General features: G+C 45.1%; 2 protein-coding genes and 3 pseudogenes across 10 annotated transcripts, besides 32 other annotated features; 2 read left to right on the forward strand and 3 right to left on the reverse strand.

The window, feature by feature from the left end:
• Positions 1-12,253: 12,253 nt before the first annotated feature.
• Gm10420 lies at positions 12,254-13,199 on the forward strand (annotated as a pseudogene).
• A 1,417-nt stretch (positions 13,200-14,616) lies between these two features.
• Positions 14,617-15,344, reverse strand: Gm10224 (annotated as a pseudogene).
• Positions 18,471-19,271: a DNAseI hypersensitive site, noted in NCBI's record as "-5 kb DH site; the nucleotide coordinates are approximate for this feature". NCBI's record gives the evidence for it as "EXISTENCE:in vivo cleavage assay evidence [ECO:0001075][PMID:18283123]".
• Positions 18,471-24,123: a biological region, named in NCBI's record as "Nanog 5' regulatory region". NCBI's record gives its function as "regulatory_interactions: Dppa3 | LOC116915244 | LOC116915245 | LOC116915246 | Nanog".
• Positions 18,800-19,203: an enhancer, noted in NCBI's record as "404 nt enhancer fragment". NCBI's record gives the evidence for it as "EXISTENCE:reporter gene assay evidence [ECO:0000049][PMID:16840789]".
• Positions 18,893-18,926: a protein binding site, noted in NCBI's record as "Nanog site". NCBI's record gives its function as "promotes enhancer activity" and the evidence as "EXISTENCE:protein binding evidence [ECO:0000024][PMID:16840789]".
• Positions 18,900-18,939: a protein binding site, noted in NCBI's record as "Klf probe". NCBI's record gives the evidence for it as "EXISTENCE:protein binding evidence [ECO:0000024][PMID:18264089]".
• Positions 19,350-19,358: a protein binding site, noted in NCBI's record as "Stat site". NCBI's record gives the evidence for it as "EXISTENCE:protein binding evidence [ECO:0000024][PMID:16801560]".
• Positions 19,394-19,413: a protein binding site, noted in NCBI's record as "T site". NCBI's record gives the evidence for it as "EXISTENCE:protein binding evidence [ECO:0000024][PMID:16801560]".
• Positions 21,554-24,055: a promoter, noted in NCBI's record as "2.5 kb promoter construct". NCBI's record gives the evidence for it as "EXISTENCE:reporter gene assay evidence [ECO:0000049][PMID:16166633]".
• Positions 21,758-21,769: a protein binding site, noted in NCBI's record as "DR0; GCNF site". NCBI's record gives its function as "negative regulation of promoter activity" and the evidence as "EXISTENCE:protein binding evidence [ECO:0000024][PMID:16166633]".
• Positions 23,188-23,222: a protein binding site, noted in NCBI's record as "p53 RE1 site". NCBI's record gives the evidence for it as "EXISTENCE:protein binding evidence [ECO:0000024][PMID:15619621]".
• Positions 23,234-24,034: a DNAseI hypersensitive site, noted in NCBI's record as "-0.2 kb DH site; the nucleotide coordinates are approximate for this feature". NCBI's record gives the evidence for it as "EXISTENCE:in vivo cleavage assay evidence [ECO:0001075][PMID:18283123]".
• Positions 23,449-23,483: a protein binding site, noted in NCBI's record as "p53 RE2 site". NCBI's record gives the evidence for it as "EXISTENCE:protein binding evidence [ECO:0000024][PMID:15619621]".
• Positions 23,537-23,918: a promoter, noted in NCBI's record as "-332 to +50 promoter". NCBI's record gives the evidence for it as "EXISTENCE:reporter gene assay evidence [ECO:0000049][PMID:15743839]".
• Positions 23,570-23,599: a response element, noted in NCBI's record as "E2 element (-269 to -299)". NCBI's record gives its function as "mediates positive regulation by forkhead box D3; may function as silencer by itself" and the evidence as "EXISTENCE:reporter gene assay evidence [ECO:0000049][PMID:16790525]".
• Positions 23,581-23,986: a promoter, noted in NCBI's record as "-289 to +117 promoter". NCBI's record gives its function as "promoter in undifferentiated ES cells" and the evidence as "EXISTENCE:reporter gene assay evidence [ECO:0000049][PMID:15860457]".
• Positions 23,591-23,620: a protein binding site, noted in NCBI's record as "Zfp143 site". NCBI's record gives its function as "interacts with Pou5f1 to promote transcription" and the evidence as "EXISTENCE:protein binding evidence [ECO:0000024][PMID:18687992]".
• Positions 23,634-23,639: a transcriptional cis regulatory region, noted in NCBI's record as "NRE-1". NCBI's record gives its function as "negative regulation of transcription in F9 cells" and the evidence as "EXISTENCE:site-directed mutagenesis evidence [ECO:0005528][PMID:18537119]".
• Positions 23,649-23,875: a promoter, noted in NCBI's record as "-220 to +6 promoter". NCBI's record gives the evidence for it as "EXISTENCE:reporter gene assay evidence [ECO:0000049][PMID:15916719]".
• Positions 23,668-23,676: a protein binding site, noted in NCBI's record as "ERRE; corresponds to PRE-1 from PMID:18537119". NCBI's record gives its function as "positive regulation of promoter activity" and the evidence as "EXISTENCE:protein binding evidence [ECO:0000024][PMID:18662995]".
• Positions 23,677-23,714: an enhancer, noted in NCBI's record as "Oct/Sox box; Nanog-O/S". NCBI's record gives the evidence for it as "EXISTENCE:reporter gene assay evidence [ECO:0000049][PMID:15743839]".
• Positions 23,678-23,714: a protein binding site, noted in NCBI's record as "NOS probe". NCBI's record gives its function as "positive regulation of promoter activity" and the evidence as "EXISTENCE:protein binding evidence [ECO:0000024][PMID:15860457, PMID:15743839]".
• Positions 23,681-23,710: a protein binding site, noted in NCBI's record as "Oct site". NCBI's record gives the evidence for it as "EXISTENCE:protein binding evidence [ECO:0000024][PMID:15916719]".
• Positions 23,681-23,710: a protein binding site, noted in NCBI's record as "Oct site". NCBI's record gives its function as "positive regulation of promoter activity" and the evidence as "EXISTENCE:protein binding evidence [ECO:0000024][PMID:15860457, PMID:15743839, PMID:15916719]".
• Positions 23,681-23,710: a protein binding site, noted in NCBI's record as "Oct site". NCBI's record gives the evidence for it as "EXISTENCE:protein binding evidence [ECO:0000024][PMID:15916719]".
• Positions 23,715-23,727: a protein binding site, noted in NCBI's record as "Zic3 site". NCBI's record gives its function as "positive regulation of promoter activity" and the evidence as "EXISTENCE:protein binding evidence [ECO:0000024][PMID:20872845]".
• Positions 23,725-23,732: a transcriptional cis regulatory region, noted in NCBI's record as "Obs3 (Otx2-binding site 3); corresponds to PRE-2 from PMID:18537119". NCBI's record gives its function as "mediates regulation of promoter by Otx2" and the evidence as "EXISTENCE:site-directed mutagenesis evidence [ECO:0005528][PMID:18537119, PMID:27292645]".
• Positions 23,765-30,909, forward strand: Nanog (Nanog homeobox). 4 transcript variants are annotated; one of them, NM_001289831.1, is made up of 5 exons: positions 23,765-23,792; positions 24,088-24,209; positions 27,814-28,079; positions 28,905-28,991; positions 29,418-30,909. In NM_001289831.1, exons 2-5 carry the CDS (start codon positions 24,134-24,136, stop codon positions 29,829-29,831), a joined length of 843 nt encoding a protein of 280 aa, NP_001276760.1. In that variant the 5' UTR covers positions 23,765-23,792; positions 24,088-24,133; the 3' UTR covers positions 29,832-30,909. The 4 variants fall into 4 exon arrangements, with proteins under 4 accessions (NP_001276760.1, NP_001276759.1, NP_082292.1 ...); NM_001289830.1 differs by lacking the exon at positions 23,765-23,792 and adding an exon at positions 23,841-23,884; NM_028016.3 differs by lacking the exon at positions 23,765-23,792 and having other exon boundaries at positions 23,841-24,209.
• Positions 23,783-23,803: a protein binding site, noted in NCBI's record as "Sp1 (A) site". NCBI's record gives the evidence for it as "EXISTENCE:protein binding evidence [ECO:0000024][PMID:16541131]".
• Positions 23,791-23,981: a promoter, noted in NCBI's record as "-78 to +114 promoter". NCBI's record gives its function as "basal promoter" and the evidence as "EXISTENCE:reporter gene assay evidence [ECO:0000049][PMID:15916719]".
• Positions 23,810-23,832: a protein binding site, noted in NCBI's record as "Sp1 (B) site". NCBI's record gives the evidence for it as "EXISTENCE:protein binding evidence [ECO:0000024][PMID:16541131]".
• Positions 23,833-23,854: a protein binding site, noted in NCBI's record as "GATA site". NCBI's record gives its function as "negative regulation of promoter activity" and the evidence as "EXISTENCE:protein binding evidence [ECO:0000024][PMID:26296469]".
• Positions 24,115-24,123: a protein binding site, noted in NCBI's record as "STAT2 site (+272 to +280)". NCBI's record gives its function as "mediates induction by vitamin C" and the evidence as "EXISTENCE:protein binding evidence [ECO:0000024][PMID:23963652]".
• A 13,175-nt stretch (positions 30,910-44,084) lies between the features above and the next one.
• Positions 44,085-118,639, reverse strand: Slc2a3 (solute carrier family 2 (facilitated glucose transporter), member 3). 6 transcript variants are annotated; one of them, XM_006505822.4, is made up of 11 exons: positions 117,862-118,639; positions 114,078-114,155; positions 56,664-56,756; positions 56,109-56,269; positions 53,334-53,574; positions 52,855-53,017; positions 51,699-51,886; positions 49,046-49,150; positions 48,647-48,748; positions 47,669-47,872; positions 44,100-46,416 (listed from the first exon to the last, which is right to left on the reverse strand). In XM_006505822.4, exons 2-11 carry the CDS (start codon positions 114,096-114,098, stop codon positions 46,207-46,209), a joined length of 1,488 nt encoding a protein of 495 aa, XP_006505885.1. In that variant the 5' UTR covers positions 114,099-114,155; positions 117,862-118,639; the 3' UTR covers positions 44,100-46,206. The 6 variants fall into 6 exon arrangements, with proteins under 6 accessions (NP_035531.3, XP_006505885.1, XP_011239570.1 ...); XM_011241268.3 differs by having other exon boundaries at positions 118,089-118,603; XM_006505823.4 differs by having other exon boundaries at positions 118,144-118,467.
• Positions 80,305-83,167: an enhancer, noted in NCBI's record as "+60 enhancer fragment used in the reporter constructs". NCBI's record gives its function as "activates the Nanog promoter by reporter assays in mouse ES cells" and the evidence as "EXISTENCE:reporter gene assay evidence [ECO:0000049][PMID:27681417]".
• On the reverse strand, positions 107,821-109,691 carry Gm4482 (predicted gene 4482; annotated as a pseudogene).
• Positions 118,640-120,930: the final 2,291 nt, after the last annotated feature.

A 120,930-nucleotide genomic window follows, 5' to 3' on the forward strand; every position in this document is an offset into this window, starting at 1 on the left:
TGTAGGGAGGCTCAGAGTAACCTACTTCCTCTGCCTAGAACATACCCCCAGCTTCCACCATCCCCCAATAATACCATCATATTATGACCACTTCAACAGATTAACCCATCAACTGAATCAGTCTCCATGAGCCGATCACTTCCTTAATGTCCCACCCCTCAACACTGCGCTGGTGACCAACATGTTCATTTTGGGGTACATTATCCAAACCACAGGATTAATCTACTTCTTCATTTAGTCAGCATGCCATGATCTGTCATCTTTCAAACATAAGGCAGTTGTCCCAGGACCATTTTTAACTTCTAGGAAAAATTTATAATGGACAGTTTATCTACATTTTTGTAGTTCTAGGGGAGGAAAAATATCTTCTTAGATTTCTATGATTTTGTGTGTGTGTGTGTGTGTGTGTTATATGTACACATACATGTAACAGCTATTCTTGGTTGTCAACTTGACTACATCTGGAGCTAAAACTCAAAAATGGAAGAGAACAACTGTGAAGAATCTTTTTTCCCTTAATTTGAAGTAAGAAGTAAGAAGCTCTACTTATAATCTAATATTGTCTTTAATCTGGATTTTGAGGTAGAAAGACACACCCTTAATCTGGGCCACAGCTGCTGCTGGAAGCTCCTATACAGATACGGAAAATGGAAGCTTTTGCTCTTTGCCTGCTCGCCCTTGACTTGTTAGCAAGTCCAAGCCTTCACTGGCATGAAAGACTACTTCTTGGGGATTAGACAAGAAACTTCTGGATTTTTGAACTCTCTGATCATACCCAGCCATTGTTGGATTAGCTGGGTTGCAGCTAATAGGTCATTATAATAAATCCCCTTTCTATATACATAGAGAGATTCGTTCTATAAGTTCTGTTACTCGAGGGCAGTGGTTCTCCACCTGTGGGTCTCAACATCCGATAACTGATACATTACAATTCAGAAGAGTAGCAGAATTACATGTATGAAGTAGCAACAAAATAATTTTATGGTTGGGGATCACCATAACATGAGGAGCTGCATTCACAGGTTGGAGCATTAGGAAGGCTGAGAACCACTGCTCAGGAGAAGCCTGTCTAGTACACATACATGTTCATGAGTGTGTTCATGTCTATAGTTGCAGTTGCAGTTCATGTCTCTCAACTGAAACTGAAGCATGCTGACTGGCTCTGTTTTACCCGATGACCTCCAGGTGTCCATTCCTCTTCATCCTCTTGGTGCCAGCATTCCAGATGTCACCCTGCCCAGCTTCTTTATTTATTTATTTATTTATTTATTTATTTATTTAATAGATGAGTACACTGTTGCTGTCTTCAGACACACCAGAAGAGGGCATCAGATCCCATTACAGATGGTTGTGAGCCACCATGTGGCTGCTGGGAATTGAACTCAGGACCTCTGGAAGAGCAGTCAGGGCTCTTAACCGCTGAGCCATCTTTCCAACCCCCTGCCCAGCTTCTTATGGAGGTGCCAAGATCTGAACTCCCATCCTTGTGTCTGCATGACCAATGTTTACTCACCAGGCCATCTCACTAGCTTTCCCTACTTTTTTTTTTTTTTCTAACTTGCCCAAAGTCTGTGTTTATTAACTGATCAAATAACAAAGGTAATCTTCAGTTTATCCTTCTATGAGCCCTGAGATCTGGTCTCTCTTGTCCACAAAACAGGTTGTCTCCATTCTACCTTGTGAAGATCATTTGAAGGAACCCACTCCTTTCCCTGAAGCATTTCCCAACAGGCTAAATCTCCTGACTCAGGTCCTCTGTACAGACAATGCCATATGTACTACAGAATGATCGGGTAAGACAATTCCCTTCTTACTGATCTTGCCATAATCCCCTTGGTAAGTACAGTTACTGACGTCAGGTTAGTGTGCTGTGCCAGGGAAATGTTAGTGATCCCCGAAAAGATAGATAGGTGCTGATCTGATGCAACTCACAGCAGGCTTACCCCACCCCCCACCCCACCCCGTCCCCCAACGCACCACCATCACACAGGATGGTTTTGGTGGTGGTGGAGCCCTGAATGCCTATCAGGGCATGGCTTTATAGTAAGCAGCAAGCTGGGAGTACATGTGCAAGCATCTAATTGGAAAGTCACCGTGGCCTTTAACACAATTGGCTCGTGTTGGGAGTCATAGCATAAACTTAATTTCTGCTCCCCTCTGCATTGGCGGTTGTTAGGCAGCGGGTGGGGGCTTGTAGCCTGGGGGTACAGGTTGGTTGGAGGAATAGCCTGGAGACACTGGTCTTGGGGGAATAACCTGGAAACTCTGCTCTTGTTGGGGATTAGCCTAGAGACTGGAGCTAGGCTTGGGTTTTGTTGGGGGTGCCAGCCTGTTGGTTTACCTGAATTTAAACTTAGCTCAGGTTCTCTAAAACGGAGTCTGAATTTAAAAGATTTGGCATTTCAAGAGCACATCCAGGCAATGTATGGATCCGTAGTCCCCAGTGCACTGAGCATCACAAAGAGGACACTGAAGATCTGGCAGAGAGGAGGAACCTTCGATGCCTTGCACTAAAACACCTCAGCTCCTGATGACAGATGCTGAGTTCCACACCTGGACAGTGCTCAGTACCCCTCTGCCAACACCGGCACCAGCCAGTCAGCAGAGTCCCTGCCAGTCTGTGTACAGTTTCTCAGCTACAGAACAGTATTTTTCCCAATGACATTTCTGACATAATAACTCCAAATTGCCATAAACTACTTTAAATACGACATTTTTAAGACTATAAGACTACCAGCAGCAGCCAGGAACAGAGACTTAGCAGGGAGGCTGTAGATGCTAACACCTTTCTTGAAACTTCTTGATCTCAAGTCATTGATCGTAAAAACTGTCAGCTCCTCCTTATGTTCCTGATCAGGAAGAAACAAACTTAGATGCTTAACAGCAACAGGTCAGGGCTGGGGACGACAGAATACTCGCCTAGCCTAGCATAATCTATGAGGCCCTCAGTTCTAGTCCCAAGAACTACAAAACAAATACATACATACATACATACATACATACATACATACATACATACATACATAAAACCAAACCAAACCAAACCAAACCAAACCAAACCAAACCAAACCAAACCAGGACAGGAGGAGCGGGAGCGGGAGCAGGAGCGGCCAATTCACTGCTTGAACTGAGCCCGGTGCCACACCCAAGGATAAGGCCTTTGAGAAGCTCGTCATTCGGAACATCGTAGAAGCCTCTGCTGTCAGGGACACATCTGAAGCAAGCATCTTCAAGGCTCACGTGCTTCCCAAGTTCCATGTCAGGCTGCTTTACTGGTGAGCTGTGCCATTCATAGCAAGGTCGTCAGGAATCGGTCTCGTGAAGCCCGGAAGGATGGAACACCCCCACCAGGATTTAGAACTGCTAGCGCTGAACCACAACCTCTACCAAAGGCCATGTAAAGAGGTGGCTTCATAAAAGCGGAAGGAAAAACACCTTGGAAAAATAAAATGGAAGCTATACTTTAAAAAAAAAACAAAAAAAAACAACTGGATCTAAGGGTACAAAGAAACCTCAGTTTTTACCTTTGTGTGGGTGGGAAGTTTTCATAATGCACAAACGTTGATTCTTATGTAAGGTAAAATCAATAAAGAAATGACCAGCCGGGCGTGGTGGCGCACGCCTTTAATCCCAGCACTCGGGAGGCAGAGGCAGGCGGATTTCTGAGTTCGAGGCCAGCCTGGTCGAAAGCGTGAGTTCCAGGACAGTCAGGGCTATACAGAGAAACCCTGTCTCGAAAAACCAAAAACCAAAAAAACAAAACAAAGAAATGACCAACTAGAGTGGCGATGGCTCTGTTTTATTCGGTGTGCAGCTTGCTTGTGCATCTGTAGACAGCCAGTTCTGCTTCATTCTCTATATAGTTCGTAAAGCTCCCAAAGGGAGACTTGATAATATCTTATATAGAGAGCAGAGTATTCTATTGTGATTTCTGTAAAAAAAAAAAAAATCTTTTTATGCGTATGGGAGTTTTGTCTGTATTCTCATCTATGTATCACATGCATGCAGTGTCTGTGGAGGGCAAGAGGATCCTCTGGAACGAGTTACAGTTTTACGCTGCCATGTGGGCTCTAGGAACCAAATCTGGGTCCTCTGATAGGGCAGCCAACAGAGTTCTTCCCAGCTGGGTGGTGGTATTTTCATAGCTCACGCAGATAAGCCCCTCTAGCCAGGCTAAATAGATCCGGAACTCACTGCCCTTTAACCTCTTATGACCAAAATGTACTTCTTCTTATTTAAGCATCCAGGAATCTCAGACTCCCAGGTCTCTATCTTGGCTCTCAGGCTATTTCCTTCTGTCTTCTTCAGCTCTGTTACAGGCTCACAAGGAGCTGTGCAAAACGCCCAGTCTCTTTGGCAGTGTTAGAATAGGAAAACTACCATGTGAGCACGTAAAGAAAAAAAAAGTGACATACCAGTTGAACTGAATCAGTCATTCAGTCAAGGGGCTGACCACCCTTAGGAAGCAGGCTCCTTTCAAACCAAACAAACGAGATGGCTGAAGTAACTAATCTTTTAGTTAGATACTGTTCTCAACCTTCCCAAAATTCCAGCCCGTGGTATAGTCGCTGACGCGCCTCAGTCAAGGTTTGTCCAATCTTCTGAATTACTCAAACAAGTATAATTTTTGCTTTTCTTTTTTTTTTTTTGTTTTTTGTGAAACAAAGTCTCACCTTGTATATCTAGCTGGGCTGAAACTCAGTATATAGACCAGGCTGGCATCAAACACAAAAAGATCTGTCTGCTGAAAATGAAGGCATATGTCACCACACTAAATCTTTCCTAAAACTATTGTTGTTGTTGTTGTTAATGTTATTATTTTGTTTTGTTTATTTATTTTGTTATTTTGGGTTTTCTTTTTCAAGACTGGGTCTCTGTCTCTCCTGGAACTTACTACGTAGACCAGGCTGAAACTCCGAAAAATCCATCTGCCTTTACCACCCAAGTGCTAGGATTAACAGTGTATGCCATCACTACCCAGCACAAAATTTAATATTTTAAATTGTTCGTAGAGGCTTATACATGCCACCATGCCGTATGGGTCATGGCGGGTAGAACTCACTCAGGCTGTCTGCCTTAGTGGCAATTGACTTTTCCTAATGAGCCATCTTGTTGGCTCACGCTGTCACATTTTCTAAAACCTACTTTAAGATTTGATTGGAACTGCTGTGAATGCATAGAAAAATTTTAAGAGTTACTCATTTACTTTATATATATATAATACTCTGCCTACATGTATGTCAGTACACCACATGTGTGCACTGCCTGTAGAACACAGATGAGGGCATCATATTCCCTTAGGGCTGGAGTTTCCAACGTTACCCCCATGACCCATATGGCAGGAGGAGAGAGCAGATACCTACACCATTTTGCCTAGACTGGCTTGAATTCCCAGGCTTAGCTGATCCTCCTGCCTCAGTTTCCCGTGTATCTGAATCCACAGATAAAGAGCCAGAATTCCCTTTTTCATCTATGAGCCTTTGCCTTGAACACCTTCTTTCTCTCTCTTTTTAAAAATGATTATCTAATCATTTGTTGGAGGTGGTGGTGTCCTGTGTGGGGAGATGGCTGGAGTCAGTTCTCGCCTTCCACCACATGGGTCCAGAGGATCAAATTCAGGTCCTTAGGCTGTGTGCAGCACGCATGCTTACCCACTGAGCATCTCACCGGCCCAAACGCTTGCATCAAGACTGAGGTGCCCTGAAATATTTTGAATATAATAGCATTGCTAATGATCAGACCTAGGACCTCACCCATGCTTGTTGGGAACCCCTCAACTGTTTTTTTAAAAGATGTATTTATTTATTTTATGTATATGAGTATACTGTAGCTGTACAGACGGTTGTGAGCTTTCATGTGGTTGCTGGTATTTGAACTCAAGACCTTCCAAAGAGCAGTCAGTGCTGAGTCATCTCTCCAGCCCGAGAACCCCTAAACTTGAGTTCTGTCCCAGCCCCTGTGTGTATTTAAATACAACGTCATCAGGGTCAGCATCTTTTATTTTAGTCTATCCCACATCATTGGGTCCAGACAAAAAAATTAACACAGGTATTAGAGTCTTTTTTCCATGACCCCACCCCCACCCCATCTTCATCACTCGGCTTCAAAACTATGTTCTTCAGGGCTGGAGAGATGACTCAGAGGTTAAGAGCACTGGCTGCTCTTCCAGAGGTCCTGAGTATAATTCCCAGCGACCACATAGTGTGACTCACTACCATCTATAATCAGGTCTGGTACAGCCTGTGGGTTGAAATCCTGCATATCAGATATTTACCTTACCGTTCATAACAGTAGAAAAAATACAGTTATGAATTAGGAATAGGATAATTTTATGGTTGGGGGAGGATCACCACAATGTGTCACAGCATTAGGAAGGGTGAAAAACTACTGCCCTAATACCTACAGAATAACTAATGAGCTTATTTATTCTCCTAGACTATTCCAGAACAACGCTTGCTGGAGTTTGGTAAATCCTTCTTGATATTCCTCCCAGACCTGGAAGCCACACCCATTAAGAAAAAACACGCATTTTTGCCTAAGGTCAAAGATGCCCTGTAGGCAAGGTGGGAAGCACACTCCCAAAAGAAAGGTGTTACCTTTTGCCTGGAGTGCTTTGTTTAGAGTTGTTGGGGATTGGAATTTTGTTGTTGATGTTGTTTTGTTTGTTTGTAACAAGGTTTTATGTGTCAGAGGCTGACCATAAATAAAATGCATGAATGAAAACTTAAAAAAAAAAAAAGGCCGGGCCGGGGCGTGGTGGTGCACGCCTTTAATCCCAGCACTTGGGAGGCAGAGGCAGCGGATTTCTGAGTTCGAGGCCAGCCTGGTCTACAGAGTGAGTTACAGGACAGTCAGGGCTATACAGAGAAACCCTGTCTTGGAAAAACAAAACAAAACAAATAAAAAATATGCTTGCTGGCCTGAGTTCAATTCCCTAGACCCCTGTAAAGGTATCTGAGACTACCAATTCCATAAATTGTCCTTTGACCTCCACACCTATGTGTCCTTTGACCTCCACACCTATGTACACTGGAATAGTGATTGAAGAAAAAGAAGAGGAGAAAGAGAAGAAGAAACAGCAGCAGTAACAACAGTAGCGGCCATGGCAGCAGGCTTGGTGTTTTATATCTTCAATTTCAGCGCATGGGGGAACAGAGGCAAGCAGAACTCTGAGTTCCAGGCCATCCTGGTCTAGAGTTCCAGGTTGGCCAGAAAAGCCCTGTCTTGAAAAACCATGAATTCTGGCATGTTGGGGCACGCCTTTTAATCCCAGCACTTGCAAGGCAGAGGCAGGTAAATTTGAGTTTGAGGCCAGCCTGGTCTACAAAGTGAGTTCCAGGACAGCCAGGGCTACACAGAGAAACCCTGTCTCGAAAAAAAAAGAAGGAAAGAAAAAGAAAGAAAGAAAAACCATGAAAATTATAAAAGAAAACAAGAAAGAGAGAAAAGAAAGGAGCCAGAGTAGTGGTGCACATCTTTAATCCCAGCACTTAGAAATCAGAAACAGGTGGGTCTCTCAGCTCCAGCCAACCCGCTCTACACAATGAATTCCAAGACAGCGGGGGCTGGGTAGAGAGATCCTGTCTCAAAAATAAAACAAAACAAGCAAACGAAAGATAAAACCAGCAAAACCCAAAATAAATAAATAATCCCTGGCTGCTCTTCCAAAGGACCTTTGTTCAATTCCCTATAGGCACATGGGGCACATAACTAATTATAATTCCAATTCCAGGGCATCTGGTGACACCTTCTGGCCCCCCGTGAAGCCGGTATTATGGTATACATAGAGGCAAACCAGCCACACAGAAAAATAACAGTATATGCTTTAAAATTGATAAATGGGGGCTGGAGAGATGGCTCAGCGGTTAAGAGCACCGACTGCTCTTCCAGAGGTCCTGAGTTCAATTCCCAGCAATCACACGGTGGCTCACAACCATCTGTAATGAGATCTGATGCCCTCTTCTGGTATGTCTAAAGACAGCAACAGTGTACTTATATAAATAATAATAAAAAAGAATTCCATTTAAAAAAAATGATAAATGGGTTACATAAAATGAACAGAGAGAACAGCAAACACAATGGGAGAAACTCCTTGCTACCAGCTATACTTGAGAAATGACGTTACTGCCTAGAACATAGAGAGCTGTGACTGTTGAAAACAAACACACAAACCTGTCAGTCAGTAAATTAGTCAAGGAACAGACCCAATAGTTTTCAAAAGAAATACAAATGGCCAATAAATGTTTATTTAAATGTTCAACATCTGTAGCCCTCCGAGAAATGCAATTAAAACCAATTTTACATGTCATTTCAGAATGGCTATCATGAAAACAAGTGACAGACCAGTGAAGTGGCTCACAGAGTCTATTTCCCCCAAGAAGCCCAATGACATGAGCTCAGTAGAGCTCATGCACTATTGAGCAGAGAGAGAGAATATGTGTAGAGAACTCTCTCTCTCTCTGCTCTCTTTCACACACATACATACACACCATACACAGCCTTAAAAGGTTTTTTTAAATCAAATTTTACATTTATTTTGCATGTGTTTGAAGAGGGGGCATGTGTTCCATGGTGTGCTTGTGGAGGTCAGAGGACAAACTTTCATTTATTTATTTATTTATTTATTTATTTATTTATTTATTTATTATATCTAAGTACACTGTAGCTGTCTTCAGATGCACCAGAAGAGGGTGTCAGATCTCATTACGGATGGTTGTGAGCCACCATGTGATTGCTGGGATTTGAACTCAGGACCTTCAGAAGAGTAGTCGGTGCTCTTAACCACTGAGCCATCTCTCCAGCCCTAAAAGGTTTACTTACTTATTTTTATGTGTATGAGAATTTTGTCTACACGTATCTGCTTGCCCAGGGATATGCCTGATGCCTGATGTCCTCAGAGAAGGGTGTCATATCTCTTGGAGCTGGAATTACGTACAATTGAAGACTACCATGTAGATAGTTGGAATATGACTGAACCACTGTCTCCTGAAAGAGCAGTGCTCTTAAAAACTGAGGCATCTCTCCAGCCCATATATTTATAATATATATTATATATACTTATATATTTTATCTATTTATATACAATGTTTTAGTTACTATATTAACTTACTTCATAGTACTATAATATATACCTCACAATATATTATATACAATACATTATAATTATACAATATATAATACATTAAATTATAATTACATATACTATATAATTATTATATAATATATTATATTAAATTACATGCAACATGTAATTATTATATAATATAAATGTATTTTTAATTAAAAATAAAGTCAGGTGGTAGTGGCTGGGGACTGACAGGCCTCTGTCCACTGCTTCAGGCCAGCCTGTGGAGGGTGGTATCCCTTGAGTCAAGGCTAGTTTGCACACCATTTTCTATAGGCCTACATGTACCTGTGGTCAAATTACTATCTCTTCCTGTCACTGTGGGCACCTTTGTCCTGTTGTCCTCAGTCATCTGGGTCAGGGATATGATTTCTTGGTGTGGCTGAATAAGCCCCACAAAACTCCTGCATTTCCTGCCTCTCACTAACCCATCCAGACGTCCTCAGAGACCCCTGCATCCCCCTGCATCCCTCTGCAGCTTCCTTACACCCTTCCCCCCTCCTCATCCAGCTCGCTCACCCCACCCCCACCCAGCCCTGTCTGGGTGAGTCTGCTGTCCCCCGTGGGAAGCACCTCTTGTCCCTCACTAGTACTTCGTGCTATCTCACTTTAGGGCCATCTTTACATTTTCCTTCTTTCTTCTTGCTTTCTTCTCCCCTGCCGCCCACCTTCCTACCCTTTTCTTTCCTTTCCTTTCCTTTCCTTTCCTTTCCTTTCCTTTCCTTTCCTTTCCTTTCCTTTCCTTTCCTTTCCTTTCCTTTCCTTTCCTTTCCTTTCCTTTTTTTCTTTTCTTTTCTTTTCTTTTTTTCTTTTCTTTTTTCTCTTCTCTTCTCTTCTCTTCTCTTCTCTTCTCTTCTCTTCTCTTCTTTCCTTTCCTTTTCTTTTCTTTGGTTATTGCTGCAGTTTCTTTGATTTTTAAAAAGACATTTATTTATTTATTTAATTTATGAGTACACCGTTGCTCTCTTCAGACACACCAGAAGAAGGCATCAGATCCCATTACAGATGGTTGTGAACCATCGCATGATTGCTGGGAATTGAACTCAGAACCTCTAGAAGAGCAGTCAAGTGCTCTTAACCACTGAGCCATCTCTCCAGCTCATTTCTTTGATTTTTATTTTGTTTAGTTTTAAAGACAGCGTCTCATATATAATACAGGCTGCCTTCCAACTCCACGTGGGACAGAGGTTAACCTTGAACTCCTGATCCTTCTGCCTTGGCCATCTAAAAGCACAGATTACAAACCTACATTACTACACATAGCTAGAAATTCTTGAAAGACAAATTTCTAGGCTCTACTCCCCCAGGGGTTTTGTATTAGGCAAATCTCTTGACTTCACCCCCAGACAGACTGATTAGTGGGCCTGGCCTCTCCCAGCAATCTGCATTTCTGAGGTGATCTTTAAACAGCTTAGCTCTAGGCTAGGGCTTTCAGGGGTTGTCATTTTTCACATTGAAGCTGAAACTCAATGTGAATGGCCAGTGCTAAGGGACCGGAGGAAGAGGGGCACCTACTTCCCTGGGAGAGGTGACTTTAGAAACCTGGGCTGGTTGTGATGGCATATGTCTGTAATACCAGTATTTGAGAAGTGGAGGCAGGAGAATCATGGGTTCAAGGCGACCCTGGGCTTTAAGAGATCCTATTTAAGAAATTGAGAAGTTGCAGGGCAGACTCAAAGCCCAGACTGTGTCTTGAAAATGAAAATATTCACGAGAAAAGCATTTTCTGGCTCAGCAGCTGAGAGGGCTTGCTGCACCTCCCAGGGTTGGAAAAGGGAACTCTCCATTGTGGCTAGCATTTATAATCCCAGCGCCTTGGAGGCAGAACCAGGATACCCTACAAATTCTAGCACAGTCAGAGATACATAGAGAGAAAAGAAACAGGAGACGGACTTGGACCTGGAGGGATGGCTCAGAGGTGAAGAGCACTGACTGCTCTTCCAGAGGTCCTGGGCTTGACTCCCAGCACTCACTGGGCGGCGGCTCAGGAGGTAACTCTAGTCCCAGGTGTCCTGTGTCCTTTGAAGGCACCAGACACTGTACACAGTGATGTACAGATATACGTGCAAGCAAAACATCCATATATATGGATATACATATAATATGAATTTAAATTTTATATCCATATATATTATACCTACACACATATAAATATATGGATATAAAATTTTAAAAGTGGGCAGGAAATGTAGTTTCTTTGGTAGACCTCTTGCTTAGTATGCCTAGAGGCCAGTGTTCAGTCCCCAGCACCAAAATAGAACACAGTGGTAGATGGCTATAGTCCAGCACTCAGGAGGTAGAGGCAGGAGGACCAAAGGTACAAGGTCAACCTTTGCAACCTCGTGAGTTCAAGGCCGGGCTGGAGTCCTTGAGGTTGTATTTCAACTTTAAAAAAACAGGAGGGTGGAGTGGCATACACCTTTGATCCCAGCACTCCATGAGTTCAAAGTCAGCCTGGTCTACAGATAAGAGTTCCAAGATGAGCTACACAGAGAAGGAAGGGAAGGCAGGAAGGGAGAGAAGGAAGGGAGTTGGGGAGAAGGAGGAAGAGTTGAATGGAGAGCAGACCACAGGATGCCCTCTGTGCCACTCTGTGAAAGCCAAGGTTGCATAAGAGTCTAAAAGGCAGCATAACACAGTGAGGTAGCTAGCTCACTCTGGTGCACAGCTATCTAATCTACAGAAGATCCTGTAGATCCTCCTGAGAGCTGGGCAAGAGATGACAGATGGTTGGGCGTGGTAGGCATACCTTTAAGTCCAGCATTCGGGAGATGGAGACAAGTGGATCTCTGTGAGTTCAAGGCTGACCTCATTTACACAGCCAAGGCTACATAGTGAACGCCTGTTTCAAAGCCAACAGAGGCTGGAGAGATGGCTCAGTGGTTAAGAGCACTGACTGCTCTTCCAAAGGTCCTGAGTTCAATGATGCCCTCTTCTGATGTGCCTGGGAAACAGCTACAGTATACTCATAAATAAAATAAATCTTAAAAACAAACAAACAAACAAACAAACAAAGGTGTTGCCTGCAGTGATTCAGGAGAGTAAAACTGAACACTTAGGGGGCTCACTTCAGAAAGGCAAGAAAATAAAAGAGTCAGAATGTGGATTTGAAAGCCCAGTGTAGCTCTTCTTCTTCTTCGGGAAAACACCAAATGGCGGATGACGCCGGTGCAGCGGGAGGGCCCGGAGGACCCGGGGGCCCAGGATTAGGAGGCCGTGGTGGCTTCCGCGGAGGATTCGGCAGCGGTATTAGGGGCCGTGGTTGTGGCCAAGGCCGTGGCCGTGGTCGAGGCCGCGGGGCTCGTGGAGGTAAAGCTGAAGACAAGGAGTGGATCCCCGTCACCAAGCTGGGCCGCCTGGTTAAGGACATGAAGATCAAGTCCTTGGAGGAGATCTACCTGTTCTCCCTGCCCATTAAGGAGTCTGAGATCATTGATTTCTTCCTGGGTGCGTCCCTAAAGGATGAGGTTCTGAAAATCATGCCAGTGCAGAAGCAGACTCGGGCTGGCCAGCAGACCAGGTTCAAGGCTTTCGTCGCTATTGAGGACTACAATGGTCACGTTGGTCTTGGTGTTAGGTGCTCCAAGGAGGTTGCCACTGCCATCCGAGGAGCCATCATCTTGGCCAAGCTTTTCATCATCCCTGTGCGGAGAGGCTACTGGGGGAACAAGATTGGTAAGCCCCACACTGTTCCATGCAAGGTGACAGGCCGCTGTGGCTCTGTGCTGGTGCGTCTCATCCCTGCCCCCAGAGGCACTGGCATTGTCTCTGCTCCTGTGCCCAAGAAGCTCCTGATGATGGCCGGTATAGATGACTGCTACACTTCAGCCAGAGGCTGCACTGCCACCCTGGGCAACTTTGCTAAGGCCACCTTTGATGCCATCTCCAAGACTTACAGCTACCTGACCCCCAACCTCTGGAAAGAGACTGTCTTCACCAAGACTCCTTATCAGGAATTCACGGATCATCTTGTGAAAACCCACACCAGAGTCTCTGTTCAGAGGACCCAGGCTCCAGCTGTGGCTACCACATAAGGGTTTTTATATGAGAAAAATAAAAGAATTAAGTCTGCTGATAAAAAAAAAAAAAAAGAAAGCCCAGTGTAGTGTAGTTACACGTCTCTGCCCGTAACTCTGGCATTGAGGAGGTAGAGGCAGGAGGATCACAGAAATTTCAAGGCCTGAATTTAAAACATGGGGTTAATAGGTCACCACCACCTTTAAAAAGCAAAATCGGTGTCTTGGGGGATGGAGATGACTAAGCAGATGAAGCACTTGCTCTTCCAGTGCTGGGTCTGAGTTCAAATCCTCAGCACGGAGTCGGGTGCTGGTGGCACACACCTTTAATCCCAGCACTCGGGAGGCAGAGGCAGGTGGATTTCTGAGTTCGAGGCCAGCCTGGTCTACAGAGTGAGTTCCAGGACAACCAGGGCTACACAGAGAAACCCTGTCTCAAAAAACAAAACAAAACAAAACAAAACAAAACAAAACAAAACAAAACAAAATCCTCAGCACCTACATGAAGACCAGGTGGAGGGGCTGGAGATCAAGAGCACTGGCTGCTCTTCTTGGACCCAGGTTCAATTTCCAGCACCCACTTGTTGGCTTGTAACCATCTGTAACACCAGTCCCAGGAGACTAGATGCCTTCTTCTGGCTTCTGTATCACATTGGTACACTGTTATATATTCAGGCAAAACATAACACTAACACTAACACTAATACTAATACTAATACTAATACTAATACTAATACTAATACTAATACTAATACTAATACTAATACTAGTACTAGTACTAATACTAATACTAATACTAATACTAACTAAGCCAACCAAGTAAGTGGAGTTGACGGTGATTCTACACACCTGCAATCTTAAGACTTGAGAGATGGAGGACAATCGTAAGTTCAAGGCTATCTCTGACTTCATAACCAATACTTTGACTCGGGAGGCAGAGGCAGGTGGATCTCTGAGTTCGAGGCCAGCCTGGTCTACAAAGTGAGTTCCAGGACAGCCAGGGCTATACAGAGAAACCCTGTCTCGAAAAACCAAACAAACAAACAAAAAACAAAAAACAAAAACTTTGAGACAAGAGACCTATCTCAAAGATAAAAATTATGTGACCGGGCATGGTGGTGCATTCCTTTTAATCCCAGCACTCAGGAGGCAGAGGCAGGCGAATTTCTGAGTTCGAGGCCAGCCTGGTCTACAGAGTGAGTTCCAGGACAGCCAGGGCTACACAGAGAAACCCTGCCTCAAAAACAAACAAACAAACAAACAAACAAACAAACAAACAAAAAAGTGTCAATTAAAGAATATTTAAGGGACCAGGCAGTGGTGGTAGCAGCTGCTGGTGGTCGCAGCTGCTGGTGGTCGCAGCTCCTGGTGGTGGCATAGGTTTGTAATCCCAGCAGGATTAATCCCAGAGTCAGGAGGCTCTACAGAGGGAGATCCAGGATCTGTGTAGCTGGGGCTACACAGAGAAACCCTGTCTTTTTTTTTTTTTTTTTTTTTTTGACTGTCCTAAATTGTTTATTGGATATGAATTTTACAAATATCATGTGTATTAGCGGTAACGGTGGAGCTGGAGAGTATTGCGCCTTCTCCAGGCTGCACGGCGGGAACCACCAATAGTGTGGTGGAACTTGTGGCCCTTTCCAAGGCCACCGCTCTTTCGGCCAGCAGATGTCAGCCCACGCATTTCTCTGTGTTTGTGGACTGGTTTGGTGATCCACTGGGTGTCAGGATTTCTTCTGATAGCTTTATGGAACGGATCAATGAGGATAACCTCAAAAAATGTATATGTGGAATCTTCACCAACCCAGTAGGAATTCAGGACTCTCAAAGCCCCACAATGGCGCCCAGCTCTCTCCTCAGCAACAGGCTGAAGGCTTCGGGCAAATTTCAGCTGGTTAACACCATGGTGGACAGGCTTGCCGTAAGTTGCACCCTTAGGAACTGGGCGTTTACGACCACCATGGTGGACACGAATCCTGTAAATGACATAGCCTTGCTTAGCCTTGTACCCCAGTCTTCGAGCTTTATCAGGCCGGGTGGGGCGGGGAGCCCTGTGCAGCGCAGAGAGCTGGCGGTATTGCCAGCAGCGGACCCTCAGAAGAAAGCGCATCACGTCGGACTGCTTCTTCCTCCATAGCTCCTGGATGTACTTGTATGCACCCATCTTGGCTCACCTGATGGCTGCCGCCAGAGGAAAGGACGAGAAACCCTGTCTTAAAAAACAAACAAAAAAGAATATTTAAGGGGACCAAAGAGAGGACTCATATCGCTGTTTTTGAAGAGGACAGGAGTTCCCAGCATCAGAAAGGATGGTTATAAACAACTGTGACTTCAGAACCAGAGGATCCCATACCCCTGTCCCTGTCCTCTCAGAGACACACACACACACACTTAAAATAATTTAATATATATAATATTTAAAGAATTTAATATAAAATAATTATATAAATATATATATAAACATAGGATGTGTGTGTGTGTGTGTGTATTAGGTATGTAAGTTAGTGAAACATGCATTTCATCCCAGCACTCAGGAGACAGAAGCAGACCGGTAGGTAGATAGATCTCTGGGAGTTCCAGGCTCCCTTGGTCTACACAGTAGCTTCCATTGTAGATTTTCACTGCTAACCCTGCCTGATTTTCTAAATTCTAATTCAAATAGCCTATAAGTCTGTTTTTCTTTTCATCTAAAGTCTTGCCGAGACTTCCTGAGAGATGCCTTTGACTTTTCCAACCCCAACTCTCAGATTTATTGCTTACTGGCTTTGTTGTCTTTTCTTTCTTTCAAAATGCATTTATAGGAGGCAGAGGCAGGTGGATTTCTGAGTTCGAGGCCAGCCTGGTCTACAAAGTGAGTTCCAGGACAGCCAGGGCTCCACAGAGAAACCCTGTCTCAAAAAAACCAAAAAAAAAAAAATGCATTTATAGATTTTTATGTATATGAGCACTTTATCTGCATGTACACCTTCATACCAGAAGAGGGCATCGGACCCCATTACATATGGCTGTGAGCCACCTTGTAGTTTGTTGAGAATTGAACCCAGGACCTCTAGAAGAGCAGTCAGTGCTCTTAACCATTGAGCCATCTCTCCAGCCCCTAATAAAATGGGTTTAAAACAAACATTTAAAGTGTGAAAGAATGACTCCCACCTTCCATTTGCATACAAAGTCTCGGTTATGGCTCCTCTGTTAGCAACAAGACAAGTATTAACCTTTATGCTCAGTTTTGTTCTAGAATAACAGTCCTCAAACAATATCAAGTAAAGATATAGATAGTCTGTGGTGTGTGTGTATGTATGTGTGTAATTGTGTGTGTGTATGTATGTATATTTATGTGTGTTTAAGTGTGTGTGTTCAACATAAGTATTAAACCAAGGGTCTCCTCATGGTAACCAGGAGTCTATCAATGAAATTTTGTTTTATTAAGACAGAATCTTAAGCCAGGCTTGGTGGCGCATGCCTTTATTCCCAGCACTTGGAAGGCAGAGGCAGGCAGATTTCTGAGTTTGAAGCCAGCCTGGTCTACAGAGTGAGTTCTAGGACAGCCAGGGCTATACAGAGAAACCCTGTCTAAAAAACAAAACAAAACAAAACAAAACAAAACAAAACAAATAAAACGACAACACCGGTAAGAAGGACACATGCTCCACTATGTTCATAGCAGTCTTATTTATAATAGCCAGAAGCTGGAAAGAACCCAGATGCCCCTCAACAGAGGAATGGATACAGAAAATGTGGTACATTTACACAATGGAGTACTACTCAGCTATTAAAAAGAATGAATTTATGAAATTCCTAGGCAAATGGATGGACCTGGAGGGCATCATCCTGAGTAAGGTAACCCAATCACAAAGGAACTCATAGGATATGCACTCACTGATAAGTGGATATTAGCCCAGAAACTTAGGATACCCAAGATATAAGATACAATTTGCTAAAAGCATGAAACTCAAGAAGAACGAAGACCAAAGTGTGGACACTTTGCCCCTTCTTGGAATTGGGAACAAAACACCCATGGAAGGAGTTACAGAGACAAAGTTTGGAGCTGTGACGAAAGGATGGACCATCTAGAGACTACCATATCCAGGGATCTATCCCATAATCAGCTTCCAAACGCTGACACCATTGCATATACTAGCACGATTTTGCTGAAAGGACCCAGATGTAGCTGTCTCTTGTGAGACTATGCCGGGGCCTAGCAAACACATAAGTGGATGCTCACAGTCAGCTATTGGATGGATCACAGGGCCCCCAATGGAGGAGCTAGAGAAAGTACCCAAGGAGCTAAAAAGGATCTGCAACCCTATAGGTGGAACAACATTATGAACTAACCAGTATCCCAGAGCCCTTGTCTCTAGCTGCATATGTATCAAAAGATGGCCTCGTCGGCCATCAGAGGAAAGAAAGACCCACTGAACTTGCAAACTTTATATGCCCCAGTACAGGGGAACACCAGGGCCAAAAAGTGGGAGTGGGTAGGTAGGGGAGTGGGGGGGGGTATGGGGGACTTTTGGGATAGCATTGGAAATGTAAATGAGGAAAATACCTAATAAAAAATATTTAAAAACAACAACAACAAAGACAGAATCTTGCTGGAGAGATGGCTCAGTGGTTAAGAGCACTGACAAAATCTCTCCCTACATACCCTGGCTGGTGATTCTCCTTCAAGGGCTAAGATTACAGGTCTGAGCCACCACATCCTGCTTCAAGAAAGATTATAAAATACAGATTCATGGTCCCTACCACTAGTGAGGAGTAGTAGTATAAGCTCACTGCTTCTTTCCTAACACAATAGCTGCCCCTGATACTGATGATGCTGGCAAAAGAACCTAGTATAGGGGGCTGGAGACATGGCTCAGAGGTTAAGAGCACTGACTGCTCTTCTGAAGGTCCTGAGTTCAAATCCCAGCAACCACATGGTGGCTCACAAACATCTGTAATGGGATTTGATACCCTCTTCTGGTGTGTCTGAAGAGAGCTACAGTGTACTTACATAAATTAAATAAGTGAATTTTTGAAAGAAAAGACATAAACAAGCGGTATACTCTAGGTATGCTTTTTCTTGAAAATCTATTTATTATACTGCCTGGCTGTGTGTGGGTGCACACAGAGAACAACTTGTGGGAATACATTTTCTTTTTCCCTAAGTGAGATGGGGGAGAGAGGGAGGGATCTGGCCTCAGGAAGAATGAAGCTCCAACTGCTTTGTGGGCCTGAGCTCTCAGTGGAGACTTGATCTTGTCTCCTGCGTGCTGGGATTTCAGACTCGATACTATGTTCTGTGTAGTGCTGGAGACTGAACGCATGTCCTTTATTCATGCAAAGCGAGTACTGTGCCAACTGAACTACACGCTCAGGTTCATGTTATGCTTTTCTGAGTTTTTAAAAACAGAGGCGTAGTCAGGTAAAGCAGCACAAAGCCTTTAATCCCAGTCTTCCAGAGTCAGAGGCAGACGGGTCTCCAGTAGTTCGAGGCCAGCCTGGTCTACAGCGTGAGTTCCAGGACAGCCAGGGCATAGAGAAACCTTGTCTCAAAAACAAAAACAAAAACCCAGAAGTGTTGGAGTCTGTAATTCTCTCCAATTGTTAACCTGCTGGAATTTCCTTCCCAGGTTTGTCCCGCGGCTCTCCCGGAGGACTCCAAGGCTAGCGATTCACACCCCTCCCCCACCTGTCCCTAGTCCCCGCTCCTTTTCAGCACTAACCATACAAGTTCATCTTTTACTCTTGTTTTGACTGCTAACCACCCAGAGGACCCACTTAACATTCCTTTCCCCACCCACACAGCTAGTTCCAACCAGGTCTAAGGCATCTAGACGCCCTCCTCCCTATTCAAACCGCTTCCCTGGATAAGGAATGTAGCAAGCCTGCCTTTTGGCTACCAGCCACCTCTTCGCTCGGATCTTTCACCAGAGACTCTCAAAGACACTAAAGAGGCAGGACAGGAATGGGGGTTGGGGAGGGATCCATCGCCGTCTCCTAAGCAGACTCCTTTGACCCGGAGCTGTGCGCCCTGTACCAAACCTTTGTAGAACTTGGGGTAAACTTAAGGCTATGGTGGCCTTGACTCCGTGGACCCAGAGGCAAGTTTCCTCCTTTAGAGGACTCGCATGCATTTTGTTTCTAATTTGAAATGAGAACCGGCTTAGAGCTTGAACCAGCCAGTTCTCTGGACTCCTCCCAGCTCTTACAATTCCTCTCCCGGACGGTTCCTAGAAGACAAAGGCAAGCTTACCAAAATTACGTCGCCCTTGGGACACACCTAGGGTTCCCTGGTGGCATCTTTTTTTTTTCATTATAAACAGGAGTAAATTTTTGTAAGGGCAGAGCTGGTAGCTGAGGGAGAGGAACCCTTTGGCCTAGTGAAGGTAGTTTGCTGGGCTTTGTATCCCCGCCCCCACCTCCCCCGAGAGAGAGAGAGAGAGAGAGAGAGAGAGAGAGAGAGAGAGAGAGAGAGAGAGAGAGAGAGAGAGAGAGAGAGACTACGTGGTTATTTCAAAAACTTGAGTGTGGCAAAAGTATGTAACTGGGATTAGTAAGCATTTCTTTCCTTAGTGAGATTGGAGTAGAGGGTGGGAAAGGACCTTAGAATCCTCGAATGTTGGGCTTAGGAATGGGGAGACAAGAGCCATCACAGAATGCCTATTGTCCTTCAATATGTTAGCGATGGGCCCCGTGCTTTAGATTTTAGGCTTGTATTTTCTTTGTGTGTGTGTGTGTTTGTTTTGTTTCTGTTTCTTTAGGCAGTCTGGAGATCAGGCTGGCTTTCAACTCCCTGTGATGCCCCTACCTCTCCTGAGGTGTGAGTGGCAGAATGCTCAGCGGGTAAAACACACTTGTATAAGTGCAAGAGAACCAAGTTCCAAACATTGTCCTCTGACTTCCTCAGGCATGCCTTAGCTCTAACAAATAAAATTGAAGAAAAGGATTCCAAACCACGGTGAAGGTGCCACATCTTTGATCCCCTTAAGGCAGACAGAAGTAGAGGGATCCCTGGGAGTTCAAAGCCAGGTTGGTCTGCATACTGAGTTGGCTAGCCAGGAATACACACTGAGACTCTGTCTTTAAAAAAAAAAAAGTGTGAAGACTGCTTTCTCTGTCCCAGCACTTGGGAGAGAGGGAAAGAAACACAGCAGCCAGCCTTGTCTACACAGTGAGTTCCAGGCTAACCAGATCTGACATAGTGAGGTCCTGACTCAAAATTAAAAATTGGCTACAGATAATACTGTAGCCCTTGGTTAGTCCGAGTACTTAACTCAACATACCATTCTTCGTTTAAGCAAACCACGTGAAAGACTTTTCACTGAAGGCTGCAAGTCTTAAAATGACTTTGGTGATGCCTGCCTGGACTGTCTACCCTCTGGAGCAGACTTACAAAGAATATTTTTTACTAAGCGCTGCATAAACCTTGATATTTTGAACGGCCTATTCATTCTTTGCCTAATGACAAGAATCACATCAGGGACATATTTGTATTAGTCCAGCGAATAAGCAGAAGGTAGAACAGTTATTCTTTTGTTCTATGATTTCTACTTAGGGGCTTTAGTCCATCTGTTTATTGTTTAAAACCTTCATATCTCACCAAGTAGTGGTGGCCATCCCTTTAACCCCAGCATTCTGAGAGACAGAAGCAGGTGGGTCTCTGTGAGTTCGAGGCCAGCCTGGCCTACAGATCTAATTCCAGGATAGCCGGGGCTACATAGAGAAACTCTGTCTCAAAATAAATAAGTAAATAAATAAATAAGTAAATGATATATTTACATTATTTATTATATCACAAATTATATACGTGTTCTATAGAATATGTTACTATATACATATTTTTTTTGGTTTTTCGAGACAGGGTTTCATATAGCATTAGCTTCATATATATAATTTATATGCAAAAATATCTCTGAAAATGGAATCACTGGAACCCAATTCTAAAAGTATTGTTTTTTTTTGTTTTTAAAGTTTCCTCATACCTCAAAGTTGTCAGAGGAGGGCTTAAGAGATGGGCTAGAGGGGCTGGAGAGATAGCTCAGCAGTTAAGAGCTCTGGTTGCTCTTCCAGAGGACCAGGGTTCAATTTCCAGTACCTACATGACAGCTCATAACTATCTGTAATTTCAGTTCCAGGGGACCTGGCACTCTCTTTTTCATCTTTTTGTTGTTGTTGTTTTTCGAGACAGGGTTTCTCTGTGTAGCCCTGGCTGTCCTGGAACTCACTTTGTAGACCAGGCTGGCCTCGAACTCAGAAATCCACCTGCCTCTGCCGCCTAAGTGCTGGGATTAAAGGCGTGTGCCACCACGGCGGGCACTCTCACACCAAAATCCATGCAGGCAAAACACCAATGCACACAAAAATAAAGGAAATCTAAAGAAAGAAGAAAAAAGAAACAAAATTGGAAGAGAGAGAGAGAGAGAGTGGTGTAAACAGTGGGTCTGAAGCCTTCGAGGGAGGAGGGCAAGATGCCGCGCTCTGCGTTTCTCCAGCTGGATGTGGACAGAGGTCAACCAGCCACATTAGTTTATGTCTAAAAGTGTCTAATTGAAACAAGAAATGGCTGCTTTAGCCGGGTGTGGTGGCACACGCCTTTAATCCCAGCACTCAGGAGGCAGAGGCAGGCAGATTTCTGAGTTCAAGGCCAGCCTGGTCTACAGAGTGAGTTCCAGGACAGCCAGAGCTACACAGAGAAACCCTGTCTCGAAAAACCAACCAACCAACCAACCAAACAAACAAACAAAAAAGGAAATGGCTGGTTTAATTATATCACACTGTTCATCAGAATAAAGAGAAAAATCTCAAAAAAAAAAAAAAAAAAAAAGAGGTTCAGTCAGGCTGGGCAATGGAGGCAGTAGTGGCCGTGGTGGTCTTGGCAGCAGTGGAGGCCTTGGTGGCAGTGGTGACAGACAGTGATAGTGTGGCAGCAGTTGAGGCAGTGGTGGTCGTAGTGGCAGTGATGGCATTGGTGGCAGGGTTGGTGTGGCTCAGAGGTGGCAGTGGTGGCAGTGGAGGCATTGCAGGCTTTAGTGGCAATGGTAGTGGGGCAGCAGTGGTAGCCATGGTGGCACAGTGGTAGCAACGGTGGTAGTGGCAGCCGTGGTGGCCGCAGAGGCAGTGGTAACAATGGTGGCTTGGTGGCAGTGCTGACAGTGGTAGTATTGGTAGCATTGGTGGCAGTGGAAGAAGGGAAGTGGTGGTAATGGTGGCAGGGGTGGCAGCAGAGGCAGACAGTGGTGACGATGGTGGCAGTGGTGCTGTGGCACAGTGGTGGCATTGGTGGCATGGCACAGTGGTGGCAATGATGGTGTGGTGCAGTGGTAGCAGTGGAGACAGTGGTGGCAGTGGAGACAGTAGTAGTATGGTGGCTGTGGTGGCCATGGCGGCAGTGGTGGCACATACAGGCCTTTAATGCCAGCACATGGGAGGCAGAGGCAGTTGGCTCTCTGTGAGTTGGAAGCCAGCTTGTTCTACAGAGCAAGTCCCAGGACAGCCAGGGCTACACAGAGAAACCCTGCCTAGAATAATAACAAAACTCAAACAAACACCACCAACCCCCGCGCTCCGCCCCGCCCCCCCCAAAAAAAACCCCAAACCAAAAAGAGCCATTCAAGCTTAGTCTTTTGTAGAATAAAACCCAGGAAGAACCACTCCTACCAATACTCACTGTGGTAGAGTCTTCACATGGGAGATGTTACGAGAGGACGGCCCTTCCCTCTCTGCTTATACACAGAAGCCGACTTAAGCTGGGTTAGAGTGCTTTCACTCACTTATCTGTGAGCACAAGGACTGATCGGCAAACTTTGAACTTGGGATGTGGAAATAGGAAGATCAGGAGTTTGGGACCAGCTAGAGCAATAGACTGTGAGGCCAGTCTCGGGTACGTGAAACTCTATCTCAAAGAAATGACCAAAACCAAATTTGAAATACGATAAATTTCTTCTTCCATTGCTTAGACGGCTGAGGCACTTGGGATTGCAGTAAGTCTGAAGCCAGCCTAGGTTTTACAGTGAGAACTTGTCTCAAAACAAAACAGAAGGCCTCTACATTAATTTAAACACTCCTTAAATTGGGCATGGTGGTAGACAAGCCTGGTCTACATACTGAGTATAAGCTACTCAAGGCAACAGAGAAAAACCTGTCTCAAAACCAAAGCATGGACCAACTTACTAAGGTAGCCCGAGTCTTAAGCAGGACACAGGCTCTTTCTTCAGACTTGCGTTAAAAAGCCGCACTTTTGGAGGGAAGATTTCCCCAGGTTTCCCAATGTGAAGAGCAAGCAAGAAACGCTGAGTGCTGAAAGGAAAGCCGTGTATAAACAGAGACTTTGGCAGCAAGGTCTGACTCTTTCATGTCTGTAGAAAGAATGGAAGAGGAAACTCAGATCCCCCACTTGACCTGAAACTTCCCACTAGAGATCGCCAGGGTCTGGAGGTGCAGCCGTGGTTAAAAGATGAATAAAGTGAAATGAGGTAAAGCCTCTTTTTGGGGGGGGGGGATGTCTTTAGATCAGAGGATGCCCCCTAAGCTTTCCCTCCCTCCCAGTCTGGGTCACCTTACAGCTTCTTTTGCATTACAATGTCCATGGTGGACCCTGCAGGTGGGATTAACTGTGAATTCACAGGGCTGGTGGGGCGTGGGTGCCGCCTGGGTGCCTGGGAGAATAGGGGGTGGGTAGGGTAGGAGGCTTGAGGGGGGAGGAGCAGGACCTACCCTTTAAATCTATCGCCTTGAGCCGTTGGCCTTCAGATAGGCTGATTTGGTTGGTGTCTTGCTCTTTCTGTGGGAAGGCTGCGGCTCACTTCCTTCTGACTTCTTGATAATTTTGCATTAGACATTTAACTCTTCTTTCTATGATCTTTCCTTCTAGACACTGAGTTTTTTGGTTGTTGCCTAAAACCTTTTCAGAAATCCCTTCCCTCGCCATCACACTGACATGAGTGTGGGTCTTCCTGGTCCCCACAGTTTGCCTAGTTCTGAGGAAGCATCGAATTCTGGGAACGCCTCATCAATGCCTGCAGTTTTTCATCCCGAGAACTATTCTTGCTTACAAGGGTCTGCTACTGAGATGCTCTGCACAGAGGCTGGTAAGGAATTCAGTCCCCGAAGAACCCAGTAAATTAGGGTAAGAGTAGAAAAAACGGGCTGAAGGGTTATTGCTTCTTTATGAACCGTAGTAGTCATTAACATAAGCGGGTGTCCTTATCACTCTTCTGGAAACCCCTCTGAGTTTGACCGGTGATACGTTGGCCTTCTAGTCTGAAATAGAGATCCGGGACACAGGACGGAGCAATATAAGGCTCTTGTGTGTATTTGAGAACCTAAATATTTGGGCTCTTTGGAATATGTTCGGGGGCAGTGAGTGGTGTCTTCAGTAGCAGGGAGACCTAACATCCTAGCTTGGAATGAGCACCCCATTTTTTTGGTGAGGTTATACAGTTAGTTTGCAATTTGCCCAAATGGCCGTTTTCTCCAGCAGAAGCAGTTAGCATTTCTCTCAACCTTTGGGAATATGGATGTCACTTAGCAGTTCTGGGTTTGTGAGCTCAGTGCTCCTTCCAAACCCCAAACAAGTGTACACAGTTTAAGTCATTCATTCTTATAGCTAGCATCTGGAGCCAAGGTCTGAAGCTCATTGTCTGTACAGAGTCAGCCCAGTACTCAGGCTTGTAAATGGTAGAACCAAGAGGCTGCTAGGCTGTGTGTGCCACGGTGCTCAGGTGCGTGTTGTGATGCTCGGGTGTGTGCAGCGATGCTCGGGTGTGTGCAGTGATGCTCGGGTGTGTGCAGCGGTGCTTGGGTGTGTGGAGCGCTAGGAAGTGTGTGTCCCCTTTTTTCTGAGCTTTTAAGTTAATGTCTGTCATCTTGATTTTTCTGATTTATGGGTTCAATTTTTGATTTTTTTTTTGTTTGTTTTTTTTTGTTTTTTCGAGACAGGGTTTCTCTGTGTAGCCCTGGCTGTCCTGGAACTCACTTTGTAGACCAGGCTGGCCTCAAACTCAGAAATCCGCCTGCCTCTGCCTCTGCCTCCCTCAATTTTTGATTTTGGAGGTGGGAAAAGTGCTGGGTTAGGAATGAACGGGTGGGGATAGCCTTTGTAAGTGATGTGTGTTTTTAGAGCATGTGTGTAGAGCATGTGTGTTTGTAGTGCGTGCCCCTAGTGCCAGCAGATGGCATAATTTTCCATTTAGAAGCTGCTTTCAGGGCTGTCTACTTATTTGCTAGACTGCAGGCTAACCTCAGCATTGCCATCAGCGTGGAGCACAGATGTCTTCAGTGTAGGAGGTGTCTTCTACCTGCTGCTGGATCTAGGAAATGTTGGGGCAAAGCTTGGTGGAGGAGCACTTGTCTCTTGCTGAAGGCCCTGGAAAAAAACAAAAAAGCTAACCGAAGAGCTAGAGGGTCAAGGATAAGAGAAACGAATTTGGTTAACCGAAATTTTACTCTAGTAATTAATAATTAACTGGACCCTCTGACTGGCTGCTCTTGTACTAGCAGAAAAGATGGTGGGATATTTTTATTTATTTATTTTTTTAAAGATTTATTTATTATATGTAAGTACACTGTAGTTGTCTTCAGACACTCCAGAAGAGGGCGTCAGATCTTGTTACAGATGGTTGTGAGCCACCATATGGTTGCTGGGATTTGAACTCCAGACCTTCGGAAGAGCAGTTGGGTGCTCTTACCCACTGAGCCGTTGGATGCTCTTACCCACTGAGCCATCTCACCAGCCCCAGTGGGATCATTTTAAAATATACCTTTAAAAAAAAATTGGGGGTGGGGGGTGTCTAAACTCAGGACTGTGCATTCCTAACAACAAGTGATTTAACCCTGGAAATTTCCTTAGATAACATTCAGTATAATGGATTTCGTCATGACATTTTTTGTTCATAAATATTAGTTCATCCCTAAATGTTAATGTGTGTGTGTGTGTGTGTGTGTGTATGTATGTATGTATGTATGTATGTATATATGTATGTATGTATAGATATAGCTGACTCAGTGGTAGTAGAGTATGAAAGGTCCCAACAGGATTCTATTCACCCAGCACCATGCAAAAATCTAGGCGAGATAAAAGTCCCCCCAAACCTGAGTCTTTGGATAAACCTCCACTCAGAAGGTAGAGAGGTAGGACCCAGAGAGCAGGCCAGCCTTGGCTACCTGAGACCCTATCCCTTAGAAAGAAAAGAAAACCACAAACATAGACTAGATCCTCTGCTGCCTAAGCTCTTGTGCTGTCTTGTCTGTCTGTCTCTATTTGTTGAGACGGGCTGATCTCAAATTCTCCCATCTCAGCTACTGGAGCAGGGGGGCTTTAGATTTGTGCTACCCACTGTCAGGATCAGAGGTTTACAGTGTAGATGCGGTCACGGTTCTAATGAAGAGGGAGCAGGGAGAAGGGATTGGAAAGAGCAGACTACAAACTCAAACCTGTCTTCATCCTGCCATTGAACTGAGTATTGTTTGGTTAGTTGTCTTTTTTTTTTTTTAAATAGGATTCCCAGGGTCTAATTGTATAATTTAAATAACTAATGAAACTTAAAAACACTGTATGTAGGGCTGGTGAGATGGCTCAACAGGTAAAAGCACTGACTGCCCTTCCCAAAGTCCTGAGTTCAAATCCCAGCAACCACATGGTGGCTCACAACCATCCGTAATGAGATCTGATGCCCTCTTCTGGTGTGTCTGAAGACAGCTACAGTGTACTTACATATAATAATAAATAAATATTTAGCAGAGACATTCTTTTTTTTTTTTAATTAATTAATCCCATGTGGTTGCTGGGAATTGAACTCAGGACCTTCGGAAGAGCAGTCTGCACTCTTAACCTTAACCGCTGAGCCATCTCTCCAGCCCCCTAAGTAGAAACATTCTTAAAAAAAAAAAAAAAAAAAAAAAAAACACTATAAAAGGGAGATCTATGCAAAATGGTGTTACCCAGGGGTGACAAAGTATTCCAAGAATACTTTCCAAAAATTAGGTTTTTCTTGTTACTTAGATCTATGAAGATAATTGCTTTGAAAGTAAATATAGCCGGGCGTTTAATCCCAGCACTTGGGAGGCAGAGGCAGGCGCATTTCTGAGTTCGAGGCCAGCCTGGTCTACAAAGTGAGCTCCAGGACAGCCAGGGCTATACAGAGAAACCCTGTCTCGAAAAAACCAAAAAAAAAGAAAAAAAAAAAAAAAAAAGAAAGAAAGAAAGAAAGAAAGAAAGAAAGAAAGAAAGAAAGAAAGTAAGTAAATATATTAAATGTAACATTTAATTATCTGGGAAAATGATTTATTTGTTTGGTTGGTTTTGTTTTTGTTTTTTTGGTCAGGGTTTCTCTGTGTAGCCCTGGCCATCCTGGAATTTACTTTGTAAAACTGACTGGCCTTTTTAAAATTTATTTATTATATGTAAGTACACTGTAGCTGTCTTCAGACACACCAGAAGAGGGCATCAGATCTCATTACGGATGGTTGTGAGCCACCATGTGGTTGCTGGGATTTGAACTCAGGACCTTCGGAAGAGCAGTCAGTGCTCTTAACCGCTGAGCCATAACCCCCACCCCACCCCGTGAACTGACTGGACTTAAACCCATAATCTGCCTGCTTGAGTGTCCCAAGTGCTGGGACTAAAGGTATGTACCACCATGCCAGGCTGAGAATGTCTTATTTATTAACAAGTTATCTATTTATTTCTAACAGCCTCTCCTCGCCCTTCCTCTGAAGACCTGCCTCTTCAAGGCAGCCCTGATTCTTCTACCAGTCCCAAACAAAAGCTCTCAAGTCCTGAGGCTGACAAGGGCCCTGAGGAGGAGGAGAACAAGGTCCTTGCCAGGAAGCAGAAGATGCGGACTGTGTTCTCTCAGGCCCAGCTGTGTGCACTCAAGGACAGGTTTCAGAAGCAGAAGTACCTCAGCCTCCAGCAGATGCAAGAACTCTCCTCCATTCTGAACCTGAGCTATAAGCAGGTGGGGTCCTTAGAAGTTGCTGTAATGTAACACAATGAGACTGACTTGCTAATGAATCGAACTAACGTCTGGACGTCTCTCTAACTATCCTATCCTCCTATCCTATGCGCCTGTTAAAATCATAATTATGTGATTGATTGATTGATTGATTATGTATAAGTACACTATAGCTGTCTTCAGATACACCAGAAGAGGGCATCAGATCTCATTACGGATGGTTGTGAGCCACCATGTGGTTGCTGGGATTTGAACTCAGGACCTTCGGAAGAGCAGTCAGTGCTCTTAACCGCTGAGCCATCTCTCCAGCCCCAATTATGTGATTTATATATTTCCCAGTTTGTTTCATTGGTTACTTTATCTTCTACTTCACCTCCCACACCCATCCCCAAATCAGGGTCTCACTGTAGCCCTGACTGGTCTCTGTAGACCAGGCTGGGAGAGGTTCACCTGCCTCTGTCTCCTGGGTGCTGGAAATAAAGGTGTGCCTGGCTTTTTTCCTTTCTTTTCTTTTTTAAGATTGTTTATTTTTAAATTCCTTTAGTTCATTGGTGTTTTGCCTGCATGTGTTTGTCTTTGTGAGAGTATCAGATCTCCTGGACTAGAGTTACAGACAGTCGTGAGCTGCCATGTGGCCGCTGAGAATTGAACCCAGGTCCTCTGGAAGAGCAGCCAGTGCTCTTAACAGAAGAGCCATTTCCCCCAGCACCTGTCTTTTTCAAGAAAGAGTTTCACTTTACAGGCCTGGCTGTCATGTTTAAGGTCGGGCTGTAGACCTGTCTGCATTCTGTATGTCTTAGCTTGTTCGAATGTCCTGTCACTCTGCAGGTTAAGACCTGGTTTCAAAACCAAAGGATGAAGTGCAAGCGGTGGCAGAAAAACCAGTGGTTGAAGACTAGCAATGGTCTGATTCAGGTAACAAGATGTTTTCTCTGCTTTCCTTTTTCCCCCTCCATCTTACCATCTTATTTTATGTGTCTGTGCCGTGTGTGTGTGTGTGTGTGTGTGTGTGGCTGACCTATGGCTGTTGGGTATGGATCCCAGATTTCCTGTAAGAGCAGTCAGTGGCTCTGCCTTTGCTTCCCAGTGTCATCCTGATCCATCTATGTCCATTAGTCCTGTCCCTTTCCCATCCCTCTTCCTCCACGCACTCTTTCTTGTGATCTTTGGTTCTTTGAGGCAGGCTCTCTCTATGTAGCCCTGGCAGTCAGAGATCTGCCTGCCTAGTCTCAGGAGTGCTGGGGTTAACGGCCTGTGCGGCCATGCTAATCTTTTCAGTATTTCTGCAGTTTACATCTTTAGAGTCCCCTTTTCACTCATTGCATTAATCACCTCTTTCAGAAGGGCTCAGCACCAGTGGAGTATCCCAGCATCCATTGCAGCTATCCCCAGGGCTATCTGGTGAACGCATCTGGAAGCCTTTCCATGTGGGGCAGCCAGACTTGGACCAACCCAACTTGGAGCAGCCAGACCTGGACCAACCCAACTTGGAACAACCAGACCTGGACCAACCCAACTTGGAGCAGCCAGGCCTGGACCGCTCAGTCCTGGAACGGCCAGCCTTGGAATGCTGCTCCGCTCCATAACTTCGGGGAGGACTTTCTGCAGCCTTACGTACAGTTGCAGCAAAACTTCTCTGCCAGTGATTTGGAGGTGAATTTGGAAGCCACTAGGGAAAGCCATGCGCATTTTAGCACCCCACAAGCCTTGGAATTATTCCTGAACTACTCTGTGACTCCACCAGGTGAAATATGAGACTTACGCAACATCTGGGCTTAAAGTCAGGGCAAAGCCAGGTTCCTTCCTTCTTCCAAATATTTTCATATTTTTTTTAAAGATTTATTTATTCATTATATGTAAGTACACTGTAGCTGTCTTCAGACACTCCAGAAGAGGGCGTCAGATCTTGTTACGTATGGTTGTGAGCCACCATGTGGTTGCTGGGATTTGAACTCCTGACCTTCGGAAGAGCAGTCGGGTGCTCTTATCCACTGAGCCATCTCACCAGCCCCTGGTTTATTTTTTTAATTATTATTTGCTTTTTGTTTATCAAGACAGGGTTTCTCTGCATAGCTCTAATTGTCTTTGAACTAGCTCTGCAGACCAGCCTGGCCTTGAACTCAGAGATCTGCCCACTTATCTTTGCCTCCTGAATGCTGGGACCAAAGGTGGCATACCACCACACCTGGCATATATATTGTTTATTTCTATTTCTATTTTTATTGGTGCCAGAGCAAACCTAGGACTTAGAACATGCTGGGCACCAACTCAACTTCTGAGCTCTATTTACAACTTGGTGTGTTAGTGTATTTGTCTTAGTTCTGAATTTGTCCTTTTTTTAGTGTTAACTCTAGGCTTTGGAGACAGTGAGGTGCATATACTCTCTCCTTCCCAAGAATAAGTGCTTGAACACCCTTACCCACGCCCACCCACCCATGCTAGTCTTTTTTCTTAGAAGCGTGGGTCTTGGTATACACTGTGTCATTTTGAGGGGTGAGGTTTAAAAGTATATACAAAGTATAACGATATGGTGGCTACTCTCGAGGATGAGACAGAAGGACCAGGAGTTTGAGGGTAGCTCAGATATGCAATAAGTTCAAGGCCAACCTGTACTATGTTTAAATAGTAAGACAGCATCTCGATAAAATAATAAAACTAAAGTCTCAACAAAATAAAAGCTTTCACCTATTAAGGTGCTTGCTTGTCCTTGGAGTCCCCCAAGAGTAACTGCTATGTTAATATCTGTAGAAAGATGTTTATATTTGACTGTACCATGATGAACCGATGCCAGCTGGACTAGTTTAAACAAAATAAAACACTAATTTTACCTTTAGTGGTCTTATCTTTTGTCCAGTGGGGTCAATATACTTTTTATTTTGGTATGTGAAGGGGAGGGTCTTAACCGAGGGTCCAGGAAAATGGGTTTCTTTTGGCTTAACCGGTTGGGAGGGTTATACCACAACAGTTGGAATGGCCTGGTAACCAGAGCAGGAGGCCAGCCACTCACAATGCATCCAGTCAAGAACTGGAGAGCAATGAATAAGAAATGAATGTTTTAGTGTGGGTATGGGCCCTGAGGAGGCCAGAAGCATTCGATGATCCCCTGGAGATGAAGTTACGTGAAGCCACCTGATCACCTGATGTGGCAGGCTGCAGGGAAATAAGCTCTAGTTCTCTGGAAGAACAAATATTTAACTGGGAGAGTGGTTTTTATTCCTGTGAAATAATAGAACTTGTGGAGAGAGCCCCTGAGGTCACACACCTAGTGCTTCTGGGAAAGAGGAGGGACCACAGTCTCTTGTTTTTGTGTCACACTGGAGATTAATCTGGGACTTCCTGGCTCCAGATGGAGGCTATCTTCCCTGAGCATAACCCCCTAACCTACGTGGGGGTGGGGGAAGATGTCAAGTGTTATCACAGGAGACTTGAGAGGCTGTGTGGGTTCAGAAGTGAGTTTGGGGTTTTGGAGACGATTTAAATTTGCTGAAAAGACAGAAGATACGTATACATCTGGTGTAGTTGTGTGTACACTTAAGGAGATTAAGTTAACGTAACTCCTGATGCATTAATTATAGATGTTATAGTAGTTGTATACAGTAGATTTAGCTAAAGCATGATACGGAAAAACACAGAAGAAGCAAGCGACACCTAGTAACTGCCGTGCGTAAATAGCCATACCTGTCAATCACATCTTTAACTCCTGACCACTCACAGGGGTACCCAGCCCAGCCCAAGTAGGTTCTGTAGCTGCTCCTCAGCTAAGGAGAGGGCTGTTTTGGCAGTGAGAAAAATTGTCCCTCATTGTGCCACAGAGGCTAGGACACATTCCCTTGCAAAGCCCAGACTAATTCCACCTAGAATTCTCCTCTTCTGCTTTCTGTCCTTTGGCATCAGTGGGGATGGCTGCTGTGTCAGAGATGGGACATCATCACCTCCACAAACCCTGACGACCGTTACTGAGAGACCACTTTGCTTCAACTCTTAGAGGTTTCGTTGATAAGATTCTAAAATGTGTGGTCTTGGGGATCAAATCCAGGGACTCTTAGACCCTGGGTAAGTGCTCTACTACTGAACAACACTCAGTCCTTGGTGTGAGAATCCGAGCTTTGATTTTACCCTTTTTAGGGTGGAAGAGATTCCACCAATCACCCAGGAGTGGGGCTAGTTCAAGAGGCCTCCCCAGCTGCAGCTTTCAGAGGCTTTTTGCTTCAGGCTCCCACCAAGGGACCTATTCAAATGCCTTAGTCAACTGACATCTGAGTCCCAAGCTGTTGCAGGACCCCAGCTGACTTCTTTATTTAACAAATCCTCCTTTTTCCCCTGCTCGGGCTCCTCTCCCTCCTCTGTCTGGCAACTGTCCGCTTTCTCTTTGTAGTTCCCCACCAGGACCTGTTTTCTCTCCACTGTCACCAGGTTTTCTGCCGACTGGGTTTATTCACAACAGAATTAACCTTTTCCTTTACCCAGAGAAGCCAGCCCTTGGAATTCAATGGCAGAGAAGGTCTGTGCTTCTGAGCTTGTAGTTTGCACTGTCCAATTCCGAAGACCCAGGCAAATTTGATCCAGGGTGCTCCGTGTTAGACCTGAGGAAGAAACCAATTCCAAGACTGCCTGATTAAAGCAGGTTTTACTTAGAGGAACAGCAGGAACTGGCCAGCCCATGCACATGAGTAAAACAAGCTTGGTTGGATTAATTTGGCCACGATGGTTTGCGTTAGTGGTCTTCCTTCTCCCAACTTTGGGATTGACATTTGCTCCCTTGGGTTCAAAAAGAAAAGGACAATAAAAACCAGAAAATCGCCCGGCGTGGTAACGCACGCCTTTAATCCCAGCCAGCACTTGGGAGGCAGAGGCAAGCAGATTTCTGAGTTCGAGGCCAGCCTGGTCTACAAAGTGAGTTCCAGGACAGCCAGGGCTATACAGAGAAATCCTTTCTCAGAAAAACAAAACAAAACAAAACAAAACAAAACAAAAACAAAAACAAAAAACAGAAAATCAAGGTAGATTTAACTTTGTATACTCAGACATAAACTGGAGTAACACCCTTCTTTTGGGATGAGAGACAGAGAAAGCAAGAGTTTCTAAGGAAAGAAAAGTGGGGAAAGACAGGCTGGCTTGTGGATGAGTTTTCATTTCAGTTTCTCTCTTATCAGGTTAACTTGATGCTCAGCCAGTCTATGGGGGAGGGAGGGATGAATCCTTCAGTTGGATTCACACCTTTCCTCTTTCTTTCTTTCTTTCTTTCTTTCTTTCTTTCTTTCTTTCTTTCTTTCTTTCTTTCTTTCTTTCTTTTTTTCTTTTTCATGACTGTGTCAAGCTCTGAAGGTGACTTATTATCGTAAATTAAAAATAAATAATTTGGGGCTGGTGAGATGGCTCAGTGGGTAAGAGCACCCAACTGTTCTTCCGAAGGTCCTGAGTTCAAATCCCAGCAACCACATGGTGGCTCACAACCATCTGTAACAAGATCTGACGCCCTCTTCTGGAGTGTCTGAAGACAGCTACAGTGTACTTACATATAATAAATAAATAAATCTTTAAAAAAAATAAATAATTTAGGGGCTGGAGGAATGGCTCAGCAGTTAAAAGCACCCTCTGCTCTTCCAGAGGAATTGCGCTCAGTCCCCTGCAGCCAGGGCAGTTGGCTTCACACCCCTTGTAACTCTGGGTCCAGGGGTTGCTGTGCCTCTCTGGCTTGCTTAGGCACCTGTACACATCTACATGTAACCGATACTCAAACAACTAACACACACACACACACACACACACACACACACACACACACACACACACACACACATACAGTTAATTGCTAAATAACATAAATTACAGGAAAAACTACCTACAAAAAAATGGTGGTAAACACAGGCTTTGGAGTGTCTTTGAAGCTCACTAAATATTTTTATTTTCCTAATAAACCATCTCCAGCTGTATCACTAAAAAGGGTAGCTGGGGCTTAGGGGGAGATAGTAACAGAGTAAAAGAGTGATTCTCTCTCTCTCTCTTTCACAATTTATTTATTTATTAAAGATTTTATTTATTTATTATATGTAAGTACACTGTAGCTGTCTTCAGATCTCATTACAGGTGGTTGTGAGCCCCCATGTGGTTTCTGGGAATTGAACTCAGGACCTTAGGAAAAGCAGTCAGTGCTCTTAACCACTGAGCCATCTCCTGATTGTCTCTTTTAATTTTGTGTAATATTTTATAGCTTTTGTTGCTTTAAGCTGAGAAAAACAGAAAAGGAAGGAAGAAAGAAAGAAAGAAAGAAAGAAAGAAAGAAAGAAAGAAAGAAAGAAAGAAAGAAAGACCTTAATCTTTGGACAGGCATCGTAGCAGCATCTGTAGTCCCAGTAGTCCCAGCGCTAAGGAGACAGAAGCAGGTAAGCAAATGCCAGTGAGTTCAAGGCCTACCTGCTCTGTATAGTGAATTTCAGGCTAACCAAGGCTGCATGGTGAGATACTGCCTCAAAAACAACAACAATAAAACCCAAGACTGGGCCCACAAGATGCCTCAGTGGGTAGAAGGGCTTGCCACAAGCCTAGCTTGTTGGCTTGCATCCAATCTCTTGGGTCCACAAGATGGACAGAGAGGAAACACTCCACAGACCTGCCCTCTGACCTCTGCACACAGGCCATAGCATACACCTCTCCCTGACTTCCCAAAGTAAATAAATGCAATCACAGGCTGGAGAGATGGCTCAGCAGATAAGAGCACTAACTGCTCTTCTGAAGGTCCTGAGTTCAAATTCCAGCAACTACATGGTGGCTCACAACCATCCGTAATGAGATCTGATGCCCTCTTCTGGGGTGTCTGAAGACAGTTACAGTGTACTTACATATAATAATAAATAAATCTTTACAAAAAAATGTAATCACTAACAGAAACTCCTCAAATACAGCAACCATCATTAATCAATGTCCTGATTAGCTACCTGGATTTCCTCTTTTCTCCTTGTTATTTTCGTTGCTTTTGTCTCTCCTGGACCTCATTGTGTAGACTAGGCTGGCCTTAAACTCACAGAGATATGCCAGCCTCTGCCTGTCTAGTGCTGGGATTAAAGGCCTATTCCAAGGCCACCTAAAGTGTCTGTTAAATCAACCATGGATAGATTAAGAGAAGTATGATTGAGTCTAACGTTTAGTTTTTCTCTCTCTCTTTTTTTTTTTTTTTTTAGGATTTGCCTAAATAAATTAATTTAATTAAAGTAAACAAACTCCCCACAAAACTGGCTGAGCTTAGGCTGGGCCTGGTGCACATTTTCATGGGAACAAAATAATGAATGATTAAATTCTTGGACTTTAGATACTGTCTTGCTTTTTAAAAAATATTTACATCATCATTATTATTATCATTACTGTGTGTGTATATGTGAATGCCATCTGTATAGAGGCAACATCAGATCTCTGGAGCTGGATTTGTAAGTGTTTGTGAGCCAATGGACTTGGGTGCTGAGAACTGAACTTGGACCCCTCTACAAGAATCCTCTTGGACTCTGTAGACCAGGCTGCCCTCGAACTCACAGAGATCTTCCTGCCTCTGCTTCCTGAGTGCTAAGATTAGAGGCTTACACTATGAAACCTGGTTGACCTGGGGTCTTTGTAAGCCCACACTCATTCTCAGTGGGCGTGGGCATCACTCTCTCCTGAGCAAATCTGTCCCTTAACCCACAGGCTTTATGCTTATGTTAAAATATCTTAGATGTTGGGTGGTGTTGGCTCATGCCTTTAATCCCAGTACTTGGGAGATAGACATAGGCTTGAGGCCAGCCTGTTCTACAAAGTGAGTTCCAGGACAGCCAGGGTTACACAGAGAAACCCTGTCTTGAAAACCAAACCAAACCAAACCAACCAACCAACCAAACAAACAAACAAAAATTTATTTCTGGGCATGTGGTGACACATGCTTTTAAACCCAGCACTTATAGGAACCTGAGGCAGGAGAATCTCAGGCCATACAGGCCTCCATAGTGAGACCTTGTCTTAAAACAAAATAAACAACAACAAGATATTATCATTAAATGCCGATGTACTTCAAAGAGAAAAGTAATGGGGCCTCATTATATTCCCTTGGTTGGTCCTTTATGTCTGAGCTCAAGGGAGCCTTCTGGCTCAGTCCTTCCAGTAGCCAAGACTACAGGTGTTAGCCACTGTCCTTGGCTTACATGAACAGTTTTAAAGGTGAAATTAACTTAAGTTCCTATTGCACAATTGGGTCTGGAACCCAGGGCCCCACATATGCTCTCTCGCCCCTGAAACTATACCTCCAATCCTGAAATCTGGATCCTAAACCAGACTAGACTGTCTGGCTTTGGGCAGAGCCACAGAAGGAATCTTAAACTTACTGGAGGATAGCAGCTCCCCCTACCGGTCCCCTGTGGCATTGGACTCACCAGTCTCTAAATTGTCTTCCAGTTTAACTTCATGGCTGATAAGAGGAGGAGAGATACCCACAAATTCCTCAACTACATGTGGTTTCAGGTGGCAATCAGTGACAAGGGTGGGCTAGGAAGACATACTTGGTGAACTAAAGGGTCTTCTCAAGACTCAGATAGAGCTCAAAGAGGAGAAAGGGATGAAAAGCTTAACAGAAAAAGAATCACAGCTGGGCGTGGTGGCGCACGCCTTTAATCCCAGCACTCAGGAGGTAGAGGCAGGTTCTGAGTTCGAGGCCAGCCTGGTTTACAAAATGAGTCCCAGGACAGGCAGAGCTATACAGAGAAACCCTGTCTCAAAAATAAAAGAATCAGGGGCTGGCGAGATGGCTCAGAGGGTAAGAGCACTGACTGCTCCTCCAAAGGTCCTGAGTTCAAATCCCAGCAACCACATGGTGGCTTACAACCATCTGTAATGAGATCTGACGCCCTCTTCTGGTGTGTCTGAAGCCAGCTACAGTGTACTTACATATAATAATAAATAAATCTTTAAAAAAAATCAGCGTGACTCTAACTAAGGAAGTGAAAGATCTGTATGATAAAATCTCTGAAGAAAGAAATTAAAGAAGATCTCAGAAGATGGAAAGATCTCCCATGCTCATAGATTGGCAGGATCAACATTGTAAAAATGGCTATCTTGCCAAAAGCAATCTACAGATTCAATGCAATCCCCATCAAAATTCCAAATCAATTCTTCAACGATTAGAAGGAGCAATTTGCAAATTCATCTGGAATAACAAAAAACCTAGGATAGCAAAAACTCTTCTCAAGGATAAAAGAACCTCTGGTGGAATCACCATGTCTGACCTAAAGCTTTACTAAAGAGCAATTGTGATAAAAACTGCATGGTACTGGTATAGAGACAGACAAGTAGACCAATGGAATAGAATTGAAGACCCAGAAATGAACCCACACACCTATGGTCACTTGATCTTCGACAAGGGAGCTAAAACCATCCAGTGGAAGAAAGACAGCATTTTCTTTTTTTTTTTTTTTTTGGTCTTTCTTTTTTTTTTTTTTTTTTTTTTTAAACAACATTTTTTTTAGATTTATTTATTTATTATAAGTAAGTACACTGTAGCTGTCTTCAGACACTCCAGAAGAGGGCGTCAGATCTCGTTACGGATGGTTGTGAGCCACCATGTGGTTGCTGGGATTTGAACTTCGGACCTTCGGAAGAGCAGTCGGGTGCTCTTACCCACTGAGCCATCTCACCAGCCCAGAAAGACAGCATTTTCAACAATTGGTGCTGGCACAACTGGTTGTTATCATGTAGAAGAATGCGAATCGATCCATACTTATCTCTTTGTACTAAGGTCAAATCTAAGTGGATCAAGGAACTTCACATAAAACCAGAGACACTGAAACTTATAGAGGAGAAAGTGGGGAAAAGCCTTGAAGATATGGGCACAGGGGAAAAATTCCTGAACAGAACAGCAATGGCTTGTGCTGTAAGATCGAGAATTGACAAATGGGACCTAATGAAACTCCAAAGTTTCTGCAAGGCAAAAGACACCGTCATTAAGACAAAAAGACCACCAACAGATTGGGAAAGGATCTTTACCTATCCTAAATCAGATAGGGGACTAATATCCAACATATATAAAGAACTCAAGAAGGTGGACTTCAGAAAATCAAATAACCCCATTAAAAAATGGGGCTCAGAACTGAACAAAGAATTCTCACCTGAGGAATACCGAATGGCAGAGAAGCACCTGAAAAAATGTTCAACATCCTTAATCATCAGGGAAATGCAAATCAAAACAACCCTGAGATTCCACCTCACACCAGTCAGAATGGCTAAGATCAAAAATTCAGGTGACAGCAGATGCTGGCGTGGATGTGGAGAAAGAGGAACACTCCTCCATTGTTGGTGGGATTGCAGGCTTGTACAACCACTCTGGAAATCAGTCTGGCGGTTCCTCAGAAAATTGGACATATTACTACCGGAGGATCCAGCAATACCTCTCCTGGGCATATATCCAGAAGATGCCCCAACTGGTAAGAAGGACACATGCTCCACTATGTTCATAGCAGCCTTATTTATAATAGCCAGAAGCTGGAAAGAACTCAGATGCCCCTCAACAGAGGAATGGATACAGAAAATGTGGTACATCTACACAATGGAGTACTACTCAGCTATTAAAAAGAATGAATTTATGAAATTCCTAGCCAAATGGATGGACCTGGAGGGCATCATCCTCAGTGAGGTAACACACTCACAAAGGAACTCACACAATATGTACTCACTGATAAGTGGATATTAGCCCAAAACCTAGGATACCCAAGATATAAGATACAATTTCCTAAACACATGAAACTCAAGAAAAATGAAAACTGAAGTGTGGACACTATGCCCCTCCTTAGAAGTGGGAACAAAACACCCTTGGAAGGAGTTACAGAGACAAAGTTTGGAGCTGAGATGAAAGGATGGTCCATGTAGAGACTGCCATATCCAAGGATCCACCCCATAATCAGCATCCAAACGCTGACACCATTGCATACACTAGCAAGATTTTATCGAAAGGACCCAGATGTAGCTGTCTCTTGTGAGACTATGCCGGGGCCTAGCAAACACAGAAGTGTATGCTCACAATCAGCTAATGGATGGATCACAGGGCTCCCAATGGAGGAGCTAGAGAAAGTACCCAAGGAGCTAAAGGGATCTGCAACCCTATAGGTGGATCAACATTATGAACTAACCAGTACCCCGGAGCTCTTGACTCTAGCTGCATATGTATCAAAAGATGGCCTAGTCGGCCATCACTGGAAAGAGAGGCCCATTGGACTTGCAAACTTTATATGCCCCAGTACAGGGGAACGCCAGGGCCAAAAAGGGGGAGTGGGTGGGTAGGGGAAGGGGGGTGGGTGGGTATGGGGGACTTTTGGTATAGCATTGGAAATGTAAATGAGCTAAATACCTAATAAAAAATGGAGAAGGAAAAAAAAATCAGTCCTTAAATAAAAAAATCATTTTTATTTTCTGTGTATGAGTATTTTGCCTGCATGCCAGCATGTATGTATGTGTGTATGTATGTATGTATACATATATGTATATGTGTAAAATACATATGTGTGTATATATATGTTATATATATATATACATATAAACATTATATATATATCATATATATAATATACATATGCATACACACATATGATATATAAAATACTGGTCCTGTAACCTGTAAGGCCATTTGGGATATAGAAACAGAAAAATCAAAGGTTCAAAGGTATTCTTTGCTGCATATCTAATTTGAGGCCAACTTGTGATACATAAAATACACACACACACACACACACACACACACACACACACACACGCACACACACATAGAAAAGAAAAGACAAGACAAGAATAATCACTAACGAGACAAAAAGCACTCATTATCCACACACAGCTGAGTCCAGTGGTAAATCTTTTCACTGTGAGGAAATAAGTCACTCATAATGAAAACAGTTCTGATTCAGATATTAAGATAAAAATGCAATTAGCAGCAAAGATGGTTAATGTTTAAGTCCCTTGGGCAAACATCACCTCTTTATAGATGTTAGTGTGACTCTGTTCTTCCGAAGGCTCCTGCTTCTGGATTTATGAGGATATTAGATTTCTTCTGCTGCATGTCTATAATCAGCACAGTTTCCCAGCAACCACTTATAAGAAGGTCCACCTCTCTGCTAAGCACCAGAAGGCTAAACTCCGGAAGCCTTTCTTCTCTTGTGATGATTGATCTTAAAGTAATCCCTGTATGTTTCAGTGTGGGAACAATGTATACTTTTATTTAAAGGGCCGGAGAACTGCCCAAGGTCCTGACTCTCAAACATTGTGCTTTGTTGCATGATGTGATGGCTATTCCTGGTTGCCAGCTTGATTACATCTGGAATGAACCACAATCCAGAAATGGAGGGCACATTACCCAAGTTTTGAAGTAGGAAGTCACAAACCTTTGACGCAGATTTAAAAAAAAAAAAAAAGATTTATTTTTGTATATGAGTACTCTGTCTGCATGTACACCTATGCATCAGAAGAGGTCATCAGATCCTATTATAGATGGTTGTGAGTCACCATACCTTGTTGGGAATTGAATTTAGGAAGTGCTCTTTTCCACTGAGACATCTCTCCAGTCCTGTTTTTTTTTTTTAAACAATCCTTAGATCAATGATGCCATTTAATACCCCCAACTTGGCTTTTTCCTTCTTGCTTTGGCTGTAAACGTAGAGGAACTATTGTTCTGTTCTCTTTGTTTTGTTAGGGTCTAGGAGTCACCCAAACACCAAGCTACAAACACCAAGCTCAGTTAGACAGGGATGGTTTATTGAATGCATACCCCAAGACTGACCAATCAGGGACACAGCTCAGATGTGGGAGCTGGAGGCTGCAGCCATGGGCACTGTCCAGAGTCAGTTTATATAGGGAAGAAGCCATCATGAGCTCCTGAGCAGATACAGGGGAGGCTGCAGAGTGGTTGGCATAATTCCAAGTTTCTTCAGTAGTTTAGACATAACATATGGAGAACCTTTTGGGGTACCGCTCGGCAGGAATCTGACATTAGGCCATGACAAGGAAGTAAACTCAGGCAGGATTCTGACATTAGGGCATGATAAGGAAGGAAGTTTCAGCAAGGATCTAACTTTAAGCTATAATAGGGAAGTAGGTTAAGGCAGCAATTTTTTTGTTTGTTTGTTTGGCTTGGTTTGTTTCTTTCAAAACAGGGCTTCTCTGTGTAGCCCTGGCTGTCCTGGAACTCACTCTGTAGACCAGGCTGGCCTCGAACTCAGAAGTCCACCTGCCTCTGCCTCCCAAGTGCTGGGGTTAAAGGTGTGCTCCACCACTATCCGGCTAAGGCAGCAACTTTAATCTTAGGGTGGAACAGAAGAAGTAGGCTTCAGGCAAGATTTTGGGTTTGGACAAAGGAGTGGGCTCAGGTATTTTGGTCATTCTTCTGACAAGCCCTTGGAAACAACTTTCACCGGAGAAATCACAGGACTCTGCTTACTGCCTTGCTAGTTCCTTAATGTACTGCTCACCCTTAATACTTGCATATAATTAAAATTGTATAAAAGGCAGATTGTTTAGCCCTGGCTGTCCTGGAACTCACTTTGTAGATGAGGCTGGCCTCGAACTCAGAAATCCACCTGCCTTTGCCTCCCAAGTGCTGCGATTAAAGGCATGTGCCACCACACCTGGCATCTTTTTTCTTTTTAATCCTCACTCCTGTGCTGGAGAACCTGTTGATTGACTGAGCAGTTCAACCTGACCTCTATTTTGTTTGGCCCTGAGTGAAGGCTGTGGCTGGGAAATTTCCTCAAAACATAACAAAACTTTGAGCATAGCAGGATATATAGTCAACTCGACCTCTCTCTGAGCCAAACTATATCTACTTTTCTCTAGTTATAACCAAGTTGCATTTTGTGTCAGCAATATGGTATGCCTGGCATACGTGAAGCAAAATGGCTACAGTTATGCCAGGGAGGTAGGGCAGGGATGCTGCCTTCATCTATGTTTTTTTGTTTTTCTTAACTTTTTCATTTGTTTGTTCTGTTATTTGGAGACAGGCTTTCCCTAGGTAACCTTGGTGGTCCTGGAACTTGCTCTGTGGACTAGGATGCTCTCAAACTCAGAGATCTGCCTGCCCTCTTCAACCCAAGTGCTTGGATTAATGGCCTCTACCATCACGCCCAGCTTTGAAAACATTCTTAATGATTTTATTTCTATTTTATGTGTGTTAGTGTTTTGCCTGAATGTATGTATGTATGAGGGTGTCAGTTTTCCTGGAATTGGAATTACAGTTATGAGAAGTGGGTACTGAGAATTGAAACTTGAGTCTCTGAAAGAGCCACCAGTGGTCTTAACATCAGAGACATTTCATAAGTCGCATCATAATTTTATTATTTTTCAAAACAAGTTTTCTCTTGTATAGCTCTGGTTGTTGTGAAACTCACTCTGTAGACTGGGGTGACTTTGAACTTGAAAAGATCCACCTGCCCTTTGCCTCCTGAGTGCTGTGATTAGATCCTCATCTTGAGGCAGGAAGTTACAAAATCAATCTGGGCCATTCCCTTCTGCTAGAAAAATATATAAGGACAGGGAAGAAGGAAGCCTTTGAGTATTGCCTGCTTGTCCTCACCTTGCCAGCACGCACACCCATTCCTTTACTGGCACTGCAACCTAACTCTCAGGGAGTTCGGCATATGCAGACCAGCGGAGACATCCAGCCTTGTTTAGTCTCCAGGCAACTACTTAAGTTTTGGACTTTCTGTTCACAGCCAGCCATTTTGAATCAGCTGGCCTGTAACCTTTAAGTCATTCTATTGTCATTCTATTAAATCCCCTTTCTGTTTATGAGATACAGTCTATAGGTCTGTTGCTCTAGAGAACCGTAACTAATACATATATGTGGTGGGTTCAAGTAAGGATGGTAGGATGCTGAATTCTAATTTTTTGTTTTGTTTTGTTGTGTTTTGTTTTGAGACAGGGTTTCTCTGTGTAGCCCTGGCTGTCCTGGAACTCACTCTGTAGACCAGGCTGGCCTCGAACTCAGAAATTCGCCAGCCTCTGCCTCCCAAGTGCTGGGATTAAAGGCGTGCGCCACCACGCCCAGCTCCCGCTTAATTTATTTTGAGGCAGGGTTTCTCTGAGTTGCCCTGGCTGTTCTGGAACCACTCTGTAGACCAGGTTGGAGACTGGACTCAGATTCTGAGATCTGCTTGCCTCTGCCCCGCGTGCTGGGATTAAAGTCACGCACCAGCTCTCAGCTGCAGCTAAGCTTTTGTGAGAGGCAAGGAGATATCTATCATCTTCTCATCCACAGAACCACAAGGTAAGGAAAGTTCTGGGATAAGGAAGTCTTTATTTGTATAGCTGAAAGCCAAGTGTTGGGGCACACTCTTCTAATCCCAGCACTGAAAAGGCAGAGGCAGGACTGCCAGGTGCCAGGCAGCCTGGGCAGCTTGGGCTACGTTGTGAACTTAGACCAGTATGTCCCATTCAAAAATCAAGGAAGCCCACAGGGCACACCCCTTTAATCCTTACTCCAAGGGGCTCCAAGCCAGGGAGAGACCCAGTCAATATTTGTAGCTCACAGTCAGCACTAACAGATGAAGTGTGCAGTGGGAATACATGCATCAGATGGGTTTTATAGGAACAAGGGCTGGAAACAAAAGGCAAACCAACCCAAAGGCAGCAAGTGCGCTGGAAGGGATCGCACTGCACTAGGAGTAGAGCAGCCTGTGCATCTCTAGGAGAGTGGTGGTCACACGGATCTGTGTAAAAGCCTGGGAAAGATACAAGAGCAACATGGAAAAAAGCCTTCTCGTGCAGGTTGTAGTTGGTCTCAAATGTGCTGTTTAACAGAGCCTGTCTCTGCCCCAGGAGTGCTTTGGGTTACATGTATGCTCTACAACCTGGTTTGTGCAGTGCTGGAGGTTTGGGGATTGAACCCATGACTCTGAGCCCAAAGGATGCTCTACCAACTGAGCTATGTTCCCAGATCCACAGCCAGGATTTAAAGGTTTGTTTGTTTGTTTGTTTTTTAAAGCCCAATGAGAAAGAACAAGAGGGGGAAAAATAAGCTTGTGACATGACACATACATTCAGAAGTTTTATTTCAAAACAGAAACTACAGTAACATTAATAGAAAGTATGTATGAAGATATTCACAAGATGGCCATTGGCAAATGTAAAAACTCCACTGGAGGAACTGAAGAGGTGAAGTTAGAGGAGTCGCCTTTCCCAGCAAAGCCCCTTTCCATAGCAATCTGAGTTTTTAAATCCCAACTGGCCACAGGGAGTGGAGAGTTGAATACTGAAACCGAGCACTGAGATATGGCTCTACCACTCTATGCAAGGGTTTGCCTAAAGGGTCTGAAATGTGTAAGCACCGAGGGTGACAGTGGGATCCAGTGACCTGTGGAAAAGGGGTGAGGTCCATCAGGGTTGTCTCCATTTATGGAAGTGGAGGAGGGGACAGTTGGGAAGGTGTCTGTGACCTATGGCAGAAGGGAATCTTGGTGATATCAACATACCAATATGCCATGTTTCTTAACTCCCTTTAAATAAAGCCACCCTTGGCCCACAACTGGGTCTTCAGGAGCCACAGCCCTGACCTCACACCTTTCCATTGCGCCTCCTAGCTGTAGTGAGGTAGAGCCTTCCAACCTCAGACCTCAAGGAAGCACCTCTCTCCAACAGGGACAGGGAACCCAATGGGTGGCATCTAATCCTGGGTGCAAGCTCCACCTAGCAGAGGCAGTGCTGCTTCTGTACACAGGGTTGAGTTCTAATAGTCGATCAATAAAAAGCTACAGGAGCCAAGGGACCAGGGACTTCATGCCCAGAGCAAAGTGACAATGCACAGACATTTGTGCCCTCATGCGTGGACCACACTGCACATTCAGTCACTGTCTCTAATGTGTGTAGCAGAGCCAAGGCCCCTTGGGCATGTAGCACAATAGCACAGGAACCTGGAAACAAGGGCAGCCTGAGACTGTAACAGACATAGGCTAGCATGCCACAACTCTAGAGCAACAAATGTACTCCCTCAAAACAAGTCATTAATAGTCATCCAGCGAAAATCCTCTCCCAGAGCTGAGGTAACAAAATCCAAGTTAGCTATGAATCCCTTTAAACCAAAATGAAACAAACCAACACCTAAAATCTCTTAAAAAAAAACTAAGTTGAAGAAACTAATGCCTCTCAACAACTACTGTCTTTGTGTCTCATCCACACGGCTCGCTCGCTCGCCCGCCCGTTTGGTAATGGGCTTGACCATCAGAAAAGAAAAAGCGAGCTCACAGGACAGAGAGGGTGTTGGTCCAGGGAAAGGAGAGGCTTGCGGTGACCCCTCCCTTGTCTGGACTCCATGCAACATAAAAATCCATCAATATCACTAACTACAAAGACCACTTTAGTAACAAGCCTAGATTTTAGTAACACTACATAAAAACTATAATCTTAAAAGAAAAGGCCCACAGAAAGCCATGAGCCTTTTAGTACAGGCACTCGCTCTTCTGAGAAATAACAAGGGATAGTGTCCCTTCATCTACAAAGGAAGTGACTCACAGGCCACCAGTAACATCCATCCTCCCTGTTGTAACCTCTCTCCAGCACCAAACTTTCTTTCCTCCTGAACCTCTCTTTAAACACCTCCCTCCAACCTCAATTTCGTTACTGTCTCATTATTTGGTAAAATTACAATTAAAAAAATAAATATTTATGCAATTCAACCTGAAGATAAAATAAATAAAACTCAAGTTACTTTGCTGTGCAGAGCTGTATCAAGTGAGGAGGGGGTCTTTTGTTCAATCCCCCAGGGCCCTCCACACTGGGTATGAAGATCTGTTTCCTGGCAAACTAAGGTGGTGGTGGGGGCGGTGCTGCACCCTACTCCTACTCCCTAGTTGTCCTAGTTAGCGGGTTTTAGAACCTAAGGGGAGCTGCGGCCCCTTCCCTCCCAATATAAAGGTAGGCTTCCTTGGTCTTTCCTGATTACAAGGGAAGTATCCCCCAAATCAAACACTTAAAAGCCATTGGCGATCTGGTCAACCCCAGCATTGGGTGCAGCTGAGTTTTCATGGAGTGTGTGGGGTGAGAATAGCAGCACTCAGAAGCAGTCCTGGTTCATCCTGATGAGGTCTCCCCACTTAAGGGGAGGTGGCTTTCCACAGTGGAGGGAGGTGAAGGAGGTGCTCCCGGCTCAGGCGTTGCCAGGGGTCTCCTTGACCGGCTGCATGCTGTTCAACTCCACACCGGCAGGGCCTTTTCCAGAGTGCGCCTGCCCCTCGAAGGCCCGGGCAATGTCCTCGAAAGTCCTGCCTTTGGTCTCCGGGACTTTGAAGAAGGTGAAGATTAGGAAGAAGATGAGGAAGGCAGCGAAGATGATAAAAACGTAGGCTCCTAAGTAGGCCTAGGAGACAGGAGAAAGAAGACTGCTCATTGCTGGTCGACTGTTTCATACAAATGTACCAATGTAAGTGTTCATAAATGTGAGGGGAGCCTCACATTTCTATCTGACTAGCCTTAAGCTACAAGTCTTCCACAGCATCATTGGTCAGTTGACTTACGATGCTATTACGTATCTCTGCAAGTCATATGCCATTCTTTTTTTTCTAGTCACAAAAATTAGCTGCTTCCAAAGACTTCCTGTGGCTTTGTTTCTGGTTTTTGAGACAGGGCCTCACTTTTTAGCTCTGGCTGCCCTTGAACTCAAGAGATTCATTTGCCTCTGCTTCCTGAGTGCCAGGATTAAAGGCAAATGTCGGCGCTGGAGAGATGTCTCAGGGGTTAACATAACTGGCTTGCTCTTCCAGAGGACCTAGGCTCTGTTAATCCCTGCATCCATAAGGCAGATCACTCATAATGGTCTGTAACCCAGCTAAGCAAGTGGTACAAGACATACACAGGCAAAACACATAATAATCATTAAAAAAAAAATGTGTGTCACCACTTCTGGTCCTTCCAGGGATTTTTGATAATAAGATATTTGAGCCATGAGCCGGGCGTGGTGGTGCATGCTTTTAATGCCAGCACTCGGGAGGCAGAGGCAGGTGAATTTCTGAGTTTGAGGCCAGCCTGGTCTACAAAGTGAGTTCCAGGACAGCCAGGGCTATACAGAGAAACCCTGTCTCGAAAAACAAAAACAAAAAAAAAAAAAAAAAAAAAAAAGCAACAATGTTTCAAATACAGATGTGTAGAAAGACTCATGGGAATAGGGAATGGTTTATATAACAAATCAGCTCCACGTCTTTTTCTAACAGGAAATCCTGAAGACCACCTACCCTTTAGGAGCACTCGGCTCTCAGTACTGACTGAAATGATGATTTCAATATTGGTCGGATAAGTTTGGGTGCTTGGTACTGTCCTTCTGTTCCTACCCCATCTCAGGTCCTCAAAAATGTCCAGTTTTCCCTCTTAATGTTTTGTTTTGATACAGGGTCTCAATTGTAGCCCAGGCTGGCCAACCCTCTTTCCACAGCTTCCCAAGTGCTAGGATTGCAGCCGTGAGCCCCATGCTGGCCCATCCTGTTTTCTTGACAAGGAAGCAGTAAGTGTGATTTAAGCGCTTAGCACAATCATTTCCCCTAAGGTGAATCTTAATAATGTGTTGGAGTCAGTCGGCTGGTTTGTGAGAGGCCATGTTTAATTTTGAATTTACTTACTGCAGCTGAGGGGAAGAGCATTCCGACCAGAAAGTTGGAGGTCCAGTTACAACAGCCAGCCACCGCAATGGCAGCTGGGCGGGGGCCCTGGCTGAAGAGCTCAGCCACAATAAACCAGGGAATGGGGCCAGGTCCAATCTCAAAGAAGGCTACGTAGATCAAGATAGCCACAATACAGACAAAGCTCATGGCTTCATAGTCATCCTGCAAGAGAAAGCAAGCAAGCAAAGTCCGTTTAAATGCATGGTATGACATAGGATCCATTTTCAGAGCTGCTGTCTAAAGCTGCAGTCACTCCGCTTGTGAGTAAAAAGCCTAGCGTTTCTGAATCCAAGCTACAGGCCTCACCCTTCTCACTCTGTACCAAGACCATGGCAACATCTGTAAAGTGGAACTACCGCAGAGTGATTTCTTTTTTTTTTTTTTTTGGTTTTTCGAGACAGGGTTTCTCTGTATAGTCCTGGCTGTCCTGGAGCTTACTTTGTAGACCAGGCTGGCCTCGAACTCAGAAATCCACCTGCCTCTGCCTCCCGAGTGCTGGGATTAAAGGCGTGCGCCACCACGCCCGGCTGGCAGAGTGATTTCTGTCACAGCCAATGTCTGGCCTTAATTTCCTAGATGACTGCTAGGAATTAAATTAGATATGGCTTGCAAGATGGCTCAGCCGATAAAGGTGATTGTCACCAAGCCTGAGGACACTGATCAGGTGCCCCAGACTCACATGGTACAAAGCAGCTGGAAGATTAGGAATTCAAGGCTACCCTAGGCTACATAAATCCTTACCTTAGAACTGAATTTGACAATATGTCTTACAATCGACATTTCATGCAGTGCAATGATACCCACGTACCTGTACTTTTGGAAATCTCAAATTTGACTTTATTGATGACCTTGAAGGTCAATACCCCAGCCCCCACAGCAGAGAGTAAACTACAGCCTCACCCACCCAGTACATTCCTCCACTCAAAGAGTGCTCACCTTTAGTAACAGCGAAATCGTCATGAAAACGGAGCAAACAGCCATGCCTCCCAGGCCTATCATATGCAGGGTTCTCCTCCCTGCCCTCTCCACCAGGAACAGCTGGAAGGCAAGGAAGACACTGCTGATTCTGTGTACAGGGCGCTGCTGCCTTACCCTGTCTTGTCTCCAGGCACACCTAGTCTGTCCACACTGCCCCTTTCCCACCCGTTCCACAGCTTCTGAGTGACTGAAGATGGCTTAGTATGCTCATCATCCACTATTATTTCTCCCAGGGGAAAGCAATAAAATGGTTTTAACTAGATGTGAGAAGTTGAAAGACAGGTTATGTTTGAACACTTCAAGAAAGAATTCTTGTTTCTCTCATCCCCATGCCTCAATCCGAACTACTCAACTTACAGAAACTACAGTGAAGATAGTATTGACCACGCCTGCTCCAATCGTGGCATAGATCGGTTCCTGGACACCCGCGTCCTTGAAGATTCCTGTTGAGTAATAGAACACCTGGAAAGGGACAGAAGAGCATCACTGGTTGCTCCCAGGAATGAGCCCTGGCATCCTTGGCCAGCACTCGGCCTCTGCACCCTCTACCTCCCATGGTTCCCCTGTTTCCTTCTAAGGCTCAGCCCCACTATTTAGTTAACTTTCTTCTTTTGGTGGTGGGGTGAGGTTGGTGGGAGTAGGGGTATAACAAGTGTTACTTTGTAGTCTCTGCCTCTCCAGTGCAAGGATTATAAGAAGGTATCTGTCACCAAGGGTACCCAGCTCCATCACTTTCTTTAAAAAAATTTTTTTTTCTATTCATTTCATGTATATGAGTACACTGTAGCTGTCTTCAGACACAGCAGAAGAGGGCATCAGATTCCATTACAGATGGTTGTGAGCCACCATGTGGTTGCTGGGCATTGAACTCAGGACCTCTGGAAGAGCAGTCAGTGCTCTTAACCGCTGAGCCATCTCTCCACCTCTCTCTCTCTCTCTCTCTCTCTCTTTCTTTCTTTCTTTCTTTCTTTCTTTCTAAAGATTTATTTATTTATTATATGTAAGTACACTGTAGCTGTCTTCAGACACTCCAGAAGAGGGCATCAGATCTCTTTACGGATGGTTTTGAGCCACCATGTGGTTGCTGGGATTTGAACTCAGGACCTTTGGAAGAGCAGTCAGTGTTCTTACCCGCTGAGCCATCTCACCAGCCCCACCTCTCACTTTCTTATGTCTACTTTGCTAATTAGACATTTAAGTCTCTCTCTCTTGTTTCACTACCTAGCCCAAGATGGCCTTTAGTTTCTAATCCTCCTGTCTTACCCTTCCTAGTTAAGATTAAAGATGTGTGTCACCACTGGCACCTTTGCCTTTAGGTCCTTTTAAAAATTATTATGCAGCTGGGAGTGGTGGTGCACGCCTTTAATCCCAGCACTTGGGAGGCAGAGGCAGGCGGATTTCTGAGTTCGAGGCCAGCCTGGTCTACAAAGTGAGTTCCAGGACAGCCAGGGCTATACAGAGAAACCCTGTCTGGAAAAACCAAAAACAACCAACCAAACAAAAATTATTATGCATAGCATGGTGGCACACACCTTTAATCCCAACACCCATGAGGCAGAGGCAAGAGATCCTGTGAGTTCAAGCCAGACTGGTCTATAGAGTGAGACCCCATCTCAAACACCAGCACAAAAGAGAAAGGAAGGAGGAAAAACCATCATATACTGACAACCCTGAGGCTCAATAACAAAACACGTGTGGCGTGACCCCGACTTTAACCCTGCAAGGCAAGAAGCAGGATGAGGGAAACATCACTTCTCACAGTTGGTGAAGTAATTTCTAAGCATGCTGCACACTAGATTTCCCTCTTCGTTGTTGCTGTTTTTGTTTGTTTGTTTTTGTTTTATTTTTTTCGAGACAGGGTTTCTCTGTTGTAGCCCTGGCTGTCCTGGTACTCACTCATGTTGCTGCTTTTGAGACAAGGCCCCTCTATGTAGTCCTGGTTTTCCTACAACTCACTCTGTAGACCTTCCCCATTCTGGGATTAAAGGAGAGAGTCGCCATGCCCAGCTGGCTTTACCTTTTAAGAAACAAGTAAGTCCAGGCCACTTTCCTAAGAGACTCAGGAAAATACCGCCCTGCAGGTTTGGGCTAGAGTATACCCAGGCCAAACTGATCACTGAGTAAAGTGGGAGGTTAGTCCAATAATGAGTTCAGTGAGATGGGACGGGGCAGCTTGCACCATGCACCTCAGTTGTCTGCGGTGTTTTGGGTGCTCTTTTGCAGGACTGGGGTGAGGCAGCCAGGAGCTCTGTGTGGTGCGCATTCCCGAGGCTACGTGCAACCATGCTTTCACGCCCATCCCAGCTCTGCAGTCCTCAGGCCCTGATCAGCATTATCCTTTTTACTCTAGTAATATATGGCTATACTATCATTTCAAATCAGGAGACCTGAGTGGGGTCTGTCAAAATTCCTTGGGAGAGTGCAGGTAAGAAGGAGTCCTGCAGGAAGCTTTTCAAACTAACAGATTCAAACCCCCCACCCCCACCCCCACCCCTTTTCCTTGGAGAGGGTCTCATGTAGCCAAGACTGGTCCTCAACTCAATATATATTTGAGAGTGATCTTGAATCCCTCATCTGCCTGCCCCTACCTCCCGAGTGCCGAGTGCTGGGATTGCAGCCATGGGGCCCCACCAGATTTACCAAAGGGCTTCATGTGCACTAGGAGAGCACCCTGCCAACTTATCTACATCTTTTTTTTAAAGCCCTGGCTGGCCTCAAATTTGGGTGCTCCTCTTGTCTTGAGCTGACATTACAGATATGGACCTCAATACTTCTGGCTTTTTCTATTGCCTTGGGGCTTGTCCCATTGCTGTTGCTACTGCTGCCATTACTACTCCTGCTGCTGACCTCACATTCCTGGGCACTAGTGAATGACCCTCCTGTTCCAGCGTCTGGAGGTAGCTACATTCTACAGACATGTGACAACCTGCCGACAAGAGCGAGCGACTTCGGGAGACTATTGCTGGGCGTGGGCATCTCCGGGCGGGGCCCACGGCAGACAGATACTCACAGCATTGATCCCAGAGAGCTGCTGAGACAGCTGGAGGACAATGGAGATGAGAAGCGGCTGGACGTAGTTGGGTGACCTGAAGAGCTCCAGCACAGTCACCTGCTTCTCCTGTGACATCCGAACACTCTCATCCTTCATCTCCTGGATCTCCTGGACCACGTCCGAGGTGCCCCACAAGCGCTGCAGGACTGGGGAAAGAGGCAAAAAGAATACAGATACTGCCTATGTCCCCCAACCCCTGCCACAAAACTGTTTCCTGCCAGGCAGCAGCAGGCACCTAAAACATCCATCCATCTTTACTAGTCTTCCTACTTCATTCTCAGGTCCTGACTCAGACAGCAGGGTCAGAACACGGTCAAAAGAATGACCAAGGGCTCAGCGGATAAGAGCACTGACTGCTTTTCCAAAGGTCCTGAGTTCAAATCCCAGCAACCACATGGTGGCTCACAATTACCCATAATGAGATCTGATGCCCTCTTCTGGTGTATTTGAAGACAGCTATGGTGTACTTCTATATAATAATAAATAAATCTTAGGAAAAAAAAGATGTGTACCTACAAGAAAATTAAAAAAAAAAAATCCACATCCTGGATTGTTCCTGGGTGTGATTTTGTGCCTCCGATGCAAACATTTACATTCAATTTATGCTTATTCTTGTTGGATGTCAGAACACAGCTATAGAACCCACTCTGGTCAGTGTGCCCTGCATCTGGACATGGCCTCCTGCCTCGCTTTCATGCTTTCCCAGATATCATCTATAGTACGCACCAGGCAATTGTGTTTAAGTTGGTCTGTCCTGAGGAAGCTCTGAGAAAGGGCTGTGCTGTTAGGTTAATATTTAGTATGCTCTCACTGGTGTTCATTTACATGTTCATCTGAACTCAAACGACCTTCTTTGTCACATCCGTGTATATAAGGTACACACACTGAAAATGAAGTAAGGTTGTGCACAGCAATAGACTATAGGTCTTTCAGGTCCGCAGATCCCTGGTCTCCCAGACACAGAGCTGCCCGGGTCAGCAAAAGTCCACAATCAGAAAACTCTTCCTGCACATGGAGATCCAGGCAAGGGGGGCGACAAGAAACACACCCAATGTCCTCACCCTTAACCACGCACAGAACCACGCTCCTGAGGCGACAAGCAAGCAGCACTTACTCTCTGTAGCTTGGTCTTCCTCCTTTTTGTTAATGAGCAAGAATCTTGGACTCTCAGGGCAAAATGGAAGGGCTGCGCTTTGCAGGATAGCTGGAATGATGGTTAAGCCAAGGAGCCCAGGCCACAGTTCTTCAGAGCCCAGAATAAAGTCCAAACCAAAGATCTTAGATGCAGACAAAGAGAAATGTTTAACCTCAATTGTATTTCTATGCCATAATTGCACCATTAAAAAAAAAAATCACGTATCCTTTTACCATAAATAGGAAAGAGAAAACAAATTGTTTCTATTTCTTTCTGGGCCCTGCCTGTATCATTAGGTACCGTATGAACTACAGTAATATCTGAAACATGTACATATAAATACACAATTGAACACATGCCAGATCTAGATAGAGTGCTTCACGTATGTCAGTTCATTCATGGCGCACAGAGCTAGCTAGCGTCCATTATTATTATAATACATAAAACTGTAAGGGTACCTGAGCTACCAGAATCCCAACAACGATGCCCAGCTGGTTTAGTGTGCCAAATGCACCCCGAAGGGCAGTGGGAGACACCTCTCCAATGTACATAGGCACAAAGCCCGTGCACAGGCCACAGAAAATGCCAATGAGTAAGCGGCCCAGGATCAGCATTTCAACAGACTCCGCTATCTTGGCGAATCCCATAAGGCAGCCCGCAATGATGGCCAGCAAGTTGACTAGAAGCATAGAGTTGCGTCTGCAAGGTTAAAGACAAAGTGGTTAGTAACGCGCGCGCGAGAGAGATCCCCTGTCTGTCTCTCCTCATCCTTTTGCTCTTCTGAAGCCTCCGTAGATGTCAATCTCTTTCCTTTTTGCTGCTGTGGGCTTGTGGACTTGAGGGACCCTCCTCACCACTTCGCTATACCTTAGGGTTTCTTTTTATTCTGTACTGTGTTTGTGTTTGAGTGTCCAGGTGCCAGTGTGCCACAGGGCACATGTGGAGTTCAGAGGACAACCTTTGTGGCTGGCTGGAGTTGGTTCTCTTTCCACTTTTATGTGGATCCCGAGGACTTACACACCTCAGGTCATCGGCTTCATGACACAGGCTTCTCCGTACTGAGCTACCGTGCCAGCCCCATTTTATCACATTTCATTACAGAACTCATACTGCAAAGACGGTCGGATATTTAGGACAATTTTTTTTAATCCTTTCCTGAATCCTCAAAAGGTCTGTGTCAAGTAGTTAAGGGCTAGTTAGTACTAATCAGTACTGAAACTGGTGTGACTAATGCTTTATAAGCTAAGCTGGCAGCAGAGCCACTGACACAGCTGAGACAGAAGAGACTAGCCCTGAGAACCTTCAGTGGCTGAGGGGCCTTGGGATTCTGGCGGTAAAAGGTCCCGCTGTGCAGCCCAGGTTAGCCCCAAACCTGCTTGGCCTCCTGAGCACCACCATGCCCAGCGGACCTGTGAGATTCTTTGCTCAAATAGACTAATAAACTATAAAGGGAGCTGGGAAAATGTCGACACATAGTTCCCATGCCCTAGGGACCCACTTAATTGTCTCAGAGTACGAGGTATCCCTGGGACTCCTGAGTGTGCAGCCAAGATGCACAAATACCATTAAGAGGGGAAAAAAATTTAAAACTCTTAAGTTAAAATTTAAAAAGTTACGACAAGTTGTGGTCCCAGCACTCCCGAGGCAGAGGCAGATTGATCTCTGAGTTCAAGGCCAGCCTGGTCTAAGGACAGCCATGGCTACAAAAAACCTTGTCTTAACAAAAACAAAACCCCCCAAAAAACAAAACAAACAAATGAAAACAAACAAACAAACAAACAAACAAAAAACCCAAAACACCTCTTTTTCCATTCTCTTCTTTAGTGAGGTTCTTTGTCTAAAGGGAAAAAGTCACTGGAGTCTGAGTCATGAGACACCATTAAAAATACCAAAATAGTGGGCTGGAGAGATGGCTCGGTGGTTAAGAGCACTGACTGCTCTTTCAGAGGTCCTCCTGAGTTCAGTTCTCAGCAATCACATGGTGACTCACAACCAACTGTAATGGGGTCTGATGCCCTCTTCTGCTGTGTCTTAAGACAGCTGCAGTGTACTCATAAAGTAAATAAATTTAAAAACATAAAAACAAAATAACAGATAAGCATTATCCAATAATAGGTTTGCTTTACTAATTACCATGATTTCAATTTACATGTCTAGAATATATAAATTTAACTTTTTAAGATAACGAAGTTTTTCACTTTAATTGTGTTTGCGTGTGGCAAGATGTATATTCCACAGAGAGCATGTGCTATATTGTTTGTGGAGGTCATCAGAGTTCAACTCATGTAGGTAGGTTCTTTCCTTCTACCTGTGGATTCCAGGCTGGCCCCAACCCATAATCCCCGTGCCTGAGTCTCTGGGGTGCTAGCATTGTGTGTTTGCGCTGTCTTGCCCGGCTGAGTATCTTATGTGACTTTGACTCCATTACCAGTCATCTCTGGAAGCATATGACCCTTAAGACATGGTACTATATCAATCAATGTCTCTTTGGGGAGGGAAATCAAGTTATTTAGCCATCATTTACATTTTCCACATGGCAAGGGCTGCAGAAAGTATTTATTTATTTATTTTTTAAAAGGCGTGCGCCACCACGCCCAGCTAAGATTTATTTATTTTTATTATATGTAAGTACACTGTAGCTGTCTTCAGACACTCCAGAAGAGGGAGTCAGATCTCATTACGGATGGTTGTGAGCCACCATGTGGTTGCTGGGATTTGAACTTCAGACCTTCGGAAGAGCAGTCGAGTGCTCTTACCCACTGAGCCATCTCACCAGCCCGAAAATATTTATTTTATAAAATAATGAAAAGACTTCCAAGAAGTCTCCAAAAATTTCAGAAACAAAAATAACTTCTGGCTGGATGTCATGGCACCCAGGAAGCAGAGGCAGGCGGCTGGACCTCCGAGTTTGATAGAGGCCAGCCTGGTCTACACAGTTAGCCAGTGACTGCCTTGGGGGTGGGGTGGGAGGGAGAAGCAACCTTTGTCCTTAAAAGAAGTTTAAGGAACTCCGTTGCTGACCTCACTCTAGCAAAATTAAACCAGCCTGGGAGCTAAAATGGGAACTTCCGAGAGCAAGGTCTCACATCGCAGCTCTCTAGGCAGGTGGACTAGCTTTCCCCAAGGATAACCCAACACGTTCCCACACAGCATTATCCCCCTGACCCGATGTGCTCTGCTGTCTTTCGGGTAACCAGTGCAGGCAGACTCCTGGCCCAGTGTCTGCTCAGTACCTGCCAAAGCGGTTGACAAAGAGTCCAACAGAAAAAGAGCCAATCATGCCACCAACAGAGAAGATGGCCACACATAAGGACCAGAGGGCAGTCAGCAGTCCCTCACTTGGTAGGTCTTCTAACCGCTCTTCCAAAGTGTAGTTAAGAAAGTCCTTTAGGATCTGCACGAAAAAATGCACAGTGTGAGGACAGACCATTAAATCTCGATGAGAGTAGTAGGCAAATCCTAGGGTGGCTTCCTTAGAGGCCAGGATCAGGAGGGAGGAAAGGCACGTGCTTTGAAAAGGGCATCACCCTAAACGTCCAGTAGGTGGCAGCACAGATGTTCAAAGGGGCACCCCACCCAGTCACGACTTCCCACGTTCTTAGGAATCCCTAAAGAATAATATAGGAAAAGGATCACAACTCGGTGAGGGGGCAGAGCCTGAGGAGCAAAGAGCTTGCCTTAGCTTCTTCCACAGTGTGCTAGCCCTCCCCCACCTTAGCCAGGCATCTTAAAGTCCCAGTCCTACTTAAAACTCAGTTTGCAATCCCTTTTCATTTCGGCACACTCACTGTCTCAGGTGCATTGATGACTCCAGTGTTGTAGCCAAACTGGAAAGAGCCGATCGTGGCAACAGTCACGGCGAACACCAGAGATGGGGTCACCTGGAGAGCAAGCAGACAAGGGGAAATGCTTACACACTTTGACCAGTGACATTCTTTCCCTTCCCAAGGATGCCTGCTTGGAGTCCATCTTAAGGCATTTCTCCTGCCTTTGCTTAGAATGCCAGGATTTCAGGCGCATTTGGAGAGAAAGACCTAAAAAGGAATTTAAGTCAATTCTCTTGGCCTCATCTACATAGCTAGTACCAGGCCAGCCAGGCTACACAGTGAGACCCTGTCTCAAAAAACAAAAACAAAAAAAAAAAAAAACCGAAAAGCAAAAACAAGACCATTTCACCAGCCGGACTAGGGTGGTGAACAACTGTAATCCTAGAACCCTAGGATCCTGAGTTCAAAGTCCGCCTGAACTAAATTTCTCAAAAAGAAAAGGCAACCAAAAACGTCACCAGATAGACACAGGTATCTGACTGCCCTAGGGAACGGTGAATGCAGGGTTGTGGAATACTATCGGTGAGTTCATGGCTAGTCCAGGCTTACAGTGAGATCTTGTCTCAAAACATAAAACATAACAGACCCAAACCCCTCAAAGCATAGAGGGCAGAACCAGACTCCATGTGGGTCCACCACGCCTCACAGACTGTAGAGGCCAGAACAGGAGCAGGAAGGAGCAGCCACACCAGCATGGTAGATGGCAGGTGACCCCCTTCTCCCCCCGCACCACCCCCCCCCCGACCCCCAAGCACCGGAACTAACCGTGTGAATTCCTTTTTCTCCTCTCCCACCACCTGTTTCTCTCTCATCTCCTCTTCCTCTCTTTGAGAGGAGGTCCCACGCTCTGTACTCCAAGCTAACCTCAAGTCAGCTCCTCACTTCTCCTGCTTCAGCCTCTCAGGTTTGGAGTCACAGGTGCGAGGTGCTATGCTCAGATTTTTATTTTTCTTATCTCTAGACTACCCAACCCACCAGCAACATCCTGGGCCCTCTTGAGAGTCTTCCTGTTCTCTAAATATGGTACCATTCTCCGCCCAGCTGGCCAGAGCCTCTGCTCATTTTAAACACATTATTAGGAGCCATTTTTAGCAAGGGGGGATCAGGCAGACATCTCCTCACCTTGCTGGGAAATCACTCAAGCAGGCAGGGACATCTCAAAACTGGAGTCTGAGGCCGACCTATTTGGCCTGCTACAACCTCTTCACCTGTCCTTAAGTTCCTCTTAAGGTCACTCCCGGTGGCAGGCTGGGAGCGTCTAGCAGCGAGCTGACCTTCCCGGCAGCCTCCCAGTCTCTCGGTGGTTAAGTGCTGTCCCTTCCAGGCGAAGGCCCTTTCCTTGTTGTAAAACCCTCTTTACAGACATCCCCTCTTTTATCCTGATTTTTTTTTCACGGTCTCTTAATTTACTTAATTTCCAAGTTAATCTTCGTGGAAATGCCCTTTTCCTTACAAATACTGCCTTCCTCCCTCCGCCCACACTAACTCCGATACATCCTGCACTCACAACCATAGTAAGGACAACTGGACTTCCCTCCCCACAGTACCGGGAACCCAAGGACCGATAGCGGGATGCTGAACAGCAAACCCAAGCCAACCCCACGTCCTCTCAAGGTCTAAGCCTTTCCCAAGCCTTCCAGCTGGCTCCGAGACCCCCGCGGCCAAGTCCTACCCTCTTCGCTCTCATCACAGCTACCTCAAACACACCCGAGAGGCAAACAGCTTCTGAGGTGACTTTCACGTGCTAAGAAGGTGTCCGAGAGGATCCTCGTCAGGTAGGAGATGCCTAGAACGCTAACACTAGTATCGAATTGCTTGCTGGAGCTGATAAGAAAAGGCCTCCGTCCGGATGGCTCGGTGACTTAGGAGAAACCGGAGCACGGCGATCCGCACCACGACCTACCTCCGTGAGGACCCCAAACAAGCAAATAAAAACAACCAGCTCTTACCTTCGTTGTCCCCATGGTCCCAACCTAGTTCTCAAGTCTTAAGGTAGATCTAGAGGTATCCAGCCAATGTTCTCGGCAGCAAGTGTTCCTCGGGTCCTACAGAAGCCGCTCTCAGAAGGCTTAAGGACTATCACCGAAAGCATCACAGCCCGAAGCCCAGCCTACCTATTTATAATCTCTGCAAGGGGTGGAGCCTTCAACCTCCCACCCCCCAATCCTTAACCTGTGACCCCAGGAATTCAGTGACCTCTTATCTGATCTTCACCGCTCCACCCCCAGCCCCTGTCCTTTGCAATCAACCACCATCACCCACCCCCTCCTGCTTTTTACCACATCCTCCTCGTGGTTCTTTTTTTTTTCCCCTCAAAGCGCTTCCAAATTCCTTCCCCTTTTCAAGAGCCGACAGCCTTTTTGTTTCACAGAAAAAAATACTAAAACAAAGTTTGGAGGGCGGGCAAATTTGAAGGCAGTCGGGATGGAATCAGTCTAAACGCAGAGTAGAGTCAGTGCTGCTTTTAGTTGAAAGTCATCCAAGGAGCAGGAAGCAGAGAATTGATAATGCGTTTTCATTATAGGCTGGGTGTACTCGCCTTGAAGGAGGGAAAGGCGAGGCAGTCCAAGAAAACGCATCCAGGTGTGAAGGCAGCCTTCTTGACTTGAGGCTCCAAGAAGGATCAAGTGAAGTACACAGCCCCAATTCCTCACCACAGCATACGCCACCCCACCCATTGTGAATTCTGCCTCTCTCAGCTCTGTTTTGAGATTAACAGCATCTAGAAACACAACAAATATCTAATTCAACTTACAGATTTTTGCTGAGTGCATAGCTCTCAAGCGGGAAGAAAAAATTAAGAGCTGGGGTGGAGGTGTCTCGCAGTGGTATAGCACTTGCCGCGGCTCTAGGTTAAACCCCCAGAACAATCAGTCTAGGGTAACTGATTCTCATATAAGAAACGTTTGCTAACATACTATTACCTAGGGATTGTGTGTCTCTCGAAAGACAAACTTGAGACAAGTACTTCACTACCACACTGAAAGAAACCTAAAAAGTTGGGTACGCGAAAGGAGAGCTTACAGAGAGGCCTGCGATGGCCTGCAGGAGGCAGGCACATTTCAGGTGAGCTCCAGAGTGAAGCAGCTGAGCACGTGATAAACGTGTGACACTGAGGCTCTAGGCTCTGACTCCCGGTGCGGGGGAGGGAAGGCGACCCCTCCCCTGAAGAGTGATTTGGTATAGGCTCGAGGAAGGAAAGGCATCTTCAGTCCCTAGCTTTCTGGGCAGAGATCTAGACTGATGGACTGAACTGAAGCAAACCTGGTCCCTTTCTCCTTAAAGGAGGGTCTTTGCCAAATCGGATGCTTGCTGAGAAAACTGAGGTGGAGTGAACCGGACCGCGCAAGAAAATCATCCCCGAGGTTGCACCCCCTTGCTCTCGTCATTTTTCTTTCCTAGAAGCACTGAGTCGGAAGCGCCGTTTAATTACCACAGCAACTGAATCTAGCAGCTAAAGAAATAGTAAAGCCCAAAGGCCAGTGCCTGCCAGTAGAAAGAGAATCCAAGCCACTTGGTGCAACATTCCATTTTCCTGTAGCCACATTAGAAATAATGAAGGTTGTCAAGATGGCTTAGCAGGTAAAGGCACTTGCTGCCAAGTCTGGAGACCTGAGTTTCATCCCCACGACCCACACATGGTGTCAGGAGAAAACCAAGTCCACAAAGTTGTCCTCTTTTTGTTGTTTTGTTTTGTTTTGTTTTGGAAACAGGGTTTCTCTGTGTGGCCCTGGCTATACTCGAACTTGCTTTGTAGACCAGGTTCCCTTCCAGCCTTCCAGGTGCTGTACAACACTTGGTGCACAGACATACACGTAGGCAAAACACCCATAATGCATAAAATATAAAGGTGTTTTTCTTTTTTTCTTTTCCTTTTCTTTTTTTCTTTAAGGCACTCGGGAGGGTGGAAGTGGGCTAGTGATCTGGGAAAGACAGATGCTCCAAAGCCTAAGATTAGCTCTGAAACAGAGAAAATTATGCTTGCAGCAATGTATGTTTTTTAAAGATTACAGCTGGAATTTAGCTGAATTCCCAAGAATCTAAAAAGTGCTAAACAAATTGAGACAAATGCTCTTCAAAGCAGAAGCTCGTCTGATGCTTAAGCCACAAGGCCTCATGCTACTGTGGGCTTAGCAGCAGAGTCCAAGACAGACAGTCCTCATCTCGAGCAACACAGACCAGCTGCTGACTAGCTGTTAGAGATTGCCTGGGGTCCTCAGTGCACTGTGGGAGTGCATGTGAAGGGTTCCCTGGGGAACTCGGTACATTGTAGGAATTCCTGTGCCGGGTTCCCTGGGGTCCTCAGTGCTCTGTGGGAGTGGTTGCCAATTGACCGAAAAGTCCAAGTCCCAGTGAGGGTGACCAACCTTGAGGGACAAAGCACTCAACAGCCTCATGGCTGAGATGCAGTAACAACACCTATCTACTACGTGTCCTTAGATTGCTTGAGAGTTCTTCTATCTTTGCTGGATATCAAAGAGGGAGAAGCACGAAGGGGACTTTAGTAAAAGTACCCAGTTGGGAGCTAAGAGCAAAGTAGGTGTGCTTAGGAGAGAGGGAACAAGAACAATAGCCTGGGATACCAGTTCCCAATGCACACACCTGCACAATTGGAGCCCCAATCTGGTCTCCTGCTGTTAGCCTGTTGAGGTTTGCTAGTGTGACAACTAAGCAGAAGGACAAGGGATCCTACAAAAGAGCACTCAAGATTTTAAACTCAGCACAGTGCCCCCGGCCTGGGAAAACGCAAGCAGAGCCAGTTGTAAGGACTGCCCAGACCCCGTGCTTTACATTTCTATCAGTCCCCACAAACAGCAACCTGCATGGTTTCGTGTGTCTGATTTTAATCTTTCCCTACCAGGTGAGGTGTCCCCATAATTCACTTTGAATCTGAAAACACGGTTTAAAAAAAAAAAAAAGAAGCAGCAGCAGCAGCCCTGGGGTGAAGAAAGGAAAAATCTGAGAAATGCCGCTTCTCCTGTTGACACTGCCTTTAAACCATTCATTACTGCTGCCGGTCCTGAAAACCGGATTCCAGCCCCCAGCTTCTCATCACTGTGGCAGATCTTGCGTATCCCAAAGTCTCCAGGAACAAATTCCAAAGTAGTGTTGACCCTAAGTTAAAATTCAAAGCACAGCAATCTACTCACAGATCTTCAGTGGTGCCTCCTTAATAAGCCCTGGGTTCAAAGCACCTTTGACTACAGGCGCGTGGGCCACAGTTTAAAACATTCCAGCAGCGCTAACAACAGCAACAACAACAACAAAACCTAACGCACACACGTTAATTTTATTATATTATATTTATCCCATCTGACATGTCCCAAGTTCTCTGTTTCACTTCACTCTCTTCTTCTCTTTGCAGTGCAGGGGATTCAGTCTGGGGCTGACCATACCAGTCTCAGGCCTCAAAGTTCTCATATTAACATCTAACCAACATAAATGACTAATAATCTATTTTGATATTTTTGCACCAGGCCTTCAGAATCCAATGTGCATCTTACTTACAGTGTGCCTCTGATGGAAGAGTCAATTTTTGGGTATTGAGGTGAAATATCCTTTTTCTTTTTTTCTTTTTTCTTTCTTTTTTGTTTTTGTTTTCGAGACAGGGTTTCTCTATGTACCCTTGGCTGTCCTGGAACTAACTCTGTAGACCAGGCTGGCCTCGAACTCAGAAATCTGCCTGTTTCTGCCTCCCAAGAGCCGGGATTAAAGGTGTGCGCCACCACTGCCCAGCGAAATATCGTTTTTCTTTTCATTTCTTCCCCCCCACTCCCATACATTGGTTACTGAACATAGGTCCTTTTGAATATCCTGAGCTGTATTTTCAGCCTGAAATCCTCTTTTAAAATGAAACTGTAGTTTTGAACTCAGTGACCTGAGTTCGAGCACACACAAACACACCACCCACGTGAGTGTGTCACCCCATAGGTAAATAATTCACTGTGATTGTCATACTAGGAGAAACCTATAGAGAACACCAAAACCAATCAAGAGTGCCCTGGAGTTCTGCACATTTTGCTACTGTATGCCATGGATGGATAAGTGTGTTCTCCAAAGATTCCTGTGCTAGAATCCAGGTCCAGCACAGCCATGCTAAAGGGAAGTAAAACCTTTAAGTTGTAAGGCCTCAGCGCGCACACACATACACACACATCATTCATGGATCAGAGAATAACTTTTGGGAGCCTGTTCTCTTCCCTTTCTTCTATGTGACCCCAGGAATTGAACTCTGTTACCAGACTTGGAAGCAAGTGACTTATTCTCTGAGCCATTTCACAAGCCCCTAAACCTCTTTTCAGGCTCTTAACAGTCAGGCAGGCATATGCTTTCAATCCTGGCTCTGGGTGGATTAAGGATCAAGAATTCCAGGCTAGCCGGGCATGGTGGCCTTTAATCCCAGCACTTGGGAGGCAGAGGCAGGCAGATTTCTGAGTTCGAGGCCAGCCTGGTCTACAAAGTGAGCTCCAGGACAGCCAGGGCTATACAGAGAAACCCGGTCTCGAAAAAACCAAAAGAAAAAAAAAAAGAATTCCAGGCCACTCAAGTATTTTATTACAGCAACAGAAAATGGACGGATCCTGTTAAATCGTGTTCTCATCATCTCTGTGTCACATTTTCAAGCGGAAATCCAATTCCAGGCCTGCAGAACTCCGTGGTCAATAGTCCTTAATGTGCAAGCTTGATGACCTGCCTCCCCGTCCTAGAACCCCACCACCCCAAATGCTGGAGATGGCTCTGCAATAAGAGTGCTTGCTGCTCTTGCAGCAAGACTGCAGTTCTAGTCCAGTACACATATGAGGTGGCTCACAGCTGCCTGTAAGTAGAGCTCCAGAGCATCCCATAGTTTCTGGTTTCAGCAGGCACCCATGTATGCACAGCCAGGCAGACACAGATAAACACATACATAAAACTAAATCTAAAAATAAAAAGCCAAACGCAACAGTTCATGTCTGCAATCCTAGCACTCCTAAAGTGAGATGGGAAGTGGAGAAGGGGAGGAAGCTCAAGAGACAAGGTAGCCCCAAGTGTATAGAGCAGCAAAAGCAAAGGAGACCCTGCCTTGACAGGATGGAGAAGAGAAATCTCTCCTGAAGTCATCCTCTGGTGTCCATATGCATACCTACGCTCACATATACGATAATAATAACAAATTAAAACAGAACAAAACCAAGCTCCAGCCAAGTGTGGTGGCTCACTGGATCCCCAAGAGCTTGGATGCAGAGGACAAAAACCCAGAGATGAACAGTAGGATGAAGTAAGGAGGTAAGACACCGAGCTGTCCTCACTGGGTCACCATCCCGATGCCCACTGGCACTTGCTGAATACAGGGTTTGAGAAAGGAAGTGAGCCAGGTGGTGGTGGCACATGCCTTTAATCCCAGCACTTGGGAGGCAGAGGTCGGCAGATTTCTGAGTTTGAGGCCAGCCTGGTCTACAAGAGTGAGTTCCAGGACAGCCAGGGCTATACAGAGAAATCTTCTCGAAAAAACAAAAAAAGAAAAAAGATAGAGTGAAGGCAGTTTTATGGCATTTTATAGATTTGGTAAAACACTTTGGTTTAATTTCTTTATAATACATGATTTTGTTTTTTTGGTTTTTTTTTTTTTGTTTTTTGTTTTTGTTTTTTTTTTGAGACACGTTCTCACTGTGTAACTCAGATTGGCCTGGCACTCTCAGTGTAGACCAGGTTGACCCTGATCCTGATCTGCCTGCCTCTGCTTCTGCCACCGTGCCCTGCAGAAATTGTTTGCTGTACCTGTACTTATCATTTCATCTTTTCCTGTACTTAAGCTGCCCACTGGGCTGGTTCTGGAAAGGATCGCACAGGCCACATCGGCCAGAGTGTTTAACTCAGGAACGAGAAGTTCTAATATGCTGACGAGATGGGCAGTGTTTCTGGGTTTTTATTACGCACGTTCCTGGTGGTAATGACTGGTTGACTGGCTGGACACTCATTAAAGCAGTAGGGTTGACACGTGACTATATGGATAGACCTTTTGCAATGAAAATGGTTGTGATTTGAAAACAGTTTTAAAGTTTGTAAGAGGGGCTGGAGAGATAGCTCAGCAATTAAGAGCACTGACTGCTCTTCTAGAGGTCCTGAGTTCAATTCCTAGCAACTACATGGTGGCTTACAACCATTGTAATAAGATCTGATACCCTCCTCTTCTGTTGTGTATGAAGACAGCAGTGTACTCATATAAATAAAATAAATAAATCTTAAAGTTTGTAAGAATCTGGCATATGAAAAGCTTTGATGGCTGTTGAATTCCTAGCAGATTGGTGTGATTGGTGCTACAGATAGCAAATCTCCTCTCTCTCTCTCTCTCTCTCTCTCTCTCTCTCTCACACACACACACACACACACACACACACACACACACACATACACACACACACACACACACACAATGCAAGCTGGCCTCGAACTCACTATGTAACTGGGTTTATTTTGAACCTCTTGTTTCTACTTCCCAGTTCAGGAATTACAGGTGTGTACCACCACATCCGTTGATGTTTCTCCTTGTAGTAGGACTTTAAATTTGCCAGCTGAGGTCTTTTTGTTGTTATCTTGGTATTTCAACTCAGCATCTCACTGTGTAGCTCTGGCTGTCCTGGAACTCACTCTGTAGACTAGATTAGACTAGATAGACTCAGAGATCTGCCTGCTTCTGCCTCCCAGTGCTATGATCAGAGGTGTACACTACTGCCACCGTTACCGCCGTCGCCATCACCATCTGCCTTATAAATACCTTTTAAAAAGATCAATTTTGTTAGTGACCTCCCAAAAGACAGATAGTATATTTTAAACTGATCTTCTATCAGACCAGAGATGGTTTAGCAGTCAAGAGCACATTATTCTTGCAGAGGATCTGGGTTTGGTTCCCAGCACCTATATAGTGGCTTAGAACCATATGTAGACATTTATGTGGTACATATATATACCTGAAGTAAAAACCCATGTACATAAAATAAGTAAACTTAAAATTGTCATTCCGGCTTATCAAAAAGAGTGAGGCACTTGCACTAGGGTTCTGCCTCAGAGCATGGACTTAGCATGTGTTTAGCCGTAGGTATGATCCCTGGCTCTTTTTTTAAAAATGGAAAGAAGAAAGAAAGAAAGAAAGAAAGAAAGAAAGAAAGAAAGAAAGAAAGAAAGAAAGAAAGAAAGAAAGAAAGAAAAGAAAGAGGGAGCTGGTGAGATGGTTCAGTGGTTAAGAGCACCGATTGCTCTTCCGAAGGTCCTTAGTTCAAATCCCAGCAACCACATGGTGGCTCACAACCATCCGTAACGAGATCTGATGCCCTTTTCTGGAATGACTGAAGACAGCTACTTATTTATAATAATAAATAAATCTTAAAAAAAAAAGAAAGAAAGAAAGAGCAAGGAAGGAAGAAAGGAAGGAAGGAAGGAAGGAAGGAAGGAAGGAAGGAAGGAAGGAAGGAAGGAAGGAAGACAAGGAAAAAGACAAGGGAAACAAGTGGGTTAGGGAAGAAAAAAGTCTGGTCTGGTCAGTGGATACTAATACATTCCTATGTATATATGAGTACACTGTAGCTGTCTTCAGACACACCAGAGGAGGGTGTGGGATCCCATTACAGATGGATCTGAGCCACCAAGTGGTTGCTGGGAATTGAACTCAGGTCTTCTAGAAGAGCAATCAATGTTCTTAATCACTGAGCCATCTCTCTAGCCCCTAATACATTCTTCCTTATAGAAGTGACTGCTTCAAAGATATGATCTCCCCTTGTACTAGCATCTTTTTAACTTTTTTTGAGACTGTTTTGCCTACAGACTGATCTCTGATTTACAAAATTTCTGCACAGGCATGTTTCACACTGCACATGGACAATTTTTTTTGGGATCTCTTTTCTCCTTCCACCTTGCTTTTGAGAAAGGGTCTCTCCTAATTTCATCGGCTGCATTGTATACTTGAGCTCCTGGGTGAATTTTCCTCTCTCTGCCTCCTATCTGGCTGGAGAAGTGCTGGGATTACAGCCACCACACTCTGCTTTTTCTTTTCTTCGAGACAGAGTTTCTCTGTATAGCCCTGGCTGTCCTGGAACTCACTCTGTAGGCAAGGCTGGCCTCGAACTCAGAGATCTGCCTGCCTCCTCTGCCTCCCGAGTGCTGGGATTAAAGGTGTGTGCCACCACCGCCCAGCAACACACTCTGCCTTTTTAAGTGAATGAAAGCAGTCCTCACGTTTGCAAGAAAAGGGCTTTTATTGTTGAACCTTCTTGCCACCCCAAAACCGATCTTTGAAGCATTACCTAAGCAGACAATAAACTTGCTTATTGTCATTTCTTTATCTTTAGGCAAGTTCCCCTTTCCCCCATGCCCTCTACGCCCGAATGCCCAGGTTGGCCTGGAACTCATGATGTAACACAAGGTGGCCTTGAACTGGTCATAATGCTTTTGCTTAGCCTCCAGCATGTTGGAATTACAATTGTGAGTTATCATGCTTGGATAACTCTTATGTGGGGCCCTGGATTAAAGCCATGCACACTAGGCAAGCATTCTATGGACCGAAGTACACCTCTAGCCCCTCTTTCACATTTTATACACACACACACACACACACACACATATGCTTGCACACGTGCGCGTACACACTCATTCATAGGCGAGGGTGTGTGTACTATATATACACATGTAATATATAAAACCGGCTTTGAACTCTTGATCCTTCCACTGCCACCTCCCTACTTCTGTAATTACTAGGCCTATTTGTTTATTTGTTTATTTGTTTATTTTTTTGAACTTGCTATGTAGCCAAGGGACCTTGAGCTGATCCTCCTGTCCTGATGTCCTGTGTACTGGGATTATAGGTGCATCCCACCACGCTCTCAGTGTATTTGATGCTGGAGAGCAGTCACACTGGAGCTTCGTGATGCCAGGCAGTCGTGCTCACAGCTCAGGCACATCCTTAGTCCTCATTGACTGAATTTTTTCCATATGTACTAATAGGAGTTGGGTGTGTGGAGGTCAGAGGACACTATGTGAGTCTGTTCCCTCCCTTCACCATGCAAGACCAGATCTTCAGTCTCGGTAGCAAATGTCCCTGTCCACCGAGCCATTTGTTCTTGGACTATGGCTGCATTTTAATAGTTGTCAGGATTAACTGGTTCCATCACACTGCTGCCTGACTATAACATGCCAAAGTCAGCTCTAGCCTCAATATCTCCGGAGAGAAAGATAGACTGCAGGTGCCTTCAATCCCAGCAGCTGGAATGCAGAGGCAGGTGGATCTCTATGAGTTTAAGGCCAGCCTGGTCTACAGAGTGAATTCCTGGACATCCAGGGCTACACAGAGAAGAAACACTGTCTCAAAAGAGGAGAGAGAGAGAGAGAGAGAGAGAGAGAGAAGATTACACAGACAAAGAGAGACCTGGGAGAAACAAAGGATGGGTGGGCATGTGTTATCAAAATGCAAATGCAAAATTCCGGTTACTTTAAAGAACAGTTCATTAACGGTTTAATCCCTTTCCCTATTGGTCCCTTTCTCACTGTGCTCCGAGCTCCAGGAAGTTAGTAGCAGGAGAAACCATTGGGTTGGCTATCTAAAAACTTACTCAATTTTCGTTTTTAAGATTTTAAATGAAGTGAATGTGTGTGTTTGTACCTACGAATGTGAGTGCAGACGTTCACTGAGTCTCCTGGAACTTAAGTTCCATGTGGTGGAGAGCCACCTAACATCCTGGAGAGCCACCCAACATCCTGGAGAGCCACCTAACATCCTGGGAACTCAACAGTCCTCTGTAAGACAGTGCATCAACTAAACTGTGGAACCCAAGCGCATCTATTATTTATCTATCTATTTATTTAATGTCTATGAGTACACTGTAGCTGTCTTCAGCTACACCAGAAGAGGGCATTGGATCCCATTACAGATGGTTGTGAGCACCATGTGGTTGCTGGGATTTGAACTCAGGACCTCTGAAGAGCAGTCAGTGCTCTTAACCACTAAGCCATCTCTCCAGCCCGTGCATCTATTTTTTTTTAAGACAGGGGTTTTGCTATCTAGTCCTAGATAGCATGTAATTTACTATGTATATCAGATCCGGTTTGGCCTTGAAGCCATCCTCCTGTTTTGTACTGCTGAGATTACAGGTGTTTGCTGACAAAAATGGCTTCTCCTAAACTTAGTATCTTTTTAAAATCTTTATTCAATTTTATTTATTTAATTACTTCTTATGCGTGTGCATGTAGGCCCTGGAGACTGGACTCAGGCTTAGGCATGGCAGCAGATGCCCTAGAGTCAGTATTTATACTAAAGGTTATCATGCCCATCTCCATAGCGTTACTAGAAGATTAAGACAATGCAAGTTAAAAACAAATGAACAGGTATTTGGTCAAACATCACTCTGGCTGTTTCTGTGACATTATATGGAATGAGATTTGATTTAAATCAGTGGCTTTGAACAGAACAGATTGTTCTCCACAATGGAAAACTCGACCAGGCTTGAAGAGAACCAGAGACTGGTCTTTCTGGAGCAAAAAGGCTTGTATCTGCCAACCTGGACATGGGTTTTTTTGCTGGGTTTCCAGCCTGCCCACGCACTGTTTACACAGCAGATGTGCCAGCCCCTAGAACTCACAGAATCTACTGGTCAGTCTAGAGAATGAGAAGCTAGTTCCAAGAAGTAGGGTGAGGATTTAGTAAAGGCCTATATGAATCTGTGAGTTCAAGAACAGCCAGGCCTACACAGGGAAACCCTATCTCAAAAACAAAACAACAACAAATCCTACAAATGGGCAATGGGAGAAATAAGAAATTCTGTGGTAATACTGGAAAAGCCAAGATTGCCTTGAAGAGACTGTGGGTAAGAATATGAATGTTTAAGGTGACTCTGGGGCTGGAGTGATGATTCAGTGGGTAAGGGCTCTTGTAGCTGACCCTGATGGCCTGAGTCTAACTCCTGGGACATACATGGTGAGAGACAAGGGACTCCGATAGCCTAGTTCAAGCCCCACACATACAAACACAGATAAATGTAGTAGTAGTAGTAATAATAATATATACACATATTTAATATTTTTGTCTATTTTTAAAAAGATGGTCCTGCCAGATTCTTAGGTGGAAACACTTTACTAGATATGGACAGAAAAGTGATCTTTGTTTTAAAAAGGAGAAACAAACAAACAAACCTGTCTAAATATGGCTGAAGAGATTTCTTTTTTTTCTCTTCCGTTTTTTCTTTTCTTTTTTTTCTTGGCTAAGTTTTGTTTTCATTAATCATATTAATTATAATATTCCAGGGCAAACTGAAGAATTTGGCAGTCCAGTTGGTCCCCCAGAGATTCACAGGCAGGTAGAGCACCTGGGCTCAGTAGCTTGTGGCTGTGTTCGTCTTGCAGGTTACCCACCCTCTACATCATGCCAGATCTTGGGGATGGGGGTGGGAATCCTCTAGGTGCTTGGGGGATTTCAGTCTTCTTTCCTTATCGGGCTCTCTTGTGACTTTCTTCCTTGTCACTCTCTAGAAACAATTCCTGGTATATTGGCAGACACTGTAACCTCAGTACTTGGGAGGTGTGCAGGAGGAGTTTTAGTTTAAGGCCAGCTGGACACAAGTATTAAGACCCTATCCCAAAATTTTTTGAAAAGTTTTTTTTTTTTTAGATTTATTTATTTATTTTATGTAAGTACACCGTAGCTGTCTTCAGACATCCCAGAAGAGGGCACCAGGTCTCATTACAGGTGGTTGTGAGCCACCATGTGGTTACTGGGGATTTGAACTCAGGACCTTTGGAAGGGCAGTCAATGCGCTTACCCACTGAACCATCTCACCAGCCTGAAAAGTTGTTTTTTGTTTTTTGTTTTTTTTTTTTAAGTTTATAGGTGCATTCATAGACCTGATAAGCCATTAATTTAGCAGAATCCACAAGTAAAATGGGCCACTTTACCGGGGCCTAGCAAACACAGAAGTGGATGATCACAGTCAGCTATTGGATGGGTCACACGGCCCCTAATGGAGGAGCTAGAGAAATTACCCAAGGAGCTAAAGGGAACTGCAACCCTATAGGTGGAACAACAATATGAACTAACCAGTACCTGGGAGCTCTTGTCTTTAGCTGCATATGTATCAAAAGATGGCCTAGTCGGCCATCACTGCAAAGAGAGGCCCATTGGACTTGCAAACTTTATATGCCCCAGTACAGGGGAACGCCAGGGCCAAAAAGGGGGAGTGGGTGGGTAGGGGATTGGGGGGGTGGGTATGGGGGACCTTTGGGGATAGCATTGAAAATGTAAACGAGGAAAATACCTAATAAAAAAAAAAAGGGCCACTTTATGCCAGAAGGAATAGAGACGGAACAAGATGATGACCGCCAATGTGAGAACCAAAGCTAGCCTGTTGATTATGTCTTCATTCCTCTAAACGAGTTCGTTTGACCCAACTGCTTGATTGGTTGTAGGCAGGAAATATGTTGGGTTATGCTTGCCCCTGGTTGGACTTGATGGAAAATATGGTGGCCCTGTGGTTTTGTGTTTTATGCCTCTGTAAAACATGACTCCTGGCCATTTCCTGGGAACCTGAGAATGGAGCTGGCCGGAGTCCATCATCCTGGTCAGTATTTAATTAAAGCTTGCTTCAAATTTGGCTCATAATGGTGGAGTTGGTTTTTCTCTGGACCATGTCAAGATTAACATCAAATGTCTGGAATTTTATAGAATGGGACAATAACACCCAAGGACAGAAAGTATCCTTCAGGACCAGACAAAGATGATCGCCAAAGTGATGTACGACCAGTCTTAGCATGCCCACCACAGGCCCAGCTGGGCACGCAGGTCCACGGGGCAATGCTGTCTCCTCACGTGCAGTGGGCCAGCTGCTGTCCAGGACAACAGCAGGGATGCGGCCATCACAGAGAGCCGAGAGTTCTTCTTCTGTTTTGTTTGTCGTTGTTGTTTGAAAGTGCCTGGGATTGAGCCCAGGACTCATCCATACGTCAAATCATCTACCACCAAGCTACATCCCAGCCTCAGAGGTCATCTGACCCTTAAGTCTAACAGTACATTACTTTTTTGCCTCTATCATCAAAAGCACAGGCAACTGAATAAAATATATAAACAATGAAACGCCATCAACCTCAGCAACACTTCCGTATCAACAGGCAAAATCAGCAGCATAAACCAGAGTTTTCAAAATGGAAGAAAATAGTTGTAAGTCATATATCTAATAAATGGTTAAAAATCCAGAATAGAAGCTGCAAAGTTGTGGTGAATGCTCTCTGTGAGTTCAAGGCCAGCCTGATCTACAGAACAAGTTCCAGGACAGCAAGGGCTACCCAGAGAAACCCTACCTCAAAAGCCAAAAAACTAAAAATCCAATAGCCTGATTTCCAAGGGAGGCTCATCCTACCCTCACCCCCCCCCCCAAAAAAAAAGAAAGAAAAAGGAAAAGAACCCTGGTAACTTTAAATGTTTTCCATTCACACACACACACACACACACACACACACACACACACACACAAAAGTGTGATCAAGTTAGACATGTTAGCCAAAACTAGAATCCCTTGGGAGATGGAAGCAGGAGTTCAAAGACAGCCTGAGAGACATTCCAAGTTCAAGGCCAGTTTGACTGTCAAAAAAAAAAAAAAAAAAAACCCCAAAAAAAAAACCCCCCAAAAAAAAAACCAAAACAAAACCAGGAAGTTGGGGGATGGTGCTGGAGCACGCTGAGGCACTTAAGCTCTTACAGAACTTTGACAGCTCACAACAGTCTGTAACTGTAGTTCCAGAGGATCTGACACTTTCTTCTGGCTTCCAGAAGCACCAGGCTTGCACACCGAGCACACACACACACACACACACACACACACACACACACACACACACACACCAAACACTCATAAACTGCTGGCCATGGTGGGGCCCGTCTTTGATCCCAGAACTCTGGATGAACTTAAAGTGGTCAGTTTGTTTCACTAGTCAACTTTGTACCACTGACAAATAGTCTAAAATAATCAAGCTGTGAGGGAGAAATTGTCATTTTAACTCAAGTGAGAAGAAAAGGAGTTCAAGGTTCAAGACCATCCTGGGCTACCTGAGACCCATTTTTCCTCAAAAACAAAACAAGAACAACAACAACAAAAAAATTAAGTGAATTTTCATGGGTTTTGGCTGTAGGAGCTTGGTTGGCCCTCATATCTTTGGACCCAAGGGACAGTGATACACTATGGCTAGCAACATATGGCAGTTACCATATATGTATATCGATGCAGGGTCTTATTCTGTAGCCCATGCTGACCTTCAAACTCACCGAGCTGCTCCTTTTAGGCCTCTCAGTGCTGGGATTATAGGGATAGACCACTATGCTCAGCGTGGGCCCAGCTTCATCAACTGTGGGTCACAGTCCAACACAGTGTTGTATAAGTGAGTTGTGTAAGTTTTGTGAAAATTTTGGCAATGATAAAAATTTCTGAATATCCAATGAGTTAAATCAAAATCAAACCCACGGTGTAATGACTCTGAGCACACTCTACCACTGCATCGAGGTTTGCTTGTGATCTTTTGATTTTCCAGACACGGTCTTATGTATTGTAGCCCAGGGTTTTCCCAATGTGAGCACGTTGCCCCACGCCTGCCACTACAGCACTGAATGCCAACAAACTCACCCGGAAACATCTCAGCTCTGAGACCACTATGTTACACCAGTGAAGGGTTTTTTACATACAAAGTTGTCCCATCTTATAAATGTGGGTCTAATTACAGAAACCCAAGACTTTTAATGCTTTTTCTGCCTTCATTACTTAGCACATATCAAGTCAAGTCTTTGGGTTGGACTAAGTTAGAATATTTGATTTTAAAATCTGACATTAAAGGGGCCAGGAGTATAGCTCAGCCAATCCTATTCCCAAGGCTTTGCGTTTGATCCCCAGCACCACACAAACCCGGAGAAGTGCTTAGGACCCATAATCCCAACATGAAGGTATAAGGGCGGTGAGTGTGTGTGTGTGTGTGTGTGTGGGGGTGGGGGGCAGGATCAATCAGAGGCTAGCCTGGGCTATAAGCGTCTCTGTTTCAAAAATAAGTAAAAATAGGGGCTGGTGAGATGGCTCAGTGGTTAAGAGCACCGACTGCTCTTCCAAAGGTCCCGAGTTCAAATCCCAGCAACCACATGGTGGCTCACAACCATCCGTAACGAAATCTGATGCCCTCTTCTCGAGTGTCTGAAGACAGCTACAGTGTACTTATAATAAATAAATGAATCTTAAAAAAAAAATCCGGTTCACACTTTGAGTCAGTGTCTTTAAAAAAAAAAAAAAGTAAAAATAAGCTGGGTGGTGGTGGACAGGCCTTTGATCCCAGCAACAGGGAGGCAGAGGCAGGCATATCACTGAGTTCAAGGCCAACCTGGTCTACAAAGTAGTTCTAGAACAACTAGGACAATAGAGAAACCTTGCCTCACAATCACTCATAAAAGAACCAGGATTTGAACTCAGATCTTCACACTTGCACAGCAAGTGTCCTTAGTCAGAGAGATCCACATTCCCTCCCTCCAGTCCGGGAACCTCTGCTTCCTTCTTTGAAGGTCAAACGGAACATTGTGAATCTCAGCCTTGGTGCAGAGCAGGGTCTATACCACTTGCTGTAGAGGCTGCTGAAGCAAATACTCAGTTCTTTTTATGGCTGAAGTGCATCGTAGTACATCCGTGTACCTCAGTTTACCCATTTGCCTACATAAGGACATCCTGGTTGCCTCCAATCTTAGAAATTATGAATGAATTGCTATGAGCATCTGTGAACATGTTTTTGTGTATAATTGGTTAATTAGTATTTGAGACGGGCTCTCTGACAAGGCTGGCCTCCAGCTCCCAGGATAGTTCAAGGTCAACCTTGATCTGATCCTCAATCTCCAACTTCCGAGAGCATGTTGGGTTTCTACTCTAAGTCAGACTTGGGGCTCCTTTATGCATTAGCCTTCTTTTCTTTTTTTTCTTTTTAACATGTGTTAGTATTTGCCTGTGCTATGTGTATGCCTGGTTCCCAGGAGGTCAGAAGAGGGTGTCCAGTCCCTTGGTGTTACAGATGGCTTTGTGTTGTGACCTGGGAGCTGGGAATCAGAAAGAGTCATCTGGAAGAGCAACCAGTGCTCTTACCTGCTGAGCTATCTCTTCATCAGGACCCCTCAAACTCCTTTTTTTAGGTTTTGGAAATGAAGTCTTACTACACAGCTCGGGCTGGTTTGGAACTCTGTGAAGAACAGGGTGGCCTAGAACTCAGATAGTTCAGCTTGGATTAAAGGTGGTCACCATGGGGCCTAGCCCCTCAGCTGTGTTTTGCATGCAAATTGCATAGTTAGGCCAATAAGGACCATGCACTATTATTTGTGGGATGTAAGGATGAGTGTTTGAATTCTGCGTGTGTAGCCAGCCTGTCCTACTGTTCCTGGTATGAATGCCTTTGCTTCTCTATATTGTTGTCTGGTGGCGATGGCATTATCACCAGAGCATTTCTGCTGCCTTGGCTACGGGAAAACAGCTCACGCTGACTCATACCCACCCTTTCAAATAACATAACCACATGCCGGTCTGTGGCCACTCTTCAATGAGATGTGTCATAATTGAAGGGCTGTGTCCTTTGAGCAAGTTTCCTCCCTAATTTTGGTGGTAGAGCCTAACTTCTCAGAAAGAAGGGAAAAAACCCAAAAAACCAAAACAAAAAAACAAAAAAAGCCCCAAACAAACAAACAAACAAACAATCCAAAAACAAACAAACAAACAAACAAACAAACAGCAAACCACTCAATGCTCTGAGGCACCATTACTAACATGGATGGAATTGGGAATTCTATGATGGGCTAGGCTACTACACAAACTGCCAGAAAGTAAATGAAATGCTTTACTTGAGAATAGTCTCAGAGGGGAGAAGGTCACAGTTTCAAATGAAGCTTAGAGGGGCTGCTGAGAACTGCAGGAATCCAGAGAAGGCCCTCTCCCTGAGTCCACAGGGACCACAGTGGAGACTTGCAGTCATTGTCTGTCTCTGCCGGAATCTCAAAGAAGGAGCCCTGAGCAAACCAGATGTTCCAGCTAATTCCTTCCTCGGGTGGGGACACTCGGAGAAACCATCCTGTCCTCATCCGTCCCCAGCACTCTGGACACAATGACCCCTTTGAATTTGTGGCCAGTAAATATAAATATATATATTTATTAAAAAAACCCAAATTTGACATATGGGGGTAGAGGCACATGCATTTAATCCCAGAATTTGGGGAGCAGAAGCAGGTGGATGTCTGTGAGTGAGGCCAGCCTGGTCTCCAGGACAGCTAGGGCTACACAAAGAAACCTTGGCACTCTGTGTAGAGCAGGCTGGCCTCAAACTCAGAGATCTACTCTGCTTCTTGAGTGCATAAAGGCATATGCCACCACACCCAGATTTTATTCATATATGTATTTTCCATGTCATCTTTTGACATGGGTATTCCAGACAAAGTTCATAGGGTCTACACATGTCAGAATGCTTGCCTAGCAAGCTTGAGGCCTTGTATTTGATCTAAGGTACTGATAACACACTGGGTTAGAGAGATGGCTCAGCTGTTAAGAGTAAGTACTATTCTAGCTGAGAATGTGAGTTAGATTCCCAGCACCTACTTTAGATAGCTCACAAACATATGTTAACTCCAACTTCAGGGATCCAAAGGCCCTGGTGTCCTCCAACAATTCACCTCACCTATACACACAGAAAAATAACTCTTTAGCCAGGCACAGTGATGTAACCCTTTAATCCCAGCATTTGGGAGAAGGCAGGTGGATTTCTGAGTTCAAGGCCAGTTTGGTCTGCATAGTAAATTCAGGGATAATCAGAGTTACATATGAGAGACCCTGTCTCAAAAAAACCAAACAAATTTCTTAAAATAATAATAATAATAGTAACTGGGCTGGTGAGATGGCTCAGCAGTTAAGAGCACTGACTCACTGACTGCTCTTCCAAAGGTCCTGAGTTCAAATCCCAGCAACCACATGGTGGCTCACAACCATCCGTAACAAGATCTGATGTCCTCTTCTGGAGTGTCTGTAGACAGTTACAGTGTACTTACATATAATAATAAATAAATAAATCTTTAAAAAATAATAATAGTAACTAATAATAAGCAGTAGCAGCAGCAGCAGCACATAGGAACAAGTCAGCTTGAAAGGATTTAGAATTTTATCTCAGTCGTTCGAGTGAGTACTATTTTATCTCAGTGAGTGAGTACTATTTTAGTGTTCTCCTTTGGCTGCTCAGTAGGGTGAGCTGTGAAGCAGCAGGGGCAAGCTTCTCTTAAGCTAAATGACTGTGTTTTTCTCACCAAAACCTTCCACAACGTATGCATTGTGCATTGAACAAGTTTGATTTGGGCATGGTGGCACATGCCTTTAATCTAGCAGAGGAAGTCTTATCTCTCTATAATTCAGAGACAACGTGATCTACATAGTAAGTTCCAGGCCAGCCAAGACTCCAAAGTGAGAGTTTGCTTCAAAAACCAAACAAACACAAAACCCTCCCCCAATTTTTTTTTTGTAGATTGTGTGCCATATAATACGGCAGCCACGGTGCTAGGAATCACTGTCTGATCTCATGCATTCCTACTGAAGATACTCTTACAAGTGCCATGAACTTTGTGTTGCAGATCAGACTGTTTAATGGATACATCTTTCTCACAAGTGACCCAAGCCTCCAATGGAACCAGCCAGTTACAGAAATATTTGGAGGAGGCGGGCTCAGAAACCAAAGTATCTCTTCTCTCTTCCCAGCAAGCTAAGCCCCGCCTGCTGACGTCTCACTTTCTTTTTGGGGGGTGGGCTGCGTAATGCAGACGTGCGAAGAGGACCGTTCAGCTGGTCCTCTGAATCTCCGGAGCGACCTGCTACATCACTCAGTCCTGTCTCTCCCTTATTCTACTCCCCTCCTGTGGAATTTGTTTTCTTGTTATGTTGCCGAGAGATGCAACCATCAGCTCCCGGTTGTCCTGGTTTTCTTCATCCTGTTTCTCTGACTTTTTTTTTTTTTTTTTTTGACACAAATCTGCAAAATCTCATGGGTGTGTAACAAGATATCCTGAGCATTTAATGGAATGGTTTATATGCAGACTTATAGAATGACTGTGGAATGATTTTGGAAATGTGTGTAAAAAGAAATGTGTGTAATAGTCCCTGCCTTTTGGTGGATCCTACAATTCTTTTTTTGTTGTTGTTGTTTGTTTTTGTTTTTTTCGAGACAGGGTTTCTCTGTTTAGCCCTGGCTGTCCTACAATTCTTTAAATGTTCAAATGCAGAAAAATTCTTTTGCCTACAAGCACATTTTAAATTAGCTTTCAGGTATGGTTGTTGTTTTTTTGTTTTTGTTTTTCTCCCTAGTAATGGGCTTGAAAAAGCAGGGTCTTGAACATAACTGGGGAATCTCCCACAGCAAGGTATCTCCTAAGATCTTTTTTCATTGATGTTTTTGTGCGTGTTTGAGACAGGGTCTCATGTAACCCTGGCTAGCCTGGAACCCCCAGAGATCCACAGGACCAACACCACCCTGACCAACCTTTTTTAATTTTTAATTTTTTTTAAGACAAGGTCTCAAGTAGTTCAGGATGACCTTGAACTCACTATGTAGCCAAGGCTACCCCAGGCTCATGACAACATTGTAATTCTCCCAGCTCAGCCTCCTGAAAGCTGGGATTACAGAAGTGCATCACCAGGCCAGACTTCCTATTGTCATTTATTTTTGAAATGGGGTCCCACTGTGTTCCTTAGGCAGGTTTTGAACTGCTATTCTGCCTAAGTCTCCTCATAGCTGGGATTACAGGCCAGCTGGAGGATAACTTTTAAATCTAATGTTATCACAATTATACCTAAGTGGCTGCTTCAATCTAGTTTTTCCTTGTTAGTGTTTTTATTGAGACAGGTCTGGAATCATTTAGACCAGGCTGGCCTCGAACTTGTAGATCTGCCTGTCTCTGCCTCCCAAGCGCAGGGATTAAAGATTTGAGCACCAGTGTTTTCTTTACAAAGTTCATAGGAAAGAAATGGTCTATTAAATCCCATGCCCTGACCAATGGCTCTCTATTTAGACCTTACCTTGATACTTTCTGGTCAACACCCTTTCATATGAAGGCTTGTTGTGTTTGTTTGTTTTTAATAAGGTTCTCATATTGCCCAGAGTGGCCTAGAACTAGACAAGTAGTTAAGGACGGCCTTGAACTCCTTTCTGATCCTCCTAGTTCTACCTCCCTGGCAAGGGGATTACAGGCATGAGCACCACACCCAGTTTAATGAGTTCTATTTACTAACAGACAACAACACATCACAGCAGGAGAGACCTGTTTTAGCTAGGGTTGTTTGTGCTGTAATAAAACACCAGGACCAAGCCGGGAGTGGTGGCACACGCCTTTAATCCCAGAGGCAGGTGGATTTCTGAGTTTGAGGCCAGCCTGGTCTACAAAGTGAGTTCCAGGACAGGGAGGGTTATACAGAGAAACCCTGTCTCGAAAAGCCAAAACAAAACCCAACAAACAAACAAACAAACAACAAAAAAACCCAAAAACACCAGGACCAGAGCACATGGAGAAAAGAGGTCTCTGTGGCCCATTTCCACCTCAGCGCTGAAGTCACATTTGAACACTCGTAGTTATCAGCTATCCAGGTCTCTCTCACCGTGACATTATCTGTGTATATAACGTAGTTTGGTCATGCTCACTCACTATTACCCTCTCTAGACCCCTCCCACTCCCACAGGAAGCATCTTCCAAGGCTAGGGATCTGGAGGCTGCAGATAAACAGCTGATACCGAGTTCCAGGAAAGGAGCCACCCCCCTGGTACTCAGTGAGGGCCCTATTCCCAGGCTGTTTGGAGAGCCTCTCAGGTCAGAGGAGATGGAGAGGCCACAGAGAGAGGCCAGTGAGGCAACAAGGCTCTTGGGACACTGTGGTCCACAAACCCTAAAACACTTACATAATCTGACCCTTTGCAGTAAAAGTTACCAACTCCCGAGTTTTACTGTAGATGAGGCAAATGAAATGGGACCTTAAAGCTGTGAGATCACAGTCATTGGCTGGGATCAGAAGAAGGAAGGAGGCACTGTCTGTGGTAGCAGAGGCTGGAGACAAAGAACATGCCTCTGAGCGGGGAAACTCTGAGGACTTCCTGTGAATGAAAAAATGGTCCAGCCAAGACTGACAACCGACCGTACTCAACAGGAAAGTCTTTCTCAGTCTCAGTCTCTCTCTCAATATCTTTCATTTCATGTAACAGGAATCCACGGGAGTGCCACCGTGAGAGTGCCCTACTTAAGGGCACTGGGCCTAGAGGCTGGTTTTCCAGGTTCCCCCGGGGCCTGCAGGCAGCTTTAGATTTTACTGGAGAGTAAGCACTGAGAGGAAGTCACTTTGAGTATACTGCTGTCATCCATGTCATTAGTGAGGGAAAAACTGGGACTGGAGGAGAGGTGGCTGAAGATTAGTTGATGAATTGTCCTTAGGTTTTCTTTACACCCACCTTAGTCATTTTTTGTGAACACCTCCTTCCCCCCGCGCGCGCGCTTAAAAGGTAGCAAACAGTCTGCATAGACCCAACCAAAGACCAATGTAGGGAGATAACTGTTGAGCATGGGCCAAGGCCAACAGACTCAGCAGGGAGTTCCTCATTTTCTCATGGGTAATATTCCCTTTTCAGGCTGGAGAAGTGAGGGTCAGAGACTGAAGCACTTAGGTTAAACATCCCAGCTCAAGATGTGTTTAAAGGATAACATGCTTAGATTTTCTAATGCCAATTTACAACACATCAGATTATGTCCCGCGACTGGTGTTATGAAGAACATGTCTATCCAAAGTCCTAAAATGTCATTAAGGGTTAAATGCATGCAAGCAGCGTTCACGTGCTTCCTTGGTTTGGGGCACAGAGAAAGGTAGAGTACGGCGGATGTTAGGACGGCGAGGCAGGCACCAGAAAGCCCTTATTTCTACTTTCTTCTGCTTATTTCGACCCCGACGCACGCCTAAATAGCAAGTAGCACAAAATGTATAGCCCTAATGTGCAGGGCTGTTCTTTTCCGTCGGTCGTCGATCGTGCCACAGTGGCGCAGTTCGCTGCGGATGGTGCAGGGTGACCCAACGCTCTGCGCATGCTCACACACATCTGATCCTTCCCAGGCCCACCCTTTCCTTCTTCCTGGTGGTCTGCAGCCCACCCTACCTTTTACTTCTAAATTCACCCTCCGCCTTTCCCAGTCCGTTTCTTTCTTTTTAATACCCCCACCCCCGCCTCCTCCCGACAAGTCAACCAAAAACGTCAAGGGAACGTGAGGACCAAGGGAAGGAGCGGAACACTGCAGGATGCGCGAATGAGTCAGCGAGCTGGGGAGGCAGATCCAAGCGACTCAGGGACCGCGGGGGCTGCCGGGCGCCGTGCCAATACGCACGTCCCTTCTGCCGGGCGGGGTCGGCCAGCGCCCACCGGATGGGGCTGAGAAAGTGCAGTTGTCAGGAATCCGAGGCATCTCTGTGGAGCAGCAGGTTACGCCAGAGTCTGCCTCGAGGGCGAGGGCGAATGCCCCACCTGCGCCCGGCAGTCTCCCCACCTGTCCATCTATTTTGCCGCAGGCCATTCGGCTTCGTCGTGCAGCACACCAGGTCGCTCACGTTTCCCACGCTGCCTGCTTCTTTTTATTTCAGTCAGCTTTACATATACTACGCGTGCAAAAGCGTTCACCCATTCCAGCTGTTCGGGTAGATGACTAATTTTTGATGCCTGCAGTCTCCTGTCTCCGTGCCACCCCACTGCAATCATCAGAGTGCAAATTTACTCTTAGAACATTCTCCTGCAGCATGCTCTCACTGAGGTTACCCGGTCATTGTTCGGTGGCATTCGAGCGACTGTAGGCTTTTGTAACGGACCCAGCAGGAGGAGATAATCTGGGAGAGACACCAGCTCCTCCCCTTAGCTATCAACCTATTCAAACAATGGACCAAAGAATTAAAATTTCCCCAGGACTCCCAAGCGTTTGAGGGTGGAGGTGGGGTGCAGATCCCCTGGTGAGGAGGGTTAAGGGACGGTGGTGGGGGTGGGGTGGGGGTTAGGACGGGGCACTTTGCCTACCGGGAAAGATTTCACAGGGATCTGACAACTTTATCATACCCTTATTTCCTGGCCTTTGTTTCATCACTTCTGTAAAATTTACACCTGTTACAGAAATGGCGGAGAAAAACTAGGCATCATTCTCTGTTTTGGACAAGTCGTACATAAATCCAATTTTCCTTCAATTTTGCTTCCTTATATCTTTTAAAATGTATCAGGAAGCTGGTCGGATTGACACAAACATTTAATCCCAGCACTCTGGAGAAGAGGCAGGAGGATCAGTGAGTTAGAGGTCAACTAGGTCTATGTGGTGAATTGCAGGATATCCAAAGCTACATCTTGAGACCCTGCCTTGAAAAATTAGAACAAGGAAAAAAAGAACCAGGTTTAAGATGTAAATGTCTTCCTGTGACATTTTTCTCAGTTACTTTTTCATATATTAGCAGATAGGAGGTATTTCTTATGGACCGTACACAGTTAAAATGGGGAACGAGTTAAACTTATTTTTCATCTCTGCGCAGTATTTGGATGCTCCCCCCCCCCAGCCCCCACCAAGACAACTGGATTCACTGACTAATCCTTTCTGAGAGGTAATTGTTTTCTCTCTCTCTCTCTCTCTCTCTCTTTCTTTCTTTCTCTTTTTCTTTTTTCCTTCCTGAGGAAAGCTGCAGGGAAAAGAAGCACTTAAAGACTCAATTGCAGCTGAGTAGAAAGCCAGGTGGGACTGAAAGGAATTTTCCGAAGAATTGGGGGGTGGGGGTGGGGCACAGACATTAAAGGCTCTGTTTTAAAAACCAGGCACTCCAAGTCTCATGGTGTGGTTGTAAAAGCGACTGGAAGGCTGCCTTTGGGCAGACAGGATGTGAATTCCTGCAATAGACTCATAAAAGAAAATGTAAACTCGGACCATTGAGCCTAATGAAAGATGGGAGCTGAGAACAGTAGATTTGTCCTCCCACAGAGGGTGTGGTGTGTGTCTGGTGTGGTGTGTCTGGTGTGTGTGTGTGTGTGTGTGTGTGTGTGTGTGTGTGTGTGTGTGTGTGTGTTTAGGAAAAACAATCTAAGAGAAGGACACAAAGATGACTCGTAGGAAGGGCATTTCAAGATTTGCCTATCAACACCTGGGAAGCAGAGACAGGAGTGTTCAAAGCTGTAGGTTCAAGGTCAGCCTGGTCTGCACGTGAGTATCAGGCAGGGCAGCCATAGTTTTACAGTAAGACAGACAGACAGAGAGGAGGACAACAACATGCTACCCTTGTTGCAATGTTGTTGCAAAGCACCAGGCCCTTTTCCTGAACCTGTGACAAAGGGTTTTTACTTCCTCTTGCTGACCCATTACTCAACAGGTGGAGATAGCTCAACACCTTTCTAAGGAGGGACAGTTACAGCCTCTCCTTAGAAGGCCAGTCACAGAAGTCCTTTTTTTTTTATTGGTTATTTTATTTATTTACATTTCTTTTTTTTTTTAAGATTTATTTATTTATTATATGTAAGTACACTGTAGCTGTCTTCAGACACACCAGAAGAGGGCATCAGATCTCATTACGGGTGGTTGTGAGCCACCATGTGGTTGCTGGGATTTGAACTCCTGACCTTCAGAAGAGCAGTCGGGTGCTCTTACCCACTGAGCCATCTCACCAGCCCTTATTTACATTTCAAATGTTATCCCCCTTCCAGGTTCTCCCCAGCAAATCCCCATTCCTCCCACCCCCACCCCCAGAAGTCTTTAATAGTCCTGGAGCTGTTCTGTTGGAATAAAACTTTCAGGACAGGTACTTTGCTGGTGGTTACTGAACTACACATGCACCGATGGAGGTAAATATGCACTATTGCAAGTTGTACAGCTGGATGGATGGATCAAGACATGGATTCTAGAACATTGCAACACCCCACCTCCCCTTCCTGTGCCAGGTCCAGACTATAGTTTATCGATCCTAGCATCCTACTCATGGATATACCTAAGTGTATTCATTCTTCCATAGACATACACATTATTATCATTATTATTGATCTGTGCAGTACTGGGAATTGAACACAGAGACGTGTATGCTGTGTAAGCACATTAGGGAGTGATCCTCTCAGCCTCCAGGGTAGACACTGCTGGGCCTTTTGAACAACATATATATTTTCTGGTCACCTGTAAAATGTTTTCTCCTTAAGTAAGATCGCTAAATTGCTCCCCCCCCCCCCCCCCCCAGACAGGGTTTCTCTATGCAGCCCTGGCTGTCCTGGAACTTTCTCTATAGACCAAGCTGGGCTCAAACTCAGAGGTCCAACTGCCTCTGTCTCCTGAGAAAGGCGTGCATCACCACCACCTGGCGAAATCACTATTCTTTGTTAATAAATAATGTCTTTTTCCTTCTCCTCTTTGACTGCTTTGCAGCACTGGGGATCAAACCCAAGCATCCACATGTTAGGCAAGCAGTTTACTACTGAGCTACTCTCCCAGACCGAATAATAAATCCTGAACAGAAATAAGCAAACTACAGATTATATGTATGCACTGTTCTGTTTTGTTTTGTTTTTTTGTCAGTCTTACTGTGTAGCCCGAGCTGGCCTGTAACTCACAGCAGTCTGCCTACCTCTGCCTCCAGAGTACTGGATTAAAGTCATGCACCTAGTGTGCACCACACACACACACACACACACACACACACACACACACACACACAGCACAGCACAAACAGCCCTTGCTTAGCTGGTTCTCTCTCTCTCTCCCTCTCTCTCTCTCTCTCTCTCTCTCTCTCTCTCTCTCTCTCTCTCTCTCTCTCTCTCTCTCCCTCCCTTCCTCCCTCCCTTCCTTCCTTCCTTTTTTAATGTATGTGCCTGTGTGAGTTTTGTGTACCATGCAGCTGCCCGAGGAGGCCAGAAGAAAGTATCCGGGAATTAGACGCGCTCTTCAGTGCTGAGCCTTTTCTCTGCCTTGTGCCAATGGCCAGGCCACCCAACCATCTGCTTTGTGCAGGACTATGCTATTTTAGTACTAAAAGTCACTGGGCAAAACTGGACAGTTGGTCACTCTACACAGGGACAGTGACCAAAGAGGTGCAAGGCTTACATATAAAAACCCAAAGGGAAGCTGGTGGTGCGTGCCTGTAATGCCAGTACTGTCTCTTGAAGGTGAGGGGCATGGGTTTGAAGCCAGCCTAGTTACAAGGTTAGACTTTGTCTCAAACCAAACCAACCAAGCAAACACCCCTGAAAACCTGATTGTGTGCATGAGACTCATTGATTAATCCACACATTTATGCTCTGCACGAATTGTTAGTATGCATAGAGACAGGGGGCATCTCACCTGCTGCTACTCAAATCCTGCTTTAGGGAGCCAATTAGAAAGGCAAACTCAAGCATTCCATTCTTCAGACTTCAGAATCAAATTCAGTGGAATTCGGTGGTTTGTGACAGGCAAATTTACCAGGTTGGCATAAAGGAGCGGGAAATGGAGCCCAAGTCTGAGGACAAACGACTTAGCGACTTTCCCTTACAGACGTGCAGCCCTTGTGTGGCTTTAAAGAGCTCTCTAGGCAGAAGCCAGGCACAGTGGTGCATACTTTATGTCCCAGTGGAGACAGGCAGATCTATGAGTTCCAGACTAACCTGGTCTACACAGTTCCAGGACAGCCTGGGCTACACAAGAGAGACCCTGTCTGGGAAAACTAAAATCAGACAAAGAAGCTCTCAGCCAAGTACTCCTCCCACATGAAGCAGATCTTACTCTTGGTAAAAAAGCTTTTGCTCTAATTAAAATCTCTTTCTGGTCCTAAGCGGGAGTGGAGATCTTCCTGGTTGCTTGGCTTCCGTCTTCACTGCCTGCTTCCTGGTTGCTTGGCAATGCTTCCATCTTCACTGCCTGCTTTGGCTTCTTTTTCTGTAGTGCTTGAGAATTAAATCCAGTTTTTATTTTTTTCCTTTTCTAAGGTCATTTCAAATGTACCTCATGAATTGCTTAAATTGTGGTTGTCTAAAACCATTAGAGAAAAAAAAAATGTATCAAAAGGAAAACCTCACAAAACTTAAGAGAGGATCATTTACTTTAAGGTATATCAGAAATGGTTCACAAGATAAATGGCGCTTGCCGCCAAGCCTAACGATACCAGTTCGATCCTTGGGGCCCCACATGGTGGAAGGAGAGACCCAGACTCCTGCAAGCCTTCACACTCATACCATATGCGTGCTACATACAGGCTTACACACACAATAAATTACGTATATGCCTTAAAAAAAAAATAGAAAAAGAACAACCACCCGAGAAACTGAGAAAGAAACAGGACTTGTTGAATGAGTTTTTGAGCAGGGCCTGTCCCCTGGGTTGTGTGTAATATGGATGTAATCAACAGACTTAGTTTTAACTCCGTTCCAGGACTCAATCCAAACTGTCGTCTCCAGACCAGCTTCTCTTGCTCATCTTTTCTAGCCCACTCTTCTTCCCATGCCCCCTTCTCTTCTCCAGAGAGGAGTTGCCATGGAGATAGTGATGTCACAGTAAGCCAGCTGACAGAGAAAACCAGAAGCCAAATGGGGAAGACTGCAGAGAGTAAAAGACCCTGGCAGCAATGGTCTGTGACACGGATGAGAGTAAGACTCAGAAGTGACGAGATGTCACAACAAATTAACTTACACAACTGGATAGAGACGCTGCCCACAGTGAGAACACAGCAGCATAATGGAGATGAAGGCCGACTGGGCCAGGAGTGTATGGGAGATGATCAGGACTTTGACCACCAGACACAGAGGACGCTGCTGGACCCTGCAGAAAGCAGCTCAAGATAGATGCAGGCTAAAAAGTCAGTTCCTAGGAAGTGTGTATCCACGCCCCATACCTGAGCTCTGCCCGTTTCCAAGGAAAGGGCAACTTGTGATTAGGGCCTGGGTTTCATTTCTGTACCCTCCTCCATCTCCCTTTGCTGGCCTCTGGCCTTTTGACACATACATAAGGAAACCTCCCTAAAACAAAGGCTAAGAATACTTCCCTTAGGCACACCCTTGTATCTTTTGTTGTTTTATTTGAGATGGAGGAATCACTATGTAGGCTGGTTTGGAATTCCCTATATAGACTAGGATGACCTTGAATTCACAGTGATCCAGCTGCCTCTGCCTCCTGAGGTGGGATAACAAGGGGGACAGGACCCACGCCTTTCATGCATGCTGGGCAAGCCCTCCAACCCTTGATTGTTCTCCCTTCAATGTATAAATCTCAGAGCCTTCACAGTGGTCTTTCTTGGCTCCCCTCACCCTTGGCCAGGTAGTACATCCTGACCTCTGTCACATTCTTTCCCACGGCTCTGTTTCCTGAGCCCTGCTCATACCCAGCTCCAGTCAGTGTTGCTTATTCCAGCTCTACACTCAGGTGCAGAATGAAGTACAATTTTCTTGCTTTCCTCCTCCTCTTCATGCCAATCGCACACTTCATACTCCTGCTCTGTCTGATATGAGTCACTTCACATGCCGTGTTTTGCCCCATTTAAAATCTCTCCTGTTTGTGTGAGTCGGAGACCAGCTTGGTCTACAGAGCTTGTTCCAGAATGATGTGTGTGGAGAGAGAGAGAGAGAGAGACAGAGACAGAGACAGAGAGACAGAGAGAGACAGAGAGAGGAGAGAAGAGAGAGCCCGTAAATTCGCGTACTGGAATGCAGCCCAGGGCCTCTGCGCATGCTCAGTGTGTCTTACCGCTGAGCTACACGCACCTACCTAATGCTTTTACTGTTTGCCTTCCCATTGCTTCCTTGACCCTAACCCTGAACCCCAAGTCATTTTTTTTTTCACTTCGTATTCTATACATTATTTCTGTAAGAAGACTCTCTGAATAGAAACCAGGCTGTTTGCTACAAACGAGCATCTCTCTCTCTCTCTCTCTCTCTTTTTTTTTTGTTTTGTTTTTTTCGAGACAGGGTTTCTCTGTATAGCCCTGGCTGTCCTGGAACTCACTCTGTAGACCAGGCTGGCCTCGAACTCAGAAATCCGCCTGCCTCTGCCTCCCGAGTGCTGGGATTAAAGGCGTGTGCCACCACGCCCAGCCCCAAACGAGCATCTCTTATTTCTACTTTTAGAACAAAAATAAGGTTGAGAGTCAGCAAACCAGGCTTCCCTGGGGCCTTGACATTGACTTGCTATGCTGCAGACTATGCTGAACAAAAAGAACCAACAAGCAAATAACCCGCCTCAGCTCTACCCAGCGTGTGAGTTCACAACTGAAGGTATAGAACTCCGACTATGCTCTGCAGTCTGACAGTCTTGCAGAGATACTCTTTATACAAATAGTAATCTATGCCTGAAGTGTAAGCCCTGGCAAGGCAGGAGAGAAATTGTACATTTCAAACTGGGCAGTGGTGGCACACACCTCCAATTCCAGCACTCAGGAAGCAGAGGCAGGTAGATCTCTGGGAGTTCCAGAGCTAGCCTGGTCTCCAGAGTGAGTTCCAAGACCCTCAGGGCTACACAGAGGAAGCCTTGTCTTGAATAACCAAAATACAATAATTAATAATAAATAAAATTTGTTTTTCTATGTACATTTCAACTACTAAATAGGTACTCACTTATTCTTTGAAACACATACTTGGAACTTCCACATTGGTGGAAGCTTTCTCTGGTTCATGTACATGTACAGTACTTATAGACATAATAAAAAATATTTGAATGAACAAAAGATTCTCTGTGTACTGGCTGGTTTTGTGCGTCAACTTGACACAAGCTGGAGTTAACACAGAAAGGAGCTTTAGGTGAGGAAATGCCTGCATGAGATCCAGTTGTAAGGCATTTTCTCAATTAGTGATCAAGGGGGAAGGGCCCATTTTGAGTGGTGCCATGACTAGTAGTCTTGGGTTTTATAAGGGAACAAGCTGAGCAAGCCAGGGGAAGCAAGCCAGTAAGAAACATCCCTCCATGGCCTCTGCATCAGCTTCGACTTCCTGACCTGCTTGAGTTCCTGTCCTGACTTCTTTTAGTGATGAACAGCAATGTGGAAATGTAAGCTGAATAAATCCTTTCCTCCCCAACTTGCTTCTTGGTCATGAGGTTTGTGCAGGAAATTGAAGCCCTGACTAAGACACTCTGGCTATAAGGTTAAAGATACTGAGGAAAGACTCCTACTTTCTCACCCCCGCCACCCATTATATTTTGGGTAGGAACATAGTTGGAATTTGGAAAATTGAAAGCATTTGACCAGGCCTACCTAGTTTTCTGAGTAACACTGTAAAGAATTTTCATCTTGTTCACCCTTTTAATCTCCACCAGGGCCTGGCTGTTCCAGGTACCTAGATCATAGCTATTTTCTTGTCTCCTGGTGACTCTTTGATCCTGACATCTGCAGTCAATACCAAGCAACCCAGCAGCCCCAGGGAAAGGCGGACACATTCCTCACCTTGGAGGACGTGTGTGCTCTTGGGAGCAGCATTCTTCCAGGTCTCTCAGGCTCTACCTCTGCGCCACGAGGAGCAGGTGGTGACATCTGCCCCCTCTATCTCACCAATGACTAACCTGGTCCACATCAGTGACTGAGCCACATTCTAAAACAGCCTCGTGCCTTGCTTTACTGGGGCTCTCAAAGATAAGGACAGAGCTCCAGGCTTAAGTTGTGTTTACCCGGTATTAAGAGAGAGACAAAAGAAAAGGAGCATTATTTACCTTCTTAAGAAAACCACCTTTCCACAGGAAGGAATGAGGAAAGCACAGAAAAGCAGCGACAGGCCAGGAAGGGTAATGAGATAACTAAGTGGCAGCTTAGTTTGCCTTTAATACAATGCTGCCATGTGACAATAATGACCCACACTTAATGACACAGCACTGTTGATATTCTAAAAAGTCAGAGGACAAGAATTGAAAAAGGACATTTTGGCCCTTTCTTTTTCCTCTCTCTTTCTTCTCTCTCCATCTTTCCATTTTCTTCCTCTTTCGCTCTCGAGCTCTCTCTACTCCCTCTTTCTTCCTCCACCTTTCCCTTCTTGCCAATAGACTTTATATTTAAAAGAAGAAGGAGAAGGAGGAAAAGAATGAAGAAGAAGGAGAAGGAGAAGGAGAAGGAGAAGGAGAAGGAGAAGGAGAAGGAAAGAAGAAGAAGAAGAAGAAGAAGAAGAAGAAGAAGAAGAAGAAGAAGAAGAAGAAGAAGAAAGAAGAAGAAGAAGAAGAAGAGGAAGCAGCAGCAGCAGCAGCAGCAATGGAGACTTGAGATCCTCTTGGTTCAGTTTACCAAATGCTGTTACTATGCCCAACATTGAAAACTTGAAGTGGAAAAAGTAATACCTCACTTGTTTTCCCAATACAGTCTAGAAAGATTACTAATGGACGGTTGGATACACCAAAGGGGAAGAGGAGTAAGTAGTAGGAAGGAGAATGACTGTATTAGTCTTAAGTAGAATTATTTATGAAGCTTAAAGCATAACAAACTGCTTCCTATAGAGTTAATGACATCAGGGGGACACTGGAGACCAGTATTCCACATGATGTGCCGCTGATGGTTTGGGCTGGATAATTATGCACAGTGTTTTAAGTATAGCCTCCCCTCACTGGAATCCTTCTGGTTTTCTTCCTAGGAGTGCTGTGTATTAGACCCAGGGCCTCAGCAATGCTAGGGAGGTGCTCTACCACTGAGCTACCCACCCCTCTATCCATTGTATTTAAACATTCTTCAGCATACTCAGGACAAGATTATCCTGAGAAATTGCCAAATGCCCTGGTGGGAAAAAATAAAAAACAACACTGGCTTGATTATATCTTGAAAACCTCTAATATAATACCAGGTAGAGGGCTGGAGAGATGGCTCAGTGTTAGGAGCACTGGCTGCTCTTCCAGAGGTCCTGAGTTCAAATCCCAGCAACCACATGGTGGCTCACAACCATCAGTAACAAGATCTGACTCCCTCTTCTGGAGTGTCTGAAGACAGCTACAGTGTACTTACATATATTAATAAATAAATCTTTAAAAAAAAAAAAAAAAGAACTAAAATCCAGGGCTGGAGAGATGGCTCAGCAGTTAAGAGCACTGACTACTCTTACAGGGGTGCTGAGTTCAATTCCCCGCATCCACATGGTGGCTCACAACCATCTGTAATGGAATCTGATGCCCTCTTGTGACACCATCAGTGTATTAAAATAAAAAAATCTTAAAAAAAAATCTTTAAAAAAAAAAACAAAAAAACCACCCTCATTAAAAAATATATTTATTCTAGCTTGGTCTACAGAGGAAGTTTCAGGACAGTCAGGACCACAAAGAGAGACTCAGCCTCACAAAACCAATATTACACACACACATCCCTATATATAGTGTACTCATTTGTGCTTGTGTAAATGGTATGTGCAGTATGCACATACAGGTACCTGAGGAGGTCATAGGGAACCGGACCCCTGGAATTGGAGTTACAGGTGGTTGTAAGCTCTCCAGTCTGAGTGCTGGAAACTAAACTCAGGTACTTTACAATAACAACAACTGCTTTTAACCTTTCAAAACACTGAACCAGCGCTCCAGCCTCAAGAAAACTCATTGTTAACAAGGTTTAGAAAAAAAAAGAGAGCCTGGCTTGATGATGTGACTACCTTTAATCCCAGCATTTGAGATGCAGGGCAGACAGATGCTTGTGAGTTTAAAAACAGTCTCTGCTATATAGAAAGTGCCAGGCTAGCTAGGATTGCATACAGAGATCTGGCTTTTTGTTTTTGTTTTTGTTTTGTTTTTTAAAGCTTCTTACTAGGGTTCAAGTTTTACCAAATTTAATCCTTTGGTCCCTTTCTTTATAAATTATGAGAAAATACACATACAAGTCAAACCATTAATAACAGAGTCACAGCTTAAATTGATTGGTTTTTGAACCCAAGAACAGATGAGAGGAGATAGCCTAAGCTACAGAAAGGGAACCTGACACAGTGATGAGAACAGGAGAAACAGGCAAATCATAAAGGGCCCAAATGTCCAAAGACTGGGCCAATAGAAGGAAACAGTTGTGGCCCTAACCAAGTCTTTCCTGACTTTCGAACTACCTGGAGATGTGTTACAAGAATAGGACTGCTGAGATGGCTCAGCAGGTAAAAGCTCTTGCTTGCAAGCCTGCTGATATGAGCTCAATCCCCGGGAGTGTGGCGACTTCAGCACACATACATGTTCACACACAATGTGGCGAAAAGAAGTTCTAACATCTTCTTCCCTCTTGTCACTCAAGTCTGAGCTCAATTGACCGTGTATCTGATGTTGTCCCTCTCTCCATGACTTGGCAAATTACCTTGTTTTAATTTTTCATACTTCTTTAACATTGTACAATTTTATTAAATAAGAAAACTGTATTTTTTTTTTAACTCACATTGTGAGTCAGAGAAAAGCTACAGTGATGAAAGACATCAGAGATGTGGCAAGAAGAAAGAAAGAAAGAAAGGAAAGAAAGAAAGAAATAAAGAGAGAAAGAAAGAAAGAAAGAAAGAAAGAAAGAAAGAAAGAAAGAAAGAAAGAAAGGAAGAAAAGAAAAGGCTAGTGTTGGATCAACTGAAGCTCTAGAATCCATTAAGTCAGTACATACCATCACAAGACGCTTGCTTTCTTTCTTGTTTTTTTCTTATGCGTGAAGTGCTTTACCTGCCTGTCTGTGCAACACATGCACGCAGCGCCAAGGAAGCCAGAAGAGGGTGCTGGATCCCCTGGGACTGGAGTTACAGATGGTAGTGAACCTGCATGTGAGTGCTGGAATTGAACCTGGGTCCTCTAAAGAGCAGCCAGAGCTCTTACCCACCGAGCTTTCTTCCCAGCCCTCTGGTTTGCTTCACAGTGAGTTCTTCCCACCCACGTCATCTTCTGCCTGGATTTTCCCCTACGCATTTCCTACTTCAGTATTCTATGCTTATTATCTCAGAACTCAGGATGAGGTCCTGTTCATGATTCCCAGTTCTGCATTGCGTTTCTCAATCTTAGATCATCTTTCCTTGGCTGTCAATGAAGTGTTTTTTTTTTTTCTCCCAAATGCTACTTATTTGTATCGTCTTTCTCCTTCCTTCTCTGAAGCCAACTGGGAAAATGTTGTCCCACATCACTAAAGGTGAAGGCAAAAGGGTAGCCATTGAAAGAGGTATATTTCCTTACCACTGGAGTCTCTTGGTCCACCTCACAGCCCTAACAGGACAGCTTAGGCTACAGCCCGGTCACCTGAGGGTCTCAGAGGGGTGAAGCCTGATGCCAGGAGACTGTAATTGGACTCCTGTCCCAAAGTGCCCTGACCCTTCCTTCTTTCCTTCTCTCTCTCTCTTTAAAAAAATTTTTTTCAGACAGGGTTTCTTTTTTTAACAGTCCAGGCTGTTCTGGAACTCACTATGTAGACTAGGCTGACTCGAAATCAGACATTGGCCTGCCTCTGCCCTGAGTGCTGTGATTAAAGCCATGTGCCACGACTACCCCTGTGTCTATACTTCTTCCCACTAGGTTTCTGTCCTTCAGGGTGAGCTATGCTCTGGCTTTCCAATTCTCCTTCTCCCATTCTGTTCCAGCACCTTTCAGAGCATCTAGGAGTCTGCAGAGATCCAGCTTCTACATGCAAATTACATGCCCATTATTACTAATATTAATCAATAAGACATTGACCTTTGCTGTAGTTAAAATTCTTTCATTGTTGTCCTCCTATGATAATGTCCTTGTATGAAGGGTTCTCAGAAAAAGGGGACATTCCACACCTGGGAGGAAGCAAGGGAACCACAAAAGAGGAGGAGGAGGGCACTGGTCCTTGCTCCTTATATTTCAAGCTTGACAAGCTGAGGGCTTTCCCAGAGGCAAAGCTGGTTTCTGACAATGGAGCCAGGCCCGCAGCTTCTCTGGAAAGGACCCCGTAAGGGAACCAGCTCACTCTAAAGTCCAAACACTATTTTCTTCTTATCTTCTAGTGAGAGATAACAAGGCCAACAACAGCATTCCAAGCTTATCTTCATTACAATCAGCAGCTCTGTGGTTAGCAGCAATTAAGGGATGAGAGTGGCCCTCTGCCCTCTCCGCTCCCTGCCTTAGGCTACCCAGGTGCTAGTTAGGGTCTTAATCATTTCCAAAGGGAACAGGCTTTTTGCCTACAGGTTCAAGCATCCCCTACCCCATTCCATTGCAATCTTTGTGTTTGTTTTTGGTTATCTATCTATCTATCTAACTATCTATCTATCTATCTATCTATCTATCTATCTATCTATTTTTTTTCTGACACAGGGTCTCTGAACTCATTCTGTAGACCAAGTTGTCCCGAGACTGACAGAAACCACTTGCTCTGCCTCCTGAGTGCTGGAATTAAAGGTGTGTGCCACCACTACCACTGCTCAGATCATTTCAATCTTCCTGAGGATATTTCTGTAGCAAAAGATGTCAATGATCAATGACCCTCTCAATGAGAATTCGGTCCATCACTTACACTTCCTGAGCCTCTGAACTTCTTTGCTTTCATTTGGTGTCTTTCTTTTTATTTTCTCAAGGGCTGATCATTTGTTTGCTATTCTTGTTTTTGATTGGACTCAGAAGTAGAAACTGTCACCAAGGGCAGCCTATGTATTTTAAAAGCACACATGCACACATGCACACACACACACACACACATCTGTTATGAGAACAAGGCAGGGGCTGAAGAGAGGGCTCAGTGCCAACTGCCCTTTCAGAGGACCAGTTTCCGTTCTCAGCATCCTCATCAGGGAGACTCAGTCATCACTTCATTTGCTGGGTATCCAACACCCTCTTCTGGATGCTACAGGCACTCTCATGTGTACATAAAATAAATATGTATTCACACATACAATAAAAAAATACATTGATTGTTTTTTTGATGAAGGTGATGTTTGTTTTGCCTGAAAAGTCAATAAAAATTGACACTGCCGGGCTGGAGAGGTGGCTCAGCCTTTAAGAGAACTGGCTATTCTTCCAGAGGTCCTGAGTTCAAGTGTCAGCAACCACTTGGTGGCTCACAATCATTTGTAATGAGATCTGATGTCCTCCTCTGGTGTGTCCAAGGAGAACCACAACGTACTCACTTCCATAAAATAAATTTTTTTTTTTTAAGATTTATTTATTACTATATCTAAGTACACTGTAGCTGTCTTCAGATGCACCAGAAGAGGGCATCAGATCTCATTACAGGTGGTTGTGAGCCACCATGTGGTTGCTGGGATTTGAACTCAGGACCTTCGGAAGAGCAGTCGGTGCTCTTAACCACTGAGCCATCTCTCCAGCCCCCATAAAATAAACCTAAAAAAAAAAAAATGACACTACCCAGTTCTAGTTAAAATATTTCAAAATGCATAGTTGGATAAAAATAAATATGTAATGCCTTTTTAGAAGATATCTGCTAAGATTTAGATATTCAGCCAGATGTGGTGGTGCAGGCCTCTAAGGCAGTACTTGGGAGGCAGAGGCAGGTGATCTCAGAGTTCCAGGCCAGCTTGACCTCTAATCCCAGGCCCCTGGAGGCAGAGACAGGAGAATCTTAGAGCAAGTAGTGAGCTCTGGGTTCAGCCAGGCACCCTACCTAAGTAAATAAGGTAAAAAACAATCGAGAAATACCCCTTTTGCCAATTTCTCACCTGTACACACAGGCGCATGCCCCCCCCCCAGGGCACACACATGTGTACGGCACACATATGTACACATATACCCGCACACATTCCAACATACATGAACTCCTATACCCGCACACCACACACACATATTCATGACAAAAAAATGACTCTGATTTTCACCACAATTCCCATAAATTATAGCCGTAATACACACAGGTACAAAGATGATCGCCACAGCATAATGTCACAGAGAAAGTCTGGAAACACTCTCAATGCAGGGGGATTTGTTTTAAAAGCGTTCTATTTCACCGTGAGCTTCTTCACCTCCTTTTGTTTCTCTATATTTACACAATGGCGTTTTTTAGTTCCTTGGGCTTGCCAGGCTCTTGGGGACTAGAGTGTCCTTTATGTTTCCTCCGCCCAGAAAGCCCCTTCTTTCCTGTGGCTAGCATATTCTTTTTAAAAGCCAGCTGTAATGTGAGTGTAGAAAAAGGCTCCCTGTCCATTTGTGTTGTTAGGAGGTCTCTGTTAATTTGATATTAAGCGATTACTGTCTCCTTCAATACCATGTATTGTGTCTGTTAGAAAGCAGTCTCCCACAATGGACAGCCATGCACAGAACACTATGGACCCATTAAGGCAATGACTGTAACCATATAATGACTTACAAGTATGTTGAGCTCATGTTTCTTCACTGTGTATTGTCTTAAATGTATAAGAACAGATAGGACACAAGACATCAACCAGAAGGCTGAAAATCTATTCTCTGTATATATTGACAATGTCAATTGTGTAGTATAATAGACTAATACTCCATGGTGACCAGTGAGCTCTGGGTTTATCTAGGGTCCCTGCGTCAATATATGAGGTAAAAAATATTTGAAGGACACCCCCTTTGTCAACCTGTGACCTACACATGCACGCTCACACATGTGCCCACGTACCTGCACACTTGCAGTTAGAAAGGTGATGCATCTTCCTGTCTAGGTGCTCTACTGAGCACTGGAGGAACCTAAAGAGGCTATAAAGGACTCGCACATGCCCCACAGGAGGCCTATGGTTAGACCTACCACAGAGCTAACAGTAGGGGGAGGAAGGGATGTCAAGCTCACAGGGTTAGTGTTCCTAAGAGTTGAAAAGAACAAGAATGCAGGAATGTATGAGTTGTGCCTTATAGGGTGTTCTCAGGCCAAAAAAAAAAAAAAAAAAGTACACAACAGTCAGGTGTGGTGGCACAGGCTTGTAATCCCTAGCACTTGAGAGGTAAAGGCAGGAGGATCAAGAGTTCAAGACAGGAGGCTGGAGAGATGGCTCAGTGGTTAAGAGCAGTTAAGAGACTGCTCTTTCAGAATTCCTGAGTTTAATTCCCAGCAACCATCTGTAATGGGATCTGATGCCCTCTTATGGTGTGTCTGAAGAGAGCAATGGTATATGCATATACATAAAATCAATCAATCAATCAATCAATCAATCAACCAATCAATCTTAAAAAAAAAATAGTTCAAGACAAGTTTGAGGTCAGCCTAGGCTACACAAGACCCATATCAAAAAAGAGAAGAGATGGGCTGGTGCGTAAATGTGCTCTCCATCCTGTCTGACAACCCGAGTTCTGTCCCTGGAGCCCATATGGTGGAAGGAGACAGAACCAGACTAAAACATATTCCAAGCTGGGAAAACCAGTCACACAGGTCAGAGAGAGAGCAGGGGTAGTTTGTGTTACCAGATTAGATAGACTTGCATAAGGAGGGGAATTAAGACCAACTATATTATTTCCTTTGTTTGTTTGTTTATTGGGCCTTCTGCAGAGAGGTCAGAGGACAGCTTGTTCTCTTCTGCCATGCTCTTAGCATTCCAACTCAGGTTGTAGGGTTTAGCAGCAAGTGTCCTTACCTGCTGAGCCATCTTGACAGCCCTCTGTTCTTTTCACTATAAAACTAAGGATGCTTGTTTTTTCTTTACATAGGAGATCTATCAGATGTATAAACGAAGTTGAAGACAGAATAGGGGTACAGACTCTGTGAGTATGAATACAGCCAAGCTGAACACAAGTGAGACCCATACTCCAGCATGGCAGAGGCTAAGGAAAGGCACAGCCCATCAAGAGTTTGGCTGTGAGTGACAGAGTGTTTCAAGAGCAGCATTTCAAGTAGGCACACTGCAAAAACCCTGCAGGCTCAGCGGTAGTGACTCTGACAAAGGGGTGCGGTGGGGCAGGCTGGGGTGGAAGAAAACAGCTTTCTGGGTCTCAGGGGCTTCTGGGTCACAAGAGTTTGCAGGACTCGACAGGATGGTGAGCTTTGTGATCCAGCAGCAAAGGAGGCTGAGAGATAAGGGGAGATTTATCACAAATCGATAACCAAGCTAGCGGAGGCAGGTCAAGCATTTGGACTTTGTCTGCTGACTAAGATGCCTGGCAGGTTAACACAGCAAAAGTGTGTCCAGACTTGGACTATAGAAAGATCACTAGTAAAGCCTGGGGTCACAGGCTCTTAAGCAGCAGATGAGGCCAGCAAGGGTTAGAGTGAACATCAAGCCAGGATAGGCTATATTGCAAGACATAGTCTCAAAAAAAAAAAAAGATAAAAATAAAAGAAAAATTATGGGCTACATGATAGAAACCACCAAGGAGATGCTTATTATAAGATGATGACGATAGACTTAAATATTTGACAGGAAACTCAGAATATCAGCTCTCAAAATCTTTAAAAAGTATATCTTAGTGATGGGCATAGTAGTGCATGCCTTAAGCACTCTCAAGAAAGAGGCAGGAAGATCTATCTCTGTGAAGGTACCCTGGTCTACATACTGAATTCCTGACCAGCTAAGGGTATATAGGGAGACCCTGCCTCAAAAAAGAAAACAAAATGCAAATCTGTTTTCAAGTAAGCTTTCCTGAGAAATTCACATGATTTCATTTTCCTCTCATTTTCCTCGGGAGAGATGGAAAACAAAAGGCACAGGCACAGCCATGACAAGAGTAGGAGAAACAGAGAACCTGCCATTGGGGTATTTAGTCAGTAGACATTTATCCATCAGCTACTATATAAAGGACTTTCTTGATCCTGTTCACTGTGGAATTAAAGAGCAAGACAGAGAAAGAGCACTGGAGACAGAGATATCACACACATTCTTAAAGCTACTGCTACGTTTCTAAAATGTGCTGCCTGCTCATGGTGACACCGTGGCAGAGGGCTGCTGTCCTTCCTGTAGGAACAAACATTTGGAAAACATTTCAGCAGATCTGCTGGCTGGATTGTTCCATATCGCTGCTCCACTCGTGCTGACCTTTATCTCAGCCAGGTTGGAGCCACAGATAACACCTTAAGAGAGATTTGGAAAGCCTGTGTACTCAAAGCAGGGTGTCCAGGGCAGGGCATAGGCAAGCAGAGGGGAAAGCAGTAGGACCATATGGAACGTAGCCAGGGAAGGAAATGAACTAGTAATATTCACAGAGCACTAAGTGATTGTGGTTTAGTTACACAATAGTTCCCTCCAGTTCCAGCAACTGGCTACATGGGGCAGCTTTGAATGCCAAAAGAATTTGCTGTATGAAGTGCAAGCTCTATTCCCAACTGCATGACCTTGGCCAAGCTGTCCTTAATGTTGACATCCATAAAGTGATGGAAGTGATTGCATTGATGGGGAGATCAAACACTACACGTTAAAGTGCACAGTGTAAAGTACGGAGTTGTTACTGCTCTGAATCTCAAGAAGTATAGGAAACCTGAGGTCAGGAAATAGCATATCCTACCAGCAGACTTTCCTCAAGACATTTCTCCTTGGATCTAGCTCGGGAAATCAATGGGGCAATATTTGACTAGTAAGGAGACGTGCCACTTTGAGGAGAACCCCTTTGACTTTCAGCCCAGATACTAGGCAATCCATCTTTATGCTCTTCTGCAGATATTTATGTCAACTTCCGTTTTTATTTGCTTGCTTTCTTTCTCTTTCTTTCTTTCTTTCTTTCTTTCTTTCTTTCCTTCTTTCTTTTTCTGAGACAGGGTTTCTCTGTGTAGCCCTGGCTGTCCTGGAACTCACTTTGTAAACCAGGCTAACCTTGAACTCAGAAATCTGCCTGCCTCTGCTTCCCAATTGCTGGGATTAAAGGCACAAGCTTATTATTGTTCATCTTATGTGAATGAATGCTGTGCCTATGTGTATGTCTGTGCACTACATGTATTCCTGGTGCCTGTAAGCCAGAAGAGGGTTTCGGATCCCAGAAGTTAAAGATGTTTGTAAGATGCTGGGAATTGAACCTGGGTCCTCTGAAAGAGCAACAAGTGCTCCTAATCACTAGCTCTTATTATACAATTTTTAAAAATTCATGTTATTTTAAAGTGTGTGTGTGTGTGTGTATGTGTATGTGTTGCACACGCATGTGTGCATCTTAGTGCAGGTGCCTGCAGAGGCCAGAAGCAGGTATGAGATCGCTGGGAGCTGAAATTATAGGCATTTGTGAGACCTCTGAAGTGGGTACTGGGAACTGGACCCAGGTCCTCTGGAGGAGCAGCGAGTGCTCTTAAGTACATGTCTACAGCCCAGTCCATTGCTTTCTTCCTTAAAATTGGTTTTCTTTCTTTTTTTTAGATTTTTTATTAGATATTTTCTTTATTTACATTTCAAATGCTAGCCCGAAAGTTCCCTATACCCCGCCCCCCCCCAATATTGGTTTTCTTCTCTTTTTCTTTTCTTTTTTTTTTTTTTTTTTTGGTTTTTCGAGACAGGGTTTCTCTGTATAGCCCTGGCTGTTCTGAGACTCACTTTGTAGACCAGGCTAGCCTGAAACTCAGAAATCCGCCTGCCTCTGCCTCCTGTCTCTGTGCTGGGATTAAAGGCGTGTGCCACCACGCCCAGCTGATTATTGGTTTTCTTAAGAAAGTGCCTGGTAGCTGGTGGTGGTAGTGCATGCCTTTAGCCCCTGCACTCCCGAGGCAGGAGCAGGAGACCGTGCCTGGCTTACTCCAGTCTCACTTCCTTTCACTACTTTGCTTACTTGGGAAAAGGAGAGTTTTATCTCTGAGCCACTGTAGGAAGGGCATTATGGCAACTGGTGTTGTCACAGTAGCAAAGTGACAGCGCTTGTTTTAGTCACTGCTACTCACTCTGTCTTCCCAGCACTGGTGACATCACCACCTGTGTGACATCACCACCTGTGTGACATCACCACCTGTGTGACATCACCACCTGTGTGACATCACCACCTGTGAGACATCACCACCTGTGTGACATCACCACCTGTGAGATATGCAATCCAGATGTGGCGAATCAGACTCTTGACAGGGTAAGGCCAAGACACCTGCAACAAGTCTTACAAGCGACTCTCACGCATGCTAAAGCTTTAGGAAGATCACCTGGCAGAGAGGTTCCTGTCTGGGTCAAACTTAAGATGGTTGAGGACTGGAGAGATGGGTCAGGAGTTAAAGGTACTCGCTGTGGAAGCATGCCAACCTGAATTTGATTCCCAGAACCCACATGAAGTTGGGAGTGGAGAACAGATTCCATAAAGCCGTCCTCTAACCACCACAGGTGCCTGGGGCCTGTACACACAGATACATATACGCAATATAAACAAACTAACAGTCAAAGTAAGATGGTTAGCATGGAAACATATGTTAACATGGGTATTTGAGATAAAAATGGAAGTCAGCTTTTCTCAGAAGTTTAATTTGGCTAAAAGGCTTGCCCAGGAACAAAGGCTTTGTGTTTGTTTATAGCTTTGTAAACTGGAATGTACCATCTCTAGTTCAGGTTGGTTTTTTGTTTTTTTGTTTTGTTTTTTTTTCTTTTTCAAGACAGGGTTTCTCTGTGTAGCCCTGGCTGTCCTGGAACTCACTCTGTAGACCAAGCTGGCCTGGAACTCAGAAACCGGCCTGCCTCTGCCTCCCAAGAGCAGGGATTAAAGGCGTGCGCCACCACTGCCCAACTTATTCCAAGGTTTTAAATCTCTAAATCCTCTACAATGGCTTTTAAGTATAACAGTTTAGTTTGGAAAGTTTTAATCCTAGGCTTTGAAGCTTCTTTGCACAAGAGGTCTTCCTAGACCACCCCGCCCCCAACTACTCAGAGAAGCACCTTTTCCTACTTTGCATGAAGGCACTGCACCCCCTTCTGGCCTTGGGGGCAACATGCATGGATGTGGTACAGAGACATCCACACAGTCAAAATATCCATACATTTAAACATAAAGGAAACAGATGCTAAGTTTAAAATGTGTGTGTGTGTGTGTGTGTGTGTGTGTGTGTGTGTGTGTGTGTGTGTGGTGGCAGGTGGTGGTGGTAGCAGTTCTAGAAAACTAAGAGAACTGAGAGCAGAAGTCTCCCATCTCAAAGATCGCCTCTTCCTCCTTTGTCTTCAGTAACGCCCAGTAGGTGCTCCCCATCTGCACTGCAACCTGCAAGTCTCTCGCTTTCTTTCCATTTGGGGCCTCCTTTTTAGCTTTTTTTTTCTAAACACACATAATGCATCCAAACAATTTATTTAAGCATCTGTTGCGGTTTGGATATGAAGTGCCTCCCCCCTCTTCCTCCCCACACCCAAGGCTCACGTGGTAAAAGGTTTGGTTGAGAGTTAAAAGGCCTTCTGGGAAGAACCATGCAGGACCTGACTAATCCACAGCTCAGTGGATTCATAGCTCGATAGTGATATGGATCACGTGGGGTGGGGCCCAGCCGCAGGCATTCCTTAGAAGAATATCTAATCCCTGGATCTGTCTTCTCTCTGCACCACTCTACCATGAGAGGAGCTGCCTCTCGCCACCTTAGGCTTCCGGCTAGCCACCTCATCGAGCCTTGGCCTCCAGACAATGGAACCAAGTGATAATGGACTGAAATCCTGGAACTGTGAGAGAAGAAATCCCTCCCTGCTTAAGTTTTCTCAGATACTTTGCAATGACAAAGGAGTGGCTAAATCCTGCATGTGTGGTGTGAGCTCAGCCTCAACCCCTGGCTCCGCTCTGAGAGATATTGTGTTTAACAATCTCGGAAGGGTGAACCTCCTACTGAGTCGTTTGCTGGCCCTCATCTGCAAGCCACCGAGTCAGCAGAACCATCCAAGAGATCCTCCCTTAGTGATTTTGTCATGGGCACCTGACCTCAGAGGCGCCTGCGCTCTGAGATCCTTCTCCTTCCCGCCTCTGGTCTGGTCTATGTTGAAGTCAATCAGGTGAACCTAATTTTCAGTGACCCACCACCTCTGGTTTCCTTGTCTTTAAGCCCCCAACTCAACACACAAGTGTCAGAGGCCAAAGACCTCCGCTTTCTAATGTTAAAGCCCACGCCCTTCCCATAACCCTCCTTCCTCCGCTCCCAGGCCACTATCTCTCCTTCCATTCCTTTTATCATCCGTTCCCTAAATAGCCTCAAATGGCTTCTCGGCTTCCCAGGGTTTGTCTTCTAGGCCTAATTAAAAACAGTTCACAAGGCACCTGCCTCACCTCTCTTAGTTGAATGCCTGGCTAAAAAAGCAGTAAGAACTTGGAACTACAGGGATCTACACTGCCACCTGGTGCCAACTGTCAAAATAGGTTGGCATCCTAGCAACAGACCCTGGAGGCAGATACACCAACGCACTGGTCGTGGGCAGAATAGGAGCGCTCTTTCTTCAAACCAGTATTTTCTCTGCCTGCAATTATCTTATCTTAACAAGATTTTATTTTATTTTTACCTACCAGAATTCTTTAATTTCTTCCTTTCACTGGGGACTGAATCTAGAGACTCGTCCGTGCTAAGCAAGGGCTTAGCATACATCCCCAGATCTCCCACTCTTTTTTCTCTCTGCTAAATCTCCAAGATCTCTTTTTCCTTTTGACTAAACTAACCTATTATTTTATTGAAAATAATAAAATAGAAGCAAAAGAAATGATCTATCTTCAGTAATAAATCTAATTCCTGTTCTATGTACACTCTCAGTTTCTTGTCAAACAGATACAGGGTCAGCTACTCCAGCTAAGCCACGCCTTTTCTAGATAGCCGGACCTCTTTCTTATTTTTTCACCCAACAATCCTGTCTGGAAAGTGACTCCTTTCTGGAATACAAAGTTACTTTTCTAATGAGTTCATATTCTAAGTCCTCATATTCTAAGTCCGTCTCATTTGAGAGCTACGGAACTCAGGAGAGTGGACATTTGTGTGGTAGTGAGAGCTGGACAGGGATTGTACAGCCTGTGAGATCAAGTGGGGTGCTGAGCGTTATGACGCATTAAAGAATCCCTAAGCCGGGTGTGGTGGCACACGCCTTTAATCCCAGCACTCGGGAGGCAGAGGCAGGTGGATTTCAGAGTTCGAGGCCAGCCTGGTCTATAGAGTGAGTTCCAAGACAGCCAGGGCTACACAGAGAAACTCTGTCTTGAAAACAACAACAACAAACCCCCCCCAAAAACAAAAACAACAACAAAAAATCCCTAAAATACACAGTTCCTTCCTGAGGATCAAAGCAAGAATTCTCCTTCTCCTCTGACCCTCTCTCTGTTCCTTTTTATTTGTCTAATTAGTTTTCAGTGCCAGGAATGGAGCTTAAGCTTTCCAGGAGCTGGACAATTGCTCCACCACCAAGGCTTTGAAGAACGGCTCCATTTCCCTCAGTCAGCCTCTGTCACGGTCACCGACACACTCCATCTTGACAGGGTCACCAACACACTCCACCTTAACAGACCCAATCATGGTTAACAGACCCAATCATGGCCACTCACAACACATTTCTCTGCTTAGCTGTGTTTTGCTTTGTTTTGTGACAGGGTCTGAAGTAGCCCAGGCTAGCCTCATATTTGCTGTATAGCTAAGGATGACCTTGAACTTCGGATCTTTCTGCCTCCACCTTTCCAAGTGCTGGGATTACTGGTGTGCTACTGTTGCGCCACAAAGCATTTGTGAACCCCAAAAGACCACCAAGGTGCTATTTCCGATATAATCACATTAAGGTCTCTATATTACCAACTCAAGTTTGGACTTACTCACCACTGGCCCACAGGATGGTTTTTGGTGAGGCAGCTCCAAACTCTCACCGAGACAAGATTTTACAGAAGATGGAAGTAAATGAGGGCCTAGCTTGGCAATCATCTAACTGCACAACTATTGTAAACCGACAGGTGGGTGCTCTGAAGCAAGACCGTATACAATCACAAACCTGTCTGTAAGCACATCTGAAACAATCAGACTAATTTTTGATTAATTGCTGCTAGGAAGTAGCTAGGGAGTAACTCCGGCCAAGGACAAGCTTCGGGGTCCTTCCTGGTACGTGGGTGCAGCTAAGGGCCAAGATCTCAGGCTTTTTTCCCCTGTATTACAATGGAGGCTCGTTCCAAGATGGAGTAGGTTTGGCCACTCACTACCACCGTTGGTTTCTGTGGTGCTGGAAATAAAAGATAGGACTATCACCTGGGTTACACGTCCCGCTCTCTGATTTGTTTGTTTATTGTTGTTTGTTTGAGACAGGGTTTCTCTGTGTAGCCTTCCTTGGCTGTCCTGGAAATCGCTCTGTAGACCAGGCTGTCCTTGAACTCAAAGAAATCTGCACATCTCTGCCTCCTGAGTGCTGGGATGAAGGAAGGCAAGTGCCACCACGCTCAGCTCTGATTAGTTTTTAAGCTACATCTTCCCAGCCTTCCTTAGCTCCACACACACATTTAACCTACCAGGAAGCCAGGAAGGCCTTTTAATTTCTCTGCTTGGATTTTATTTTGGGGTGTGGGGACAAGGTGTCATAGTAGCCCAAGATAACCTGGAACTTACTCTGCACCCCAGGCTGGCTTCAAATGCATGGTGATCCTTCTGCCTCTGCCTCCTGTGTACTGAGATCGCAGGCGTTGCGTCCGGGTTCACTTGGCTTTAGAGCCATCACCCTAGGTTTCTACACCGTCTTACTGTGGTTTCTCAGCATTGCTAAATACTAGCAGTCCTCAAAACTCAGTACTCAAACCTTTCTCTTCTGTCCCAGCTCCCTGGAGTTCCCAATAGGGATCTCAGATTTGGGCCTTACACTTGGGTTGTTGGCCTGGGTGTCTATCAGGAGTCAGATGGGAAAGTGCTCTGGGACCCTGCCCTGTTGTACTCTATCTGGTCCTTTCTCCAATTTTCCCACTAGGGATGGTTGCCCCCAATAGAGGAATCAGTCTATCTTCTGGATAACCTTTGCACCTCTGGACAGTTCATTAGCCTCTTTTTTTTTAAAAAAACATTTATTTATTTATTTAATGTAAGTACACGGTAGCTGCCCTCAGATACTCCAGAAGAGGGCATCAGATTTCGTTACGGATGGTTGCGAGCCACCATGTGGTTGCTGGGATTTGAACTCGGGACCTTCGGAAGAGCAGTCGGCGCTCTTAACCACTGAGCCATCTCGCCAGCCCCAGAACTAGAAATGTGTAGCGTTTGTTTGTTTGTTTGTTTGTTTTTGTTTTTTGTTTTTCGAGACAGGGTTTCTCTGTATAGCCCAGGCTGTCCTGGAACTCACTTTGTAGACCAGGCTGGCCTTGAACTCAGAAATCCACCTGCCTCTGCCTCCCAGGATTAAAGGCGTGTACCACCACGCCCATTCCTGTGGGATCTTACCACTTCCGATAGTCCAGTCACTCTGGCACAAGTCACTTTCACGATAACCCGTGGTTCCTAGAATAGAACTCTTCTCTGTCTCCTTGTTTGCCTTCACATGATCTAATCTCTAGACAACAGCCAGAGTGACCCCTTAGAAACATGCATGTGACCTCATTTTTCCCATTGTCAACACTCCTCCATGGACTATCATATTAGATCGAAACTTTAGTTAGCTATGTTATCATCTTGGTGGGCTGCAGGCCCTCTGTCATCTGGCTCAGGGTCCTTCCATTTCCCATAGCTCTCCTCCTCGGCTCAGCACAGTCACCTCCTTGCTTGGTGTCTGTTTCTTTAGCCCAGGGCCTCACATATGCCAAGCAAGCATTTACTACTGAGCCAATCCTAGTCCTCCTTAGACTTTGGGTCTGACACAGGGCCTCACATGTGCAGGACATGAGAACGCCTAAGAAGGAAATGAAGTCAAAATAACAATATAGAAAATGGGATGAAAGAAGGGGACGGAGTTTGCTCATTCTGATACTGTGTCCGGTTGGGGAAAAAAAAAAAAACCTCTTCAGGAAGAATGTGGGCAGAAATGGATTCTCCAGGGCATCCAGTGATCTCTTCTGGACTCTGAGGGGACCTGTATACACACGACATATATGGATATGTACACATACACCTACATAAAATGAATCTTAGATAAAACATGGCTCCACTGAGATGCAGCTAACACGCCATACAATTACAGATGTGATTCCAGCACTGGGGAGAGGTAGAGGCAGAAGGATCAGAAGTTCAAAGTCATCTCAGCTATTTGTAGAGTTTGAGGACAGTATGAGATGCATGAAACCTTACCTTCAAACAAAATAAAGCAATAAGGGAAGAGCAGGCCCATGAGATGGCTCACTGGGAAGAGCAGGCCCATGAGATGGCTCCCTGGGAAGAGCAGGCCCATGAGATGGCTCACTGGGAAGAGCAGGCCCATGAGATGGCTCACTGGGAAGAGCAGGCCCATGAGATGGCTCACTGGGAAGAGCAGGCCCATGAGATGGGTCACTGGGAAGAGCAGGCCCATGAGATGGCTCACTGGGAAGAGCAGGCCCATGAGATGGCTCACTGGGAAGAGCAGGCCCATGAGATGGCTCCCTGGGAAGAGCAGGCCCATGAGATGGCTCCCTGGGAAGAGCAGGCCCATGAGATGGCTCACTGGGAAGAGCAGGCCCATGAGATGGCTCACTGGGAAGAGCAGGCCCATGAGATGGCTCACTGGGAAGAGCAGGCCCATGAGATGGCTCACTGGGAAGAGCAGGCCCATGAGATGGCTCACTGGGAAGAGCAGGCCCATGAGATGGCTCACTGGGAAGAGCAGGCCCATGAGATGGCTCACTGGGAAGAGCAGGCCCATGAGATGGCTCCCTGGGTTAAAGCACTTGCTTGCTGTGCTGCGTGCCAGCTGAGCTCCATCCCTGGGAGCCCGGGGTAGGAGAGAACAGATTTCCATAGCTGTCCTCAGGCCTCCACTAATGTGCCATGGCACAGGCGCCTATGCACACAATTAAATTCACAAAATATGAGTGAATATTAACCCAAAACCAAATAGTGGGTCTGATTTATGCATACATGATTTATGCAAGCGACGTTTCTGAGTGACTCTACCTTCATGCTGTTGACCGACATATAAGTTATATATATATAAATTATAAGGAATTATAGAGGATTGAGAGCAAGAATTTTTGAACCTTTTTATTTTTAATTTTTCTAAATTAATATTTCTTTATGATTACATATAATAAATAAGTAAAATCTTTAAGATAGAGGGAACTGGTGAGAGGGCTCAGCAGTTAAGAACACTGACTGCTCTTCTGGAGGTCCTGAGTTCAAATTCCAGCAACCACATGGTGGCTCACAACCACCTGTAATGAGATCTGAAGACTGCTACAGTGTACTTACATATAATAAATAAATAAAATCTTTAAAAAATTTCTTTATGAACCAAAATCCAATTGGTGGATTTCAGGTTTTTTCCCTCCCTTTTCTCTCTCTTTTTTTTAATGTTTTATGTTATTTATTGATTCTCCCTCCAAAGAGGGGTGTTTCAGTTCAACAAAACCAGCCCAGCACTAGCAGAAGGCAGCCCCGAGCTCATCACAGTTCAGCTGCTGTGATCCACAGTTGTATTGAACATAAAACGAGACGTCCCGTGCCATGGCTTGTGGCGACAGCAAAGGGCACTTCCAAAAACAGCCGTCCCATGGGGAGGGACGACAAACTTGACAACACAGAAGGGAGCGTTTGTGAAGCCAGGAGCTTGAGCTGGGTGTGCAGGAGACTAGCTGGCTTTAGGCAGCCATGGTCACCTGCCTCTGCACTGAAGTGCTCCCTGGCTGGAGAGAGCCTGCCTGGCATGCTAGCCATGAACTGTACCCAAGTGACTTGTACACAGGCAGCCCCCTGGTTCAAGGCTGCCTGCAGAATTGGGAGACAATGTTTCAGCCACAAGAGACCTGATGGCCCACTCCCATCTACCCAAGATCCAGGCCCCCAGATAGAGTCATGTGGGTAGTCCTTAGGGTCCCTGCCTCAGGCTCCTTAAACTGGACCATAGCCCAGTAGTAGGTTGTAAAACTAGGTTCAGAGCTCACAAACAGCCTGCCACAAAACAAACAAGGGATCTAACATCTCTGCAAACTTTACTTCTGCAACATGGACACAAGCCACACCATACGGGGAAGCACTTCCCTTGGGCTCACTGTCAACACCAGACCAGCCAGTGCCCGGGCTGTTTCCTGTTGCACCATGATTTGTGTCCCGCATCCCCTGGGGAAGCTGGTACCATGGGCTTACTATGCTGTTTGGGACAGTGACCCAGAGACCTGTGGCCTCTTCCAATGAGAGGAATGGGAGGACCCCAGAATGCTCTGTCAGCATGAGTCTGCTCTCCGTGCAAGGAAGGCTTTGGTCCTGATGCCACCCTAGGTCCCACTCACTGAGAGGGATCCCTGACTGTGCTTTTAGGAGCCAGTGGTCATCCCCAGGCCCTTAATCCTGGGTCTGTGGGGAACCTACATATGCTGGTCCTCAATGGGGTCTGCTGCTAGACTCCAGGTGTGAGCGCTTGCCAGTGGCCAACACCCCAGGGTGATCTCCTGGCTCGGGGAAGGTCCTCTTGTGGTTGCGCCCGTTGGGCCCGCCTCGGTGCTGCTTGCACAGGTCCCCGTTGAGGATGTCCTGGATGTGTTGCACGATCAGGTTGATGGCCACCATATTATCAACTCCTCGAGGGATGATCACGTCAGCGTACTTCTTAGTCGGCAGGCAGAACTCCTCAAAGGCTGGTTTCACAAAGGCGGTATACTGAGTCAGGATCTGTTCCAGGTCCCTTCCTCGTTGCACATCCCGGAGAACTCTTCGAGACAGCCTAACATCAGAGTCTGTGTCCACAAAGAGGCGCAGGTGGAACATGTCCCGGATCTCCCGGGTGTAGAATACCAAGATGCCCTCGAACAGAACCACATCAGCTGGGTAGACCACAGTGGTCTCTGGTAACCTTGAGTGGGTCACAAAATCATAGGTAGGGACCTCGACAGTTTTGCCTTCAACAATGTTTTTCAGGGTCTTGTGCATCAGATCATTATCAAAAGCATCTGGGTGGTCAAAATTGTACTGTCCCTTCAAAGCCTTGGCCTTCTGCTCGGCCGTCAGAACCTTGTAGAAGCAATCCTGGCTCAGGATGACCAACTTGCGCTGCCGGCGGTCCACTTCGTTCTGTCCCAGCAGCTCCATGATCTTCTCACACACTGTTGACTTGCCACTAGCGGTGCCGCCCCCCCCCCCCCCCCCCCCCCCGCCGAAGCCATATCCGGAGCAACGGACATACATTCACCGACTCTGCCCGCTCCCGCCGGGACATAGTCCCTCCCTTTTCTCTTGATTCATCTTGAACTCTTGAGTTTTTGCCCTTTATGCTAGGATGATATTGGACATGATTTCAACTAGTATTGGGCATTGTTAAAATGGTCTTGTCAAAAGTAAAACCAGGGCAAGTGAGATAACCGTGTCACCAGCATTAGCTACTCTGTGGGTTCTTCTTTCTTTCACCCTTCTCCACCCTTTCAACCCCTAACTTTAGATAGAAGAGAAAAAAAAAAAGGAGAGAAAGGAAAGGGGGTGACTTTATTATTAGATTATTTCCTGCTGATTAGGACTGTTGAGTTTCTTGGGGCAAGTTTGATCTTCACTGTCAGGATATCTAATTTTTTTATTGTTTCCTCTTTGTGCACCACTATGTAATAAACCTCAATCAACAACAACAAACAGCAACTAACCACCAATCAATAACCCACCCTAACTACCAACTCAACAACCAACTCCCCACTGTCTTTGGGTCCTAGCATCTATATACCTTCTGAAAAGTCCCGAGAATTCCAAATGTCACATAACTGAAGAAAGTGTTTGCCTCTGGCAAAATCACACCCCTGCTAGAGGACTGGGCAAATCACATTCAGCCGCTGTGAACAACCTGAAGCAGCCCCATGTCCCATACCTGGGATCAAAGTGAATACATACTCATAATATTTCTCTCCCTTCCTTCCTTCCTTCCTTCCTTCCTTCCTTCCTTCCTTCCTTCCTTCCTTCCTTCCTCCTCCCTCCCTCCCTCCATCCCTCCCTTCTTTTCTTTTTTAAAAAAAATGTATTTATTTACAAATACAGTGTTCTCCCTGCATGTATACTGGTGTACCAGAAGAGGGCACTAGATCTCATTACAGATGGTTGTGAGCCACCATGTGTTCGCTGGGAATTGAACTCAGGACCTCTGGAAGAGTCGTACTCTTAACCTCTGCACCATCTCTCCAGCCCCTATTTCTGTGTTTTTCAAAGACACCAAAATTCCTAAATACTCACTACAGCTCATCTGATAAAGATGCCTGTTACTAAACCTGTTTTTAATTACTAGCAATATCACCAATAAAACTTAATTTTTACCAAATTTTAGAGGACTTTTTTTGTTTACATCTATATTGCTATAAACTTAATAGATATGTACTTCCTTTAGAATAAAACAAGAATTAGGGGCTGGAGAGATGGCTCAGCTGTTAAGAGCACTGACCGCTCTTCCAGAGGTCCTGAGTTCAATTTCCAGCAACCACATGGTGGCTCACAAACATCTGTAATGGGGAGCAGGTGTCCTCTTCTGGTGTGTCTGAAGACACAAACATCTGTATTGGGGAGCTGGTGTCCTCCTCTGGTGTGTCTGAAGACAGTGACAGTGTACTCACATACATGAAATCAATCAATCAATCTTAAAAAAAGAAGAGGCTGAAAAACAAAAACAAAACCCCCCCAAGAATTGGGAGGACACGGTGGCACATACTAGTCATCTCAACATTGTGGACTGAGGCAGGAAGATAGAAATTTGAGGCCAACCTGAGCTATATAATATCCTGTCATAAACAAACATAAATGATGTATGATACCCTTATATAATAAGGGTGGTATAGTCAAGAAGCCTACAAATAAGAAAGCGTAGCATATGCTTTCTTTATCTTTCTGAGACCAGGTAGCATAAGCTAGCCTTGGACTTGCTTGTTACCCATGGTAACCTACAATTTTTGAAATGGAAAACAGAGTAACCCCTTGTCTCAAATAGTAAGGCTCAGCTATTCAATAAACAGGGTGAGGTTGAGCCATGCCCATGATCTGCAGTAGGGAGAGCTGGGTGGGGAGTTGGGGTGGGCAGGGTCCAGAGCAGCCATGCTTTTGGTTGGTGAAGAAAACAAACACGTTAAAAAGGGAACTCATTCGGAAAGTTCATGGCACTGCCTTCCTGGCCTGTCTGCCCTAGTACAGCTAGTGGTCATTGAACACCCACTCTTTTCTGTGGCACTGCCTGACCAGTAAACAAAGCACTCCTCCCCCTGGCACCAATGCCAACTTGCTGTAGAACCCAGACTTAATCATCACCCTGTGCCCTGCCAGCTCTTCTGGATCTCACTGGCACAGACAAACCCGGTTTCTCTCGCCAGGGGAATTGATGTACTGTTTGTATCATAAATTCCAGGCACTGATTTTTCCTCCAGCCCTTGGCTTCTCAGTTTCTGTGACTAGATTTAGTTTCTGCCTCTCAAATCCTGTAAGTGAGCCCTGTCTGATCATCCAGGAGCACTCGCTGTAGGGTAAATTCCCCTGGCTCTGTGCAGCGCAGCTGTTTCTTCCAGCTTGAGGCATTCCTTTCTGGAAGGAGAGAGGGGGCTGCAAGCTTGCCAAGAGGAGGCCAAGGAAGCTCCCTGAGGTAGGTTAAGCAACTGCTGGCAGGGGTTGGGGTGAGGGTAGAGGGTGGTGAGCTGAGTGAGGGACCTGCCTGCAAGTTGTGGAGGGAACTCCAACGATGAATCTCACCCACCCCTATGAGCTTCTTTTGATGACGAAGCTGCTGCCTTTGAGTCACCCGTAGGCAGATAAGTCATTCCCTATCCATATTCTGGTTAAGTTACAGTTGGATCAGATTGAATCAATTCTTTGGTCTGTCATCAGTACCCTACCTGGGGTGAATAAATAGGTGTCCATGTCTACCTAAGAAAAGTCATACAATATATTTAATAGAGGCATAGTAGGAAAAAAAAGATCACTTATCTCACTTCTGTAGTTTATGTACTTATGTGACTGAGATTGGCCCCTATGCAAGGACAACATGCAAATGTGTGAAGAACCAAAATATGATATAAAAAATGATATAAAAATAAAAGGGAGACTTGGAGGGACAGAGAAAGACAAAGGATAAGGGGAGGAGGGAATATTACCAAATGATTTAAGAACAGTACATACACCTATGGAAATACATATATTACAAATAGTATATGCTAGCAATGATACAAAAAGAATGGCTGACTGATTTTCTCAGTTTGAAAAGCACGCCAAAGGAGACAATGTTTCTCTAAGGCCAACCATTAAAGTCAAAACAAGATACAAGGGGAAAAAAATGCTCAGTAGAGTGCCACAAGGCTTCAATGCCAGCACTCAGGAGGCAGAGGCATGGGGATCTCTGCGAGTTTGAGGCCAGCCTGGTTTACAGAGTGAACTCCAGGACAGCCAGGGCTAAGGAGAAAACCCTGTCTACAAACAAACAAACAAACAAACATACCAGCAAATTCCCAGAGAACAGCTTTATGCAAAGTCCTTCCCAGAAATAACCATGTGTTCCCTGCCTTTAGGTAACATGCACCAACCATCAGAGGGTGTCTGCCCTCCCCTAACCCATTCCAAAAGGCTGAGCCTCACGTATTACCTTCCGTGGACATTTTATCACGGTGCTTTGCAAGTAACATGCCTAAGTTGCACACCAGAGAGGCTCCTGAAAGAATGGTGGTGGTTGTACGCATTCATAATTCATAGATTCTCCACTGCTTTTCATATCTATGGCACCATGGTTCTGTTCAAGATTTCCTCATAAACACAGTGTGCAACCCTTAACAAGAGTTACAGATGCTGTTACAGTGCTGAGCTCGAGTATTTTATCATTCTTGTTACTTTGAATAACGCACACTGAAACTACGAAGTGGGCCAGCAAAGTGGCTCAGAAGGTAGAGGGACCTGCCACTACACCAGATGACTCCTCCTCCAGCCTCTGCCCAGGCACCTTGGTACCCAAACATGGGTGTGTACACACACGAACACACACAATAATGTAATTTTTAAAAGTAAAAACACTGTGAATGGCAAATGTAATGGTGGGGTGATTGCCCAGTATTAAGAAGCCCTGTGTTCAGCTGCTAGCACTCCTTCCTATAAGCAGGCCTAGTGGCCTAGGCCTGGATGTGGAGGCTGGAGGACCAGAAAAAGTTCAAGGTCAATCTTGACTGCATAGAAACTTTGGGGCGTATCTTGGACACCCAAGACTCTGCCTTAGATAGACAGACAGACAGACAGACAGAAAGAAAGAAAGAAAGAAAGAAAGAAAGAAAGAAAGGAAGGAAGGAAGGAAGAAAGGCTGGAGATGCTGGCATACACCGTTAATCCCAGCATCTGAGAGGCAGAGGCAGTTGTGGGTTGGAGGCCAGCCTGGTCTATATAGGGAAGTTCTAGGCTAGCCATGGCTACATAGAGAGACCTTGACCCCCAAAATCTCAAAAAAAATGTGGGAACATGTTAAGCCTGTTGACTGAAGCAGTGATGGGCTCTCCTGTCATCATTTATATGTTTTTAATTATCAAGACAAAAGGCGTTCACGAAGGTGGTAAATATGGAGATTATCAACAGTAGCACAACAATTTGATACCAGTCTGACATTAATCTTAATACTCACATTATGTTTGCTGCTCTCCATCTCTCTATTGTAGCAAGACTTGATCCTTCTTCAAATTTCTCTTCAAGGCACAGCTTCCTGTAAATTGCAATTGGTCATTAGTTATTTAGTTATTCATTCTATCTAATTAAGTTTCCTGAAAGAAGAGCTCGTGAGTTATCTCCTAGACAAATGGGCACTGTGACACCGGAGGTGAGTTTTCATACATTCTAATGATACATTAGAATAACTTGGGCTGGAGAGATGGCTCTGTGGGTAAGAACACTGCCTGTTCTTCCAGAGGTTCAATTCCCAGCAACTACATGGTGGCTCACAACCATCTGTAATGGGATCTGGCGCCCTCTTCTGGTGTGTCTGAAGACAGCTACAGTGTACTCATACATAAAATAAATAAATCTTAAAAAAAAAAAAAATTTCTGGGAACCTTGTTCAATCGCCAGAGATTGTGGAGGGGCTAACAAGTGAAGGGTACTGGATGAAGGAAAGAAAAAGATGGTTAAATATGCTAAAAAAAACAAACAAACAAAAAAAACAAAACAAAAAAAACCTCTAGATTTTGAGCCATTACATGTCACCAACTGGCAGTTTCTCCATCTGCAAAATGGACAGGAAGTGAGCTAGGTGACCTTGCTGGCACCAATTCTGCCATTTTCTTCTTTTTTTTATGGTTTATGTTACTTTTTATGTAGATTAGAGTCTTGCCTTTATGTATGCATGTTTACGGTATAGATGCTCAGTGCCCAGGGAGGTCACAAGAAAGTGCAAAGGTGTCAGATCCAGAACCGGAATTACCATGGATGGTTGTGAGCCACCATGGGGTGCTGGGAACTGAACTTAGGTCCTCTGCAAGAGCAGCCAGTGCTCCAACCACTGAGCCGTCTCTCTACCATCACAAATTCTGTAATTTAATACAGCTTATTCATCATGTAAGAATTACAGTATTTGAAGAGTTACAACTGAAGACCTCAGAATACTTAGAGATTTGGCTATGCTTTGATACGACCAATAGTCTGTGATTGGCATCTCTCCCTTGAGAAGCCCATACTCACTCTTAAGTGCATCTTTTTTTCTCTTAACCCTACTGCTTAAAAGTTATATTGAAATCTTTTAAAAATCAAACAAACCCAGCTCTGCTTCAATAGCCTCTTTTCTTGTATAGATGCCTCTACAGTATAGAATAATCCTATAGTATTCTACCACATGGCTGTAATATGTTATTTATCCATTCACTTTTTTTAAAAGATTTATTTATTATATGTAAGTACACTGTAGCTGTCTTCAGACATTCTAGAAGAGGGAGTCAGATATCGTTAAGGATGGTTGTGAGCCACCATGTGGTTGTTGGGATTTGAACTCAGGACCTCTGGAAGAACAAGTCAGTGCTCTTAACCGCTGAGCCATCTTTCCAGCCCCCTCCATTCACTTTTTGTTGATGAACATTTGTGTTGCTTCTAGTTTTCAACGATTGCAAATAAATTTAACTATGAACAACAACAGGTTTAAAGTATCTGAAATAGCCAGTGTCACACTCCTTTAATCCTGCCACTGAGAAGGGTGAGTTCGAGGTCAGCCAGGTCTACATAGAGAATTTCAGGACAGCCAGGACTACACAGTGAGACTCTGTATCTAAAATGACAAAACAGGACATTGGAAAGCATCTGCCTCTTTTCACTCTCACCCTCGTTCAGACCATTTCAGTGAGTAGCAACAGTCAGACATCATGGTTCTGCTTAGGGGGCTGTCAACATCACCATGTCTGCTTTCTCTACCCTCCTTCTCCTGACATGGACAGGTTGCCTTGAAGGCTAGCTGAGATGAAGTAAGTAAAAATACTAGCTTGGGGGGCTGGAGAGATGGCTCAGTGGTTAAGGGCACCAACTGCTCCTCCAGAGGTCCTGAGTTCAAGTCCCAGCAACCACATGGTGGCTCACAACCATCCGTAATGCTCTCTGGTGCATCTGAAGAGAGTAATAGTGGTGCACTTCTATGCATGAAAGAAAGAAAGAAAGAAAGAAAGAAAGAAAGAAAGAAAGAAAGAAAGAAAGAAAGAAAGAGTAGGCTGGAGAGATGGCTCAGCGGGTAAGAACACTGACTACTCTTTTGAAGGTCCTGAGTTCAAATTTCAGCAACCACATGGTGGCTCACAACCATCTGTAATGAGATCTGATGCCCTCTTCTGGAGTGTCTGAAGACAGCTACAGTGTACTTACATATAATAAATAAATCTTTTTTAAAAATTAAAAAAATAAATAATAAATAAATCTTTAAAAATATATACTATCTTGGTTGGAGACTTTGGCCACACCATCTTACCCTCTCATACTTCTTCTTCTTCCTTCCTTTGCTGAACCAGTGTGCATGGCTAGTTAAACAACCTGTCTGGCTTCAGCTTCCCAGGTCCTGGGACTGAGGGCATAGGCTGCCAGTCTGTGACAAAGATCTCTTTGCCTTTTCTAGTCTTTTGATCCCTTCCTCATCTCTTTCTCCTGAGAACTCCCTCTTACCTTCTGTGTCACTCTTATTTTGGAAAAACAAAATAAACACAGAACAGCTCCACGGGGCCCTTCCACTTCAAATAAATATGTTTTTCTTTAAAAGTGAGGTTCTGGGGCTGGAGAGATGGCTCAGTGGTTAAGAGCACTGACTGCTCTTCCGGAGGTCCTGTGTTCAAATCCCAGCAACCACATGGTGGCTCACAACCATCTATAACAAAACCTGATTCCTTCTTCTGGTGTCTGAAGACAGCTACAGTGTACTTACATACAATAAATCTTTTTTTAAAAAAAAAAGTGAGGTTCTGGCACTGGCAAGATAGTTCAGCGGGTGAGGTTGCTTGCTGCTAAGCCTAACAACCTGAATTCGATCTCTGGAACCCAACAAATCCTACAAATTACAGGGAGACCACACACACACACACACACACACACACACACACACACACACACACACACACACGGGTGGGGGTGGGTAATATAGCTGAGCAGGGGAACACTAACCTAGCATGTGGTCAGTCCCCAGTAGTCGTGAAAAAAAAAAAAAAAAAAAAAAAAAAACTAAAGTGATTAACTCACAGAATAGCTCTTTATGCTTATGTATTAAACCGGGAGAAACTAAGACCATTTTGCCCAGTAGCCTTTCATCCTTTCTCAAACACTTAGGGAGTAAGTCACTTACTGAATTACCCACAAATTTGCTAAGAAAAAAAATATCCCTCTGGCTTAAGACCCTAGCAGACATCTTTCATGGCTAACACAATTCCTTCCTCTCCGCGGACCAGTTCCCTCTGTTTGGATTCACTCTGGGTTCACTCTCAGTAGTTCCTCTCAGACAAACCACTTTCTCTACCCCGCACTTGGCAGAACACACAGTTCTGTCCTGATTCCTTCACCCGTTACATTTCCCTTGAGAAGATGTACAGGCCTGTAATTTTAGGTGCTCTGGAGGCTTATGTAAGAGGATCTACAGTTCCAGTCCAGTCGGAGTTACCCGGGGTAGTTCAAGGCCGGAGAGAGCCCCTGTCTCAAAAAGTAACAAGGGAGGGGATGTAGCTCAGTGGTGTAGCTCCTTCCTGGCTTGACCGAGTCGATAGTTTCCGTCCTCACTTACAAAGACTTCCCCGGCTACCATCTACTCATTTGTCTAGGATGTGAGGTCCGGGAGGGCGGGTCTTTTGGCCATGTGCTTGGCCGAGGGCCCTGGGTTCCTGTTAGGATGCTCAGTGAACACCAACAGGGGCGATTCCGAACCACCCTCCACCCACCTCGGCTTCCCGCCTCTCACCCACCATCCCCGCAGCTGCCCGGTGCCGAGCTCCGCCCAACCGCCCGCTTCGCAGCCCGGCTCTGCTCCGGGCGCCGCGCCGGAGTGACAGCACCGCCGCCACCGCCACCGTCGCAGCCGTTAGCCCCGCGCCGTCGCCAGCCCGCTTTCCGTTCGGAAGGGTCCGTTGACGGAGGAAAACGTGCCCGGCGCTCGCTTGCTCGCTCCGTCCACCCTGCACGCTCCACTTACGGCGAAAGCAAGGGTCCCTTCCAGGGCGGCCTGTCGCCTGCGTCCTGCTCCTCACCTGGCCACCAACCGATCAGGCGTAGTCTGGGGTCCCCGAACGTGTCAGCGCCCTGAGGCTTCACGTCCTGGGCCCCGCCATCCTCCGTGCCTCCCTTAAGAGGGAGTTGACATTGCTGCTTTAAGAGATACGGAACCCCCTCGCGCCTCTACTCCCCCAGGAGGGCGCAGAGCGGGTTCCGTGGAAGGAGCTGGTGAGCCCCTTCACAGCCCATGTGTTCCCCTTCGTCTTCAAAAGGACTCCGGTGCGGGTTTGGCGCTTTGGTATCATAAAGGTCTGCTACCCCGCTGGTGTCTTGTCAAGCAGACAACACGGCTAGGTTTGGGAGGCGGAAGGCCAGGCTTGCAGTAACTGCTGGCTCAAGTCAGCAAGATAACGTGACTTTTGAGGAGTGTGGAGGAGCTGGGGCTGGCAGGGTTTTCATAAAGATCAAGAACTGCACCTCTCAAAAAGGGTATTTGCAGTGAACGAACACGCGTGTGCAAAGGTGTGCACGTGAGTAAATCGCTAGGGAACTTCAAATTAAAGCTCCTTATGCCAGTAGGCACACACCGGAAGGCTGAGACAAGGGAGAAGGGAGGGGAAAGAAAGGAATGCCAAGCAAGCATCAGAGAATAGGACAGTCATACATTATTCTGGATTTTTTTTTAAAGATAAGGTCTTTATATAGCTCAGGGTGGCCCCAAACTCGCTGTGTAGTTGAGTCTGTCCTTAAATTCCTGATCATCCTGTAGGGTAAAAGAGCCCAAATCAGGGCCAAGAAAAAGAAGTCCACCAATCTCTGAACAGGAAACCTTACCAAGTCCAAGATCAGGAATTGAAATCCCACCAGTCTCCACCCTAGAAAGCCCCACCCTCCCCCATAATCCCTATATAAACCTTGTTTTCTGCTCACTTCCCTGTAACTTCACTCCTGAGCAGAGGCAGCCTCCCTCCGAGATTATCCCCTCCCAATAAATCTCTTTTTTGGGGTGGGGGGTGGGGTGGGGGTGGACAGGGAGGTTTCGAGACAGGGTTTCTCTGTGTAGCCCTGGCTGTCCTGGAACTCACTCTGTAGACCAGACTGGCCTCAAACTCAGAAATCCACTTGCCTCTGCCTCCCAAGTGCCAGGATTAAAGGTATGCGCCACCACTGCCGGGCTTCCAATATATCTCTTATGTGAAGTTTGTTGTGCAGTGTAACCTTGTGGTAGTCCTTGGCTCCCAATCGCCAGGATACCTTTCAGAGCAGAGTATAACAGTTTTTGCTGGGGAAAACTTCCTCAGCTAGAGCAGAGATGTAACACTTTTTTTGGGAGACCTTCCCCCAGCACAGGAGCAGAACGGTAGTAACTTCTGTAGGAGAAGCCTTGGAGCAGAGCTGTAACACTTATAGGAGAAACCTTTCCTTTTAGAGCTGCAGCAATCCTGAATACCAGGTAACAAGTATGGCCCACCACACTTGGCTTTGGTTTTGCCATTTTATTAAAAAAAAAAAGATTTCTCTCTCTCTCCCCCTCCCCCCTCTCTCCCTCCCTCTCTCCCTTCCTTTCCCTCCTTCTCTCCCTCTCCGTCTCTTCCTGCTTCCCTCCTTCCCTCCCTCTTGTCCTGGAAGAGCACCAAGTGCTTTGAACAGCTGAGCCATGTCTCCAGCTCTGGTTTTGGCTTTTTCTTTGGACAGGGTCTTACTCTGTGCCACAGACTAGCCTTGAACTAGTAGCAATCCTCCTGTCTCAGTCTTAAGTGCTGGCCTCAAACTCAGAACCACCACATATAGTTCATACATTGTTAATGGGTATGTAAATGGATAAATGGGACCCCCCCAAATGTTTGGAAAGCTGGCAATATTTATCGAAACAACATATGTCTACACTATGTCACTCTGATTCTGTTTCACATGTCTATTCATTCATCAGAAATCATACAATTCAAAAAATAGATGTTAGAATATTTGTTACAAGGTCATTGGCTTTTTTTTTTTTTTTTTTTTTTTTTTTTTGAGATAGGGTCTCTCTGTGTATCCTTAGACCAGGCTGGCCTTAATCTCAGAGATCTGCCTGCCTCTACCTCCCTTATGCTGGGATTAAAGGCATGTGCCACCACTGACTGGCTCTTGACTCTTATTTATTAATACATTTATGAGGAGGCATGTGTGGAAGTCAGAAGACATTCTGTGAGAGTTGGTTTTCGCCTTTTACCACAGGGGTTTGGAGTATCAGCCTGGGTCATCAGGCAGGGCAGAAGGTGCCTTTCCCTGCTAAGCTATCGCACAGCCTTAGTTCTTGCCTTCTTGAAAGAACTGAGTTAAGAGACATATACCATTCAATCAGAAGTTCACCTAGCAAAGCAAGCAGGCACTCCGATGAGAGATGGGGGTGGGCTACCACTAAGAACCTCGGAAGAGACTGGAGAACTGGCGGCATCATGGTGGGTACTGCACCATGGCTTCTTTTATGGAGGAAGGTCTAGGAGGAGAGGAGAGGTGGGAAACTGTGGTAGGGATGCAAAGTAGATGAATAAATAAATTTTAAAAGTTTCTATGACTATGAGGTAAGTGACATGCTCACAGGCTGAGGTATCACCCTATGGGGTGTACCTCCCTCACAGTCCCCTAAGAAAGGCCACAAGGCAGGGGGAGTCAAGACTTCACTGTGAACAGCAGTATGAGGCTGAGGTCTTGGAGGTTGGTACACACGTGCTTGAAAGTGCTCTGGTATCTTAGTTCTTGATATGGCAGGAACAGTCCATCTGCAGTTCGAGAATTAACCACAGAGGGGCACTGTGGTCATCAGGGACACAGCTTCCAAG

The sequence above is a fragment of the Mus musculus genome, chromosome 6, assembly GCF_000001635.26.
Source record: "Mus musculus strain C57BL/6J chromosome 6, GRCm38.p6 C57BL/6J".
Classification (NCBI taxonomy): Eukaryota; Metazoa; Chordata; class Mammalia; order Rodentia; family Muridae; genus Mus; species Mus musculus.

What these genes read in the sequence shown, in the direction of transcription:
- Nanog (NM_028016.3), top strand. Translation starts at nt 24,059, where the DNA reads ATGAGTGTGGGTCTTCCTGGTCCCCACAGTTTGCCTAGTTCTGAGGAA. An exon ending in GATGCTCTGCACAGAGGCTG is followed by an intron (nt 24,210 to 27,813) that starts GTAAGGAATTCA and finishes TATTTCTAACAG; the next exon opens with CCTCTCCTCGCCCTTCCTCT. An exon ending in CTAGCAATGGTCTGATTCAG is followed by an intron (nt 28,992 to 29,417) that starts GTAACAAGATGT and finishes CACCTCTTTCAG; the next exon opens with AAGGGCTCAGCACCAGTGGA.
- Slc2a3 (XM_006505822.4), bottom strand. Translation starts at nt 114,098, where the DNA reads ATGGAGAGCAGCAAACATAAT. An exon ending in TGGAGAGCAGCAAACATAAT is followed by an intron (nt 56,757 to 114,077) that starts GTGAGTATTAAG and finishes CTTGCTCTCCAG; the next exon opens with GTGACCCCATCTCTGGTGTT. An exon ending in CGATTTCGCTGTTACTAAAG is followed by an intron (nt 47,873 to 48,646) that starts GTGAGCACTCTT and finishes TTTCTCTTGCAG; the next exon opens with GATGACTATGAAGCCATGAG.